The sequence below is a fragment of the Nomascus leucogenys genome, chromosome 2, assembly GCF_006542625.1.
Source record: "Nomascus leucogenys isolate Asia chromosome 2, Asia_NLE_v1, whole genome shotgun sequence".
Lineage (NCBI taxonomy): Eukaryota > Metazoa > Chordata > Mammalia > Primates > Hylobatidae > Nomascus > Nomascus leucogenys.
In genome coordinates, this window is record NC_044382.1 from 150,791,804 (window position 1) to 150,913,699 (window position 121,896).

The window sequence follows — 121,896 nt, forward strand, 5'->3', positions numbered from 1 at the left end:
CTTTGCCCCGTGTTACGATTCCTCATGGGTCCTTGCTAACCGTCCCCCTGAGAGTAGCTGGCACATGGGTTACACACAAATTTCTGTAGTGAAGCTTGGGGCCTCAAAGGGATCTCTTAGGTCACCTAGTCCAAGCCTCCCCAAACCTGGCTGAACTTTTAAGGATACAGATTCCTGAGCCCCGCTCAGAATTATGGAATCCAAAACCACCAGGAACGGGGGTGAGGTGGTGCCCAGAAACTGTATTTTAACTGGTTCTTGGAATTCTGGGTATTAGCCACATCTGGGAATCACTGGCAAGGTCCAGTGTGTTTGTTTTATAAATGAGTGCACAGAGAGCACCCATGAGGGTGAGTGAGTGAGTGACCAGGGGCCACGCAGCTCGCTGGACTGTCAGGTGAGACGTGGTGACTTCCCGCTGAGGAGCTGTTCTCCGTATCAGGTGAACGGTGTTTCTGAATAATTCCATCTTTCCTCATTGGAAACCTTCTTGAATTCTAAAACGTTACAGGTAACCGAAAACGAAAAAAGGTGTGAAGCTCTTTATAAATATTTTTGTGTAATTTGTGCATTTTTTTCCTTTTTTTTCCTGAAGCCACTGTCTTTTATATTACTGATGTACTGAGCTCCCAAATCTGTTTATTTCTCAGGAAAGAAAAAGTGAGCGCTGTGGAATTTGCCATCGTTCTCTATGACTCTATCTTGAGGTGCTGTTGAAAGTTCCCGCACAGAGGAGCACATATGGATCCCTGAGAAGGCAGTGGAGGGCTCCCTAACCGCCCCCCTCCACCCCCCCGCCCTGCCCCGCCAGGTCCTGCCCCAGTTTTCTGCTTCTGAGTAGTTTTGTGCTGCTGGGCAAATTCTCGAACAAGTCCATGTGTTCCCTCCTCCACCCCCCTTAGCCACAGGATTAGATGGAATACCCTCCAGGCTCCTCCCGGGTGATAGGGCCATTCAGCCTCTGAGCTGTTCATACCCGGATGGCTTCCCCTTCAGGATGTGGAGCTGGCCTGCACTGACTCCTGCAAACAGTTCCTAGAGCAGGTATCAGGGTCGCTTGTCCTTTAAGAGGGCTCTTAGCTGCCCAAGTGGATGAGAAACGTGCAGAACTATGGGAGGATAGGAGTGTGATGGGTTTTAAGCATGAGCCAAGGAAGGCATGAATGAGCTGTACCTCACCCAATATCTGATGGCAGAGATCAGTAAACTTCAAGATGTGCTTCATCTTAAATCCTAGTCTAACACCAGTCTTCCTGCAGACAGTTCCGAGAGCAGGTCTCGATGTCGCTTGCCCTTTAAGAGGGTTCTCAGCTGCTCAAGTGGATGGGGATCAATGTGTTAAGATTGATATTAGACTAGGAAAAAAATCTTAGTTAACTTTTATTTCCATTTCTTCTGCTGCTTTGCTGCACCTCCTTTCCCTTCCCTTCAGGGTTTACTGTGGTTCTCAGTGGTCTGTTTATGTAGCCATCCAGAAAAGATGAGAGCATTTTGGGGACTGAAAGCTTCAATAGCCAACTTACTGCCGTCCGTGGTTAGTGAGGAGGGCAGTCTGCATATTCAGCTAGGTAGTTATTTGCATGTGAAATTCCTGGAGGCTTACAGACTGCTGAGAGGTTCTGCAAGGCGTACAAACAGGCCAAAGGGCTGTAAACTCTTCTTGCAGCTCTGCAGCATTCCGGTGTATGAAAGGTTCTGAGAAGTCTCAACCCAGCATTTCCAAACTTCTTTGAGCCTAAAACTCTTTTGTCTCATACCTAGTCCCAGACCCCCACAAAACATATTTTGCAGAACTTCTGCCAACTTTGGGATAGCTTACCCCCTTCCTATTCGGGAAAGGTTTTATTGCTTGTAGACCCCTCAGAAGGCAGGGTATGCTGTACATGGGCTGTTCTCCCCATCTCAGCCTGGGTCATGAACAAACGGGCAGTTGTTTGGCCTGAATCTCGGGGCAAGTTGGGGAGAGCACACAGACTCTGTGAGTGATTTGGGGAGTGGGATAGCTTTGACCTTGGAGAGAGGAGAGCCATTGGTTTTTAGCCTAAGCCAGCTCTTTTATGTTTTGCTTCTGGGACTTGTCCCTGGAAATGTGTGAGCTTCTGGCCTGTATTCTGATTTTCTTGTGCCTCATCAGTTACATACGACGTCCTGCGCCTAATATTTTGTGATGTCTCTCCTGATACTATTAAGGTGGTTTGTAATTTACATGGCTTTGAATCTAGTATTACTAAGGTTGGGAGCACTCCTTTAAAGGGAGGATAAACAAGTTTCATCTTGTGGGCCAACTTCTAATATTTGACGGTGGCTACACTGTGACAAGAAAGGTTTTTGAGCTTGTTGGGGTCAATGGATGGGCACAAGGGCACCCAGTGGTGGTACCTGGGCCAGGTTTTTGTTACTTGTCTTTTTAAGTTGAAAATTCACCCTACTGTGCAGTCTAACTGAAAATGGAAGAGACCACGCCTGGGCAACAAGGCAAAACCCCATCTCTACAAAAAAATTACAAAAGATTAGCCAGGGATGGTGGGGCATGCGGTTGTCCCAGCTACTTGGAAGGCTGAGGTGGGAGAATCACCTGAGCCTGGGAGGTTGAGGCTGCAGTGAGCTATGATCACACCACTGCACTCTAACCTGGATGACAGAGTGAGACCCTGTCTCAAAAGAATAAAATGTTTTTTAACTCAGATGGGCAGAGTTTGGGCTGTACCTATGCAGTGGCCATTTGAACTACACAGTCACGATAGTGGGCTTTTAAAGTAGAGCGATGAAGGCACAGGTGCTTGCAGGCTGCCATTTTGAGATGGAAACAGCCACGCGTGTCATCATGTTAAACTGTCAGTGTGTCAAGCTGTTCTGCTTGAATTTTGAAGACACCTGGATCTTTTTTTTTTTTTTTAATATTTCAAAATAAGCATGGCAGGCTTCTACTGAGGTTTGGACTTTTCTTATTTCTAAAGAATTAGAGTTGTAACTTCATATTAGTTGTAAGTTTGGGGTTTGGTCCTCACCCAAGTTGGAGAGCTGTTTGCTTTAGACATAAATGTATTATAAAAATAGAAGGGAGGGAGTAGAAAGCTGATGAACCCTTGTTACTTATAGCAAACTTCCTGCTGTTTAAAATGCACAGAGATTATTTTATCAACTGTGCTTAGCACGCAATTGGTATTTTTATCGTTCTGCCATTTTATTGAGGCTATCAAGTGGGACTTCAGACCTAGCTCTGAGCAGGACCGCATGTGTGTATTTGTATTGAGTGCCCTCACTCATGATAAGGTGACTTCATGGAGACCCAGAAACTAACCCTAAGGGGTGTTCAACTTTGAGGTGGGCATCCAAATGCTGAGAGGAAGTGGGGTCCATCCTCTGAGGTCTAGGGTCCTACTTTGTGAGCTGAGGTGTGTTCACCTGTGGTGCAATGTACCTCGGCCCCTAAGCCAAGTGATCGTTCAATGACTTGCAGCAATGTGGGAAGTGAAGGGACCCCTGCCACACCCCCCCCCCCCCCCTGTAGAGTCACTGACCTTCATCCTTCACCCTGGTCCTCCATGGTGCAGCAGCATCTCATGGGCCTTGTGGCTCTCGGAGCTCGTGGTTGGAACCCCGTCCACTGGTCCCAAACCTGGAGGGGCAGCTGCAGATGAGGTTGAGACCTCCTGGTGTCTCCGTGGATTCTGAGTGCCTGGGAGGGGAGGGGGTGGCATCCTGGCCTCCAGGATAAATGCCTGGAGTGCAGGGCAGCGCCACAGGTACTTGGAGACCCTGTCCTGCGCATCTGCCAAGCCTGGCAGTTTTTAGAGTTTTTTGAAATGTTTTGATACTTTTTGATACAATTTCCTAATAACTGTTTTGTAGAATGCCTGCCGGGATTTTCCACCTGATCCCTTTCCTCCGGCCACTTGATTTGTGCTGGACAACAAATGGCCAGTGGTCAGCACCAGGACCTCGCCTCGTGTGGCTTTGTCTTGGATCTTGCCCTTCTCCATCGCTGATGCAATACAGCTCTAGAATTTTGTGAAGTTGCTTGCAAAGTTGCATGCAGCCCGTGGGTATGACTGTCTCAAGCCCGCAGCTGATTTGCCAAGAGGAAACCTTAACCCCCTTGAGAGGGTCTGCATTTCTTCTAGAGCTCCTACCTCAGTGGTGTGCACAGAGTTGGAGAGACACCTGAGGGCTGGTCCACGTCTCACCTTTGCCATACAGGTCATTTCTTGATCACATATATGACTGGGTTCCTGGTTTACTCCCGTCCACCCTTTCTTTTAAAGTATTCTTAACATGAAATCCACAAAAGCGGAAACAATGAACCATTCTTGCACTTTGCAGGATCATTGTCCTTAGCTTTAGAGGTTGTTAATTTCTTGTTTTTAACATGAACAGAATGTGTGGTTCTGAAGGTGTGTGGGGATCTCAAGAAATTGTCTTTTGTGGCCAGGCGCGGTGGCTCACACCTGTACTCCCAGCATTTTGGGAGGCCAAGGGGGACGGATCACCTGAGGTCAAGAGTTTGAGACCACCCTGACCAACATGGTGAAACCCCGTCTCTACTAAAATACAAAAATTAGGTAGTCGTGGTCGCCTGTAATCTCAGCTCTTCGGGAGGCTGAGGCAGGAGAATTGCTTGAACCCAGGAGGCAGAGGTTGCAGTGAGCTGAGATTGCGCCACTGCACTCCAGCCTGGGTGACAGAGTAAGACTCTGTCTCAAAAAAAAAAAAAAAAGAAAAGAAATTGTCCTTTGGTTGCCTTAGTTACCAGAGTTGAATGAATGTACACATTTCGGTAGTGGGGGGCAGCGTGGATAACCCCTTCCTTGTCTGTTTCCTTTGAGAAAGGACACTCCACCTTTTCAAAGTTACTTAAAGCCATCTTTCCAGATTGCTTGTAGTGTAAGGAAAGAGTCATGTCTTTTGGATTGATTGAGGTTAAATCATCAACCACTAGCCCCCTTTCAAAATCAGTGAGATATTTGATGATTAAGTGATTCATTGGGTATGTTCTGGCTACTGATTTACTGAAAACTGCAATCGTATATGTTTTTTAATTTGTTGCTTTTGTATTTGTAATTTTATGACATTTCGAAGTTTCTGTCTCTTAACTCTTTAATTAATTTTCTGCACGTTGCTTTTTTTCTCTTTGTTTTTAATTCCATACAGAGTATTCAATTCTTGAAACACATTAAAATAATTTGCTTGCTAGGGTATGGTTTATTTTATAATTACATTCCTAGTCTTGTGTGGTTATTGTAATGATCTCTGGTCCTAATTTCTCTGCCCGTATGAAAAAGAACCCCTTGCATGTTGATCCTAAATATAATTTGGAAATTAACCAGACTTCCTTTTAGTGTTGTGGGGAGGCTGGGACATTTCAATGCTGCTTTCATTGTGTTTCTAATTACTGTATTTTGCCAAGAATTTCATTCAGATCCTTGATTGCAGGGCTGAGTCCCTGTGACCTGAAATGAAACTATTTGCTTAAATGTGTGTCAGTTGGGGTAATTTGATTAGAAAAGAAACACAGAAACGAAGGGAAACAGCTTATGACAAGCGGTGTGCTATCTTTATCAGGAAAAATGCAATCACAATACTCTAAGAACCAGCTCTGTTTTCCTTCGGGTGCTCCCCTGCCTTGCTGGGGTTTTGCAAGGCCACCAGCAGACAAGCCCAGGCACGGTTGTGCACCCTTTCCTTGTCCCTTCCGCAGGTCAGCATCGGGAGGGTGGGGCAGGGGTGCCTGCGCAGCCATCACACCTGGTAAGGTGGTTGGAATTTGCCTCTGAGCCAGTGAGCCCCAAACGGGACCCGCTGCCCGGTGCCGACTACCTCACCTGGGTTCTTTCGCATCCCCTTCAGAAGCATCTCAGCTTAGGTTGATAGTCTCCCGATGTTCCAGGTGAAGAATCCAAAGCCCAGGTTAATTACCTTACCCCAACTGAATTGTCTTCCCCCCCCAGCCAGTCAGTCATTGCCTTGGTTTGGGTTCTCTTCAACGTAGAAGCTTAGACAAGGACTTGGACCCAGGTAGGGCAGAGACGTGGTCCCCAGGAAGCCAGAATGCCACGAGGAAGGAGGGAAGGCCCACAAGAAGGTGCTTTATTGCCGAGTAACCCCAAGCCACGGCTTCCAACAATATCATGGCGGACGACTCTGCAGGTTGACTGGGCATGGCTCAGAGGCTGTCCCTTGAGGCTCCTACATAGTCACAGGGTCATGGACAGGCAGTGGCTCTTGAGGGCATGAGTGAGAACACACAGACAGCTCGTCCAGCATCTCCCTCTCCTTTCTCTCTCCCTCTCTTCCTGCCTTCTCATTTCCCCTTCTCTTCCCCGCCCCCCAATCTGTTTCTCTCTCTTTGTTCACTTTGGTCTTGCTCTGTCTGGTCTCTTCACATGGCCTCACCTAGGTTTCTTATGTGGCAGCAAAAGGCGCCCAGAGCAAACGTCCCAGGTGTAATAAGCAGAGGCCACATGGCTTCTGCCAGCACCTCCTGGGAAGTCAGGGGCTTAGTTTGCTGCATTTCACCCCTTGAGGCCGTCAGAAAACTCCCCCAGGAACAGGTTGCTGGCCCTGCGAGAGGTGTCAGCCATGTCCGCTCCCTGACCCGGGAACCCTGTCTGCAAACCACGGGAGGAGCTGGGTGCAATGGCTCACACCTATAATTCCAGCACTTTTGGAGACCTAGGCAGGAGGATCGCTTGGGCCCAGGAGTTTGAGACCAGCCTGGGCAACATAGGGAGACCTCTGACTCTACCAAAAAAAAAAAATTTTTTTTTTTTTTTTTTTTTTTTTTTTTTTTGAGACAGTCTTGCTCTGTCACCCAGGCTGGAATACAGTGGCAGGATGTCGGCTCACTACAACCTCCACCTCCTGGGTTCAAGCGATTCTCCTGTCTCAGCCTCCTGAGTAGCTGAGATTACAGGCATGTGCCACCATACCCAGCTAATTTTTGTATTTTTTTAGTAGAGATGGCTTTTTGCCATGTTGGCCAGGCTGGTGTTGAACTCCTGACGTCAGGTGATCTGCCCATCTCAGCTCCCCAAAGTGTTGGGATTACAGGCATGAGCCACCACACCTGGCCTTTTTTTTTTTTTTTAAACAGTCTTGCTCTGTCGCCCAGGCTGGCGTGCAGTGGCATGATCTTGGCTCACTGCAGCCTCCTAGGTTCAAGTGATTCTCCTGCCTCAGCCTCCTGAGTAGCTGGGATTACAGGCGTGTGCCACCATGCCTGGCTAATTTTTTTTTCTTTTTAATAGAGATGGGGTTTCACCATGTTGGCCATGCTGGTCTCCAACTCCTGACCTCAGGTCATCTGCCCACGTCGGCCTCCCGAAGTGCTGAGATTACAGGTGTGAGCCACTGTGCCTGGCCAAAATTTTTTTAAAAAAATTATTCAAGCATAGTAGCTGACACCAGTAATCCCAACATTTTGGGAGGCCAAGGCAGGAAGATCACTTGAAGCCAGGATTTCAAGGCCAGCTTGGGTAACACAGTGAGACCTGATTTCTACAAAAAAAATTAAAAATCAGCCAGGCATGGTGGTACATGTTTGTAGCCCTAGCTACTTGGGAGGCTGAGGCAGGAGGATTGCTTGAGCCTCTGAGGTTCAGGCTGCAGTGAGCTATGATCACACCACTGTACTCCAGGCTGGGCTACAGAGCAAGACCCTGTTCTTTAAAAAAAAAAAAAAAAAAAAAAATCACTCAGTGGCAGGAAGGTATGTTCCTAAGGCCATTGCCTCAGACGGCGGGGGTTTGATGTTGCTGGGCCCCCATGCTGTCTGTTGGAGAGCAGAGCATTTATGGGGCCTGCGCTGCTCAGTGAGGGCTGCTCCCAGAGGCCTTAGCGCACTTCAGTTCCTGGCTGCCATGCACACACAGAGCCAGCCAACAGCCGAGCAGGGCCCGAGTGGCCATGGGATGGAAGTGCTGTGTGCAATGGAGTGGACACCGTCAGCGTCAGCATATGACCACCCCGAGCCTCCACTGGGTGCCCACTGCCGCTGTGGCTAGAATCAGCAGAGGGGTAAGGGCCTGCAATGGACACCGGGGCACCTGCTCAGCAGGGGCAGGTGTTAACCCAGGTCTGCCAGCTAAGACCACATTTTTTTTTTTTTTGAGACAGAATCTCACTCTGTAGCCCACGCTGGAGTGCAGTGGCACAATCTCAGCTCACTACAACCTCCGCCTCCTGGGTTCCAGCGATTCTCCTGCCTCAGTCTCCCAAGTAGCTGGAATTATAGGCACGCACCACCACGCCCAGCTAATTTTCGTATTTTTAGTAGAGACAGGGTTTCACCATATTGGCCAGGCTGGTCTTAACTCCTAACCTCAAGTGATCCGCCCGCCTCGGCCTCCCAAAATGCTGGGATTACAGGCGTGAGCCACCGCGCCTGGCCATATTTTTTAACAACTCTAAAACAACCACCATCACAGTCTCTATATAGGGTTCAGAATTGTGTCCCCAGAGGCTCCACTACAGTGCAAAGGTGTGAGTGGAGAGGTTAACCAGGGAAGCCCCGGACTTTCACAAAACCATTGGCAGAGATTTCTGTTACCTGACCCAAAGGGAACAGAGAGGCAGTGGATACGGAACAGGATGTCTTCATAGGGTCAGGGGAGGGCAGAGGGAGGACCCACACAGACCCTGTCTATTACCACCTGTTGGCTGAGGCCTGGGCCACTGCCTCAAGGACCTGCCCACAGCCTTAAATCAAGGCCAATTAGAACTCACTTTCCTGCTGGAGCACAATGGCTCTGAATGAACTCTGAACGCATTCACTCCCATCACACGTACTCATCAAGCCTCCACTCTGTGCCAGACAGGCACTGTACTAGATGGTGGGGATCCGGTGGTGGACAAAGAAGCAGGCTGCCTGCCCCCAGGGCCAGAAACAGACCAACAAGATACATAGGTCAGGTGGGGATAAGTGATACGAATGTACTAAAACCCACTGTGTTGTATACTATTTTTTTTCTTTTTTTGAGACAGAGTCTCCCTCTGTCGCCCAGGCTGGAGTGCAGTGGCACGATCTCTGCTCACTGCAACCTCCACCTCTCAGGTTCAAGTGATTCTCGTGCCTCAGCCTCCCGAGTAGCTGCGATTACAGGCACTGGACACCACACCTGGCTAATTTTTGTATTTTTAGTAGAGATGGGGTTTCACCATGTTGGCCAGGATAGTCTCGAACTCCTGACCTCAAGTGATCCACCCGCTTGGCCTCCGAAAGTGCTGGACAGGCGTGAGCCGCAGTGCCTGGCCTATATTGTATACTTTCAATGTATACAAGTCAGTGGATTTTAGTACATTAGTTTGTGAATCTCAAACTACAATCTTTTTTTAAAAAGCTCTGCAGGGGAAGGATGTGCAGCAAGTTAGAGGAGCAAAGCGCTGAAAATGTGGTGAGTAATGGGAGCTGGCACATCACAGAAGGCTGTGAGCTCAGGAAGGAGGTGATCTGATTCGTTTTCCAAGGAGAGCTTCGGCAGCTGCTGGGTGTGTGTGTATGTGTCCAAGTCTATGAATTTTAACAAATAACCAATTATTCACAAAAATCAAAGCCCATTAGTGGATGCGTGGATAAACACAATGTGTTCTGTCCCTGCAAAGGACTATTATCCAGTCCATAATACGAAATTAAATTCTGATCCACGCTACAACATGGATGAACCTTGGAAACGTGATGCTGAGTGAAAGAAGCCAGACACAAAAGGCCACATGTTGTATGATTCCATTTCTGTGAAATGTCCAGAATTTGTCAGAATAGGCAAATTCATAGAGACAAAGTAGATTCGTGGTTGCTTAGGGCTGGGGTGGGGACGAGGAAAGATGGGGATCAGTATTTATCTTTGTGATGATGAAAATGTTCTAAAACTGGGTGATGGTCGCACGCATCTGTGACTGTACAAAAAATTGGATCGTACACTGTGAATGGGTGAAATGTATGGTATGTGAATGATATTTCAATAAAGTTGTTTAAAATATTAAAGCAATATTTCACTCCCTCCATTCTCGGAGTTCTGTGTATTGGTCTCCTAGATAGCTACAGGTTGAGAGGCAGAATTCAACTTCCCTGCTTAGATTCTAAAACTGGAGTTAAAACGCTGAGATTAGAAGCAACATTCATCTCAGGTCTGCGTGAAAGCAGCGCTCAGGGCATCCTCCAGGGGGCGCGCTAGAGCAACAGTCCTGAAAATGTGGTCCCTAGAGCAGCAGCCGCCATACCAGTGGGAATTTAGCAACGCAAACTGTCAGGACCACCCCAGACCAGCTGAATCAGGCACTCCTGGGGTGGGGGCCTGGCAATGTGTGTGTTTACAAGCCCTCTCGTGATTTTTTTTTTTTTTTTTTGAGACGGAGTCTCGCCCTGTTGCCCGGGCTGAAGTGCGGTGGCGTGATTTCTGCTCCCTGTAATCCCCACCTCCCAGGTTCAAGGAATTCTCCTGCTTCAGCCTTCCAGGTAACTGGGATTACAGGCGTGTGCCACTGCGCCCAGCCAATTTTTGTACTTTTAGTAGAGACGGGGGATTTCACCAAGTTGGCCAGGCCGGTCTTGAACTCCTGACCTCAAGTGATCCACTCACCTTGGCCTCCCAAAGTGCTGGGATTACAGGTGCGAGCCACCGTGCCTGGCCCTCTCCTGGTGATTCTGATGCCTGCTCAAGTCAGAGAACCTCTGTTCTCCAAAGGTATCTGTGTCCATTCTCCACCCACAGACCTTCCTAAGCTGTGAGTCCCTGTCCATAGCCAACAGCTGTGCCTGGCTTGCTGCGGCGGAAACCTGAACCAGGGGGCTGCTTTCAGATTAAGCACAGCCTGGTCTGAATCTTCTGCCTTGGGAAGCCTGGGAAAGGCCTTGGAGTCAGCCTCTGCAGGGGCACGCACCTGTTGCCTCCCTGAGAAAGCCACCTCCTCTGTGCCCTTCCTGTTGATGGCAGCAGGAAGGCTGGGGCATGGCCCAACCCTTTAACTGGTCTCCAGCATCCGCTGGCTGTGTGCTCAGAGCATGCTCTGAGCATGGCTTCATGCTCCGTTCAGATGGGATCCTTTTACCAGGCATGCTGCAATAGTGTGATTCATCCCCCCAGGGGCCCCGGCCTCACTCTTGCAGACATCTAAAGGTGCTAAAAATATGTAACTCCTAAATGAGGTTCTGTATTTCTGACTGTACCAGTGTTGTGCGCCTTTTTATTCTCCAAGCTGAAATTCAAGAGGCCTGGATTCCAATATAAGGCCCATGATAAATGGGCCTCCAGCAAGGCCTCACTCGGCATCTCCTGTATTTAGATGGGTCCTAAATCACGTCTCTGTGATGTGGACCAAGCACGGGGCTGTGAGTCAGAGAGTGTGAGTTGTAGCCTTGGCTCTGTCACATGCACCTGGGCCAGAGCTTCATCTCGTTCAATTTCAGTCCCTCACACTATGGGATAAGATGGTTGCAGATTAGCGCTCCTCTGGGTGTGATCTGCAGAGCCCTGGTCTGCCTAAAGGAGTTTGTGGTCAGGAAACATTTGGGGAGCTCTGGAGATACATTCCCCCTCTGGAAGACTCACATTAGAGAACACATTTGTATTTCTTTTTTTTCTTTTTTTTTTTTTTTTTTTTTTGAGATGGAGTCCTGCTCTGTCACCCAGGTGCACTGCAACCTCCACCTCCTGGGTTCAAGTGATTCTGCTGCCTCAACCTCCCGAGTAGCTGGGACTATAGGCGCCTGCCACCATGCCAGGCTAATTTTTGTGTTTTTAGTAGAGATGAGATTTCACCATGTTGGCCGGGCTGATCTCAAACTCCTGACCTCAAGTGATCAGCCCTCCTTGGCCTCCCAAAGTGCTGGGATTACAGGTGTGAGCCATCGCGCCCGACCAACACATTTGTATTTCACAGCCTCTAAATGTCCCATCAAAGACACCTATTTAACTTTTCTTAAACAAGGATTTCTCAAGCTTGTTTGGCCCTGGCTCCCTGCCCACTTTTTCCTCTGTTAATAAATACAGAGATTGTGTATCTGTGTACATAAAACTCTGGGAAATCAGCCAGGCATGGTGGCTCACGTCTGTAATCCCAACACTTTGGGAGGCCGAGGTGGGCAGATCACCTGAGGTCAGGAGTTTGAGAACAGCCTGGCCAACGTGGCGAAACCCCATCTCTACTAAAAATACAAAAAAAATTAGCCAGGCATGGTGGTGCGCACCTATAGTCCCAGCTACTCGGGAGGCTGGGGTGGGAGAATCACTTGAACCAAGAGGCAGAGGTTGTAGTGAGCCAAGATCGTGCCACTGCACTCCAGCCTGGGCGATAGAGCAAGACTCTTGTCTCAAAAAAAAATACCTCTGGGAAATCAGAAGCTAAAAGGTTTGTGTGTCCCACCAACACTGACCATCAAAGATTCAGTGATTGTCCTGCCACTGAAAGATGCCCTGAATGTGTCACAGAGGATGGCCAGCTGACCTTCCAGTGTCCATTCCCCCTGGAGGACAGTGGCATGGTATGGTTGCTATGTTTCAAGGCCTGCCTTTTTTTTTTTTTTTTCTTTTGAGACTGCCTTGCTTTGCTGCCCAGGCTGGAGTCCAAAGGTGCGATCTCGGCTCACTGCAACCTATGCCTCCTGTGTTCAAGCGATTATCCCGCCTTAGTCTCCCAAGCGGCTGGGATGGCAGGCACGTGCCACCACACACCCAGCTAATTTTTGTATTTTTAGTAGAGACGGGGTTTCACCATGTTGGCCAGGCTGTTCTCGAACTTCTGGCCTCAGGTGATCTGCCCACCTCAGCCTCCCAAAGTGCTGGGATTACAGGCATGAGCCACGGCCCCCAGCCCAAGGCCTGGCTTTTGATTTTGCAGATCTAAAATCTTGATTTGGTTCATGCATCTGTAGTGGTTAGGTTTGCTTGTAATTTGGCTGGGCCATGGCACCCAGCTGTGTGTTTGAACACTATTGTAGATGTTTCTGTGAAAGTGTTTTTGGATGCGATTAACATTTAAATTCATGGATTTTGAGATTGCCCTCCAGTATGTGGGTGGGCCTTTTCTAATCGGTTGCAGGCCGTAGGAGAATAAACTCTGAGCTTCCTGAATAAGAGGGAGCCGCAGACAGCCTTCAGACATCAACTGCAACATCAGCTCTTCCCTGGGTCTCCAGCCTGCCAGCTGACTTGAGGTCAGTCTCTCTATCTCTCCCTCTCACTGTGTGTATGTGTGTGTGGGTGTGTGTGTGTGTGCACGCACATCTGGCCATGGTGGCCTGTGCCTATAGTCCTAGCTACTCAGGAGGCTGAGGTGGAAGGATTGCTTGAGCCCAGGAGTTGAAGGCTATGGTGAGCTATGACTGAGCCACTGCACTCCAGCTTGTACAAAAGAGCAAGGCTCCATCTCTCAACTATCTATCTATCAGTATATAAACACACACACAATTGACCCTTGAATAATATGCGTATGAACTGCGTGGTCCACTTTTCCACGAATTTTCTTTTGTTTCTGTCACCCCTGAGACAGCAGAACCAACCCTTCCTCTTCCTTCTTCTCCTCAGTCTATGCAACATGAAGGCAACCAAGATGAAGACCTTTGTGATGACCCACTTCTACTTAATGAATAATAATTATATTTTCTCTTTCTTTTTTTTAAGAGATAGACTCAGGCTGGAGTGCAGTGGTGTAATCACAGCTCACCGTAGCTGCAAACTCCTAGGCTCAAGTGATCCTCCCACCTCAGCCTCCCAAGTAGCTGGGACTACAGGCACACACCATCACGTCTGGCTAATTTTAAAGCATTCTTGTAGAGATGGGGTCTCACTACGTTGCACAGACTGGTCTCAGACTCCTGGACTCAATCGATCCTCCCACCCTGGCCTTCCAAAGCGTTGGGATTACAGGCATGAGCCACCGTGCCTTATGATTTTCTTAATAATATTTCTTTTCTCTGGGTCACTTTATTGAAAGAATACAGTATATAATACATGTCACATACAAAACTTGTGTTAATCAACTGTTTATGTTATTGGTAAGACTTCCAGTCAACAGTAGGCTATTAGTAGTGAAGATTTGGGGGAGCCAAAAGTTATACTAAAATTTCTGACTGTGCAGGGGGTCAACGCCCCAACACCTGCATCGTTCAAGAGTTGTCCACGTGCACACGCATGCGCGCACACACACAAACACACAGGCATGCACACACGCGCACACACGCAGACACACACGCAGACACACAGGCATGCACACGCACACACACATGCACACACATGCACGCACACGCATGCACACACATGCACACACATTCTATTGGTCTGTTTCTGTGGAGAAATCTGACTAGTACAACTTCCACAGAACAGACTCAGGGAACGCACAACAGGAACTGGACCAAACCCTAGAAGACAGCAGTGAGGGCAGCTCCTCCCAAGAGGCAGGGCTTCGCCTCACGCACCTGCTCATTCACTTTACATGGAGAGAGAAGTGAGTTGAGATTAGAACATACATATATTTGTACATATACACATGCACATGCATATGCATACACACAAAACACGCACATATACATATACACATGCATGCACATACACATGTGAATACGTATATACATACACACGCACATATGCACATACATACACATATGCATGCACATGCACATATATAAATACATGTACACATAAACATATCCATACGCATACACATATGCATGCACATATACATAAATCCATGCACACATACACATATAGATACACATAAATATGTACATAGATCCATGGGCAGGGCCAGTGGCTTTCCTGCTTGGTCAGAAACCTGGGAAAAAAAACAATGTCTAGGACAGGGAGGACTGGAGAAGAGACACGTGGATGGGCTCACTCACATGGGCCCGGAGTGTGAAGATCTTTGAATCCGTGTTAATGTTCACTGGAGAGCATTCACCATGCGAAAAGCACTCAGCGACTAAGTAAGCGGAATGACTTTGCCCATAGATGTCAGCCAGCCTCTGAAATTACCACCTCACTACTGGTACAGTGGGCTCATGAACAGAATAGCCGAGGTGGCAGGGTGGGGGCTGTGCCCGGGCTCAGCAGCACACACAGCACGGCTCACCTAATGCTCCCACCCGCAACACAGAGCAATGCTGAGCTGCCCATATGGCACCATTCCTCGAGACCCACCTACCACTCGGTGGCCAGTTGGTTCCACTGGGCCCCTTCTACCCTGTAAGGCTCAGCAGATCATGTTGCCCCTAATTGACACTGTTCCAGGTATAGGTTTGGCCTTGCCCACAGGGTCTCTGCAGAATCTCTAGCTGATGGCTTTCACAGCGTTTAATTCACTGACATGGGATCCTGCATAACAACACCTTGGGCCAAGAGATCCACTTTATAGAAGAGAAGGTATGGTCGGGTGCTGGCGGCTCACACCTACAATCCCAGCATTTCGGGAGGCTGAGGTGGGAGGATCCCTTGAGCCCAGTCTGGGCTGAGTTCAAGACCAGCCTGGGCTGGGCACGGTGGCTCACGCCTGTAATCCCAGCACTTTGGGAGGCCAAGGTGGGCAGATCTCGAGGTCAGGAGATCGAGACCATCCTGGCTAACACGGTGCAACCCTGCGTCTACTAAAAATACCAAAAATTAGCTGGGCGTGGTGGCAGGCGCCTGTAGTCCCAGCTACTCGGGAGGCTGAGGCAGGAGAATGGCGTGAACCCGGGAGGCAGAGGTTGCAGTGAGCCGAAATCACACCACTGCACTCCAGCCTGGGCGACAGGGCGAGACTCCGTCTCAAAAAAAAAAAAAAAAAAAAAAAAAAAAAAAAAAAAAAAAAAAAAAGACCAGCTGGGCAACATGGTGAAACCCTGTCTATACAGAAAAAAAAAAAAAAAAAAGCAGTAGCAGAAGAGGAGGAGGAGATAAGGAGGTGATTATATAACCTTGGGATTCCCAATCCAATCACCTCTACCGCCTAGAAGCTGCCAGTGTGATAAGGTGACAGAAAGATCTTTTGAAAGCACAGTAAAGGTGGCAGCCTAGAGACATTCCAGCTTGTACAACAGATCAAAGCCCCATCTCTAAACTATCTATCTATATATAAACACACACACAACTGAACCTTAAACAATGTGGGTGTGAACTTCGTGGTCTACTTTTACACGAATTTTCTTTTGTTTGTGAGACTTTGGGGCACCACCTCCTGAAGTGTAACATACCCCCTAAATCAACGACCAACGTAGCATGTGGTGTTCCTAAAATGGAGAACGCATTAGTCCAGGAACAAAGGGATGGTCGGAGGTTACGGCCCTGCTGAGTGAGTTCTCGATGACCATCTAGGGGGTGTGCCTCCCACTCCTGCCACCTTCGCTCTGGAAGTCTAAAGATGCAGTTTCTCTGAAGAGTTCGTGTTTCCGCCAAGGGATGCAGCGAGGTCCCATTCAACTTGAAGCTCTGCCTCCTCCTGGTCACTTCTGGCTCCCCATGGAAGCAGTCTGCAGGCTAGGATGGACCGGTAGGAGGCAGCAGGGCTGCTATTACACACAGACTGGGTGGGGCTGTCTCTGACTTCCTCTGCTTAGCTTCCATAGAGATCGCAACAGCAGCAGCCACAGCCTGCAAAAGGCATGATGGCCAGGGGTTCAGACCCTCCAAGGATGAGGATCTGAGTCACCTCCCAGTTCCAGGTTACCCTGCTGGGACCAACAGAGGGCCTGGGTCAGGGTGAGGGGACCCTAGTAGAGGATGGAGAAGAATATCAGCTGTGGCCCCCAGACAGCTGGGTTGGTTCCATGAACTTTGTTTCCTCTAATAAATTTCCCAGCTAGAATCCTGGAGGGACTGTGTATTTGTTTCCCGGGGCTGCCATAACAAAGAATGACAGACTGGGAGGCTTAAACAACAGAAACCTATTTTCTCACATTTCTGGAGCCTGGATGTGTGAGATCAAGGTCGGTGTGGTTGGTTTCTCTCCTTGGCTTGCAGATGGCCGTCTTCTCCCCATGTCCTCACGTGGTCTTCCCTCTGTGTGTGTCTGTGTCCTAATCGCCTCGTCTTGTAAGGACACCAGTTGTATTGGATTAGGGCTCATGTGACCTCATTCTCATTTAATCACCTCCTTAAAGACCCTATGTTCAAATGCAGGCACATTTCTGAGGTCCTGGGAGTTAGAACTTCATTTGAAATGTGCAGGGAACAAAAGCAAAATTCAGCTCATAACAAGCTGTTTCCATGTAGTTTGAGCTTAGTGCATTAAACAAGTGATTTGCCAGTGCAAGGAGTGGACAGCAGAGAAGCCTGGGGCATCGTCCCCACCCCCACCCTTCAAGACTGCAGTGCATGGCCAGGCACGGTGGCTTATGCCTGTAATCCTGGCACTTTGGGAGGCTGAAATGGGTGGATCATTTGAGGTCAGGAGTTCGAGACCAGCCTGACCAACATGGTGAAACCCCATCTCTACTAAAAATACAAAAATTAGCCAGGCATGGCGGCTCGTGCCTGTAGTCTGAGCAACTCGGGAGGCTGAGGCACAAGAATCGCTTGAACCCAGGAGGCAGAGGTTTCAGTGAACCGAGATTGCACCACTGCACTCCAGCCTAGGCAACAGAGCGAAACTTTCTCACTTTCTCTCTCTCTCTCTCTCTATATATATATACGCCTGAGAGAGACCCCTTAACCTCCCACCATGTGAGGACATAGAAAGAAGGAGCCTTCGATGAACTGGAAAGCCCTCACCTGAATTTCCTGGAGCCTTGATCTTGGACTTCCAGCCTTCAGAGCTGTGAGTAATAAATTTCTGTTGTTTATAAGCTACTCAGCTTACAGCGTTTTGTTGCAGACACCAGTCTAGGGCAAATCCTTGTGCACTGAAGTCAGTAGGGCCAGATTCTCAATATTGGCTATGCACAAAAGCCACCACATACACATAAACCAAGACTCATATGCAGGGCTTTATCCCAACTTTAGCCGTCACCAGGTGGGAAAAGGAAAATCCCTTGGCCGGGCGCGGTGGCTCACACCTGTAATCCCAGCACTTTGGGAGGCCGAGGCGGGTGGATCACGAGGTCAGGAGATCGAGACCATCCTGGCTAACACGGTGAAACTCCATCTCTACTAAAAATACAAAAAATTAGCCGGGTGTGGTGGCGGGCGCCTGTAGTCCCAACTACTCGGGAGGCTGAGGCGGGAGAATGGCGTGAACCCGGGAGGTGGAGCTTGCAGTGAGCCGAGATGGCGCCACTGCACTCCAGCCTGGGTGACAGAGTGAGACCCTGTCTCAAAATAAAAAAACAACACAAAATAAAACAAAAAAAAGAGGAAAATCCCAGGCTGTTAGTAGGGAAAGGCAAATAAAACCACAATAAGAGACCACATCACAGGGAGCAGGAGGGCTAGAACCAAAGATAGGTAACAGCAAGTGTTGGTGAGGACTTGGAGAAATTGGAACCCGTCTGCTCTGTTCATCGGAATGTAACGGGAACAGTGGTGCGGCAGCTGGGGGAGACAGTCTGGCAGCTCCTCAAAAACGCCAACAGTGCATTACCCTACCACTCAGTTATTCCACTCATAGGGATATATATGCTCAAGGGAAATGAAAATGCACATCCACAAAAAAATTGTACACAAATATTCATAACAGCATTATTCATAATAGACAAAAGTGGGAAAAAACAAAATGTCCATCAATCTGATGAATAGACAACAAAAATGTGGTCTCTCCATGCAATAAAATATTATTGCATCGTGAGAAGGAAGGAAGTTCTGATACACGCTACAAACCGGGAATCTTGAAAGTATCATACTAAGCGAAAGAAGCCAGACACAAGAAACACATACTGTGTGATTCCAGTTGTATGAAATGTCCAGAACAGGTAAATCCATACAGACAGAAAGTAGATTTGTGGCTGCCAGGGGCTGGGAGATGGAAGAATGGGGAGTGACTGTTAATGGGTGCAGAGTTTTATGGGGCGGGGATGATGAAAATGTTTTGGAATTAGGTAGCACTGATGGTTGAATAACTCTGTGAATATACTAAAAACTACTGAATATATACTCTAAAAGGCTGAGCATGCAGTCTTTATGGTAGGCGAATTATATCTCAATAAATTTGGAAGCTCAGAGAATGTGCAGGACATTGTTTTGCTGACAGAGCATCCTTTTCTCCGACATCTTGAGGCAGGATTCACAGTTTTACTGGTGGAGTTTCATTTACTCTGTGGACCCAAGCCCAGGCAATCAAAGCATTAAATGCTCCTAGCAGGAAGAATGGTCTAGACCTGGCCATAACTCAGGTCAGTGCAAATGAGCCTTTGTTTTGGGTCATCTGTTTGTATAGTTGGTGAAAGAAATGCTGTTTCCTCTGGGGATGCCACGAAAAGGATGTTGTTAGATTGCTTCTAGCACTATCTAATCACCACGTGAGAAGAGCTGGCCTAAGAACGGAGCTAACCCAAAAGAAGGCAAGGATGTAAGAAGGAGAAAGTAACACGGAGTGCCATTGACATCATTTCAACCCTGGATCCAGCCATGCCTGAAACCCTAGACATTTAGGTCCAACAGATGATAACATTTCTTTTTCCTTACACTAGAGATGCACTTCCGTCATTTGCAACCAAAAGTCCAATCTAGACTATTTCATTTAAATATTTTTGAAGTATATTGTCAGACTCCCAGAACAGTTAAACCAACTCATGCTTCCACCAGAGCATGCGTGTCCCCACAGTTGAAGCAGACATTGAGTCCTGTAGCTCTATTATAGGTTCCAACCAGACTTCCAGAAAGGGTCCTCCATCTCAGAATCCTCAATTTGTTTTGTTTTGTTTTGAGATAGGGTCACCTCTGTCACCCAGGATGGAGTGCAGTGGCATGATCATAGCTCACTACAACCTCAATCTCCTAGGCTCAAGTGATCCCCCTACCTCAGGCTTCTGAGTAGCTGAGACTACAGGCATGAATTGCCACATTTGTACTTTTTGTAGAGATGGCGTCTCACCATGTTGCCCATGGCTGGTCTCAACCCTCAATTGTAGCACTGGACGAGAGTGCAAGGAATCATGTGTATGATGGTTAGTTTCACTTGTCAACTTGACTAAATCAAGGTGCCGAAATGTCTGGACACAGGTTACTCTGGGTGTGTCTGCGAGGGCATTTCTGGACAAGAGGAACACCTGAGTCAGTGGACTCTGGAAAGCAGACTACCCTCCTAATGTGCGTGGGCCTCATCCAATCAGTGGGAGGCCTAAATAGAACAAACGGGAGAATTCTCTCTCCCCAGCTGTTTTTGAGGCGGGACATTGGTCTTCTCTTGCAGTTGGACTGTAACTTACATCATCGGCTTTGCTGGTTTTCAGGCCTTTAGACTGGAACAGGAACTACACCACCTTCCTTCCTAGCTCTCCAGGTTGCAGAGGGCAGATCGTGGAACTTCTCAGCCTCTGTAATCATGTGAGCCAGTTCCTTATAGCCAATCTCTCTCTCTCTTTTTTTTTTTTTTTTGAGACAGTGTCTCGCTCAGTCGCCCAGAGTGGCGTACAGTGGTACCGTCACATCGGCTCACTACAGCCTCATCCTTGTGAGCTCAAGTGATCCTCCCACCTCACCCTTCCGAGTAGCTGGGACTACAGGCATGCACCACCACACTTGCCTAATTTATAAACTTTTTTTTTTTTGTTTTGTAAAGGTGGAGGACTCACTATGTCGCCTAGGCTGGTCTCAAACTCCTGGGCTCAAGCAATCCTCCTTTCCTTGGTCTCCCACAGTGCTGGGATTATAGGCATGAGCCCCCGCCTTTCTATACATTTATCTCCTAATGGTTCTGTTTCTCTGGAGAACCCTGACTAATATAATGTGATAACTTGAACACGGAGAAGACCTTGTGCGTAAAGATGTTCATTAATATTCATAAGAGCAAACAATTTGAAATAATTTATATGCATGAAACTTGTACAGAACAGAATATGGTACAGTTGCTTAAAATAATGTTTATGAGGGCTTTTTCATTTTAACCAAATGGAAAAATTATTGCACTTGTGCCATAGAAAGGCTAGAATACAAAAATTAGATCTCCCGTAATAATAATAACACTTTCATTTCCTGAGCAGGACCTAAGTGCCAGACACTGCCTGGAGTATATTATGTGCATCTTTGAACTAAAGGACATTCTCACCATTACATTCAAAATATCAAGAAAAAAGATTTGGAACTTATATGTTATACCAAAAAGCCAACAGTGTTTATCTTTTAAAATAAATCGTTTTTTTCCCCCTTCTTTCCACCTTGTTTTACCCTCTTTACCACACTGGGTGTGTATTGCTTCTATATTTGGACAGAATGAAAACAAACTGAATTTTTTAAAGTAAGATGGAGCCTCAGTCCCATGCCTCAACCCTTCCTCCAATTTGTGCAAGATCATGGTACTCATGGTGGCAGCCAATGGCAGGCGGTAGGATGCCCCTCCCCTTCTCCCAGGAGGCTGTCATCCCTAGAATCTTCCCATGAAGTTAAATTTAAGATTATTGTATAACTAATGTATCAGTAGTGCTTCCAGCAGCAACATGATCTTATATGCAAATCAGTTTTATTTAATCATAGCACGAGCCCAGCATAGTAATTACCTATCAAGTGGTAATTACGCTTTTATTATTTTTTTAAACTTTCATTAAAAGAAAGCATTTTAAATTGGAAAGAAACAATCCATGTCACAAGCCAGTTAGTCAAAAAATGTTTGCCTGTTTGGAGGTCCCAGAATGAACATCGTAATATCCACCCCTGATTGAACACTTACCATGTAGCAGGCATCTCGAAAAGCACTTCGCATTTGATATCTCAATATGTATTCCTCACCACCGTGCTAGGAGGTGCATCTTGTTATAACAAAATTACTGATAAAGAAACAGAGACTCAGAGAAATTTCAATAGCTTGCCAAGCTTAATAGAATTTAAGGCGAGGAGCGTTTAACACAGAAGCCAGGGGAGATCGGGAGCAGTGACTCATGCCTGCAATCACAGCACCTTGGGAGGCTGAGGTAGGAGGATCGCTTGAGCCCAGGAGTTCAACACCAGCCTGGGCAACATAATGACACCTTATCTCCAATAAATAAATAAATAAATATAAATAAAAAATATTAGCTGGGTGTGGTGGCATATGCCTGTAGTCTCAGCTATGGGGAGGAGGCTGAGGTGGGAGGATTGCTTGAGCCCAGGAGGTCAAGGCTGCAGTGAGCTACGATCACACCACTGCACTCCAGCTGGGGGGAAAGATGAGACCCTGTCTCAAAATTATAGATGATAGATAGATAGATAGATAGATAGATAGATAGATAGATAGATAATAGATAGATAGATAGATGATAGATAGATAGATAGACAGAGAGATAGATAATCGGTCTGACTTTGTGATGCAGTGATGCAATGTAGGATGTATAAAAGAGAAGAATGATCTGATAGTCGTCTGTGGGGTGCCTCAGAGGCTCTTTGACTTGAGTATTTAAAGTTCCTAAAGGAAGCCAGGGGATTCTACCCACTGTGCTGCTTTGCCAGGAGGGGTGTGGACTTCACCTCCCTGCTATGCTTTCCACAAAGGCACGCAGAGGGAAAAGAAGGAGAAGGGAAAGGCATGCCCGTGGTGCCCACAGAAGAGCAGTCCTTCCCCTGGCTGGGGGTCATTTGCTTGTCTCTCTGTCTCCTATCAGGCTGAGAGCAGTGAGAGATGAGGTTCTCCGTGGAGTTAGGCACTCCTCCTAGACTGCCCCTTTCTACCCAATCCAACAAATCAGAAATATACCATTGGGATAACATTTCCTGTCTCTCATCATTCACATCATTTGGCAGATTCCGTGACCTTAATATCTTTCCATGCCTTCCCCTGTTACTGATCTCCACTGCAGCATCCTGTTCTGGATGGCTTCATTGGGAAGTGTATGCATTTACTCTAGCTTCAGGCATAGCTGTATCCAGGAGTTCACAAAGTATCTCCATCCTGGATTCAGGGTTTCAGGTACAGGCTCTTAACTAGCTACAAACTTTCCCATCTTTTTGTGCTCCTCTAACCTCACCATCTTCCCACCCTGAGTTCCGAGTGGTTTACATCCCAACGGATGTAAACAGAGAGGTCTTTCTGAAATGAAAATCTGATCACCATTCCTGTGCCAAAGCCATTAGTGGAAAGATGACAGTTGAACTTCCTGTCTTGGCATGATCTGCCATCAGCCTAGCTCCTCAATCTCACTACCCTCCATTTCCCCCATGTGCCATATAAAGAAAATTTATACCAAACTTGGGATACTGAATGCACTTTGGATGTCATACAAAATTATTGCATTGTCCTCAAGTCAGCCCAGTGGTCATCTGACTCTCAAAGGCAGAGCTTCTCAAACTTGAGTGCACATCAGGACCCCTGGAGGATGTGCTAAACCCGGAGGGCTGGCCTGCTCCTGTTGTATCCGATTCAGTGGGTCTGGAGTCAGCCCCAGTATTTACCTTTCTTGTAGCTCTTAGGAGCTAATGCTGCCCGTCCAGGGACCACACTTCAAGAACCACAGCTCTGAGATCTTCTGGGGCGAGGGTTAGAAAGCTTCCTGAAAAGGGTCAGATGGTCAAGATTTTAGACTTTGTGGGCAAGACGGTTTCTGTTGCAGTGACTCAACTCTGCTATTGTAGTGAAAAAGCAGGTATGGGCAATATATAAACAGATAGATATGCCTGTCTTCTAACCCTACTTATAATAACAGGTAGAGGGCCAGATTTGGCCCACAGGCCATAGTACTTTGCTGCTCTAGAGAAATGTAATTTTTTTTTTTTGAGACAGAGTCTTGCTCTGTTGCCCAGTCTGGAGTGCAGTGGCGTGATCTCGGCTCACTGCAAGCTCCGCCTCCTGGGTTCAAATGACTCTCCTGCCTCAGCCTCCCGAGTAGCTGAGATTACAGGGAACCACCACCACGCCCAGCTAATTTTTGTATTTTTAGTAGAGCTGGGGTTTTGCCATATTGGTCAGGCTGGTATCGAACTCCTAACCTCAGGTGATCCGCCCACCTTGGCCTCCCAAAGTGCTGGGATTACAGGCATGAGGCATCATGCCCCGCCAAGAAATGTAATTTTTTAAACTTACTATTTACTATTAGGGCCTAGACTCTGCAAAGTTAGGTGTTAGCTCACAGAATATTTTTTGGTCCATAGAGATGGAAATTATTTCCATCTGGAAGAAAAGATAATTTCCAATGTTGTCATTTTATTGCCTTGTAGGGCGTTAATCTTCTTGTGTTACACTTCACAATTTTATTCCAGCATTCTTTCTTTCATTCACTGTACAGACCACCTCTGACTTACAACAGTTTCACTTAACAAATTTTGGAATTTACGATAGATTTATTGGGGCATTAAATTCATTTTTGACTGAAGATATTTTCAACTTACCATTGGCTTTTTGGAACGTAACCCTATTGTAAGTCAAGGAGCATCTGTGTATACTTCAGCCTCTTGTATCTTCCTTTGGACCAACTTGACTGCCCTGGTGGGGCTCTCATTAATAAGGTAAGTGAATCTCTGTCATGTGTTCGTGAATGAATTTTTTTTTTTTTTTTGAGTCAGGGTCTCACTCTGTTGCCCAGGCTGGAGTGCGATAGTGTCATCATGGCTCATTGTAGCCTCAACCTTCCAGGCTCAAGGGATCCTCCTACCTCAGCCGCCCCAGTAGCTGGGAGCACAGGTGCATATCACCATACCCAGCTTACTTTTAAATTTTTTGTAGAGACAAGGTTTTGCTATGTTGCTCAGGCTGGTCTCGAACTCCTGGGCTCAAGCAGTTCTCCTACCTCAGCTTCTCAAAATGCTCAGATTACAGGCATGAGCCACAGTGACCTGGCTACAACCACCGTTTATTATCTGTCACAATATTGTGGGTTGGCTAGGCTCAACTGGGCAGTTCTTTTCTCTAGAGACAGCTGGGGTTGCCATCATCTGGCTTATGCCTGTAATCCTGGCACTTTGGGAGGCTGAAGTGGGTGGATCATTTGAGGTCAGGAGTTCGAGACCAGCCTGGCCAACATGGTGAAACCCCGTCTCTACTAAAAATACAAAAATTAGCCGGGCATGGTGGCTCATGCCTGTAGTCCGAGCAACTCAGGAGGCTGAGGCACAAGAATCGCTTGAACCCAGGAAGCGGAGGTTGCAGTGAACTGAGATTGCACCACACTGCACTCCAGCCTAGGCAACAGAGCAAGACATCTGGGGTCATGAGCAGGCTGAGCACCTTGGTTCTCCTCTACATGGCCTCTCCATGCAGCTGAGGGCTAGGTTCCACGAGGGAACATCCTGAGCACACAAGACAAAGGCCCAGCCCTGGAGTTGACACAGCATCACCTCCACTACACGCTATTGGTTAAAGCAAGTCACAGGGCTGGCTCAGCTTCTAGGGGACAGAAAATAGACTACACCTCTCAATGCCAAGAGTGTCAGAGAACAGGCGGCCACTTCTATTCTCTCACAGACAGATCAGGGCTGTTACACTCAGGAAGAAATCTTCAAGGTGACCTTGAGTGGATTGGGATCATAATCCCAAAAGACACAATCCAGAATGCCATAATCCCAAATGTTGAAATCCCAGAAGATCAAAATCTTGAAAATATAATTCTGAAAAAATAATAAAACATTAGGCCAGGCGCGGTGGCTTCTGACTGTAATCCCAGCACTTTGGGAGGCCGAGGCTGGCAGATCACCTGAGGTCAGGAGTTCGAGGCCAGTCTGACCAATATGATGAAACCCAGTCTCTACTAAAAATACGAAAAATTAGGCCGGGCGTGGTGGTGGGTGCCTGTAATTTCAGCTACTGGGGAGGCTGAGGTGGGAGAATCACTTGAACCCGGGAGGCAGAGGTTGCAGTGTGGCAAGATTGCACCACTGCACTTCAGCCTGGGTGACAGAGAGAGACTCTGTCTAAAAAAAAAAAAAAGAAAGTAGGATATCACACTTAGTAGGATGTTGCTAGAATCCAGGAAAGATTCAAGGTGGCTCTCACTAACTGGGTAATCTCTTCTATCTGGAAAACCTAGTTTGTCATGGGGTGGGAAAAGGGAATCTCTACTCAGGAGAAAACATAAAGATGGTTTTTGAGGGCATGAAGCCCATTCGCCTCCTTGTCCAGAGACTTTAGCTACCATTCAAACGCTCTTTGGGGCCTCAGCTCATGATTAATTCATCAAGTATTGGTTGAGCTCTCGTCACATGTTAGGGATCACGCCTTGTGTTGAGGCTTAGAATGGAAAACAAGAACTACAAGAGCAAGATCATGATCGTTAGAGCAGAACCAGGAAACCCTGTGGCTTTAACTCACCAGCATTCAATGGGACCAAAAAAAAAAAAAAATTCATCTCCTGCCCAGTTTCATCAGCATTAAGTGGCCTCCTTTCTGAAGAGTGACAGCTGTTGGGAAACCCTTGCGGGGTAAGAAGTAAAATGCTCACCATCCACCAAGTCATTGCTTATTTACTTACTTAATATAATAAAATCAGGGAAAGATCTGTTAAGAAATAAACACTTCAAGGCAGTGCTGTCAATGATGGTGAGATGCTGGAAACAAACTACCTGTCTAACAGTATGTGCTGAGAGCAAGCATGTATATACGTGCATTGATATGGTTCAGCTGTGTCCCCACCCAAATCTCATCTTGAATTGTAGCTCCCATAATCCGCATGTGTCGTGGGAGGGATGCAGTGGGAGGTAATTGAATCATGGGGGTGGGTTTTTCCTGTGCTGTTCTCATCATAGTGAATAAGTTTCCTAAGATCTGATGGTTTTATAAGGGGCAGTTCCCCTGCACATGCTCTCTTGCCTGCCACCATGTAAGATGTGACTCTGCTTCTCCTTCACCTTCTGCCATGCTTATGAGGCCTCCCCAGCCATATGGAACTGTGAGTCCATTAAACCTGTTTTTTTTCTTCCTTCCTTCCTTCCTTTGTTTTTTTGAGACAGCATCTCACTCTGTTGCCAAGGCTGGAGTGCAGTGGCATAATCTTGGCTCACTGCAACCTCTGCCTCCTGGGTTCAAGCGATTCTCCTGCCTCAGTCTCCCGAGTAGCTGGGATTACAGGTGTGTGCCACCATGCCTGGCTAATTTTTGTGTTTTTAGTAGAGACAGAGTTTTGCCATTTTGGCCAGGCTGGTCTCGAACTCCTGACCTCAGGTGATCCTCCCACCTCAGCCTCCCAAAGTGCTAGGATTAGAGGGGTGCGCCACTACACCAGTCTAAACCACTTTTTCTTAATAAATTACCTAGTCTTAGGTATTTCTTCATAGCAGTATGAAAATGGACCAAAACATGCATACAGAATCTGAAAACATCTACATTTATATACATACCGTGTACATTCTTAGTTAACCAGCGGAGATTCTAGTAACATCCTACTAAGCAAAATATGCTACTGTTTCGCCCTTATCCTTCCCAGGCTACTCTTCACACAGCAGCCAGAGAGATCCTGTTGAAACCTACGTCTGCTCCTGTCCCTCCTCGTTCCTTAGTTTACAGGCAGGGATCTCTGTTCCCTCCATGTGCCCTCCCTCCCTCCTAGGGCAGGTTGCTGAGCTGAGTTTGATGTGGTGTTTAATGATAAACAGGTTTCAGATAACACATCTGCACAGAGTGAGCCATAATTCAGGGCTCAGATGGACCATCCGAAATCTGATTCAGCTCTGGAGGAAAAATTGTGCTGGTTTTATGGCATGACATAGAGACAGAGCCAAACAGGAAAGAAGGCACGTGACAATGGAGACAGATTGAAGCAGTGACTCGACAATACAGGAATTTTGTTCACCTTACCCTCATATCTTTGGCATCTAATATTTCCATACAGTAGGAGCTCACCACACTTTTTAATTTTTATTTATTTATTTTTTTGAGATGGCATCTCGCCCTGTCACCCAGGCTGGAGTGTAGTGGTGCGATCTCAGCTAATGCAACCTCCGTCTCCTAGGTTCAAGTGATTCTCATGCCTCAGCCTCCCGAGTAGGTGGGATTACAGGCATGCACCACCATACCCAGCTAATTTTTTGTATTTTTAGTAGAAACAGGGTTTCACCATGTTGGTCAGGCTGGTCTTGAACTCCTGACCTCAAGTGATCTGCCCACTTCAGCCTCCCAAAGTGCTGGGATTACAGGCATGAGTCCCCACCCCTAGCCCATTCACCACGCTTTTGTCAAATGAATAAATACACATGAAAATGAATGAGTGATGCATCTAAAGCGTTTAATCTGAGTGCTTGACACACGGTGCTCAGTAAACGGTTCACATTATTATATGACTGGACAACTACCCAGTTCTCCTGCACCATCTCTGCCAAGACTCCCTTGCTCTCCCAGGAAACTCAGCTGCCAATCCACCCTGGCACCTTGGAGGTGCTGGGTGAACTACCCCGGTTTTTCCTGGATCGCGCTTCTCTCCATTCCTCCTGGATCGCCCTTCTCTCCATTCCTCCTGGATCGCCCTTCTCTCCATTCCTCCTGGATCGCCCTTCTCTCCATTCCTCTATGTCACACCCTTTGAAGGGTCCCTTGGTATCGGCTTCTTGGGGTAGCTTTGCTGATGCTTCTCCATGTACCTCAGTTTACCCTACTGTAGCTGATGCACACTGTCTCATTTAATCCTGACAATGACCTGTGTGAAAGGCATCATTACCCCATGTTACAAATGAACTGAAAGGTTTCCAGGAGCAGCCTTGCCCACAGCTTCCTGCTGCTAAGCGGGAGACCTGGGAACTGAGCTTGGACCCTCGGACTCCAGAGTTTACTTTGTAGATTCCCACCACATTCATGTTAACAACAAGCTTTAAAAAATCAAACAATAAGTGTTTGTGCTAGAATGCTGGGGTCACAGATTATTTTTTCTTCAGAATTGTATAATTCTGTTAAAATAATCAATCTTGCCTTCAGAGTAGAAAAATATACCTTTTTTGTAGGCTAAAGAAGATTGAAAGAATGCTTTTGTTCTCTTGGTGGTCTGGGAAAGAAGAAAAAAACCACATCACATGAAAATTGATGAAAAATAAGAAATTCTAGGATGAATGGTAAAAGGAAGGGTTTGTAAGGGTGACTGGATCAAGAAAAATGAAGGAGCATTAAATAATAATGTCATCACTTCAACTCATTGATAATATGAACACATTGCAGCTAATGTGTCATTTCACATGAGTGAATTTGACGCCACCTTCATCATTTCCGTTGATCTCAGGGACTACTCAATGAAGCATACAGGACAAACATGGCTTTCTTCCTTATGTAGGAACCAAGTTACAGAAAATTAGTGATTTCTCCAAGGTCTTAGAGTGACTTGGGGGGTGGGCTGAATTAAGAATGGAACCCAGGTCAGGCATAGTGACTCATGTCTGTAATCCCAGCACTTTGGGAGGCCTAGGTAGGTGGATCACTTGAGCTCAGGAGTTCAAGACCAGCTGGGGCAACATAGGGATACCCTGTCTCCACAAAAAGTAAACAAAATTAACTGATATGTGGTTTTGTGTACCTGTAGTCTCAGTTACTCTGGAGGCTGAGGCACGAGAATTGCTTGAGCCCAGGAGGCGGAGATTGCAGTGAGCTGAGATGGCGCCACTGCACTCCAGCCTGGGTGACGGAGTGAGACCGTATCTAAAAAAAAAAAAGGAAGAATGGAATCTAGGTCAATAATGTGTCCTTTGTTTTTTTCTTATTCCCTTTCTTTAGCAGTTTTTTCTCCTAGCCAGAGTCTTTGATGATGGTGGTGCCTAAATTTGGCCCACTGTCTGGGGAGGGGCAGAGAGAAGGGAAATGAGTATAATGTTTAAGTGAGGAACTTATAGATCCTCACTTAAGAAGAGACGTCAGCTATGTGAGTTCTGCCACCAAAAATAAAAGAGTAAAAGAATTAGAAAAAAAAAAGCGGTGTTCTAGTCCATTCAACATGCTATCAACCAGCAAAGAGATCCGAGTGAGGCTCAGATGAGAGGCAGGGCTCTGTGCTCCCTCCACGGGTCCTCCCTCCCTCCTGGGGCAGATTGCTGAGCTGACTCTGATGTTGGTGTTTAACGATAAACAGATTTCAGATAACACGGCCTGCCGAGCAAGCTGTAATTCAGGGCGCCAATAGACCACCTGAAATTTGATCCAGCTTTGGAGGAAAAATTGCCTGTGTTGGTTTTATTACATAATAGAGACAGACCCAAACAGAAAAGAAGGCAGGTGATGACTGAGGCAGAGACTGGAGCCATGACGCTACCAGCTGAGGATCACCAAGGGTGGCCGGCTGCCCCAGAAGCTGGGAGACGGGCCTGCAGCGGCGTCCTCCTCGGAGCCTCCGGAGGGAGCGTGGCCCTGCCAACACCTGGGTTTTGGACTCTGACCTCCAGAGCTGTGAGAATGCATTTATGTTGCTTTAAGCCTTCCAGTTTGTGGTTGTTACAGCAGCCACAGGAAACAGCGACTAGGTTGGTTCTTTTCTGGGATATATGGGACTTCTCTTATGTGCAGTTGTGTCCCAAGGAGTCCTGATGACCTTGCTGAAACTTTTAGAAAACTGCCCTACAGGCCGGGCGTGGTGGCTCACGCCTGTAATCCCAGCACTTTGGGAGGCTGAGGCGGGCGGATCACGAGGTCAGGAGATCAAGACCACCCTGGCTCACACGGTGAAACCCCATCTCTACTAAAGATGTGAAAAATTAGCTGGGCGTGGTGGCGTGCACCTGTAGTCCCAGCTACTCGGGAGGCTGAGGCAGGAGAATGGCGCGAACCTGGGAGGCGGAGCTTGCAGTGAGCCCAGATCGCACCACTGCACTCCAGCCTGGGCGACAGAGAGAGACTCCGTCTCAAAAAAAAAAAAGAAAAGAAAACTGCCCTATAGTGAAAGCCTCTTCCTCCCAGCCCTCTGCCTTCCCGCTCTCCTCTGCAGGGGCCAGCCCCACAGACTGCCAGCCAATCTCCCGTCTCTGCCTACCCCTCCTCTTTCCCTCTTGGGCCTTTTCCTTCTCCACCTCTTGGTCCCTGTTTCTCAGAGGACCAGGACTAACAGAGACATCCATATATCAGGTTGAACAGCTACCAAGATTTTGCAACGTTTGCTTCATCGCTTCCTTTTTCCTTCCTGTTTTGTCCTGAGATATTTTAAAGCAAATCCCATACCTCATGTCATTTCATTCTCTACAAATTTCAGAGTACATCTCTTAAAACCAAGAGTATTTTCTTATATAAACCACAGTTTCATGACCATACCTAACACTTGTATTGATAAATAGTTTCTTGGTATTTTTCAGGCCTCACCTACATTCTCTAAATTGTCTCAAAAATGTCTTTTCATAGTACTTGATTTGACTCAGTTTTGAACTCTGCATTTGGCAGACCTTTTTTATCCCAATCTGCCCCACTTATAAGTGACATGATGTTAGGCAAGTCACTTGACTGTTTTCCATTTCCCCCACCTTAAAATGGGGAAAGCAATAACATCTGCCTTACTGGGTTTTCCAAGAATTAAATGACGTCATTCCTTCATTCATTCATTCAACAAATGTTTTGTAAGCAGCTGCCCAAAATGCGTGGAACTGTTCTAGGTCCTACAAAAATATCAGAACACAAGACCAAGTACCTGGCTTCATGGAGCTTATATTTTTTATTTTATTATTATTATTATTGTTATTTTCAGACAGTTGCTCTCTTACCCATACTGGAGTGGAATGGTATGATCTCGGCTCACTGCAACTTCCACCCCCCAGGTTCAAGCAATCCTCCTGCCTCAGCCTCCTAAGTAGCTGGGATTACAGGCACCTGCCACCATGTCCAGTGGATTTTTTTTTATTTTTTAGTAGAGACAGATGGAGTTTTGCCATGTTAGCCAGGCTAGTCTTGAACTCCTGGGCTTAAGTGATCCACCTGCCTTAGCCTCCCAAAGTACTGGGATTACAGGCATGAGCCACCGTGCCCTGCCTGATTCTAGTGGAAGAAAAAGACAATAAACACAAAAGATAAATATGCCATAGAATGTCAGCTAGTTTCCCCAAATGTCAGCTACAAGTTTCCCCAAATTCTGATTTTTGTTTGAGAGAAAGTTTGTGAGTGCTGTGGGAAAATAACCTGGATAGCAGGAGGGCACATGGTGGGGTGCCCGTTATGGGCAAAGGAGTGAGGAGGGTCCTTTAGGAAGAGATGACCATTAACAGAAACCTGAGTGAATGAAGGGTTGAGCCTCCCTGGGGAAAGAAAGTTCCAGGCAGACAGAGGGCACATTTAAAGTGGGCGCCTGCTGGCACGGGAGAGCTGGGTTTCTCAAACTTCTTGGTAGCTGATCTCTTTACATTCTTAAAAATTATTGTTGGCTGACCTCCTGTTGGCAAAGCTAAAGAATTAAATGAGAGACAAAAAAAAAAAAAAAGAGCCAGTGCGGTGGCTCACACCTGTAATTCCAGCACTTTGGGAGGCCGAGGTGGGAGGATCATGAGGTCAGGAGTTCCAGACCAGCCTGACCAACATGGTGAAACCCCATCTGTACTAAAAATACAAAAATTAGCCGGGCATGGTGGCTCACGCACCTGTAATCTCAGCTACTCAGGAGGCCGAGGCAGGAGAATCGCTTGAACACAGGAGACAGAGGTTGTATCTGTTGTGGTTTACCATATTAGAAGTAAAACTAAAATATTGCCGGGCGCGGTGGCTCACGCTTGTAATCCCAGCACTTTGGGAGGCGGGGGCGGGCGGATCACGAGGTCAGGAGATCGAGACCACGGTGAAACCCCGTCTCTACTAAAAATACAAAAAATTAGCCGGGCGTGGTGGCGGGCGCCTGTAGTCCCAGCTACTCGGAGAGGCTGAGGCAGGAGAATGGTGTGAACCCGGGAGGCGGAGCTTGCAGTGAGCCGAGATCACGCCACTGCACTCCATCCAGCCTGGGTGATAGAGCGAGACTCCGTCTCAAAAAAAAAAAAAAAAAAAAAAAAAAAAAACTAAAATATTACAAAATAAGAACAATTTATTTAAAATATAATACTTTCATTAAATGTTAACATAAATAACATCATTTTAATGAAAAACAACTATACTCTAAAACAAAACATTTTGCTGAGAGGAGTGGCATTATTTTGTATTTTTACAAATTTTTTAAAAGTCTGGCCAGGAGGAGTGGCCCACACCTGTAATCCCAGCACTGTGGGAGACTGAGGAGAAAGGATTGCTTGAGCTCAGGAGTTTGAGACCAGCCTGGGATTACAAGCATTACCCATTGTGCCTGGCCCCACCGTCCTATCTTGTACTTTGAATGGATCTTTTACTCATGTGCAATTTTATAATATCAGTCATTTGGAAAACATTGATTCACTGAGTTATACAGATCTTCCAAATGTTTAAGCATTGTATTCTATTTTTTTTTTTTTTTTTGAGACGGAGTCTCGCTCTGTCGCCCAGGCAGGAGTGCAGTGGCGCAATCTCGGCTCACTGCAAGTCCCGGCCTCCCGGGTTCACGCCATTCTCCTGCCTCAGCCTCTCCGAGTAGCTGGGACTACAGGCGCCCGCCACCACGCCCGGCTAATTTTTTGTATTTTTTAGTAGAGACGGGGTTTCACCGTGGTCTCGATCTCCTGACCTCGTGATCCGCCCGCCTCGGCCTCCCAAAGTGCGGGGATTACAAGCGTGAGCCACCGCGCCCGGCCGTATTCTATTTTTTTTAAAATTACAGACATAAAGATGGCAACAATAGACACTAGGGACTACTAGAGGGGGAAGGGAGGGAGCGGGGCAAGGGTTGAACAACTAACAGTTGGGTACTATGCTCAGTACCTGGGTGGCGAGATCATTCCTACCCCAAATCTCAGCATCATGCAATATACCCAGGTAACAAACCTGCACATGTACTTCCTGAATCTAAGAGTTGAAAAAAAGTTACATTTGTTACTATCACCACCAATCTTACCAGAAAAGTCTTTAAGAATTGGGTAGCTGTCCATCTCACAATGGTGGATACAAGTGTCTCCAAATTCTAATTTTTGTTTGAAAGAAAGCTTGAATTTTATAATTGGCAATAAATGGGAATAATAATGACAATTTTCACCATGTTTTTTTTTGTTGTTTTTGTTTTATTTGTTTTGTTTTGTTTTGAGACGGAGTCTTGCTCTGTCGCCCAGACCGGAGTGCAGTGGCGCGATCTCGGCTCACTGCAAGCTCCGCCTCCCGGGTTCACGCCATTCTCCTGCCTCAGCCTCTCGGAGTAGCTGGGACTACAGGCGCCCGCCACCAGGCACGGCTAATATTTTTTTTTTGTATTTTTAGTAGAGACGGGGTTTCACCGTGGTCTCGATCTCCTGACCTCGTGATCCGCCCGCCCCCGCCTCCCAAAGTGCTGGGATTACAAGCGTGAGCCACCGCGCCCGGCCAATTTTCACCATGTATTAAGCCCTTGCTGTATGCCGGACATTTTGCTAAGCAATTTGCCTCTGTTATCTTATTCTCCTTTTCACCATATCCCTGGGAGGTATTATTTCTCCCATTTTGCAGATGAGGAAACTGAGGTCCAGAGACACTAGTTACTTGCTTCAGGCCACACAGTTAGTGGCACTCCTATATACTTTCAGAGTTCCAGAAAAGAACTCTTGGGAAACACTTACTCATCAAGACCTAGCTCAAATGTTACCTCCTTGGAGAAGACTGATGCCCAACCTGGACAATGAGAAAAACTCCCTTACCATTTGTTGAATGGTAGTTTAAAAGCACCAGGCACCAGGCATGCTGGCCCATGCCTGTAATCTCAGCATTTTGGGAGGCCGAGGCGGCTGGATCACCTGAGGTCAGGAGTTCGAGACCAGCCTGGCCAACAGAGTGAAACTCTGTCTCTACTAAAAATACCAAAATTAGCTGGGCATGGTAGTGCATGCCTGTAATCCCAGTTACTTGGGAGGCTGAGGCAGGAGAATCATTTGAACCCTGGAGGCGGAGGTTGCAGCGAGCTGAGATCTCGCCACTGTACTCCCGCCTGGGCGACAGCGTGAAATTCCGTCTCAAAAAAATAAAAAAATAAAAAAATAAAATAAATAAATAAAAATAAATAAATAAAAGCACCAGGCAGCAAACTCCATGTGCTAGCTCCATCACTTCATCTCCTCCTAGCAACAGGCTTATAGAACAGGTGGTGTTGCTTCCCCTGTCATAGTTTCCTATTGTTGCCGGAACAAATCACAAAATTTACCGGCTAAAATCAACACAAGTTTTTTGTTTTAAAGTTCTGTAGCTCAGAAGATTCACGGGGCTAAATCAAGGTGTAAGCAAGGCTATGTTCCCTCTGGCAGCACTAGGAGAAAATGTTTGCCCTTTTCCAGCTCCTAGAGGTCACCCACATTCCTCGGCTCTTGGCACCAGCAGGGCAGCATCTTCAAATCTGCCCCTCTCTCTTTCTGCTTCTATTTTCACATCTCCTTGTGACCTGACTCTCTTGCCCCTCCTTCTTTCCCTCATAAGGACCCTTGTGATTACATGGGACCCACCAGTCATGTCATAATTAGGTTATTTCCCAGGATAATCCATCTCAAAGCCCTTAACATTATCACATCTGCAATGTTCCTTTTGCCATGTAAAGTAATATATTCACAGGTTCTGAGGTTGGGGCATGGACATCTTTGAGGGGAGGGGCATTATTCTGCCCATCACACCACCTTCTACAAAAGATTCACAGAAAATGTAGGTAACTTGCCCAGGTTCACACAGCCATTGAGTGGGGGATTCCAGATTTGAACTTGGGCCTGTCTTGACTCCAGGCCTAGGCCACTGTCCCTAGACTCATGGGAGATACCAGGTGTATTAGTCTGTTGTCACGCTGCTAATAAAAACATACCCAAGCTAGGTAATTTATAAGGCAAAGAGGTTTAATTGACTCACAGTTCCACATGGCAAGGGAGGCCTCACAATCATGGCAGAAGGCAAATGAGGAGCAAAGTCACGTCTAACATGGTGGCAGGCAAGAGAGCTTGTGCAGGGGAACTCTCATTTGTAAAACCATTAGAGACTGGGCGTAGTGGCTCACGCCTGTATTCCCAGCACTTTGGGAGGCTGACGTGGGCAGATCACTTGAGGTCAGGAGTTCAAGACCAGCCTGGCCATCATGATGAAACCCCATCTCTACTAAAAATATAAAAATTAGCCGGGTGTGGTGTCACATGCCTGGAGTCCCAGCTACTCCAGAGGCTGAGGCAGGAGAATCACTTGAACCCAGGAGGCGGAAGTTACGGTGAGCTGAGATCCCACCACTGCACTCCCGCCTGGGTGACAGAGCAAGACTGTCTCAAAAACAAAAATAGAAAAACAACCAAACCCAAAAAACCACACACACACACACACACACACACATACACATTAGATCTTGTGAGACTTATTCACTACCGTGAGAATAGTATGGGGAAAACCATGCCAGTGATTCAATTATCACCACCTGGCCCCATTCTTGACACTTGGGGATTATTACAATTCAAGATGAGATTTGGGTGGGGACACAGCCAAAGTATATCACCAGGGTCTGCTAAGCACTGCAGGCCATAGTGCTTGTTCATATCTTCTTTTTAACATCTATTTCCTTGTACTGAAGATATGTGTTAATATCTATGTGAATTATTTGAAAATGAAGACTGGGATCTTTTTTATTTATTTATTTATTTTTGAGACAAAGTCCCACTTTTGTCCCCCAGGCTGGAGTGCGATGGTGTGATCCCAGCTCACTGCAACCTCTGCCTCCCGAGTTCAACCAATTCTCCTACCTGGGCCCCCTGAGTACCTGGGATTACTGTCGCCTGCCACCATGCCCAGCTAATTTTGTGTTTTTAGTAGAGACAGGGTTTCACCATGTTGGCCAGGCTAGTCTCGAATTCTTGACCTCAGGTGATCCACCCGCCTCAGCCTCCCAAAGTGCTGAGATTACAGGTGTGAGTCACTGCACCGAGCCAGAGAGACAACCATAAATCACTAGTGAGTTTTCACGTCCCCCAGTTTCTATCCAGGTGCAGATACCGCTTTTCCATGGTTAACATCATAGCACAGACACTATATTGTATCGTTTTCCCCAATTTTTTGTTATAAAAATTTTCAAACATAGAGAAAAGCTGAAATATATAGCACTACTTAGAGCCAACAATAGTAAACATTTTGCCATATTTGCGTCTGTCCCTGAATGTTTATGTGTGTACATGATTTTATCTTTTGCTGAACCATTAAACAATAGTTTACAGGCATTATGGCCTTCACTCCTAAACTCTTCAGAATGCATCTCCTCACAATAAGGACATTCTCTCAATGAGTACAGTATAATTATTACACTATAAAATTACCAATAATTCACGAAGATCACCTATATCCAATCCATATTCAGATGTCTCCAATTGTCAACAAATAAAGAGTAAAACCAGCTTAAAAGACATATCAGGATCCAAGCAAGATTGACACATTGTATTTGATTATGTGTTTCTAGCTCTTCTATTTTGGAACAACCCCTCCCTACCACTTATGTTTTTCTTTTCTTTCTTTCTTTTTTTTTTTTTTTTTTTGAGACAGAGACTCACTATGTCCCCCAGGCTGGAGTGCAGCGGCGCGATCTCGGCTCACTGCAGCCTCCGTGTCCGGGGTGCAAGTAATCCTCCCACCTCAGCCTCCTGAGTAGCTGGGACGCCTGGCGTGCCACACTACATCCCACCAATTTTTGTATTTTTGTTAGAAACGGGGTTTCATCATATTGGCCAGGCTGGTCTCCAACTCCTGACTTCAAGTGATCCGCCCGCCTCGGCCTCCCAATGTGTGGGATTCCAGGCGTGAGCCGCCGCGCCTGGCCCACTTATACTTTTCATGGCATCCCATTTATGGAGACCAGGCTCCCTATTTTATGTAACGTGGGAATGAATCTTCCTGTTAATCTCCTCTGCTCAGCGTAGGGTCTAGCAAGAGCAGACTCTCTGTGTTTGTTGAACAAATGAAACCAATAATAATGGTTATTAATAACAATCCCAGTAGCCAATTTTTATGGACTATTCTCTTGGCCAGTGTGCTCACATTAGTCTAATTTGAACCTCACAGAAATCTTACGCGTTATGACATATTTGTCTTATTCACAGGTGGGGAGACCAAGGTTTAGGTAAGGAAAAAGTCGCTTGTCTGAAATCACAGCTAGAAAAGGAGCCAAAACCGAAGGGTGGACCCACTGGCTGGAAAACAGTGCAGTCAGGCAGGGGCCCCTGTTTCTTAATAATGAATGAACCAACGACCCCCAAGGTTGGTTTGCCCGTGCACACGCACGCACTTGCTGAGTGCTTGCTACTTGCCAGGCCTCATGTCAAGCACTTTACGCCTGGTTTTATGCCCTACGTTTTGTTTTTGTCTGTTGTGCTTTTTTCCCCTAATGCCTAGCCAAAGGCGTGGCCCAGGCAGGACTTGGTGAGTGAATGAAGAGTGAACAAATGAATGAATGGGCGGCAACGGGATGTTCATAAACCAGACCCTCCTCGGGCATCTAATGCGAACACTCCCAAGGCCCGGGCCCAGGAAAGCTGAGGGCGGCTCGTGGGCCCCAGGCCGACCTCAGCCCGCGGCTCCCGGGCGCCGGGGACCCAAGTGGCCCCCAGTAGGTGAGGAGCCGGGGCCCGCCGGCGCCTCGGCGTTGCCACCTCCACCTGCCTGCCCTCTCCCCTTCCGGATCCGCAGCCAGGCCTCGGCGGGCTCCTAGTGTGCAGCCGCCCGGCCGCTTCCGCCCGAGGGTCGCGGGGCTCAGAGTCCGACAGGCTCCAGGCGGGGCAGGGGAGGTCCGCGGCCGGGCAGGCGCACGCCCACCTGTCGGCCGCGCAGGCGCAGCAGCGCGCCGGCCTCCCCGCGCCCCGCGGCGCGCGGCCAGTGCGCAGGCGCGGCGGCCGATGCGAGTGTGTATGTGCGGGCGAGAAGATGGCGGCGGCGGGGGAAGCAGCGTGAGCAGCCGGAGGAGCGCCGAGTCCCATTGAAACGGGCAGCCATGGCTCTCCACAGCCCGCAGGTAGCCGCCGGTCCGCGCCTTCGGCCGGAAGGGGCCCGAGCCCGGGGCGGGCGGACGCCGCGGCGGGCGGGCGTCCGCGCCCTGCCCGGAGCGCGCGTGTGGGAGTGGGGGAGGGCGCCGGGACATGTTGCCCGGGCCTAGGCCGGAGCCACCCGCCGCCTCCGCGCCCGCCGCGCCTTCGTCCCCCTGAGCCACCCGGACCCCTAGTCCCGGGGAGGTCGAGGGGCGGGGGCTCCGGGCCCCGGCTGGGGAGGGCGTGAGGGGCGCCGAAAGGGTTAATCTCCCTGGGGCTGGACCGCGGGGCGAGCCCGGGGTGTGGAGTGGGGCCCTCCCCGTCGCGCCGGCCGGGGGAGGCGGCCCGGGGGCTCCGGGAGTCCCCTGGAGCGGCAGGGGCCCCAGAGCAGCTCAGGTTGCTGCCTCTGCCTGGAGCGAGCCTCAGATTTGGGGGTGCCCTGTTGCCCCTTTGCCCCAAAAGCTTCGTTTCTCAGCTTGATTGATGACGCGGGGGTTGCCGATTTTCTGGTTTTTAGATAGAAGTCGCTGAGTAGCGGCCTTAGGCTACTGTTGCAAAGAAAACTCGAAATAAGTCGCAAGGACCGTACTTTCACTTGCATTTGAGTGACATCCCTTGCACGAATCCATCCCAGCCAGGCTGACACTAACGCACCCTGCCTGAACAGTATCTAAAGCTTAGGGGCCCTTTACAATAATCCCGTAGTGGAAAGAAAGAGCTCTTTTTGGGAGATAGGCGTGTAGAGTTAAGCTCTTATTCACCTCTCCCACCCCTTCTCTCACACCTTCTCCCCCCTCCGCCATTATAATTATTCTGGACAAAAATCGGCCTGATGTATTATTTGTCACCCTTGCTTTAGACTGCTAGTTTGTTGACATCTGGTCTCTATACATTGTTGCACACTTTTAAACCATCTCATTGTGTATTTCTATTAAATACGGGGAAATGAAACAAAGTAGCCATTCGGGAAACTGGTTGCGAGTAAAGTCATAACCCTTCATAAGCAACTGGGTTTTGTTGCCCTTCTGCAGATGAAGTCAATGTGACTAGAACTCTTTTGAAACATGATTTTCTTAACTATTGTAATGAATGCGTGTTGTGGAATCTAAAATGCGAAAACTTTTTAAAAAATTAGATCTTACGACAAGCTTCAATTTTGTTAAATTAGCTGTAGTTTAGTTTGCATCAGAATTTCCCCCTTTAACGTTTTGTTCCCTTATACATTTACTTTTGTAAGTAGTGTAGGTCTTTGCACCAAAAAAGGGATCAGTAATTGAATAATTTTTACAAATGTTTAACACAAGGATTTTAAGAGATTTGCTGTATTTAGCTTCGTTTAGACTTTTCTATTAAAAAAAAGATTTGATATTTGCTTTTTTCTCAACTTAAATACTAATTAACTAGCCTATTGTTAGAATTCGTATGAACAAGTATAAGGGTCATTATGAATTAATCTACAGTATTCCTTGTGATTTTGACGTGAAGAAAGCATCTTTAGGCATAGCTCACTTCCTTTATTTAATAAGCATCAATCACAATTCAGGGTTGATTGAAATGTTAATTAATGGAGACGGATAATATGTAAACCTAATTGTAATTTTGTTTGCATTCGTTGTCCCAGTATTTACCTTTTATACAACAGTCTGAGGCGTTAGACACATCTTTAGAAAATTGGAGTAGCAAAAGTTGGTGGGACGTAAATGTTAGCAACAGTTTGGGTTTATTCTTTTAAAGTATGATTTAAATGCTTTTAAGTTTTAGCATGGACAAAGTAGCAAAGGAAATAGTTTGATTTCTCACTATTTTCTTGTTTTTTTTTTTTTGAGTTGGAATTTGGCTCTTGTTGCCCAGGCTGGAGTGCACTGACGCTATCTTGGCCCACTGCAACCTCTGCCTCCCAGGTTCAAGCGAGTCTCCTGCCTCAGCCTCCCAAGTAGCTAGGATTACAGGCGCCCACCACCACGCCTGGCTAATTTTTTGTATTTTTATTAGAAACTGTTTTTGCCATGTTGATCAGGCTGGTCTCAAACTCCTGACCTCAAGTTATTCACCCGCCTCGGACTCTCAAAAGTGTTGGGATTATAGGCGTGAGCCACTGCGCCTGGGCGATTTCTCTTAATTTTCATTTTAAAAGAATAGTAATGGAAACAAGTAATGGAATCATGTATGACAGGATTTACTTACTGGTTCCTGCTCGAGTCATTCTGAGCGTTTTAATAAATTTGTTTTATTTGGTTGCCTACTGTCCTAAGAGTCTTGCAGCCTTAATGGCCATTCATTCATTCAGCAAATACTGATTGTTTATCAGATGTTAAGCGCCATGATGTGCATATTACTTGTTTATGTTGGGAATAACAACTGCAAATTGAAGGTCTTATTTTAAAATTGTCTTGTTAAAGTTAAATTTGTCACTGAGAATAATGGGACGTGGAAAAAGTTACAATTTAAAAATGTTTACAGGCCAGCGCGGTGGCTCCTGCCTGTAATCCCAGCACTTTGGGAGGCGCAGGTGGGTGGATCACTTGAGGTCAGGAGTTCGATATCAGGCTGACCAATATGGTGAAACCCCGTCTCTACTAAAAATACAAAAATTAGCCGAGTGTGGTGAAGCTCGCCTGTAGTCCCAGCTACTTGGGAGGCTGAGGCAGGAGAATCGCTTGAACCTGGGAGGCGGAGGTTGCAGTGTGCTGAGATCATGCCACTGCACTCCAACCTGGGCAACAGAGCAAGACTCGCGTCTTAAAAAAAAAAAAAAAGAGTGAAACTCCATTTCGAAATAAAGAAAAAAGTTTATAGGTTAATAACCCTATTTCCAAATATTAGGCAGTGTTGGTTGATCCCTGTTACCTGTATTGAAGTGTAATAGTGAAGAATTTGGAAACATTTTGAGACCAGTAAATGTCAACATTTTAGCAAAGACAAATAAATGAACTTTAACAGTTGAAGTGTTAAGTCCGAGTGAATATCCTTGTCACTGAGAGGACCGATTAAATTATTTGGGGTAATGAATTTGAAGCTATTAGTTTTGCCTTACAGCGAAAAAATATTTGTGATTATTGATGTCATTTATAGTGAAATCTCCACAATAATGCTTCCTACACCCAATTTGAATGTCATGCAGTTGGCTTCTGTCCTTGTCTCTGCATAGACTCACCCCAGTCTCTTTTTTACCTTGTGATAGCAGGACCCCCACATTTTACATGGTGGAAGTTTTGGGTTCCACCTCTAGCTTATGGCTGAATGTTACTGTATTGCTGAATATCTGTTTCTAGCCAACAGCTGGATTAGTGTTAGTTCTTGAAAGAGATACATTTTTATTAGAGTCTCAAGTAATGAGCTGCTGAAGCAAATACAATTATTTGAAATGTTGACAGGGCATTTGGAGATAACAGTTTTCGTTTGCATAGTGACAGCAAGCTATTTAAACATGTCCTAAGAGTAGATGTTTTAAGTTTGTGAGCCAGTGGTCACCTTAGTGGTTTGTACAGATGGCCTGAGAAGTTTGTGAGCCAGTGGTCACCTTAGTGGTTTGTACAGATGGCCTGAGAAGTTTGTGAGCCAGTGGTCGCCTTGGTGGTTTGTACAGATGGTCTGAGCAGCCGCCCTGTACCAGGACCTCACCTTCATGCTCCTGAGCCCATCTCATTGAGAGTGCAGCGCACTGAAATTCCAGTGAATACTAAGCGGGCCTACCACATTCTAAATTCCTCACTAAAGCAAACGTTAGGACATGTATTTCAGTGTTCTGTTATGTGGAACTGATAGGATTTAAGCAGTGATTCACATAGGAAAACTTAAAGGAGGAAAGGATTACAAAGCTTAATGGTTGCTGTTTAATGCCAAGCCTAAGCGGCACGTTGCGTTGTGCTGTGCTCAGAATATAACATTCAAGTAATTGAGAAAGGTGGTATCATCTCCAGTTGAATTAGTTACATTAGGGTTTTTGTTTTGTTTTTTTGTTTGTTTGTTTTTAAAGATATAATTTCAGACATGTAGGTACTTCCTGTTAATGGTTCCCGGTATTCAAGTGGCACATTAAATGTGGTTGCTGAGGACATTTCTTACTTATACTATACCAAAATACGAAACGTAGTGGGAAGAGGTTGCTTTTGAATTTGTAGTTAGGCTGTTACTTTTCTATTTACTGCCACACATGCAAGAATCACCATCACACAAAACAGATAAATCTGTTTGCAATGGAATTTGCTGGCCTTGGGCCATTGGATTACTGTCATTTGTCACTTTAGTGCCACTTCAGCAGTGTAGATGTTCGTTTCCAAAGACTTAAATGTGCTTGGACTGCAGTTTTCTTGTTTATTGAAGTGTCCTCCCAAAAGGTCTTTCTGTGACCATTTCTGTCAATACAGGCTGGATGAAGAATTAGTGTAGGAAAATAAAGGTAGCCCGTGTGGTATGTGTATAGTATTTGTTTCAAGGATCAGAAAATGTAGAATTTATCATAAACCTCGATGTAGAATCTTCAGATCCTAGATTTTTTCTGAAGTGGCTATTTTTTGGCTGTTTGAAAGCTCCTGGGTCATGATCCCATTTTCATCAGATGACTTGAGAACCCAGAAGCTCTACCAGCACTGCCATTCTGCCCTGTCTTGAAACATCGTGCGCTGGTTGCCCTCTCCTGGAATAGGGCAGGTAAGGTGTTGAGATAGAAATGTGGTTTGGGGTTGTGAAAGCCTGAATTCCTCGACTTTCCCTTTGGGCTCACATGAGAATTGTTAGGAGAGTGTGCATGTGGAGTGCGGGCCCAGCACCTGCCACCGTCTGTGCTGTAATGGTGGCTGCTCCTAAGAGTCCTCAGTCTCCACCCCGTTGGGCTTGTGTCTACAGCCTTATCGGTTGTCATTCTTCAGATCCATTCTCAGTTTATTTTTCTGGTATTAGCTGGAGGGACATCTCCTTAAGCCTGTATTGTATGGCTCAGGGGTCTCAAAACCAGTCCATTTTGAAGTGAGAGTATCCCTAATAAAACGGTGAGCGTCCCCACTCCTGTGCTTTTTTTTTTTTTTTTTTTTTTCTTTCAGATGGTCTCTGTCGCCCAGGCTGGAGTGCATTGGTGCTATCTTGTCTCACTGCAACGTCTGCCTCCCGGGTTCAAGCGATTCTCCTGTCTCAGCCTCCTGAGTAGCTAGGACTACAGGCGCCCGCCACCATGCCTGGCTAATTTTTTGTATTTTTACTAGAGACTGGGTTTCACCGTGTTAGCCAGGATGGTCTTGATCTCCTGACCTCATGATCCGCCCGCCTCGGCCTCCCAAAGTGCTGGGATTATAGGCGTGAGCCACCACACCCAGCCACTTCTGTGCCTTTTGAACCTGATTTTTACATCTGACTCCTCCCTCTGTCCCTTTGTCTCTCTCTTTCTTCCTGATCTGATGGTGCTAGATTTTTGTTTTCCCATTTGTCTTTGTTTTATGAAGATGTGCTCCTTTCCATTTGTGTATATTGAGTACAGACATATCATGCCCTTGCTTGGTTTTTTTTTTTTTTTTTTTTTTTTTTTTTTTTTGAGACAGTCTTGCTCTGTTGCCCAGGCTGGAGTGCAATGGTGCGATCTCAGTTGACTGCAGCCTCTACCTCCCAGATTCAGGCGATTCTCCTGCCTCAGCCTCTCGAGTAGCTGGGATTACAGGTGTCTGCCACCACACCCAGCTAATTTTTTTGTATTTTTAGTGGAAACGGGGTTTTACCATATTAGGCTGGTCTGTAACTCCTGACCTCAGGTGATCCAGCTGCCTCAGCCTCCGAAAGTGCTGGGATTACAGGCATGAGCCACCGCAACTGGCCCAGTTTTTGTATTTTTAGTAGACATGGGGTTCACCATGTTAGTCAGGCTGGTCTTGATCTCCTAACCTCAGGTGATCTGCCCGCCTTGGCCCCTCAAAAGTGCTGGGATTACAGGTGTGAGCCACCGCGCCTGGCTCATTTTTTTGTATTTTTAGTAGAGATAGGGTTTCACCATGGTGGTCAGGCTGGTGTCAAACTCCTGACCTTAGGTGATCCACCTACCTTGGCCTCCCAGAGTGCTGAGATTACAGGCGTGAGCCGCTGCCCCCAGCCTCCCAACTCATTCTTTGAAAAAAACAATTTGTTGTTGTTTTGTAGAGACAGGGATTTGCTGGGTTTTCCAGGCTGGTCTCGAACTCCTGGCCTCAAGGGATCCCTCCTGCCTCAGCTTCCTAAAGTACTGGGATTACAGGTGTGAGCCACCACGCCTAGCCTCCCTATTCATTCTGCAAATATCAGTCTTTTTACTTTTGACAGGACATGTTGAAGTTTTGGTTAAAAATAGAAGAGAATTTGAAAATGAAGTTCAATTCTAGAGGTTTTTGAGATTCCTGCCCAATGTAAAAAACTTCTGATACATTAAAACAAATTTTTTTATATTTCGTTTTTTAGAGCAGTTTTAGGTTCACAGCAAAATTGAGAGGAAAGTACAGAGTTCCTGTATACCCCTTCTCTTGATATTTTAAGTAATAATTTCCCTTACATGGCTACAAAGACTGTATATATATTTATATATATATTTATATATATTTATATATATATTTATATATATTTATATATATATTTATATATATTTATATATATATTTATATATATTTATATATATATTTATATATATTTATATATATATTTATATATATTTATATATATATTTATATATATTTATATATATATATATATTTATATATATATTTATATATATTTATATATATATTTATATATATTTATATATTTATATATATTTATATATTTATATATATTTATATATATATTTATATATATATTTATATATATATTTATATATATATTTATATATATTTATATATATATTTATATATATATATTTATATATATTTGTGTATATATTTGTATATAAGTATATGTATTTATAAATACATATTTATATATGTATATATTTATAAATACGTATTTATATATGTATATATTTATAAATACGTATTTATATATACATATATATACGTATTTTTATATATGTATATATTTATAAATACATATTTATGTATATATTTTTGAGACGGAGTCTTGCTCTGTCGCCCAGGCTGGAGTGCAGTGGCGCGATCTCGGCTCACTGCAAGCTCCACCTCCCGGGTTCACGCCATTCTCCTGCCTCAGCCTCCCGAGTAGCTGGGACTACAGGCGCCCGCCACCACTCCCGGCTAATTTTTTGTATTTTTAGTGGAGACAGGGTTTCACCGTGTTAGCCAGGATGGTCTTGATCTCCTGACCTCGTGATCCGCCCACCTCGGCCTCCCAAAGTGCTGGGATTACTGGCATGAGCCGCTGCGCCGGGCCAAGACTATATATGTAGTTTTTCAAGACCTGAAGTAGGCTTTCTGAGTAGATCTGATCATTGGGCAAGGAGGGACATATTTATTACGAGATACCAAGCATTGTAGTAGTCATCATTTGAAGCCTATAAACTCTATAAACTGCATAGTTTAGAAAGTGCCTTAGCTTGTTTGCGCCTTACAGCCACTCTGTCCTGTATTATTATAACCATTTTACTGATGAGTAAGACAAGACCCAGAGAGGTTGTGACTTGAGGTCAAATGGCTGCTGGCCATCAGGACCTTTTAAAAGCAGGTGTTTTGACTTCTAAATCCTTTGCTTTTTCTACTTTGCCAAACTGGTTTTCTAGAAGAGACTGATGAAGGCATAATCTTTCACACTGTGACTTCCCCTTAGTAGTTCCTCCAGAAACATTTACAGAATGAATGAATGAAATGCGCGTTTAAAAACTTTAATGTTACTAATAACAAAATCTGTTACTATAATATGTTACTATTCACTAAAGTTTGTGTGGTGGACATTTTAATAAAGTCGTTTATTTTATTTTCTAGTATAAAGACATGCTATTTTTAAGACACAAAAACAGCACAGACGTATTTAAAGTGAAAAGTAGAAGTCATTCCCTTCCTCTCTGATCCTTAATCGTCAGTTTGTTGTGTATCTTCTATGCTTTTTTCCTTTGGAGTATTTTGTTGTTGTTGTTCCGTTGTTTCATAATATGATCTGTTCTATCTAGTCACTGAACTGAACTTTGTTGAGCAAACCGTGTTTTCAAAATTATTGAAAACACCTACTGAAGTCAGTTTTCTTATGTTTACCTAATTTTGCCAGGGAATGAAGCAGATATTCTGGAGATTAAAGTGGCTTATCAGGATCCAGTGTGCGGGGGATTGTGGAAGTACTGTCACAACTTATAACATGTTGTCCAAACAATTTTTTTTTTTTTTCTTAAGAAATATTTTGGGCCAGGTGCAGTGACTAACTCCTGTAATCGCAGCACTTTGGGAGGCTGAGACAGGCGAATCACTCAAGCTCAGGAGTTTGGGACCAGCCGGGGCAACATAGCAAAAGTCTTTCCTCTACAAAAAATACAAAAATGAGCTGGACATGGTGGTGCTTTCCTGTAGTCCCAGCTACTTGGGAGGTTGAGGTGGGGGATCGCTTGAACCTGGGAGGTGGAGATTGTACTGAGTCGAGATTGTGCCACGGCACTTCAGCTTGGGTGACAGAGCAAGACTCTTACGTCAAAAAAGAAAAGATAAGAAATATTTTGAAGACTTCCACCCCCTTAATAGCAGTCATGCTGTCCAGTGTTTATATTGTAAAAAGAGGTTTGGGCTGGGTGTGGTGGCTCACACCTGTAATCCCAGCACTTTGGGAGGCCGAGGTGGGTGGATCACCTGAGGTCAGGAGTTTGAGACCATCCTGGCCAACATGGTAAAACCCCATCTCTGCTAAAAATACAAAAATTAGGCGGGTGTGGTGGTGGGCACCTTTAATCCCAGCTGCTCCGAAGGCTGAGGCAGAAGAATAGCTTGAGCCCGTGGGGGCAGAGGTTGCTGTGAGCCGAGATCACGCCACTTCACTCCAGCCTTGACGAAAGAGTGAAACTCCATTGCAAAAAACAAAAAAGGAGGTCTGATTCACATTCAGATTCTTGTCCATCCATTCCCTTTGCACTAGATTTATGAGAGGACAAACTTTATTAGTTGGAGATTGGTAAGTGACCTGCCCTAGGGAATAATGAGAAACTGGGTAATTAACGTGAATTTTTTTCCATCTTCTTGAAAATCATGTTTTTGTCTTCTGTCACTTTGTTTCGTCAGCGTACTGCAATGGCAAAAAACAAAACACTCCCCAACTCAGGTCCCACTCCTGAGAGGTAACTACATTTAACTACTTCTGGCTTGTAATAAAATGCAAAATCAGGGCTTCCAAGTGTGGTTTACTATTTTGTTTAGAATTAATTTGCAGAATACTAGACACTTTTTTCAGAACCACATATGAAGGACTTTATATCTTTTGTGATTGTTCAGAGATTTTGGTGGCCGGACGTTAGGAGTATAGAGCTGAAGAGAGAATTCCTGTGCTTTAGAAGTTGGCTGAGTAGCGAGGGAGAGAAGTGGGCTAATGGCTGGGTGCATCCAGTTTCAGGGTGGTAATTCCTGTAACACAAGTATGAACAACATAGCCAAGAACTTTCATTCATTCGTTTGTTCATTCATTCAGCAAGTAGTACTGAGTGGCTGCTGTGTACCAGGCACTGAGGAGGGAGTGATGAGCGAAAACAGGCATTGTTTCTCTCCCTGAAGAGTTTATGGGTCCAGTGAGGAAGACAGCTTGCTAATCAGATAATCACAGTTATGTACATGTCACTCCAAACTGAGAGATGTTTCGCAAAGGAAGGGAACACGATCTGAAGTCAGAGAACGGTTCCCATGGAAGTGACGCGTTTACAGCATGAGACAGTGGGGACAGCATGTGCGGTGGACCTTTGGCTGGAGGGAATTTGGAGCATTTCGGAGAACTCAGCAAGGACCTGTGTGTTTTGGGCACAGAGCTGGAGGGGAGGGACAGACGCACCATCCAACCTTGCAGCCTTTGTTAGATGTTACTGTCTTTATTCTGAGAAAAGTGTGGAAGAGGGGATGGTACAACACTCGACCATGGAACCTCATAATCACATTGCCATTTGGGATCATACTCTGCCCAGTGAAGAACAGACTCACAGGGTCGCAGTGGCAGTAAGGAGATCATCTAGGGCAGGGCCTTGGACTTTTGACTCAGAGGGTGCAGTGGAGCTGGAGGGAAGTTGCATGACTCAGGTGTTAGGTATAAGGTGTTTCAAAAAAGGAGGAGAGTGGGACTGAATGTTAGGCAAAGCTGAGAAGACATGTTTTCTAGAATGGTGACATTCGAGCTGGAGTTTTCCAGGCAGAGAAGCACACGGACAAGGGCGTGTGGAGGAGAATGTGCAGAGGAACCGTCTCAAAGCCTGCAGCCTGTTTGGGAAACAGATAAATCTGTGGCTGAAATGGTGTGTAGGGTGAAGTGGTTAGCTGGGAGTCTGGAGAGGAGAGGTAAAGAACTTGATAATCCAAGCTCAGGACTGAGTTAAGTTGGTAGCAAAACTCAGTGTTAAGATTGCTGATTGAGGCCGGGTGCGAGGCTCACGCCTGTAATCCCAGCACTTTGGGAGTCCGAAGTAGGCGGATCACTTGGGGTAAGGAGTTTGAGACCAGTCTGGCCAACATGCTGAAACCTCATGTCTACTAAAAATACAAAAATTAGCCGGGGGTGGTCGCGCATGTCTGTAATCCCAGCTACTTGAGAGGCTTAGGCAGGAGAATCGCTTGAACCCGGGAGGCAAAGGTTGCAGTGAGCCAGACTGTGCCACTGCACTCTAGCCTGGGCAACAGAGCAAGACTCCATCCGAAAAAAAAAAAAAAAAAAGATTGCTGGGTTGAGATGATTGTGCAGGGGTCTGTCTGAGATGCTTTGAGAGTTGTCAGGGATTTGATTCTTTAGGCTCTACTCCATAGTTGGGACTTTACTCTCTGCTCACTTTGGCATCTTAAGCCTCATAACTTTGAGGGGAAAGAAGTAGGGCATTTCTTTTGGGGACTTCTGAGACAGATTAGTGTGAGGCAAGTAGCCCTTCAGTGTCCTCAGTGATAATTGGATAGAGTAGTTAGGGAAGGTCATTTAGGGACATACTCCCTTTATTTTGAGGGGGAGGCACCTTTAAAAACAAGCATCTGTCCCTTGATTATATTCATAGAAAATAAAGAAAATATTAAGAAAAACTTAGGTGACTTCTGTTACCTTATTTTAAATGTTTCCTATAGTACTTTTGGTAGTAAAGTTTAGAAATTTGGAATCATTGGATTTCACAGCGTTTTTAGGTTTGTGATGTTTGAGTGCCCTCTTCTAATACCAGAATCACCTGGCACCCTGGGTGCCACCCAGAGACACTGAGTAAGGATCCCTGTGAGCAGGTCCCCAGGCCGTCTCAGCCAGGCTCAGGTTGCAGATCCTCTGCATGGGTTTGTGTACAGCTTTTTTCGTTTTAACTTGTTGAGCACTTTCCCGTGAATAGCAATAACGAAATCATATTTTGGACAAAGTGTTACATCTCCAGTCTAGGTTAGGTGTGAACAACAACAAAAATATGGATTGTGCCCCTCACTCTGAGTGTGATACTTACTTTAGCACTGAGTGGAATTGTGGAACAATTTTGAGCAGATGAGAAGCCTGACATTTTGGCACTTTGAAGAGCTGTCATGTTGTGTCTTCAGAACGAGATTTCAGTTTGGTTTGGCATTCTTTAAGTACATGATTATGCCTTTTAAACAAGCATTTACCCAGCACTTGCTCTGTGCCAGAGCCCGTGTTGGGATTTATAAGTTGCAAAAAACATGTTTTTAAAAATGTAGGTACACATGTGTTCCCCAAAGCCTTAAGAGCTGCTCTGGCTGTTGCTCTGCACCCAACATCTTGAAATAGGACCCTTGTGGACAGCATGGGATCAGCACACTCCCCCACAGCTCAGTGTAACTGTGAGCGTCTGATGTCCCAGAGAACTGGAACTTTCTAATTCATCCTGAAGCCTGGTTGTCAACGTCTCTGAGGATGTGTGCATAGCATTAAGGCAATTTACCATCAGGAATTCCTGCTCCCTTTTGCTGTTGTTGCTCATGGATTCGTCAGGTGAGGAAATTCTAGTCTCTAGTTTTTCCCAAACTGGTGCTGAAATAATTACGCTTGGTTCACTCTTGCATCTTACCTCTTTGCTCTTCTGTGCCACAACGATGTATTCTAAGTTAGATGCCAGCAGCAGAAACTTTTCTTCCACGTGTAACTAGAGTTTTAGGCTTGAGAAAGGGCTAGCTGTTTTGTTTTTTTTTTTTTTTTTTTTTTGTCTGAGATGGAGTCTTGTTCTGTCACCCAGGCAGTGGCAAGATCTCAGCGCACTGCAACCTCTGCCTCCTGGGCTCAAGCGATTCTGTGGCCTCAGCCTCCCGAGTAGCTGGGATTACAGGTGCATGCTACCATGCCTGGCTAATTTTTGTATTTTTAGCAGAGATGGGGTTTCACCATGTTGGCTAGGCTGGTCTTGAACTCTTGACCTCAAGTGATCTCCCTGCCTCAGCCTCCCAGTGTGCTGGGATTACAGATGTGAGCCACTGCGCCTGGTGGCTTTTGCTTTTTAAGGTGGACAGGAACACCTTGCAGCTGTGCTTCTTTGCCCTTGCTGCTTTTGGGTGGAAACATAGACTTAAGTTAGCATATTCATCAGTTGATCTCTTTTCTGTGAGAAGGGAAAGAAATCGCAGTATTTTGTGTGCACGGCAGGCTTTGAGGACCCTTATACTTTGATTCTGTAGATGCCCTGTCCTTCCTCGGGAGGCAGTCAGCTGTGTACAGAGGCCTGTGTGGCCCTGTCGTGAGAGTAGTGGAAGGAGGACATGGCTCTGCCTGGGGAGATTGTGCCTTGTGCAGAGGTGAACACCATATGGATGAGCCGGAGCAGCAGCCGGCCTGGCTTCTCTGTCGGGTCAGGAAGGCTTTCTTGAGTCTAGTGTGGTCTGGCTCCCCCAGTGTCCCGACTGCGTAGCACAGTGGGCACTCAGGTGTTTGTCTGTTGGATCGGTTAATTGACAGGGAGCAGTTGAAGCAAACAGAGAACAGCTGGTTGTCATTCATTGTTTTCAGGACTGCCTATGGTTGTTTTTGGTGTTTCTGTGATAGTTTTAGGCATGAAGTTCAGGACCACAGCATGAAAGACCATGAGGGACAGATTTGCCTTCTATAGAAATAGTAATGAGAGCTGATGAAGAAGAGGTGGCTGCTTCCCAAAGTATCAGATTGATTGTCATTTCTGCATTTGGAATGCATGAGTGATCCCTAAGCTGCTCTTCAGGTTCTTCAGTGCTCTCTTTTTTTTTTTTTGAGACGGAGTCTCGCTTTGTCGCCCAGGCTGGAGTGCAGTGGCGCAATCTGGGCTCACTGCAAGCTCCGCCTCCCGGATTCACGGAATTCTCCTGCCTCAGCCTCTCTGAGTAGCTGAGACTACAGGCGTCCGCCACCACGCCCGGCTAATTTTTTTTGTATTTTTAGTAGAGACAGGGTTTCACCGTGGTCTCGATCTCCTGACCTCGTGATCCGCCTGCCTCGGCCTCCCAAAGTGCTGGGATTACCAGCGTGAGCCACCGCACCCAGCCCTTCAGTGCTCTGTTTACCTCTGTTGTGTAGTTTCTTGAATCCAGGTGACTGACCCGCACGTCACATGTAAGTTATTTTGTTTTATTCCTTGGTTTGTTTCTCAGCGAGTGTAGTCTGGAGATCATAGGACACTTAGCAATGCAGAGAGAATGCCTTCACCAGAGTTACCAGCAAGTGCTTGGCTGTGGGGGCTCCGTATACTAAAGCTCTTCCAGGACTGTTAGTGGGCATGCCAGTGATCTTCGCAGGCCTGCTTAGAGCAAAATGCAGCTGTCTCCCAAATCCAAGAACCACGGAGCAGCCGACCTTTCCAGTACAGGGCCCAATTATGTGTCACCGGTGAACATGGAAAGAGCTTTTCGGTTGGTGTGCCGCAGTGAGTTTATCTTTCCCCACCTTTGTGACCTTAGGTATCTCAGCCGAAGCCGTCATTCACCCACTAGTTATTCACTGAGCTCAGCTGTGTGCCAGGCACTGTTGGTACAGAAATGGAGGGGAACGCATTGTCTCTCTCTGAGACCGTCTGTCTGTAGACAGGCTCGCCCCCTCTGTCCCTGTGGCTTGCTCCCCCACTTTCAGTGAGTCTCTGTGCCTGGGCCATCTTCTTAGACATGCCCACTTTACCCAGCTTTAAAATCGTGCCGTCGTTCACAGTTGTCACCCTGTCTCCTTGCTCCCTCTCCAGAGCACTTCACACCTAATACCTTACATACCTGGTATCCTGACATACGTGTCTGGTTCACTCTCTTGTCCTCCCCCAATATAAGCTCCGTGAGGGCAGGGGTTTTTGTTTGCTTTGTTCACTGGTAGGGCCCCTAGTCCTAGAATGTGGTCAGTGCTCAGTAAATATTTATTAACAAACACATTCATGAAAGACATACCACAGTGGACATATTCAGAAGCCCACAGTCTAGCGTGGGAAAGAAGCTAGAGAATCAACTGTTAGGATCCGGAATTAGAGAGACCGTCACAGGAGAGTCCCCAGGGACACCTTGGCTCATGTTTGTGAACAAAATAGTTCACAAATATGAGCCTTTGGAACTGAGTTCTATAGTGTGCAGAGTGAGCCAGGCCAGCAGGGACCCAAGAGAAGGGCACCCAAAGCAGAAAGACCTGGCGTGTGCCGTATCGCCGAAGTGCATTTGGGACGTGGAGAGTTGTCAGGGCTGCAGCGCTGGAGGTGGGCTGGGAAGGTGGATGGGTGCGTCTTGTAGGCTCTGCTAGGGTCTTTTAACCTGAAAAGTTCTGGGAGACTTGAAAGACTTTTCCTGGGCACCAGAATAGTAAGGTTCAGTTGAGAGACAGCTCTGTTGTGGCCACATGCAGTTTGGAGGCTGAGGGGTGAGCACAGAGGTGGAGGTAGATTGTTGCACAGACCCGGTTGAGAAACGTGGAGGGCCTGAACAGTGCCTAGAAGAGGGGCAGGCCTTAGGGTGGCGGGAGGTGGGTGGCTGGCGGGAGCCAGCTTGTCGTCGTGTGTTCATGGTATAGTATTTTCTTTCTTAAAATGTGGAATGATACTTGTTTAGTAAAATGTTTTTCCCACTTCTTCCTCTTTTTTAGAGATGGGGTCTGGCTCTGTCATCCAGGCTGGAGTGAGTGGCACAATTGTAGCTCACTCACTGCAGCATCCAACTCTTAGGCTCAGGGCATTCTCCCTTCTTAGCCTCCCAAAATGCTGGGACTACAGACGTGCGCCACCATGAGTGGCTTTCCATTTCTTATATTGTGAATGTTTTTCCATTAAATATTTTTCTTTGCGATTGTTGTTTGTTTTTAGATCTCAAGAGCCTTAACTTAATCTTCAGCTTTGTTTTTTAAGGACTGCAGCGTATTCTGAAGTTATAGTTTATGCATACTAAAAATGGTAATGTTTGGCAGGTTTTTTTTGTCCCATTTTTAGTTGTGAATTTACCTTATTTCCTAGAGGAAATTAAACACATTATTGTAAACTGGAAGATGAACGTCCTTAATTCATTGAGTATTTTTGGGGCGAAGGGAGAGATATATTTTGCTATGGGGTATTAAGAAGATACTTAGTGGATATTTAAAACATGAATTTTTTAAAATTTTAAAAGTAATATAAAAAACAAGTTCTACATATGAAATGTTTGAAAAATATTTAAAAAGGTCTATTATTATTATTATTAATTTTATTTTTTTTTGGAGACGGAGTCTCGCTCTGTCACCCAGGCTGGAGTGCAGTGTCGCAGTCTTGGCTCACTGCAAGCTCCGCCTCCCTGGTTCACGCCATTCTCCTGCCTCAGCCTCTCCGAGTAGCTGGGACTACAGGCGGCCGCCACCAAGCCCGGCTAATTTTTTGTATTTTTAGTGGAGACGGAGTTTCACCGTGGTCTCGATCTCCTGACCTCGTGATCCCCCCGCCTCGGCCTCCCAAAGTGCTGGGATTACAAGCGTGAGCCACCGCGCCCAGCCTATTACTATTATTTTTTGAGATAGAGTCTTGCTCTGTCACCCAGGCTGGAGTGCAGTTCGCAATCTCGGCTGACTGCAACCTCTGCCTCTCGTGCTCAAGCGATTCTCCTTCCTCAACCTCCTGAGTAGCTGGGACTACAGGCATGCACCACCACGCCTAGCTACTTTTTATATTTTTTTAGTAGAGATGGGGTTTCACCATACTGGCCAGTCTGGTCTCGACCTCCTGACCTCAAGTCATCTGCCCGCCTAGGCCTCCCAAAGTGCTTGGGATTACAGGCGTGAGCCACCACTCCCGGCCCATTTATAAAGTATTTATCAATAAGCTGGCTTATGTTTGGTAAAGTCCAACTATTTCAGCTACTGCTGTAGATATCCAGGAAGATAACCAAAGCATCCTTACCTTTGTGTATAATGGATAGCTAAGGCATAAGAAACAACTGGGCACATTACAAGATGTGTAATTAAGTGCTGAATTATGTGGTGCGTGTGGCAGGTTCTTTTGTAGTAATTCAGAGAATGAAGATGGGTAATGAGCTAGTCTTGAGAAGGAGAGGGTCTCTGCCTCCCAAAGCGCTGGGATTATAGGCATGAGCCAGTGAGTCCAGCTGGGTGACCTTACTACTTTACATGAATTCTCTGGTCCCTGCTGCCCAACTATCCTTTTATCTCCTTTTTTGCTCACCCCATTTATGTGTTAGGGTGCCCTCCCTTTTTTAAAAAAAACAAATCAGTAGAGCTCAGCTTTCTTTTTTTTTTGTTTTTGTTTTTTTTTTTGGAGACGGAGTCTGGCTCTGTCACCCAGGCTGGAGTGCAGTGGCCCGATCTCGGCTCACTGCAAGCACCGCCTCCCGGGTTCATGCCATTCTCCTGCCTCAGCCTCTCCGAGTAGCTGGGACTACAGGCGCCCGCCACCACGCCCGGCTAATATTTTGTATTTTTAGTAGAGACGGGGTTTCACCGTGGTCTCGATCTCCTGACCTCGTGATCCGCCCGCCTCGGCCTCCCAAAGTGCTGGGATTACAAGCATGAGCCACCGCGCCCAGCCTTAGAGCTCAGCTTTCTAACTGGCTTACACCATAAACTGGAGGTTTAGTGCTTCATGTAACTAGAAATTCCAGAGGCAGATCAGGCTTCAGAGTTGGTTTAGTTCAGCCATTCAGTTACAGTTTTGAGGACCTGGCTTCTTTTCATTTTTTCACTTTTCATTTCTTCGTCTTTTCATTCTGCATGTCAGTATTATCACAGAGCTAGTTTCCCCCACGATGGCGGAATGGCCACAGCAGTTGCAGGCTTCACATTTGAGCACAGCCTCTGTCACACCAACCTGACCAAGAGAGTGAGTTTGCATCCCAGAATTCTAGGCAGTGTCCTGAGCTTCTTGCCCTTTGGGTCGTCCCTGATCCAGAGCACTGGTGAGGAAAGTGGTATGCCAGGCGGGGCTCCCATCTGGCCTGGGGATGGGGATGTGTTGACATGTGAACTGGGTGACCACTATCACACAGGGAAGAAAGGGGAGCTGGCCAGTTCGCTGCTGTCCCACATGAGCATAATGTCTCTCCCCCCTCTCCTTTTCCAGATATGCCACTTCCTCCTGGACTCCTCAGCCTGGAAGATTGTCCATTCTCCCTGGCAAATCATCTGTACTATCTGATTGCATCTTACAGTCTTCTTTAAATATTATTCTTCCTTAATTGTTAATGTGTCTGTACCTTGAGGTCAGCCTCAGGTTCCAATCCTGTTCCATTTTCTGTTTGTGGAATCTCAGGCAAGGTTGGTTTCTCTGAACTTTTAAAGTTTTTTCATCTTCATCATTCAGCAAATCTTTATTAGATTCTCAGTATTGTGCTTCAGGGGACGAAATACAGACTGACACAAGGAGATAACAGTTCATTCACAGAGACATAGGTAAATGAGAATTTCTATGAAATATCAACAGTGCTTTGGCAGAAATAGGGTTTAGAAACACTTCCTGAGGAGGTGATGCCTGCTTTGAGCCTTGAAGGACAAGTAGGACTTCTTCAGAGCATGAGGGAAGAGGGAGCTGCCTGCATGAAGGCTGATCAGCAGAATAATGAATAAATGCAGAGTTACTGGGATCTTAGGTGCACAACCTTCGGCAAGGTTGGTAGGCAGAGACGCCCATTACACCGAGTTGAAGAGTGAAGTTTCTACCTTTATATACACCTTACAATTAGAGGTGTGACCGCATGTCCTGGTCTAAACTTATCCCAGCATAATTCATCATAATGATCCTTTCACTCTGAAATATGCCTCTAATTTGGATGATAAATGGTTACCCAACTTAAAATAGAAGTCTGGAGCCATAGGGACAGTCACTGTGATAGCAGTGTGCTTGCTTCATAGTAGAGCCTTGGGATTACATGAGATAGAGCATAGCAGTGCTTCTCAAACTTAAAAGTCCGTTGAGAATCAGCTGCGGGTCTTGTGCATGTGCACATTTAGATTCAGTACACCTGGGGTGGGCCCTGAGCGCTGTCTGAGCTCCTAGGTAATTCCCAGGCTGCTGGCCTGGTGGCCTCACTTTGAGTAGCAGGTAGTATGGGGCTTCGGCAGCTTCAGAGGGTCTGTGAAGTTCTGAAATCATAGGCAGAAATGTGTGTACATGCGTTCTTTAGGGGATGGGCCTAATTCCCTTACATCAGTTTCTCAGGAGGTCTGCTGCCACCCAAAAAAGATTAGGAATCTCCCTTTTAGAAATTTCGTTCAGGTTAAATGAAATCACGTTGATTAAATGCCTTTAACATCGTCTAGAGCATAATGGACATTCAGTACACACTAGCTGTATGTCCTCCTTCCCTGACCCCAGTTCTTTGAAGGCAGAACACATTGCTTAAACATTTTAAACTGCTTTTTAATGTCCTTTCTATGCCGTTGGTTCTCAATAAGTGTCGATTTAGCTTGGTGACAAGCTGTTTGATGACTGTGAGCCATTCTGTCAGCATTTGCAAGTCTCTTAGGTGCCAAGCGTTTTACTAGGTAGATAGGAGGAGGCCACTGCCTAGGTTATTGCAGATACCCCGGCATAGGTGGAGTCATCAGGGCCCGTGCTGGATAGTAACTGTAGAATTGAAGAGGAGATGCATCACTCCTTAGTAATCTTCCTGAGTTGTGTGTGTTCAGGAAGGTGCTTCTACTGCCTTTGATTCGTTGAGGGCGTATTCTTTGGTTCTCAGGTGTATGTGATTTCAGTATGGATTAATTTACTGTAATGCTTAATTTAATTCAGTTGCTATTCCTTCCAAACGCAGTTTTTCTGAATATTTTGATATTTTGTTGAGATGGTCCCAGAAATTTGGGATTCGTGATCACCTTCGGGTATTTGTGATGGAAAGGGTATATAATTTATGGGGTGTTTTCAGAGTTTCTTACCTAAGAGATTGGAAGAACAATGATGAGAGAGAGATTGGAAGATTAGTTGTCTTATAGAGTTGTGGATGCTTCAGAGAACTTGACTACATTGCGAAGGGAAAATCTTGGATTGGAAGGTTATTTTTGAGAAAGTGGAGTGTTGGTAGTGAAAGTTAGATTTCAGTGAATTAAAAGCAAATGAGAGATGAGTTTAATTACAAAAGAAACGTCTTTTGTTCAAAAGACATTTCTGAAGAGTTGTTTCTGAGTTTATTTATTTTATTGAGACAGGATTATACTCTGTGACCCAAGATAGAGTGCAGTGGTGCAGTCATGGCTCACTGCAGCCTCAAAGTTATTGTCTCAAGGGATCCTCCCACCTCAGCCTCCTGAGGAGCTGGGGCTGCAAGTGTGGGCCACTGTGTTTGGCAGGAGTTTAATTTTTCTGTCATATTACTTCTAATTTAGTTGCATTATAGTTTTTTTTCTGGCCAGGTGCGGTGGCTCACGCTTGTATTCCCAGCACTTTGGGAGGCCAAGGCGGGTGGATCAGCTGTCAGGAGTTCAAGACCAGCCTGGCCAACATGGTGAAACCCTGTCTGTACTGAAAATACAAAAATTAGCCCAGGCATCGTGGCACACGCTTGTAATACCAGCTACTCAGAGGCTGAGGCAGGAGAATTGCTTGAACCCAGGAGTGGAAGGTTACACTGAACTGAGATTGCACCACTGCACTCCAGCTTGGGCAACAGAGGGAGACTGTCTCACAAAAACAAAACAAAACAAAAAAAAAGTTTTTCTTCTTTTAGTTTTTTTGTTGTTTTGTTTTTGAGAAGGAGTCTTTCTCTGTCACCCAGGCTGGAGTGCAGTGGCGCAATTTCAGCTCACTGCACCCTCCACCTCCTGGGTTCAAGCGATTCTCCTGCCTCAGCCTCCTGAGTAGCTGAAATTACAGGCGCTTGCCACCGCACCCAGCTAATTTTTGTCTTTTAGTAGAGACAGGGTTTCACTATGTAGGTCAAGCTGGTCTCGAAGTCCTGACCTCAAATGATCCACCTGCCTCGGCGTCCAAAGTGCTGGGATTACAGGCATGAGCCACCGTGCCTGGCCAGTTTTGTTGTTGTTGTTGTTTTTGCCTTTATTAAGTTGTTAATAATCAGTAAACCCTTAAAAGCACTAAAAGAGTTCCCATTTTAAAGACATCTGTTCTGGATGTTGTTCATCAACTTTATATAGTGAATAATTATCTTAAATTATTTTATAATTTCTTTTTTAATTGGGAGGCATAACTGAATGGAGAAGTAGCTCCGCTCATCCTCCTGTTTTCTGCTTAGTTTCTCCCACCTCCTCAGTTGCCTGTAGTGATGGAGCTTTTTCTTGGATCACGGGAATGCCCCTACACAGTGATTCTGAACTCCAACTGTAAGTCAGAATCACACAGAAATGTTTAAAATGCTGAATGACGCCTGTACGCCACCCTAGACCACTGAAGCCAGAATTGTTGCAGGTATGGCCTGAGGATGCTCTGATTCTAAGGTGTGGCCAGGTTCGAGGACTGTTGTCTTAGGCCTTTATCCAATATGGTTTATGCTGCTCCACTGCTAGGTGAGTACTACCGCAGATTGGTGACCTGCTTTTATGTGGAAAATAGAATATAGGAAGCTGATTGGGTGGAAAACATCTCTTCCAGTGTATGTAGATCCCATAAGGGGGACTTTGAAGTCTGGAGTTAACAGTTTTCTAATAAAAGATTTCAGACCATATCCACGAACTTAAATACATAATTAAAGAGTGGAATGCAAATTATTAGGATTTTTGCTGGTAAAGCAAGCTATACTTGCATAATTTAAATCTTTGGAGGGCGTATTTCGACAGATCATTAGGTGAAGGTTAAACTGAGACAATAGTGGACTCCTTCCTTAGCTAGCATACCTCTTTTTGCATTCTTTTATTTTCAACAGATAGTAATTTTGCAGCTTTTTATTTCTTCAACCAGACCTTCTAAGTAACTTTGCTTTCCATTAACAACAAAGCAGCTCATTAACGGGGAAGTTCTGTACTTAATCTTAGCACTGGAAGGAGAGGAGTCTATTTACCAGCTAATGTAAGTACTTCTCATTAGGCAGTCCTAGATTTTCTAGGATATTTGAAGAGTCTGCTGACAGTGGCCAGCAAATCAGAGGAAAATCATTTCTGTAGTTAGGTTCTTTTTTCATGGATGTCCTTTAAAAGGAAGCTCTGCTGTAGCTATGTGCTTTCCTTCCTGGCAGGTGGCCTTCAGTAGCTGGCCTTTTGTTGGTCCGGTTCCATCATATTTTATTAAGTGAGAAATCCTGTAGAACAGATGGCACTTACAAGTTTCTGCCCATGTAGCACTCTGTTTAGTGAAACACTATAGTTTTGCTTCATTGTTTTTGCAGTAATTGTTTTTGTGTGGAGTTTGAATACATGGTACGAGAAGCTCGGCAGTAATAAAGGTTGAGCCAGACAAGAATAATCTGAAGTGATTGAGTAATGATGGGACAGAGGCTTCAGAGTAGAGCACAGTTACATTGAAAACAGATTCAGAATAAAAAGATGATGCACAATTTTTTTTTTTTTTTTTTTTTTTTGAGACGGAGCCTCACTGTGTTGCCCAGGCTGGAGTGCAGTGGTGCGATCTCGGCTCACTGCAAGCTCTGCCTCCCGGGTTCACGCTATTCTCCTGCCTCAGCCTCCCAAGTAGTTAGGACTGCAGGTGCCCGCCAGCACACCCAGGTAATTTTTTGTATTTTTTAATAGAGACGGGGTTTCACCGTATTAGCCAGGATGGTCTTGATCTCCTGACCTTGTGATCCGCCCACCTCGGCCTCCCAAAGTGCTGGGATTACAGGCCTGAGCCACCGCGCCCGGCCGATGATGCACAATTTTTAAGATGATGTTGTGTAGCACTGGGAGGTCTTTGGACCAAGGAATGTGAAACTAAAAATCCCAGAGTGTGGATGCCTACAAACAGAGTGTACTGAAGAATTCTTCTTCCTTAGATGAGAGGTTAACAAATAGAGTGTACTAAGGAATTCTTCTTCTGTAAATGAAAGATTACAGCTGTGGCCATTGGTCTTCGAGAGTTTTGATTATGGTACTGCTTCATCTGCTTTACATAGATTGTGAGCGACAATTTTTAAAAAGTCAACCTTATTGAAGTATAATTTAATACAATAAATGTGCCCATTTTAAGTTTGCGGTTTGAGGTTTTTTGTCTTTGTTTTTCAGATAAGGTCTTGCTCTGTCTCCCAGGCTGGAGTGCAGTGGTGTGATCATAGCTCACTGCAGCCTTGACCTCCCGGGTTCAAGCCATCCTCCTGCCTCAGCCCTCCCAAGTAACTAGGACTACAGGCATGTGCCACCAAGTCTGGCTTTGTTTTATTTTCTTTTGTTTTGTTTTGTTTTGTTTTAGAGATTGAGTCTTGCTCTGTTGACAGGCTGGAGTGCAATGGCGCGATCACGGCTCACTGCGACCTCCGCCTCCTGGGTTCAAGCAGTTCTCCTGCCTCAGCCTCTCGAGTAGCTGGGACTACAGGCACACACCACCACGCCTGGCTAATTTTTTGTGTTTTAGTAGAGACAGCGTTTCACCATGTTGCCCAGGCTGGTCTCGAACTCCTGAGTTCAGGCAGTCCACCCACCTCGGCCTCCCAAAGTGCTACAAACTCAGCTATTTTTAAAAACGTTTTTGTAAAGATGAGGTTTCACTGTGTTGCCCAGGCTGGTCTCGAACTCCTCTCTAGTGATCCTCTCACCTTGGCCTCCCAAAGTGCTGGAATTACAGGCCGGGAGCCATCACGCCCAGCCCAGTTTGAGTTTTGACAGATGTATACACCAAAGTAGTAACTACTACCACACTCAAGATATAGAACATTTCTATTGCTCAGAGTTTCTTCATGCCCGTTTGCCATGAATCCCCACCTTGTCCAGGCAACTAGTGGTCTGCTTCTGTCACTATAGGCTAAGCAAGTTTGACTTTTCTAGAATTACGTTGGTGCAGAATTACACAAACTGTGCTCTTTTGTTTGGTTACCTTCACCTGACCCCACTATTTAGATTTAGCCATGTTGAGTGTTGAGTTCCAGCCTTTTCAGTACTGGGTAGTATTCCTTTGTGGATGTCCCACAGTTTGCTTGTCTCTTCATCTCTTGATAGACATTTTTGTCATTCCCACTCTTTGAATCTGCTGTTCAGATTCATGTACAAGTGTCTGTGTGGACATAGGTTTTCATTTCTTGTGGGTAAAATGTGGTAAGCATATATTCTCTTCTGTAAGAAACTGCAAGGCTTTTTCAAAGCGGCCATGCCGTTTTCTATCTGCACCAGCAGTGTATGAGAATGCTGCTTCTCTGTCCTCATCAACATTTGATATTGTCAGTCTTCTTTTTTTGAGACAGGGTCTCACTCTGTCGCCCAGGCTGGAGTGCGGTGGTGTGATCTTGGCTCACTGAAACCTTCACCTCCCAGGTTTAAGCAGTTCTCCTGCCTTAGCCTCCCGAGTAGCTGGGATTACAGGCAGACCCAGCTAATTTTTGTATTTTTAGTAGAGATGGCGTTTCACCATGTTGGCCAGTCTCGAACTCCCTACCTCAAGTGATTCGTGGGCCTCGGCCTCCCAAAGTGCTGGGATTACAGGTGTGAGCCACTGCGCCCGGCTCAGTCGTCTTAATTTTATAGTGCATCAATTTAAAAGGTAATTTTTTGTCCCTAGGAACATGAGTTCCTGTCATTGACAGCAAAGTGAAACTGAGTACAAATAGGTGGTTCTTCGTGAAATGTGACCAGAAAGACAGTTTGAGCAGAAAGGTGGGACCAAGAAATACAGGATGCATGCCCGCCTCACACTGGAAACCGGTGGTCTTATTTGAGGGTCAGAGATGGGGGCTGGGGAATAAAGTCGATTTTAAAAGGATTGACCTGCCCCAATACCTCTGATCCCATCCAAGGGTTTTTTTTGGCCTTTTTTCGCCCTTATACACTTAAGATTTTGAAAAGTGGTTTCTCTTTAGCTTGGGAAATGGATCACATGGTAATTGTTAATGATTTTTCTCTAGGTCAAAATAGGTGTTCATTTAAAGTGTTCTGTGAAGCTTAATTCACTTATGCTGAATAAGTCTTATATTTTAAAATATAAGTTTAAGTGTTATACTTTAAAAATAAGTGTTATTTCTTGGTTATTCTTGATTATATTTATTTGAAGATTATATTTGAGACTGAAAGATGTACTTCTAGCTGGTACATGTCTGGTGATAATAAAAACATGAGAATACAAACCATTCAGAGTGATCAAGTTAAGACTGTCAGCCCACTGACACCTGGGAAGTCGCAATGATTGCTATGTAGTATGGAGAAGTTATTCCATATCCTTAGAGGTTTTTATTTGTGTGGGTTTTTTCATCTTCTTCTTCCTGAATTCATTTGTTCAACAAAGCTATTTTGAGCACCTACTCTATGCCAAGTGTACTGCATTAACTTCTGGCTAGACAAAGATGGATCTAACTCGATTCTTGTACTTTAAAGAAATCAGCTTTATGGAGGTATAATGTATGTGCAGTGAATTTCACCCATTTAAAGTGTATATTTCCATGAATTTTAACAGATGCATACATTTGTGTAATCACCTCCACAATCAAGACACCAGTTCTGTCATTCCCCAGAATGACGTTGAGCCCCCTTGCAGCCTCTTCTTTTGTTCATCCTTGGTCCCAGAAAAGATAGAACTGCTTCTGTTAGTTTCTTTTTTATTAGTTTCGTCTTCCATTTCTTTTATTCTTAAGGTCAGCACCAAGGTGATTGTAATGAATATGAAAGTAGGTGGAATCTTGAACTTCTACTAGGGCTATCCCAGATAAAGTTGACTGAATTTACTCCCTAATTTATCTGCTCTGTTTCATACAATAGCAATTTTACACACCAAGTTATTCAATAATGAGGGCTATCTATATTACGTTGCTATTTAGTACTAGTTAAGAGCAAAGCGAGTTAAAATTTAACAGCCATTTTGTAACACAGTTCTAATGTAGACACAGGACTGGAAAGTTGGTAAAAGTGGGTTTCTGTTAAGTGAATCATGTTTTCTAATTTGGAGATTCAATCTGAATTCAATCTAAAATTTCTGAAGGAAATTTTAGCTCGGAATCTCCATGAAAGCACTTAAAATACAGCCAACCTGTTAAAAACCATACTTTGAAAGGTAAAATGATTACTTTTTGATAGCACTTTTTTTTTTTTTTTTTTTTTTTTTGAGACGGAGTCTCACTGTGTCGCTCAGGCTGGAGTGCAGTGGCGTAGTCTCGGCTCACTGCAAGCTCTGCCTCCCAGGTTCACGCCATTCTCCTGCCTCAGCCTCTCCGAGTAGCTGGGACTACAGGCGCCCGCCACCACGCCCGGCTAATTTTTTGTATTTTTAGCAGAGACGGGGTTTCACCGTGGTCTCTTTAATAGTAGAAATAGAATATAGAAACAGGGAAGTAGACACTCAATTGCAGTACTTTGACATTTGAATTTCAAGGAGAGAGGCTGCCTGTGAGAGTGACTTTGTGATAGTTTGTCTACTTTGTTCCCTTCTCAGGACCTCTCTGCCCCAAGAAAGTAAAGCAAAATTTTGCTATAGCCCTATTAGTGAGGGAAGAAAACTACTCTTCCTCCCTCTTCCTTTGTCTGCTTCTGCCATTTGTAACAGTGCAGCTTGCAGTTGGCTTGCACTGTAATAAAACTGTAAATGTCACCATGCCCTGACTCTTGTGTGTGTTGTATTCAAAGTTTTACTCTCATAGTCTCACATAGTTGAGTGTGGATAGTTGATGCTCAGTGCATATTGTTAAATTGGTGAACTTCCTGCTGTGCATTCACTATTTGATGACATTGTCATCTCCAGATGTCGTCAGAACCACCCACACCACCTTCTGAAGTTGAAAGCACACAGTGATTGTTCAGTAGATACCAGCTAGCACCCATGACTTCCTGGGCTTACCATGACTTACTGGACTTTGATTCATAAAGCCTAGTAAAGAAATTAAAATTTTTATTTTGATACCGAATTTTATTTTGACCTTTTTTTAAAGCTTGATTGAGATATAATTAATATGCTGTGGAATTTGTGTATTTAAATAAGTATGCATTTCAGTGGTTTTTAGTATATTCACAGAATTTTGTAGCTAACAGCGTAGTCAATTGTAGAGCATTTCATCATCCCCGAAAGAAAGCTCATGTTCATTAGCAGTCCCCGCCTCCCGCTCCCCATTCTCCTCTCCTCCCAGCCCTTGGCAACCATGGTCTTTCTGTGTCTGGTAATTTGCCTATTCTTGGCATTTCATATGAATGGAAGAAACAATTTATGGCTCTTTGTGTCTGGCCTTAACTTAGTATACTGTTTTCAGAGTCATCCTGTTGTAGCATGCATTAGTCTGATGACATTTTCTTTTTCTCTTTCTCTCTCTTTTCTTTTTTCTTTTTTGAGACGGAGTTTTGCTCTTGTTGCGCAGGCTGGAGTGCAAATGGCACGATTTCCACTCACTGCAACCTCTGCCTCCTGGGTTCAAGCAATTCTCCTGCCTCAGCGTCCTGAGTAGCTGGGATTACAGGCGCCTGCCACCATGCCCGGCTAATTTTTTTTGTATTTTTGGTAGAGACAGGGTTTCACCACGTTGGCAGTCTGTTCTCTGACTCCTGACCTCAGGTGATCTACCCACCTCGGCCCCCCAAAGTGCTGGGATTACAGGTGTGAGCCACCGTGCCCGGCCTGTCTCATGACATTTTCAAACCCGTGTTTCTTAATCCTTTTTAGATCCAAGAGATCCTTTTGGAGATGGGAAGAATTTTAGAGGTTGTCTGGTCCAACATACATTAATTTTGTAGATGAGATTAAGGCTTTAATCACTCAGAACAGTCTATTGCTTTTTTCATGTTTCCCCAAATTCAGTTTATTTGGATCAGGAGAAGAGGGAGAAGACTTTATACTTCTCAGCTTCTTGTATATTTGACTATGACCTGGTTATACCATTTGCCTCTGTGAGGCTTAGCTGTGCATCTGTGAATGGGAGATTGTTCTTAGAGATTGGTCATAGTTGTCCACCTGCCTCGGAAACTGCAGGGTACAAATGCAGCAGCAAAGTATTTACGTTCTTACTTCAGGGCTGATCTCCTATTTCTGTTAGTCCTTTTGAAGGCAGAGAATGTTAATTTGGAACAACCTACATATTTATTCAAATTTCCAGAGATGAAACTTTCAGAATGCTGTGCTGCAGCGCCCCCTAGTGCTGTGCTGTACTGCTAGTCCCCAGTGTCTCCTGAAGCCGAAAGTGATGTTTCCCGCAGTTCCCGCCGGAGAGCTGTAGCCTGCAGGTCGTGCAAGTGAATATTAGACATCTTTCCTCCTTCTCACCTTCCTTGGGCTGAGATGGAGGAATGTATCTTTATTTCTGATGGCAAGGTCTTTGTTTTTCCTTTAGCAGGAACGCTGGTTTTCCCAGTTCGTCTAAACCTTTGCCCAGGGTTTCTAAACTCAGGCCCTCTGAGGGCCGTAGTGGCCTCCACACACCTCCAGAAGGTAAACTGAGCCAGGTCAGCCAAGAGGCTGTGCTTCAGGAAGGAAGGTGTCTTTTGTTCCCATCCCTGCTGTGGTGTGGGCTTGCCCCCTTTTTCTTGAAGTGTTTCTTGTGTATTTTTTTCCACATCCTCTTGAGAAAGGATCAGAAAGTAAAGATGTGAACAGTGAGAGTTTTGAAATCCTGGGATGGAGGCCGGATGGGATATGAGGGGAAGTGGTGGAGGGGAATAAATAGCTGCTCTAGTTCACAGTCTTACTTCCCCTAAAAAGGGGAAGAAATGTCTAAAGCCCTTGTAGTTTGCTCCCCCAAATTGCAGGCATTTCTGTACCGTCCCGCCCCTGGGCATTTCCTATGCAACCAGAGGAAGCGGGAAAGGAGCATTTGTTACTGCTTTCTGATACCTCCTTTTAACCCCAGTGTTCTGACTCTGGCGGGGTTGCTGAAACCTTAGGGGGCTTCCCAGTCTTTCCTGATAGTTTTTGGTGTAGCTATGGGAAGGGCAGAGTTAGCCGCAGCAGTGTCACAGTTTCTGTAGTGTGGCATGGCTGACAGGGCCTCCAGGTACCTGCTTTTATTTTAGTTTTATGACAGCCACCAATATGTCCTAGGCTCTGCACTTTCTTTGAAATTACAAGAAACAGTGAACTTACTCCTGCTTTTTAGTCTCCCGTGTGAACTGTTCTGTATTTTATCTTGCTCTGTTATGGGCAAAACTAATTCATGTCATCAGTGGCATTTCCTTCTCCACTGGTTGTAAATCCTGTGAAGTCAGACACAGTTATTTTCATCTTAATTTTACCCAAACACCTACAGTTTTGCCCCCTCATGTAACAGCCTTTGAAATAAGTTAATCTTTCAGAGGAGAGAAAACACTAAGCAGTCAAACATAAGGAGAGGGTAAAGGTTTTCCTCATAACCTCACAATTTTCAATTAACACTTGAAAAAAAAAAAAAAAGAAACAACTCTTTATTTGGAAATAGTTTCAAACTTGAAAAGTTGCGGAAAGAAAAGTAGTACAAAGAACCCCCAGATAGTCCTTTACCAGATCCACCTGTTGTTAAGATTAAACCCATTTGCTTAATCATTTGTGTGTGCACAAGTTCTCTGTCTCTGCAAATACACACTCATACCGACACACAAACTCACGGACACAGAGACATGGGCTAACAAATGCAAATATACAGACATACAATCTTTTTCTGAACCCTTCGAGATTTCAGGGAAGATTACATACACTCTAGCCCCTTACTCCTAAATTCTTGAATGTGTATTTCCTAAGAATAGGCATATTCTCTTAAATAACCACAGTAAAACGTTACCACTTTCACAAATTTACATTGATGCAGTACTTTTTTCTAACCTGTCCATATTCTAATTTTGGGAGTTGACCATATAATGTCCTTTCTAGAATTTTCCCTTCTAGCACAGGATCCAGTCTAGGGTCAGGAAATGCATTTAGTTGTCCTGTCTCTAGCTTTTTGTAGTCTGAAAGTTTCCCACAGCCTTTCAGGATATTGACTTCTCTGAACAGCAGTTTTTCCTGCCCTCTTTGATAACATTCCTCTTTTTACCAAACACCTAAAATAACTTTTGATTGGAAATTAGGAAGGCTTTTGGAGAAGGAGATGGTGAAACCAGAACATTTTAATAGCCGTTGGCTGTCCTGAATTTCTGTGATAAACTTTTTGGTGTCACAAACATGCCTTGCTTCAACATTTAGTCAGATATCATTTTAGTTAAATAATTGTCACTCACTGGTATTTGCTATAAATATATTGAATAAATTGAATAAATAGTTGAAATATATTGAATAAATATTCGGCCTTTTTTCCTTTTTTTTTCTCGCTGTTGCCCAGGCTGGAGTGCAGTGGCGCGATCTCGGCTCACTGCAACCTCTGCCTCCCAGGTTGAAGCGATTCCCCTGCCTCAGCCTCCCAAGTAGTTGGGACTACAAGCATGTGCCACCACGCCCGGCTAATTTTTGTATTTTTAATAGAGACGGGGTTTCACCGTGTTAGCCAGGATGGTCTCAATCTCCTGACCTCTTGATCCACCCGCCTCGGCCTCCCAAAGTGCTGGGATTACAGGCGTGAGCCACCACTCCTGGCCTCCTTTTGTAGTTTTATCAAAATTATAATTTATGTCCACTCACTGGTATGTGCTGTTGAATAAATATTTGGCCATTTTCCCTTTTGTAGTTTTATCAGCATATCAAAAAAACTTTTTTTCCTCCCAATAAAGTTGTCATATTGTGTTTTATAAGCACCACCTCTTCTTTTTTCTTTTTTTTGGGACGGAGTCTTCCTCTGTCATTCCGGCTGGAGTGTAGTGGCACGATCTTGGCTCACTGCAGCCTCTGCCTTCCAGGTTCACGTAATTCTTCTGCATCAGCCTCCCAAGTAGCTGGGATTACAAGCACCCACCACCATGCCCGGCTAATTTTTGTATTTTTAGTAGAGGTGGGTTTCACCATTTTGGCTAGGCTGGTCGTGAACTCCTGAAGTCAAGTGATCTGCTCGCCTCGGTTTCCGGAAGTGACGAGATTACAAGCGTGAGCCACCGTGTCTTTTGGAATAGTGTTGATAATAAGTGCTTCTTCATTGTACTGCTTTGTATGATGCATATGATTTTGTTAAATACAAAAATGATGTCTTAACCTTCACATTTATATGGGTTATTTTGTTATATCATTCATAATCCATGTTCGAATGGTTACCATGCCAGCTTACTTTGCCAAGAAAGAAATATTTATCGTTTTTCAAAATGTGCATTGCAATTCTAAGAAATTCCATTTTATTCTTAGGATTCCCCTAGCTTGTGATATCAATGACTTGTCTTTTACTGACATTTGATAGTTAACTCCCCAAATAGGGGACTCCTTTATATGTGGTTATTGGGTTGTATCAGAATTCCTGTTTGAGTATGAGTTATATATGTATTGACACATAGGAAGAAGATACATGTAGTTTATCTGCCATGAGCATATGGGGAATACTCATTGTACAGGAGATGGAAATTCTAATCAAGGTTCCCTGGGAGGCTGAACGCCTTGCAGAGATGCTCTTAAACCCTTGGCACTGACTTCTTAGCCGGTTCCTTTGTTATTTCAGTTACAAAATCGAAAGGACCGGTTTTAAATATTGGTGAAGTGTAACCGCTCACTTTTAAAAGCTCATGCATTTAAGGATTAAAATATGATTCACGTGTATTTTGATGGAGTTGTTTATTGAGCTATGTGAGCTAGTGTTAAGGAAATTAAGCTGGAGTTCAAAACAGCCGTGGCTAGCCATTTGTCAAGTGTTAAATGATAGTTCAGTGTTGCATAGTTGGTAATCAGCAGTTACTTATGGTGTATTTTTTGCGTGACATGTTTTCATCAAGTCCTAAGCTGTTGTCAATGAGATCTTGAAACTAACATGCTTATGAAATTACGTCTGTGCAAAATGGGTGTATTTGAAGAGTTGTAAGGTGATTTCTTTTGTGTTTACTTTTTATGATTAATGTTTTGAATAAAGTATGTAGTTCCCCCCCAAAAAAAAAAAAGACTCCAAAAGACGTGCTAGGAAATCCCCTCCACTCCTGTCTGCGTCCTGTCTGCATCCACTCAGCGTCCACTCAGTGCTACTGCCCCGAAGGTGAAGGGCCACATTTTTTCTTGTTGATCTTTCCAGTGTCTCTTTATGCAGACACAAATATCTATATTATTAACAAACACAAATATGTTATTATATAGCAACACAGAAAAATGCTCTGTTTTCCTACCTTTTTTACACTGAGAGTGCTTTCTTCTTTTAATAGTATTTTTAAGGTCTCTCGCTGTCTGTACCTAAAGTTCTTCCTCATTTTCTCCCAGTTAATTTTGTAATTTGATTGAAGGTACATATCTGGAGAAATTATTGACATGAAGTTATAATAAAACACACTTAAAATCTATAACAAATTTTCTCAGATACTTTAAAAATAATTAAGTAAAACTAATAAATTTGAAAATAATAGGAGAAAAAAAATTCACGGAACCGTTTCTGAGCATTCCAGCTCATGACTTGAGGGCGTTTGCCGCTGACTCATGCTGAAGCCGCTTGGTGTCTGCGTTTGCAACAGGAAGTGTGTGTTAGTGGCTTGGAATCTTGTTTTCTCCTCCCCTTCTCCTTTGCTGCCAAGATTTTTATCAAATCATTTGGATTTGTAGTTTTCTTACTGGATTGACCAGCTCTAAAAACTTTAGGCTGTATATGAACTCAAATAAGAAAGTGTGCTTTGAAGTATGATTTAAATAAACATAAAATGTTTATTTTCCATTGTCTAGGGAGAAAACCTTCCTAAAGAAAATACCTGATAATCCTACAGAACATTCTGATTTCTTATCCTTAGGTATCTTCCCCACATTCTGAAGTGAAAGGCCTTTCTTGTTAGTCATAAGATAAAATGGATAACTTTTAATATATAGCATTTCTAGCTTCTTTTTTTTTTTTTTTTTTTTTTTTTTGAGACGGAGGCTCTCTCTGTCACCAGGCTGGAGTGCAGTGGCTCAGTCTCAGCCTGCTGCAACCTCCACCTCCCGGGTTCAAGCGATTCTCCTGCATCATCCTCCTGAGTAGCTGGGACTATAGGTGCATGCCACCACACCCGGCTAATTTTTTGTGTTTTTAGTAGAGACGGGGTTTCACCGTGTTAGCCAGAATGGTCTCCATCTCCTGACCTCGTGATCCGCCTGCCTCGGCCTCTCAAAGTGCTGGGATTATAGGTGTGAGCCACCGCGCCCGGCCTCTCTTTTTTTTTAAACTGCTCCTTACAGAGCAGGGCTACTCCATAGGCAATGTGCACAGAGTTTCTGCTACTGATATTAAACAAAACAGCATGATTTTAGTTTATTCTTAATATTTGCATTAAACTCCATAGCTGCTGTATGTTTCTTGTGTTTTACTTCTTTATCATTCTTGTATTTCTCAAATTCATTTTCTGGAATTCTTAAGCAGTTTCCTTCCCTCCCCCCAAGAAAAAGGTGTATGTGAGAGAAAGTGTTCTTTCTCTTTTGCAGTTGAAAAGTAATTTGTAGAATTCTATGAAAAAATGCTCGAGCATTCTAGGAACAAAATCCTTTTTTCTCGGAACTTTCAAAATGTTGCCCCATTGCCTTCCATAGCCTTGTTGATTTTGCTATTAAGACATTCTGTCGAGTTTTTTAATTTAGTGATTTAAAATTAGTAATTAATTTCCGCAAACACTTTCATGATCTCTGATAGCTCTTTTTTTGTGTGATAGTCTGTGCTAATTTTTTCTGCTTCCTTTTTGCCTGTAGAATTTTCCCTTCCATTGCTTTGAGGGTTTCTTAGTGAAATTCGTGTCGTCTTTTCCCAGTGTTGGAGATGAGAAGAAGTTGTAACCTTTCAGTGACCGTATATCAGAAGATCATTTCTGAACCATTTTGAGGCTCTGTTTATTTTCACTGTTACCGTCAATACATAATTTCTTTGTTGACTTTTGCAAGTATGTGTAAATATTATATGAAAACTTTTTTGTTCTTAATGTATATTTATAGTTTTGGTAGATGTTGTCAAAGAGCTCTCTAGAAATGTTTTCCCTGTGCATTCTTACCAGTAGGGTATTACATTTAGTGGCCATTTATTCACATTTACAGTAATAATGAGTATTATTCATTTGTGTAATATTTAGTTACTGGTTATTTTTGAATCACTTGGCTTGTAAATTTCCCCGCAAGCTACTAGACTGTTTAGTTCCATTAGAACAGAGGAACCACCCTCTGCTTACCATTTTGATACCCAGTACTGATCATACGTGGGCATTTAGTAGGCTCTAAATTATTATTGATTAAATGAATGAATCATTGCTTCTCTAATGTGGAAATCTAGTCATGCTAATTCTTCTCAATGACTTTTTTTTTTTTTTGAAATGGAGTCTGGCTCTGTCGCCCAGGCTGGGGTGCGGTGGTGCAATCTCAGCTCACTGCAACCTCCGCCTCCTGGGTTCAAGCGATTCTCCTGGCTCAGCCTCCGGAGCAGCTGGGACTACAGGTGCACGCCACCACGCCTGGCTAATTTTTGTATTTTTAGTAAAGATGGGGATTTCACCATGCTGGTCAGGCTGGTCTCGAATTCCTGACCTTAAGTGATTCGTCCATGTCAGCCTCCCATAGTTCTGGGATTGTAGGCGTGAGCTACTGCACCAGGCCTCAGTGACTTGTTTCTTGAAGCAAGAACGGGTAGGCACTTGTTCTTGGAGAATGTGAACTGATAGGCACTTGCCAGACTCACATCCATGCAGTTTAACCACTTCGTTTTCCAGAAAGTCACATTCTGAATTCCGTGAAATCAGGCCCTGCTACAAGGGCTGTGTCTGTCTGACAATATGTGTATCTGTGTATCCTGTGGAAATGTGTTTTTAAACTAAAAAGTTATATAGATATTTTTAGAGATCATTAATCAGGATCATTAACGTTTTCCTTTTTTGGATTTCCTTGTCTTCCCATTTGAACCACGTTTTCTGCTTTTCTTTAGTATGTTTGGCAGAGAAAACGGAAATGGAGGTAGTGGCATGAGTCAGCAGAAAGGTAAATGGAACAACTGGCAGTATTTGTGAACCAATAAAACTGTCCTGCAAGCAGGACTCGACAAGTTTGGCATACAAAATTGACTTGTTTCAAAATAAGCTTTATCAGTTTCATAGTGTTTTTTGACAATTTGTAGGAAAGGTTCAGTAGTATTTCTTTTATGTAAACAACCTAGAATTCTGAGTTGCAGATCCTCTGTTTAATTGAGAAAGGATCTTGGGGGTTATGGCCCAAATGTTGCATAGGATTGTTAAAATATGTAGCATTTTTTCTCAAAGTGTATAATTTGTATATTTTATGTGATCAGTGACTCTCTTTTTTTTTTTTTTTTTTTTTCAGTATATTTTTGGAGATTTTAGCCCTGATGAATTCAATCAATTTTTTGTGACTCCTCGATCTTCAGTTGAGGTAAGACAAAACTGTGTTTTAGTGAGTACGTGAGTAGATACAATTAATAGTTACGTTTCTATTTTAATTTGTTTTTTTTAAATAAAGAATTCCAATGTAGAGAAAAGTATGGAGACTAATATGAGAAATGCCTCAACCCACCAGCTAGATTTGACTGACATTTGATTTGACATTTTGCTTTATTTACTTTATTAAGCTTTGAAAAGCAAATAAAGCATTACAGAGGCAATCGAAGCCTTCTTTGGACCTCTCTCCCGTCTCTCCCCAGAAGTAACTACTCTGCTGAAATTTGGAAATATTGGTCCTGACTGGTTTTCACCTTTTATCATATACGTGTATATCACCATAGTCAATTGTAGTGTTTTATGTGCTTTAAAGTGTCACGTAAATGATATACTATATTCATTTTGTCGTTTATGTTAAGCTAACGTTGTATTCTTTATGCTGAGAAATTTGTCCTTGTTCTTTGATTTCCAGTGCTCAGTACCACTGATTGAACACAGTGCAATTTACTTACGTAGTTTCCTGTCAAGGGCCATTTAGGTCTCTAGTTCAGCCGTTAAAAATATTGCACTCAATGTATTTTATCATGTCTCCTTGTGCCCCTCTGTGGGCTCCTCTGGGACACAGACCTGGGAATGGAATTACTGGGTTCTGTGGACTGAGCCTCTTTAGTTTCACTAGAGACTGCTCGTTTGCTATCTAGCGTTTTAACAGTCTGCATTCCCATCAGCAGTGCATGGGAGTTTTCTTGCTCGTATTAAAAAAAAAAAAAAAAATTCTTGCTAACTCTTGATGTTGGCATATTTAAAATTTTTGTGAATGTGATGTGTGGTAAATGGACTCTCATTGTTTTAATTTACATCTCCCAGATTACAAACAGCTGGATACTATTTCATTATCTTCCCGTGTCTACTGGCAAAACGGATGTCCTCTGCTGTGAATTACTTGATTTCTATCCCTTGTCCGTATTTTTAAATCAAGTAGCTTATCTTTTTCTTACTGATTTTAGGATTAGTGTTTGGTTTTACAGGCGTCTGTTCCTAGAATGAGGGCTTTAAGCTTCACGTTAGGCATCTTTTTGGGGTTCGGTTTTTTTTGTTGTTGTTGTTGGATAAGAGGAGTACACTTTTAACTTTAATGTCAACTGAATTGATTTTTTTTTTCCTTATAGTTTGTGGATTTTTAGTTTTAAAAATATCTTTAGGAAATTCTTCCCATCCTTGAGATAACCAAGACATTTGTCTGTTTTCTTCTAAAAGTTTTCAGATTTTGTTTTCATGATTCAGGTGTAATAAGCTGAAATTGAGGCGCTGAATTTTGTGTATGTGTGAGGTGGCATCGAACTCCCTGTCCCTGTGGCCCTGGCAGGTGCCTCCTCACCATTCATGGGGAACTCAGCCCTTAGCTGTCCAGTCAGCCCTGTTGGTCAGCGCATTCCCCCTGGTTCCGAGTGTGCTATTCTGTGGGCCTATTGCTTATCTCTATAGAAACACCACACGTTTTATTTTATTTTTTTATTTCTATGTTTTTTTTTTTTTTTTTTTTTTTTTTTTTTTTTTTTTTTTTTTTTTTTTTGAGACAGAGTCTCGCTCTGTCGCCCAGGCTGGAGTGCAGTGGCGCGATCTCGGCTCACTGCAAGCTCCGCCTCCCGGGTTCACGCCATTCTCCTGCCTCAGCCTCTCCGAGTAGCTGGGACTACAGGCGCCCGCCACCACGCCCGGCTAATTTTTTTGTATTTTTTTAGTAGAGACGGGGTTTCACCGTGGTCTCGATCTCCTGACCTCGTGATCCGCCCGCCTCGGCCTCCCAAAGTGCTGGGATTACAGGCGTAAGCCACCGCGCCCGGCTATTTCTATTTTTTCTTTTCTTTTTTTCGAGACAGGGTCTCACTGTGCCCAGGCTGGAGTGCAGAGTGCAATCACAGTTCACTGCAACTTTGACCCCCCACCCTGCCTCAGGGGGGTTCTCACGCTTCAGCCCCTGAATAGCTGGGATTACAGGTGTGTGCCGCCAGGCCCGGGTAATCTGTGTGTGTGTGTGTGTGTTTTAAAGTAAGGGGATTTTGCATTTTTTCCCACGTAACACCGATGTTACCATACGTTTAGTTGCTACAGGTTTTCTCAAGTGTGTACACATGTGGATGGGTGTGTGCCTGTTTGCAAGTGAGTAGACAGCTTGAGTTTTCATGTGATAGGAAAGTGAAAAGTGCACCGTATTTCCAGTCTGAAGGCCTGGGGTCGCTTCAGTTCTGCCACTTCCACAGGCTCGGAGGGCTTGGGCACGTTCTTTCCTTTTAGGCCTCCCATTTCTTTTCTCTCTCTTTTGTCTTTTAAATTGAAAAAAAATGCAGAATGCTTATTCACGTCACGGAAATGTTGGGAAATCAGCTAATGTATGGTCCCATAACTAGTGAGTAACAGATGTTAGTAGAAATGGATGACAAGGGTACAGATGGTAAGTTATGCCAAACCTTTTATTCACAGAAGATGTGACTGTCTCATGAAAATGAGCTCGAGCTTCAGAACTCATAGTGTGTCTGGGCTTATTTGGGCTTTTCTGTTTTTCTTATTTTTGAGCATACGGTGAAGTTTGGAGGGATATAAAAAGAGTTTATCAAAATCACAGTAACCTGCAAAAGGGAGATGCAGGCTAATTAACATAATCGGATGGAGCTGTTTTCCCCAGTCTTCAGGAGTCTGAATTATAATAGCACATCATTACACAGGAACTCACTTTCATGGGCAGCATGTGGTTGGGTCTGTGGGTGTGTGAATGGCGAGGGCGTGTCACTTGGACCTGTGGGTGTGTGAGTGTTGAGAGTGTGTCACTTTGATTTGTGTGTGCGTGAATGGGGAGGGCATGTCACTTGGACCTGTAGGTGTGAGTGGCGAGGGCGTGTCGCTTGGACCTGTGAGTGTGTGAGTGGCGAGAATGTGTCACTTTGACTTGTGTGTGAGTGGCGAGGGCGTGTCACTTGGATTTGTGGGTGTGTGAATGGTGGGGGCGTGTCACTTGGACCTGTGGTGGGTGTGTGAGTGGTGAGAGTGTGTCACTTTGACTTTGTGTGTGAGTGGCGAGGGCGTGTCACTTGGACCTGTGGGTGTGTGAATGGCGAGGGCGTGTCGCTTGGACCCGTGGTGGGTGTGTGAGTGGTGAGAGTGTGTCAGTTTGACTTGTGTGTGTGTGAGTGGTGAGGGCATGTCACTTGGACCTGTGGGTGTGTGAGTGGCGAGGGGAGGGCGTGTCACTTCCACAGCACAGTTTGGCCTTTTATCTCTCAGGTAACATAATTGCCGCTGAAACATGCTGTGTTACTACCATGTGGCCGTGGCATAAGTTACAGTCTAGCCGAATTTTTCATATGCTTTTTCTCGGCTATTAGGAGCTTGATAAAACATTGTTTTCTCTACTTGGGGCCATGAATTGAAAAACCAAAATTAAGAAGTGTGGGATGTTAAGATGAAAGCGCGTTCTACCTTCCTGCAGAAGCGCCTCCTGCCAGCGGAGGGCTGCTTTGTCTTTCAGTTTGCTTGCTTGGCAGCTTGCCACTGGCAAGATAAGGTGGCTAGTAATTCAGTGGAATCAGGAGTAACGAATTGAGATGAAAGGTAGCTGGCATCTTTTCTAGAGTTGTGCTCCAGTGATTTAAAAATGATTTTCTCCAGTGGAAAAAATGCAGTCAGCTTATTTAATAAGCATGTTTAAACCTCAGTCGTAATCCTGTTATTTATGTTCAGAAAGAAAGAGGAAATGCTCACCATTCTTTCAAGTTTCCAGAATCTCAGCTTTGGAAGTAGCACACGTCCCAACCATGACCGAGTAAATAAGCCCCCGATGACGTAGTGTTGGCAGTGGGCAGTTTGTGTGGCGTGGGTGTGTGTGGGTACTCATGGAGAGTGGAGAGTAGAGACAGTTCTTAATTTGATGTGGTTTTTTTTTTTTTTTTCTTTTTTTTTGAGACGGAGCCTCGCTCTCTCACCCAGCCTGGAGTGCAGTGGTGCGATCTGGGCTCACTGCAAGCTCCGCCTCCCGGGTTCATGCCGTTCTCCTGCCTCAGCCTCCTGAGTAGCTGGGACTACAAGCGTCCGCCACCTCGCCCGGCTAATTTTTTGTATTAGTAGAGACGGGGTTTCAACGTGTTAGCCAGGATGGTCTCGATCTCCCGACCTTGTGATCCACCCGCCTCGGCCTCCCAAAGTGCTGGGATTGCAGGCGTGAGCCATCGCGCCTGGCCTAATTTGGCGTCTTAATGGGATTTTAAAGGAGGGCTTTTGTGGTTTAGTAGAGTCTTTGAGACGGAAAGCAGAACACACAGGTAACTCCAGAGGGAGACTTCAGAACATGACCTTCCTAGCCACGGGCCCAAGTATCCTTTTCTTTTTCACAAGGTTGCAGCACTGTTTTCAGACTGTGTGTTTAGCATAGCTATTAATAGATAACAGTTTTTTCCATTGCTCACTTTGCATTTGTGTAGGGAATTTTATGTCCTTGCTTTGATTTTTGAACTTTGTATTCTTACAAATAATTACATAGTTCATGAGTGAACTTCGAACCATCCTTGCATTTTTATTCTGTTGTGTATTTGGATATCCAGTTCCCACAGATTAAGGGCATCTGATGTATGAGGTAGGTTTGTTGAATGAAAGGTGCTGTGTGCCTGTGGAGTAAAACACACACATTTCCACAGTGCCACAACCCATCTGGCATTCCTGCAGGTGCACTCTTTTATCAGCTTAGCAAATCAGAGTAAGTGTGTTGAGCATGCTTACGGAAGGTGGCAGTGTCATCTGGGAGTTTGAAGGTGGTCATCTCACCGGATCCCTGCTGTGCCTCATACTAGCAGTGTTGCCTGGCTTCCTCATCTGTCAGAGGGCCACAATAACAGGACCTCCTCCCCAGAGTTGTTGAGGAGCAGGATGTTCGCCTGGAACACCCTGAGTGCCCAGTCAGTGCCACCTGGTGTCACTGGGCCAGCCTCTCCACCCTCAGTCAGCGCCACCTGGCATTACTGGCCCCACCTCTCCAGTTGGCTTGTCCTCAGCGTTATCTGTGTATTTTTCCCGATTGCTGGGGTTTTCTTCTGCGTGTTGTGGGAGTGGCTGGAAGGTAAGTGAGTGTTCACACCCCGTGGTTGAATGTTGAGGAGGGGGGCAGCCGGAAGATGGTGAGCAGGGTTCTAACAGCTCTCTTCCTTGCACTGGCTTTTGAAGTGGATGGGTGGGTGAAGAGGTCCCTTCTCCGAGTTGTGCGTCTTCCTGGCCTGCTGCACTCTCTCGGGTCTGGAGGTTTTCTTCAGCATTCTCTCTTCCCCAAGCAGAACAGAATACCAGAAGTGTGAAGAGAACATTGATACAATAGTGATGAAACTGTTTTGACTCAGAAAAAGATGATTTCTTGATGTTACAATGATTTTGTGTAAAAATAGTGATTCAAAACACTTTTCATGCCTTAAAATAATACAGCTTTCTGTCACCAGGGGGCATCCTAGTGTCATTAACAGAAAAAGAGAGGGCATTCTATGTATCAGTTTCTAAACTGTCTTTTGTGACCACAGAGGGTTTTGAACGAGATTGGAGGCTTCCTGAGAGACACGTGGCCGCTGTGTCCACTGCCCTTATAGACCCACCTCTCTGCTCCAGGTGCCTGCCAGCGTCAATGCTGGTGTGTGGAATGGTCTTTGCATTGCGGGTGCCAAGGCTAGTGTAGCCCATCTCGGCATACAGAATGCTTTCTCCTGGGTGTCAACGTGATGAGTACTAGGTTGCCCCCTGGTGGTGGAGATAAGTGCAACTGTCATCTCCTGAAGGTGTTGGCTTCTTTGAATTGCCGTGTGTTTTCCTGTTTGTCATAATTCTCTGGGAAGAGAACTTACTGGGTTACTTGCAGAGAGAAGCTTTTATTGCTGTGATTATTGAATTGGTGTGCTGAGATCTCGTTAGAGAAATCAGCTGAGGAAGCCAATCAAGCAGCAGCTCTCATACAGTATTGGGCATGAGACTCATCCTGGAGCCTCTGAACTTTGCGGCCCTAGGGCCATTTCTGCACTGGCCATTGTATTGCAGTGAACAGACTTGGGAAGTGCTGCACCAGAATGTCTTTTTGTTCTTTTGTTCTGCCCTCAGGTAGCGGTTTGTCTCTCTGCTTACTTTACCCGTTTTCTTCCTAAACTTTTTTTTTTTTTTTTTTTGAGATGGAGTCTCGCGCTGTTTCCCAGGCTGGAGTGCAGTGGCACTATCTCAGCTCACTGCAAGCTCCGCCTCCCGGGTTCACGCCATTCTCCTGCCTCAGCCTCCTGAGTAGCTGGGACTACAGGCGCCTACCACCATGCCCAGCTAATTTTTTGTATTTTTTAGTAGAGACGGGTCTGTTTTTTTGTTTGTTTTGTTGAGACAAAGTCTTGCTCTATTGCCCAGGCTGGAGTGCTGTGGCGCGATCTCTGCTCACTGCAACCTCCACCCCTCAGGTTCAAACGATTCTCCTGCATTAGCCTCCCAAGTAGCTGGGATTACAGGTGCGTGCCACCATGCCCGGCTGATTTTTTGTATTTTTTGTAGAGGTAGGGTTTCACCATATTGGCCAGACTGGTCTAGAACTCCTGACCACAAGTGATTCACCCACCTCAGCCTCCTTAAGTGCTGGGATTACAGGCATGAGCCACCATGCCCGGCCCCTTCCTAAACTTTCTTACACCCAATGTGTCCATTGGAAGCATTTCCAACTCTTAAATAAATGTTATGGAATAGCTAGGAAGAAGAAAATTTTAAGTTATTTTTGAGATAACCTTTCAGCTTTTTACAAACAGGTCAGACAGTTCCCATTCTGCTTTCTGTCTACCAAACAAGGAATGTGACTTTTAGCTGTTAATTTAGTTAGTTAAGGCACTGTGATAAAAAGGGAGCTGCAGTCACCAGGCTTTTTGTTTATAGTGCGCTTTCATCTGTTCTCCGACCACGGACTTGGTCCCAGCGTCTACTGGCTGTGTTGCAATGTAGTGATCGTGAATAAGAGGTGCAGTCAGGAAGAGCCATCTTCGCTAGTGCGCAAACAAAAGTGTCTGTGGTCTGGATGGTCAGTCACTGACATCCTGTGGAAAGAAGGATGTATCATAAGCATTTTATTGTAGCTGATTTACATGTCCATTGGAGTTCATTTTTATTCCTTTTGGCTTCATTTTTGGATCTGTTTAATAGTGATAAATATTTGAAAGCATTTCTATTGTGTTTTTTTCCTTAAATGAAGATGATTTAGATTGCACTGACTCTTCATGTATGTTATTCTGCTAAAAGTAATGGCATGCAAAGTTGTATGGATTAAGAGTTTTAATGAATTGTTGCCTTAATTAAATGGTAAGTGTTGGTTTTAACGTTTTGTTGAATTAAAATTTGTTTTCTGATTCCTTGTGCAGCTTCCTCCATACAGTGGAACAGTTCTGTGTGGCACACAGGCTGTGGATAAACTACCTGATGGTAAGCTAGTTCTCTCCTTATTTCCCTGAAGGGAATTTGGCCATACGTGCTGGGTGGGCAGGCTACCTGTAAACATTGTTTCCCATTTGAATAAACATTTCTTTGCAGCTTGAAGTTTTTGCTGTAAACTGTAATGTATTCAATCGCTGAATCACTTTGACTAGTGAGTTGGTTTTAAAGTGTATCCTGTGCTTTGCAGTGCCAGCCATTTAAGATTTAGTTTAGGAAATGGTTGAGTTCTTTTTTGCCTAACAGTTCTGAGTGCAACAGGTATGTTACTCATCATCAGCACATGCTGGAGTTGAAGTGAACTTTGGGTCTTGTTGCTAAGCAGCCTGCTGCCTCCAGCTCCAGCTAGCTTCTGAGCCTGTATTCTTTGTAAACTAAGGGGCAGCTGCCATCTGTTGTTCTTGCGGTTCACATTCATGTCCTGGTCTGTCGCTGACTCTTGGGAACTCAGGTCACCTCTTCACCTCCTAGTCTGTTACTTTTTTGGGTCTCCATCACAGGCACTAAGCTGATTGCCAAAGATGGTGCTTATGGACATGCGATGATTTTGTATTGCTTAAGCACCCGGTGTTGGAATACCAACAAGGTCGTTTAATTATTGATTGCAGGCTGCCCTTGCACAGTTCAAACCTGTCTAGATCATTTTTCAATCTGAATCACTTTAAAGGCCCTTACTGGCCTCCAGGAAACTGATGCCAAACTTTTTCTTTGAGAGTTAGGGGTTTGGATTCCCTGTTCAGTTAGCATGGTCAGACTTATGAAAGGGGTTTTAATTAGAGTTTAGGCTTCAATAGAAACCTTGAAAAGACTAACCAAAGGTTTTATCTCCGGTAACATCAGGGAGTGATTATATCTAACATTTTAGATTTATAAGAAATGTGGGAGACCATAAGGGAAAGAGCTGAAGCTTGAGGGACCCGAAAGCCGGGCTGCTCAGCCTCCTGAGCCACCTTTTAATCGGCTGATGTCAGCCTCTCAGGACTTCCTCTGTCACTGTGTGCTTTGCACGTAGTGAGCATGCTGCTTATGTTGAACCAGTGCTTACAAATGCGCCATGATTTTCCCATGCACATCACTTCTTTGAGTTCATCCTCCTCCCTGTGCAGTGGGCACCACCAGCTCCCCCATCCTCTGGAGTTCTGCTTCCCCCTCCCTCCTTCCAACCCGCCTGCCTTTTTCAGTGACTGCTTCTTGGCCCTTTTTCTCCATTCTTTACTCTCTTCCCTCTAAGTCCTGCCTTTTTTCTGCCAAAAACGTGACTGGAATCTTGCCACCAGTTTGCACAGTTAGTGACAGGCCTGCTTTTCTCTGCAGCCTTTCTGGGTATCTTGTGTTTCCATGACATTAGTTTCTCTTCCCCTGCCTGTTCGACTGTACAGAGCCTGTGGGCACTGTCATGGACCTGCCTCCCTTTCCAGCCTGCTCAGCTGCTGATGGCAGGGTCCATTTCTGTCTGTCTGTCGCTGTGCCTGTAGTATCTGGAATGTTGTAAGCCATCAGTACATTTGCTGGATGAATGGTTTAGGATGCTTTATTCTGCTCCCTACCACCACCTCCAGCTGCAGCAAGCCCTTTGCAGAGGCACCTCATCGTGGCTTCCGTTTTACATCTCCGCCTTTTCTATTTTTGTGTTTTTAAATTTTTTTTATTTTAATTTTTGTAGGTACATAGTAGGTGTACATATGTATGGGGCACATGAGATATTTTCATACAGGCATACAACAAGTAATAATCACATCAAGGTGAATGGTTGTCCTTCACCTCAAGCACTGCCTGTTTTAGATATTCCTAAAGGTTGAGATACCACTCTTTCACCCCGCCCTTAGCAATTCAGTGATCCATCAAGTTCCACTGACCTCTCTAGTTTCTGATAGAAGTTGATCACTGTTTCCTGCTTCCAGAAGAATCTTTTTCTAAAGCTATTCACAGCCTTCTCTCTCCTCCCTCCATGTTTTCATTCTCACTTGTTTGTATCTGTCTCCCTAATAAATGTGAACTCTGAACAGGGCCCTTGTGTTACTAATCTCTGTATATTTCCCTCCCTCGCCCCCTGCCTTGTAGTCCAGGCCACTCTACTGCATGTACTGCAGTGAGCAACCTTGGAGAAATGCTGTGTTAGGATTCATGGTTTTATGAGCCTCTGCCTGCATTACCTGAGTGTTGAGTTTCCGTCTTCCTAATGTATTGATTGGGTTGTTGAAGCCAAGCGTGCAGGCCTTCCTGCACTTCGTCTGCCTGGCAGATGGGGCTCTGAGCTCTGCCATGCCGTGCAAGGCACGTGTGTCCATTGTGAATGTTCCTCAATAAGAAGAGGAACTGTACTGGCTGGGAATCTGCCTTCTAGTGAGATGATCAAACATGGCATTGAGTAAATGTTTGACACTAACTATAACATACTGAAATGGTTCTGTTCACGTTACATCACATTCTAGAATGTTTTATGTTCTGATAAGGTTGAAAATTGAGATGTGGACAGCACATCTGTGTCTTAGAAATAATCAGTCTTGCATAAGCAGAATGGCACAACACGTTCTAGTTTCGAATGTGATTTCACAGCCTTCAAAGGGCAGGCTCCACGTGGAGCGTTCTTCCCCAGGCACACCCGTTTCAATCCGGGGAGCCTTGACAGCCCCAGAACATCAGGGAACAGGGGATGCCTGGAAGGAAAATGAACAGTCAGCCCCTACATATGATAATAAATTCATTTCCCCTTGATAATTCTTTTCAAAGTAAGGAAACAAAAAATAAATCGTAGCCAAAGGAATTAGATGGTCGTGACTTTATACATAAACTTGCTGTTAGGTGTAATCGTCATCGGTGTTCTTTCCAGGAACTTTCTGTTGTTGGGGCAGGATTGTGCTGCCACCACCCCTCACCCCTCACAGTGGGGGACTGTGATTCCAAAGCATATGAAGATTCAGGAGGCCTCAGGAGGCTGTGTAGCTCCAGCCTCCTGGCCACTCGCTTGCACGTAACTGGCCCCTGTCAGGGTCTGTATTTTTTCTTCTACAAAAAGACTTCTAGGGGTCCTTCCAAGGTAAAATATATTCAGTTCTCTGCAGTAGAACACCGTTCTTTGGATATTAGTTTCTTTTCTTGAGATAGATGCCTTGAAAAAAAGTTTGCCCCTTAATGCTAGCCTGGAAGAAATCTTTATGCATTAAAGATGAAATATAAGGCGTGTGTCCTTCCCTTAGCTTCAAAATGTGTAACTTTTTTTATCAAATATAAGGTGACATTGATGCTTCATGTCTGTTAAAAGACACAATTGATTCTAAAACTTAACCTGATTTCAGAGATGTAAAGTATAAAAATACGTCTGTGTTAGCATGAATGAAATATGTGGATTGCGGTTAACTGGGAAGGAAGTATTGAAGGCTTCCCAAGAGATATTTAAAGGTTCACAATTCTAACTTTTTCTTTTGGTATTTTTGGAAGGCTTTACCACCGATGGAGTTAATCCAGTGTGAATTTATTTAGAGGACATTTGCATGTGTTCATGTCAGGGCCATTTTTCAGACATAATTGAAGGTTACCAGTAGAGGTCTAGAGAGAAAGAATTCAGAAGAGTGCTCTGAAGTGTGCTTTTATATATAGGGTTCTTTGTTGTTGTTGTTGTTGTTGTTGAATCTTTTTTTGGCATCTTTTTTTGTTTTTAAATTTATGCTTTCTAATTTCTCCTATCCAGTATGTACAGGATTCTTTGCGTAGTTCATGTTTTTGGAATTAATCAAATCACGTTAACTAGAGAAGCTGATTTAACCATGTTTTAAGTCCCTAAGTTAGTTGTCATGATCTTTTAAAATTTAAGTTGTCCAAAATACATATTCCTTTATCTCAGGCATAAGGCAACTATAAGAAAGTCAGATTCCTTTGAGGGGTATTTTTAAACTGGCAAAATATTTGCTTTTTATTACAAATTTATTTTAATTTCTACCTTCTGAAAGCCTTCCTTAGCTAGAAAGATAAGTACAGGCTTCTGCTTTTCATATCCCCAAATTAAATAATAATTTTATAGTTGTTTCATTTTCAGCAAATTGTTCATCGTAAGTAAAGGACGTAATAGATTTGTTGATTAGGAAGAGAATTTAAGGTTTTCATTTTCAAAGAGAAAGTGCGTAATTACTGGTACTTAGAGTTTGTAGAACTGTGTTCTTAACTAATAGTTTTCTTTCTAAACAGGACAAGAATATCAGAGAATTGAGTTTGGTGTCGATGAAGTCATTGAACCCAGTGACACTTTGCCGAGAACCCCCAGCTACAGTATTTCAAGCACACTGAACCCTCAGGCCCCTGAATTTATTCTCGGTTGTACAACTTCCAAAACAACCCCTGATGGTATCACTAAAGAAGCAAGCTATGGCTCCATCGACTGCCAGTACCCAGGCTCTGCCCTCGCTTTGGATGGAAGTTCTAATGTGGAGGCGGAAGTTCTGGAAAATGATGGTGTCTCAGGTGGTCTTGGACAAAGGGAGCGTAAAAAGAAGAAAAAGCGGCCACCTGGATATTACAGCTATTTGAAAGATGGTGGCGATGATAGTATTTCCACAGAAGCCCTGGTCAATGGCCATGCCAATTCAGCAGTCCCGAACAGTGTCAGTGCAGAGGATGCAGAATTTATGGGCGACATGCCCCCGTCAGTTACGCCCAGGACTTGTAACAGCCCCCAGAACTCCACGGACTCTGTCAGTGACACTGTGCCTGACAGTCCTTTCCCCGGAGCACTCGGCAGTGACACCAGGACTGCAGGGCAGCCGGAGGGGGGCCCCGGGCCTGATTTTGGTCAGTCCTGCTTCCCAGCAGAGGCTGGCAGAGACACCCTGTCAAGGACAGCTGGGGCTCAGCCCTGCGTTGGTACCGATACTACTGAAAACCTTGGAGTTGCTAATGGACAAATACTTGAATCCTCGGGTGAGGGCACAGCTACCAACGGGGTGGAGTTGCACACCACGGAAAGCATAGACTTGGACCCGACCAAACCCGAGAGTGCATCACCTCCTGCTGACAGCACGGGCTCTGCATCAGGCACCCTTCCTGTCAGCCAGCCCAAGTCCTGGGCCAGTCTCTTTCACGATTCTAAGCCCTCTTCCTCCTCGCCGGTGGCCTATGTGGAAACTAAGTATTCCCCTCCCGCCATATCTCCCCTGGTTTCTGAAAAGCAGGTTGAAGTCAAAGAAGGGCTTGTTCCAGTTTCAGAGGATCCTGTAGCCATAAAGATTGCAGGTATAGTTGAAAAGATACAAATCTAGAGTGAAGATAGGAGCAGACCTCCTCAACTGGGCTTATAGACTGTGGTGATAGAGTGTTACCCATAACAGTGGCAGATTACCTGTGTGTGAATAGCACTGTCTGAAGAATGCCTATGTCTTAAATGTTCTCTAAAAGTAAGACAATATAGAAACAAATGGGAGGAGAGGGTTGTTATAACTTTATGTTAAGTGCAAGATCCATGTCTGTTAGCAGTTCTTTTCCGTTGACAAGTTACATTTCCATTTCTTGCCTTTTGTTCAAGTAATTCTGCTCCGTGGTGTGAATGTATAATGGACTTTTTATGTGATATACCTTTGGTATGATAATCCTGATTTGTAGTCACTGTGTGCTCCTTTTTTATATTTCCTAAGATATAAGAAAGCATTTTGTGAAATAACATGTTTTTTTTTAAATGCCTGTTTTGCATTGAGTAAATAGATTTTATTCAGAATTTTGATACACCAAGGTCAGCTCTTGAAAGGAAGAGAAAAATGTTGAGTTCAGCCCAAAGTTAATATTTTATTTTAGAGTGCTAAGGCTCCAAAGTAGAAACAATTCACAGTAAAAATAGAAAGCTGCATAATTCACAGATTGTTTTTAAAAAGTTACAGTAGAATGTCAGAAATACAGCAGGGTATGAACGAGGTATGTGTGCTCACATAACCGCATGTTGCTTAACGATGGATATGTGTTCTCAGATGTGCATGTTAACATCAGTGAGTACTACCCAACACAGATGGGAGAGCCTTAGGCTAGTGGTGCAGCCGATTGCTCCCGGGCTGCAAACCTGTCCAGCGTGTTACTAGTGAATACTGTAGGCAGTTGTAACACAGTGCTAAGTATTTGGGTGCCTGAACACGTTTAGACATAGAAAAAATATAGCACAGATATGGTATAAAACATGAAAAGTGCTTCACCTGTATAGAGCACTCACCATGAATGGAGCTTGCAAGACTGGAGTGGCTCTGGATGAGTCAGTGCTGAGTGAATGTGAAGGCCGAGGACAGTACTGAGCAAAGCCGAATTTTATAAACACTCAACACTTATGCTATACTACGTTGATTTACAAATTTTTCCTCAATAAGAAATTAACCTTAACTTACTGTAACTTTTTTACTTTTTATTTTACTTTTAAATTAAAAATTCTAAACTTTTTGACTCTTTCATAAGAACACTTAGCTTAAAACACACTACAGCTATACAAAAATATTTTCTTCCCTTTTATTCTTATTTTGCTATAAGCTTTTTTATATTAAAAATTGTTTTTAACTTTTTAAACTTAAAAACTAAGACACAAACATTCGCCTGGGCCTGCACAGGGTCAGGAGCATCAAGACGTCACTAGGCAGCAGGACGTTTCAGCTCCATTAGAATCTTGTGGGACCATCATACGTGCGGTTCATTGTTGACCGAAATGTTGTTACACCGCTTGTGACTGTACATACCTAAGAAGCAGAAGCTGTGTCGTCAGGTTGGATTCTACCAAGCCTGGTAGCCAGATCTTCAGATTCTCACCCTAGTAGCCAGGTTAAAATAAGCTATTTCGTTTAGGCTTTTTTTTTTTTTTTTTTTTTTTTTTTTTTTTTTTTTGAGACGGAGTCTCGCTGTGTCGCCCAGGCTGGAGTGCAGTGGCGCGATCTCGGGTCACTGCAAGCTCCGCCTCCCGGGTTCACGCCATTCTCGTGCCTCAGCCTCTCCGAGTACCTGGGACTACAGGCACCCGCCACCATGCCCGGCTAATTTTTTGTATTTTTAGTAGAGACGGGGTTTCACCGTGGTCTCGATCTCCTGACCTCGTGATCCGCCCGCCTCGGCCTCCCAAAGTGCTGGGATTACAAGCGTGAGCCACCACGCCTGGCTCGTTTAGGCTTTCTGTAATACTTTCTGATGTGACCTTTTGGAACACCTGGCAACCTTCATTACCAGGATGTAGCAGCAAGCTGCCGAATGCACACCCTTCTATGGATGGTCAGAATTGTGTAAAAAATAAAACACGTTCTTTGGGTGGCAGTAGGATGATAGCAAGCAATGTATATGTATATTTTTAAGAGTATTTTATTCCTTATACAAAATACATTATTTCAGGTACTCTTGTTGTTCTGAAGTTTTCTTAAATGAGGAAATGATAGGCCAGACATCGTTATTTTGGGCTTCATATATATTTTTTAAAGCCAGGTGTTTTTTTTTGGTTTTTGTTTTTTGAGATGCGGTCTCACTCTGTTGCTCAGGCTGTAGTGCAAGAGGCACGATCTTGGCTCACTGCAGCCTCTGCCTCCTGGGTTCAAGTGATTCTCCTGCCGCGGCCTCCCAAGTAGCTGGGATTACAGGCACATGCCACAACGTCCGGCTATCTTTTTTTGTATTTTTAGTAGAAATGGGGTTTCAACGTGCTGGCCAGGCTGGCCTCAAAGTCCTGACCTCAAGTGATCTGCTCGCTTCAGCCTCCCAAAGTGTTGGGATTCCAGGCGTGGGCCACCGCACTCAGGCCAGGTGATTACTTGAACACAGCTTTCAGAATGTATTTATTGCAAGGACTGGTACTGTAGGCGGATCACAAGGTGAGGAGATCGAGACCATCCTGGCTAACACGTTGAAACCCCGTCTCTACTAAAAAAAATACAAAAAATTAGCTGGCCCTGGTGGCGGGCACCTGTAGTCCTAGCTACTCGGGAGGATGAGGCAGGAGAATGGTGTGAACCTGGGAGGCGGAGCTTGCAGTGAGCCGAAATGGCGCCAGTGCACTTCAGCCTGGGCGACAGAGCGAGACTCCATCTCAAAACAAAACAAAACTAAAAGATTCTGTAAGCCTTTGTATAGATTACTAAGTTAAAAGTTTTTTTTTTAACCTATAATGAGAAATGCATGGTGTGGTGCTCTTAAAAATGTGCATTCCAAGTTTGAAGTCATGAGTTTTTTTTTTTTTTTTTTTTTTTTTTTTTTTTTTTTTTTTTGAGAGGGGGTCTCACTCTGTCACCCAGGCTGGAGTGCAGTGGCGCAATATCGGCTCACTGCAACCTTCTCCTCCTGGGTTCAGGCAATTCTCCTGCCTCAGCCTCCCGAGTAGCTGGGACTACAGGTGCCTACCACCATGCCCAGCTAATTTTTATATTTTTAGTAGAGACGGGGTTTCACCATGTTGGCCAGGCTGGTCTCGAACTCCTGACCTCTAGTGATCCTCCCGCCTCAGCCTCTCAAAGTGGTGAGATTACAGGCATGAGCCACCACGCCGAGCTGAAAATATTATAGTTTTGTTTCTAAAATTGCTCCACAAAGGAAAACCTCCCATCCTAGGGAGATTTTCTCAATCTTTATTTAAAGTAAGAAAGAAAAGCTTCATTTAAAATGTTTTAAAACATTCTACTTAGTCATATGACTTTAAATTTAGTTTGATAAATAGTTTGTTATGTTCTGTATATGGTAAAGTCTACTTGAAGTAGCTTTGTCAAACACTGAAAGTAAGGGTCTCTTAATGACTTGTCGTAGAGGAAAAAAGCCTTGCTACACACAGTCCTCGTAATTATTTTTGTATGAACGTAGTGTAAACCCCTCCCCAACAGATTATTTTTTTAATCCTATTTTGGTTAGGTTAGTTATGAAGATGTTTTAATTTTCTAAGCAAAAGTGTAGTTTCTTTAAAAATATGTAATTATTTTTAGCCTGTTGAGCCTTCGATAAACAGAACGCAGTTGCTGACAGTTTCAGGAGTCTTGTGAGATAGTAGAGCAATAGCGTCACATTAAATAATCCTTGGGATCATATAGGGGTTAGGGAGAATGGCATTGTTTGAAATTTTTTTTTGTTGTTTTATTCTCCTACTTAGGGATTTACTTTATAAAAGTGGTAAAATATACCGAATTTGTTACAAGTCAGATCCACTACCGCAAATTCCTTTTAGTGGGCACACCTTTAAGTGTAGGCCCACTTATTTTAAGCAGCATTTAACTGAAAGTCTCGTTTCATTAAAAGATCTCTTGATGTGGGTTATAATAGAGTTTGACTTGCATTAGTATCTAACTGTTTCTGCTTAGACAGTGGTATTTGTGTTACAAACTTTTGGGAAAGAGGGAGTAGGGAATGATTTAGACATTAAATGTATTCCTTTCTGCCAGGCATGATAGTGTGGAGATTGAGGCTTGAGGATCGATCGCTTCAGCCCGGGAGTTCGAGGCCAGTCTGGGCAACATACCGAGACCTCATCTTTTTAGAAAAAAAAAAAAAAAAAGTTATACACACACAAAATGCTTAGAATAATTTGTGTATTTTTGGTCTCAAGTTTATTTGTTTCAAATACCCACATTTCTGGACTATTTCCCCTATTGTTAAGTCTGCTTCATAAATGCCAACTAGTTTTTATGCCCTCAGAAGTGAAATTAAGAAGGCAGATTGACTAAAAGAAAAAGAATCACGTATAAGGGATTTTGAAGTGAAATACATTAAACTCTTGATTACTCTTAAACTATCCACTTTAACGGGTTCTACTTGGACCTTCTTGGTGGCAAGGCCATCTGCTTGGTGTAGGTTGTGTGTCAACATTTTGTTCCATTGGCTGTTTTTCAAGTGTAAACTGTTATTTGAGAGGAGAAGAACACGGCAGGGGAGAGGCAGGGGAGAGCGTGTGAACTGAACGCTCAGTGACTTCCTTTGGCCCCAAGGGAAGGATGAATCTAAACACAAAAGGCCTGTGCTGCCGAGGGTTGGAGAGGGATCTGTGTTTCAGTGACTGGTCTGAGAGGAGATGGTTGCCATTGTTCAGTAGGAGTCAACAAAAGGAAACTTTAAAGTCTTAATACAGCCCGGCACAGTGGCTCACGCCTGTAATCCCAGCACTTTGGGAGGCTGAAGTGGGCGGATCACTCGAGGCCAGGAGTTCAAGACCAGCCTGGCCAACATAGCGAAATTCCATCTTTACTAAAAATAAAAAAAATAGATGGGCGTGGTAGCTTATGGCTGTAATCCTAGCTACTGAGGAGGCTGAGTCAGGAGAATAGCTTAAACCCGGGAGGTGGAGTTTGCAGTGAGCCGAGATCATGCCACTGCACTCCAGCCTGGGCAACAGAGTGAGACTGTCTCAAAAAAAAAAAAAACAAAAACAAAAACCCAAAACTTAATAGCTTGTGTTTGAAAGTAGTTGCAAAACATGACACCCTTGTTAAGAGTGAATATGGCAGACACATGGGGAGTGCCTTTGCTGCTGCTTCCCTCGTTAGTACAGATAGTTTGGAGTTGACAAACATGTGATGTTTGAAATTGAACATATGCTTTTAGTGAACCTTGTACTTTTCCTGGGTCTTTACTAAAGAACATTTCTCATATACTAGACGAAATTGTATCAGATGCTTTCGCATCAGCAATAGAGCCATTTTGTATTTGATGTTTTGCTTTCAAAATTATACAACAGTATATTTTGTTTTAACAGAATATAAATAATGCTGGGTAAGGAGAGCGGCCAACTGCCCGATAAAATAAGTTAAAATTCCAGTGAGAGAGAACTAGGAAAACTGAGCTCTTGAACAGCTCTGAAAACACTGTTGAAATACCTAGCAATGTCATTTATTATGAATTGTTAGTCAAAACCTGTTTATATGATTTTGCACAGTGGTTTTATACCTAAAAGGCATTGGATCAAGAAACAAAGTTATTACAGTTTGGGTCTTCTCTAATGAATTACCCTGTCCGTGTTTAAGTGTAAATGAAAATACAGTTATCTGCTGCTTTAATGATGTTTCAGTCAATAACAGACCGCATGTATGACGGTGGTCCCATAAGATTTTAATGGAACTAAACAATTTCTAGTGACCAGTGAGCTGTGTTACAGTTGCCTACGGTATTCAGTATACAACATGCTGTACGGGTTTGTAGCTTAGGAGCAGTAGGCTCTAGCATATGGCCTAGGTGTGTAGTTGGCTATACCATCTAGGCATGTGATCCCACAATGACAAAATTGCCTAATGCCACATTTCTCAGAACATACCCCATCATTAAGCATGGCTGTGTATCCTAAAACTGATCGTTATTTTGGCAGTTTATAAATCTTGCATATATTTTCCCCCCCTCCTTGGGGGAAGTGGTTTCTCAGATATTTTGCACTTCGTCTTCAAACTGAGGTACACAGGCAGTGGTCATGCGGCGTGATCTAAGTTAAAAAGGCATGGCACCTGTTTACAGGGATCCACCCTTGTGGATTGAGAGTTTAGTCCACATCTGACTCGATGTTTCCTCACATTTATTATACATCTTTCCACTTCAGATACATAAGTTGATCTATAGTCAATGGGTAGCGGTACATTTTGGTCACTTTGCTGTCCTCCACCTGGTTAGATAACCAAGATAGTGTGTGTTCTTCCAAATTGATGGTAATGAGGAAAAGAAAAGCACTTGGAGAATGTTCTGGACAGCTAGAAAGATGACAGAAAAGCAGGTCAACACCACCAGAGTGTCGATTATAGGCCAGTTATTTAGCCCTAAGAATCAGAGTTCTGACCTTGCATTTTCAGGGATTTTCAATGGTAATATGACCCTTCAGTCCTAATTTTAGGAAAATAGAATTTGATTTATAAAATATGTGTAAGAATAATCATAGCTTATAATGACATAAAAGTTTACGATGCTGGTATTGCCTTTGAGTTGTTAAACAATTTCAGTGGGCTGATTTGTGGCAGCCCTTGTGAGCTACCATCTACCATGTATGTCTTAAAATTTAAAAAAAGGCTATTAAGCAACTCCATTTTTCTATATGTCAGCAGGTTTCGTAAGAGTGAAATTTCAGTTCAGCCTTTTAACGTGAGTTATTACAAAAGTGAACTACGGGTTTCAATTTTGTGTCTTTTATGAGTCATTCTGGCATTTTGTGCCTTTTCACACACATTGTTCTAGGCAGCCCCACCAACTCCAGTGACAAAGATGGACTGGGGGAGGCCATCTTCCTGAAGTTACTGTCTGAACAGTTTAGTAAATTATACCAACCATGATGAATTGAAAATAAGGCTTCTGGGGAAAGTTTGTTATTACAGCCAACTTCTATTATATGCCCTAAAAGAAGATAAAATAGATACACCAATGGCAATGACTTTGGAATGCAGGTCAGACTTTAAGTTTCAACCTAGAAATTCCCTGCCCTCTGTCCTTGGTGGCCCGCCTTCCTCATTTTGATTCTTTTAGCCTCTATAATTAGAGTGCGTATTGGACTTTAGGCTAGGAATAAAATCGTAAATGAAAATGTTGATGTTGAAAGAGGAATTAAGTAGAGCGAAGAGTGATATTAGAAATTTGGCAGTGGTATTAGTTCTGGTTTGTCCATAAGACCTGACTTTTGAATGATAATAGGATTCATTCACTTGAACATAATTCGGTCTGGTCTTAGGAGGAATTAGAACTGCTTTTGCACCCCTCTTTTTTCACTGCGAGGGAGAAGAGGAGCTCACGAACTTCATAAAGCGTTAGTGTCTCCTCCAGTTGATGGTTATCGAAATGAGTCAAGATGGAAGGCTTAATGTACATGTGATATGTTACAAGACTGGACCTTAACTGTTTCTTGAGTGTTTGGATCTTATGAGAAAATCTTTGACAATAAGTAGTCTTAAAATCATTCCTCTTAAAATGGAGGTTTATTTTTTAAAAATACATATTTTTTTTTCTTAAGAGACAGGGTCTTGCTCTTTCACTCTGGCTGGAGTGCTGTGGCATGATCATAGCTCACTGCAGCCTTGATCTCTTGGGCGCAGGCGGTCTTCCTGCCCCAGCTTCCTGAGTAGGTGGGACTACAGGCAGGCCACCATGTACAGCTAATTTTTTTATTTTTTATTTTTACAGCAACAGAGTCTCACTGTGTTGCCCAGGCTGGTCTTGGAACTGCTGGACTCAAGTGATCTTCCTGCCACAGCCTCCCAAAGTGTTGCCTGAAATAGAACTTTATTAATACATCTTTAATATGTCAAGATGTTCAAAACTTGTCAAGATTTTAAGGAAGTTGGGCTAACATTTCCTCTTGGGATGCTGAAAGTTGTTGGTTTTCTCAAACTCACATAAATTCATTTGCTTTCCCTTCTCCTTCCACCTGTATTAAGTCTTTATTTTCTAGGGGGGATTCTGATGTCTGTGTTGAGCTGGCCATCATAGCGGGAGTGGTCTGCTTATGTATTTACATGCGTGCTCATCTTTGCTATAGCTGAGTGTGGTGCAGCTCCTTATCTGTTCCAGGTGAGGAGTGATCTGCCGCAAAATGAATGAAGTGGCAGAGCCACAGTGCGAACCCCCGTCTTCCTGGTTTGTGTGCCTGGGCCCTTACCTTTTACTGTGCGTCTTCTCAGGAGCTGTCATTTAGACTTTCTGGACCAGGAGCTAAATGACCTTTAAAGTCTGTTGAGTAATTTCTAACAAATATGAATGGAGTCATTTGCTGTAAATAACAACTTTAATCTCCAGATGTTTAATTCATCCTGTATTACTGTCTAATGAGAACTTACTGTATGCCATGCATTGTCTAGTTGGAGTAATGATTGGCCTTGTCTTCAGGGTAGTCTAAGGCATAAGATCAGAAAGGAACAGATGGCAGCTGTTTGTAGAGAGAAGTGATCATTGGCAGAGGGGTGTTGAGGGGAGAAAGCAAGGAGGGGAGGCCTCATGCAGCTAGTAGGGATGGCAGTAACAGGCTGAGGACACAGAAGGCCACCAAGTCCTGTTACCTTAGATGGGGTGGACTTTGTTGAGCAGTTGGAAGTGTGAGAGTCTTGTCTTTAAGGAGCCTCCTCTCCAGAGAAAGAGGCACCCACCACTAATATCAGGTAGGCAGTGATGAGGTCGGCTACCGTGGAGACAGTGTGGAGAATCTTGAGTGCCTTCTGTCGGTCTTACTCTGAGATTAGGATTTAGGATCATTATAAGAGACTAATAAGAGAATGATATGGTATTTTAGTTTATGAAAGACTTGCCACTAGATAACATTTTTCTAGAGTAACAGAATAATCATTAAGAAGAGTCTAGGTTGTTCAGTGTCTCTTCTGTATTTTCCAAGTCTGTAAAGGTTCATTCTGCGTTTAACAGCGTCGTACCAGAATGGCCTTTCAAAGACTGTCAAAGGCTTGAAGGAAAGCTGGTGGAGTACATTCCCTAGTGCATGTCCCAAGGGCCCATTTGTTCTGCTGTTTCAGAGGTTGTGCTCATTTGCTTTTGTAGGTGTGTGTCTGTGAAATGTTCCTTGCAGTTACTGAACAAACCACTGGGTGATGCTAAAAGACTTGATTTTAATGCTGTGGAAGAAAAACAGTGAAACTGCTTTTTAACTTGCCTGCGCCTCAAAATAAGCAAGCTGGAAGCTGGTATCGATTTAAGGGAATGGCTGATGTAGAAACTAAAGGTTTCTGTCTGACCAGTTCATGCTGTTTCACAGATAAATGCTGGGGAAAGAGTCAGTTTATAGTTGATTTATGTATCCTCTGATTGCATAGAGATTGAATGGTCAAGCCTCCAGGCCGTGCAGATTATTCTGGGCGTGTAACTCAGTTAAGTACATGAAAGGAGGCCAGGCACAGTGGCTCACACCTGTAATCCTAGCACTTTGGGAGTCCAAGGCGGGGGGATTGCTTGAGGCCAGGAGTTCGAGACCAGCCTGGCCAATGTGGCAAAACCCTGTCTCTAGACTTTGTCTCAAAAAAAAAAAAAAAAAAAAAAGGGAGCTGTGTTTTCAGACAGAGCTTAGTGCAGCCAGTTGTTGATTGCTGTGCACCTGCTTTCCTTTTAAGAGTGGAGTTAGCGTCATCATAAAGCATGTTTTTCAGTCTGTTCGAACGAGTCAGCAAGGAAGGGAAGTTTCAGGCACATCGTGTATGCCTGGCCCTGGTGGCTTCTTTCATTTCCTTCCAGTATCAGTGCTAAACAGGAATGAACTTCTTCAAGCCCTGCCTCACCCACCTCTGGCATCTTCACCCTAACTCTGCCCTAGAAGACCTTTCCTTCCATATCGTCAAGAAAACTGAAGTTGCTGTTTCACTCCTTCTCCCACCTAGAAACTTTGCTGCATCTTCCTGGATCCCTAGCTCCTTGCACCCCATGATCCTGTCTCTTTCCTCAGCCCGGCTTCTGGCTGAGCAGCCTGCACTTGCTGTCTTCACTCCTACATGCTGCCCCTGCACGCTTCTCACTTCTCTACCCTTGCAGCCCTGCAGTCTGGATACCTGTGCATATGTTTGTGTGATTATCAATGTGTTGAATCCGGGAGGTCGAGGCTGCAGTGAGCCATGATCGCGCCACTGCACTCCAACCTGGGTAACAGAGCAAGATCCTGTCTCTAAAATAATAATTATGGTTGAGTGTGGTGGCGCACATCTGTAGTCCCAGACACTTGGGAGGCTGAGGCACAAGAATTGCTTGAGACCCAGAGGTGGAGGTTGGAGTGAGCTAGAATGGTGCCCCTGCACTCCAGCCTGGGCGACAGAGTGAGACTGTCTCAAAAAAAAAAAAAAAAAAAAAAAAAAAAAAAAAAAATTAGCCACTTGCTGGTCTTTTAATATAAATATAATATTTACTGGTGTCATCTGGGTATCTTTTACTAACATCTCTAAAACTGAGCTTATCACCACACGAAACAAAAAATAACCTGCTCATCCTGTTGTATTCCTCCTCTAGCTGGATAGCACCGCTGCCCCAGTCAGTGAGAACCTTCTAGTATCTCTGTTGTTCCTCAGCTTGCATTTGGTGTCTTCAGCCCCTGACCTTCCCATAGTTTGTGCAGCCCTTGGATTGGGCTTCCCCTAATCCTTCCTCCACCCCCTATCCCCCATCCACCAACACCGCTTCAGCTTAGCCTGTACAGTGTGTGTTTGGAGCCAGGGACATCACAGTTCGTCCCTTCACTGGTCTGCGAGCTTGCCTAGGGCAGGACCACCTCGCATTCATCTCTGTGCCTGCCTTACCCAGTGCCCAGGCAGGGCTCAGCAGGGGTTAACTTGCCTTCAACGAAAGGCAGTATGTCATTTAACAAAGGTTTCAGCCACACGCCATGGCTCACGCCTGTAATCCAAGCACTTTCGGAGGCCAAGGCAGGTGGATCGCTTGAGCTCAGGAGTTCAAGACCAGCCTGGCCAACATGGTGAAATCCTGTCTGTCCTAAAAATACAAAAATTAGCCGGGCATGGTGGTGCATGTCTGTAATCCCAGCTACATGGGACGCTGAGGCAGGAGAATCACTTGAACCCACGGCACAGAGGTTGCAGTGAGCCGAGATCGCACCACTGCACTCCAGCCCAGGTGACAGAGCAAGACTTGTCTCAAAAAAAACAAAGGTTTCTATGTTAGAAAGATAGCGGGTTTTGAGTCTTAAGGTGAGGTTAAAAAAAAAACACAAAACGTCATTTGGTATAAAAATACTATGGCAAAGACTTGTTGGAACCATGCTGGAGTTTTTATTTGAGACTGCGCCTTTACGTCATTGATGGTTATTTGAAAATGCACATTTTTAACACTGCAATTATATTAGTTGCTCTTCTGTGGCACACACTACAAATGATAGACTGTTGTGATGATATGGTTTAAAGACAAATGTAAAAATCCACTGTAAATAGACTTTAAGCCTGTGGGGAAAAGTAAGTATCTGAAGCCTTGGAATAAAAGGAATTTTTAAGGGAAGCCCCTTATATATTGAGGAAAGGGCTCAACCGCTTGAGTCAGGTAGACCCAGGTTCGTAGGTCATTTCAGCTGTTACGTGACCTCACTTTTCTCATCTGTAAAATGGGGTTGGTAACATCTCTGACAGTAGGGTTATGATAATTATGAATAATATACACAAAGCTTCTAGCACAGTGTCCCCTACATGACAGGCACTGTCTGCTGGGTGTCATGACATGCAGGCTTGGGGTTCAGTTTGTAATTGGTCCATTATTTATTTCAAGGCCCAGTTCTGTATTCCATATTAAGAGAGAGAGGAGCTTTGCAAACTTTGTCTAATTGAACAGATTCGACAGAATCTGTAATGTTTTACTTTCTACGGAAGAAGAGCTGTGCGGAAATTATTCCCTACACTTCTTCAGTTAGAAGGAAGAGGACATTTACTCTCATAGGAAGGAGGGAATGAGAGGGTGTATGTGTTTTGAATTTTGTAAATTAATTTCTTCATTTGATTAGTGCCTAAGTCTGGGATCTGCCCGTTCATAGTTTAGAAAAGAAAATCTTATTTTTGGGCCATGCGTTAGATGGATGCTAGTATCAGATTGATGCCGTTTTGGTTTTTCTTTCCTGTATACGATTTGTTTATTTATTATACTTTATTTTTAAATGAATTTTTGATTTTTTGTTGGTACATAGTAGGCGTATCTATTTGTGGGTTATATGATTAGTATTCAATTTAAAAGTAAAAGAGACGGTGTGGATTGGCTACAGATTATGGAGTCGAGGCCCTGGCTCTGGTACCTGGCTCCTCTGTGATCACAGGCAAGTTAGTTAGTCTCTGGGAGCCTCAGTTTCCTTATTGGTGAAAGGGTCAAAGTGGTGGTACTCCTAGATTACTCAGGATTAAGTCCAGCCAATTAACATTTGTAAATTGTAAAGGATGTGCTAAGTGTAGAAGGGTTTATAAATTGTAGCCATCGCCATTAGAAGATTCATAGTGGTACAGGGAGAGACCTTGTCTTGTTTTAAGCATTTCTGATAGGTTAATTCTATAAAGATGCCATTCACAGCTGTTTTAATACAGAAAAAGAGTGATGTCCACTCAGGGCGAACCTGAGGCTAAGCAGCGTGTTTGTAAATGGAATAGGGAATTACAGTGTATAAAACAGTTGCCAAATTGGATTTCTAGTGGACAGTTTAATTCGTAGGAGACCACTGTCTCTGAAAGGAGTATCTTTACTCACTGAACAGCTATTGAACACACACAGTGATGAGTAGGGTCAGCATTAGATGCTGGGGATGCAGAGAGGAATGAGACGCGGGTTCTGCACAGATATCTTTTGATCTAGTGTCTGAGACACCTTGTTGCTAATGAGACACACCTGGCTAACGCTGTTTAAGGAATAAAGGCTGTATCTCTCAAATCTGTTCTCTAATAATGATACTGTGTTAACATTTTTTTGTTTCTCATTAAAATAGGTAGTTCTCGTGTTCCCTAATTCTATGCCCCCCAGGAAGATTAAATGTTGTTATTTGAGGGAAAAGATTAATTTCAAAAAAGTTCTAATTAAATAATGTACTTGATGTTGAACTGAATGAAGCCTTAACAGTATGCATTTTCTTTGGCTATGTGTTTTACTGAAGGGATTTTAAATGCTGTCCTAGAGTAGAGCATATGAAATGATTTGAATGTTCTTCACTACATGTCATTAATTTCTGAAATATGCTTCTTCACTCTTTCAGAATTACTGGAGAATGTAACCCTAATCCATAAACCAGTGTCGTTGCAACCCCGTGGGCTGATCAATAAAGGGAACTGGTGCTACATTAATGCTGTATCCTTCCTGGACACCGTCCGCAAGGCCAACGTGTTGCAGCTCTCCCTCCTTTGGGTGCATGTGACAGCTTCCGTGGGCCATCTAGCCCTCCATTTGAATCCGCAAGCCTGGTTTATTACTTAGTCCGCCGACCTTGCTTATAAACAGGGTTATTCCTGACCCCAGTCCATCTCCCTCTAAAAGAGAGGATATGTTGGCATGTGAATGAGGGCTGCAGACAAGCTGACTCTCATTAGACTGGTCACAAATAATAGGGCAGAGCAACCACTTACTACTGGAAATTTGGTTTTAACTGATTGAACTGTCTTGGTTAGGTGAAGTTCTTGAATCCAAACGACTGACTGCTTCGTAGATCCTTATATGGACATCACAGGACACTTACCCTAGTAATTATTTGGTTTATTCCTTTTTGTGGTGACATATCTAAGTACTTCAATGTCCTTAGCTTACTTGGGTTTTTACAAATGTTCTTGTGCTTCCTGTGCCTTTAGGAAATGTGGTGTGTCTGTTTCATTTCCTTTACGCTTCCTTACTGCCACTGTTTAGACACTGCAGGCATTGGTTGCTTGCCCGCCGATGTACCACCTGATGAAGTTCATTCCTCTGTATTCCAAAGTGCAAAGGCCTTGTACGTCAACACCCATGATAGACAGCTTGTAAGTAAGGTGGTGAAAGATGTGTTAAGTGGTGGGGGTTTTTTCCCCTCTGATAATTAGAATTGAAATAGTTTAGTAAAGCTCTTAATTTCCTGCAAATGAGTCCTATAATTCTGTCTTTTTAAAAAAAATAGACTGTTCGTGATTTTATGTGGAAGTTAACCAGAAATGGAATTGGAGCATTGTTTATCTGTGTTTTTTAGATTCAGTAGAAAATATTTTAGCATTTACCAGCATATATCACTTAAAATAGACCAAAAATGCATATAGAAAAGACGAGTTCACTAGCTATTACAGCATTGGTTACCTAAAATCTACTATACTCGTATAGCTGATATTCTCCTTAGCCATCAAAGCTCTTTAGTAAAAGTATATATTGTTTAAAACTGCACTATCTAACATTTTTTTCCCATGTTTAGTGTTCGGCTAATGAATGAGTTTACTAATATGCCAGTACCTCCAAAACCCCGACAAGGTTAGTAAAAATGAGTTTTGTTGTTGCTATTACATATTGGGAGTTATGGAGACAGATGACTTAAATTTGGCAAATTCATTCTTTTTGGGAAGAAAATGTCTTTACACTTATGCCATTCTCAACATTCAGCCAGGTGGGAGGTGGGGGAGTTTTGATGATGTTGCTTTTTTCATCATTTATGACTTCATTGTAGTTAGGAAAGTCTGTGTCCTGTTTCCATTGCAGCTCTTGGAGATAAAATCGTGAGGGATATTCGCCCTGGAGCTGCCTTTGAGCCCACGTATATTTACAGACTCCTGACAGTTAACAAGTCAAGCCTGTCTGAAAAGGTTTGAGACTTCTCTGTTGTCGCTAGTACGCTAGTATCAAGTGTTGCCTTTTGTTCCAGTGTTTGTGTGGTAACTGTTGCTTATTTGGTATTTGCCCTCTGTCTCCAGCGCTATAAGAAGATGTAGGTTTATAATAGAGTCCATTGCTTGGATGAATTGAAGAGTGTGTGGCAGCCCTCATCATCTGACCTTGCTCAGATAACTTTTATGGCGCACCAAGCACTGCTCTCAGTACTTTACATATATTAACTTAGTTGACTCTGAATAAAGTATGATTATGGTCTCCTTGTTACGGTTAAGAGAAGTGAAGCCACGGTCTGAGGTCATATAGCTAATGTACATGGCAGAACCCAGCTTTCAAGACAGCTCTCTTAACCAGGGCACTATATGCCACTGGGGTAGAATGGCGTGCATTGGGCCTGGACAGATGGCAGTATTCAGAAGAGCTTATGTCTTCATCATACTTACAGGCTTTAGTAGCTATTTGATGTACTTGATTCCTTTACCTAAATTTTTTTTTAATCACATATTTTGTTTCTAAAGGCATGAGGCTAAGGGGCCAGGGAGCCCTTATAAAAGGCCCTGGAGCCGTTGAGAGTGAATTGGGCTGCCCTTAGCACAGTTAACTGGAGCATTTCTTTCCTCCCAGATTGAGTTTGTGATGAATCAGTACAAGCAGTTGAAATGATGCTTAGGGAAATGTATTCAGAGAGAAAAATAGTTGAGAAAATGCCATTTAAGTCAAGTTTACTTGAAGCTTCATTGCTTTGAAGAAGAGTGAATGTCGAGGGTGTCATAGCAGGATAACATCAGGGGTTGCATAGAGTCTTAAGCTTTTTAAATGCTTATAATGCAGCTTTTGGTATTGGCTTGAAATTTGCATTTCCCAAGTAATGGGAACATGGTGTTAGGGATGCAGAAATGGAATGAAGTGCGCACTCTGCCCTCAGTGAGGGAATGAGATAGATGAATAGTCAACAAGAGAAGTACAAAGATACAGAGATGCCTTAGAATCCAGAGGGGGCCACCTAGCTTAGGTGGAGGCAAAATAAAGTGGGTGCTCAGGAACCCCTTTAGGATCGTGCACAGAGATAATGCCACGAACAAAAGCATCTTTTAAAGGTTACATTCACAGAGGATGTGTTGGGCTCCCCAAGACCACTCTGAGGTTGGGTGATTCACTGGTAGAACTCAGCAAATGCAGAAGCTGGTATACCCGTGGCTATGGGTTGATGACAGCAAAAGCATGCAAAGCAGAGTCAGGAAGGAAAAGGACACATGAGGCAGGGCCTAAAGGAAACCTCCAGACTCCTCTCCCAGTGGGGCCACAAGGCTGCGCCTAACTACTCCAGCACCAGACTGTGACCATACATGTGAAATGCCGCCAACCAGGGAAGCTCATTACAGACTCCGTGTCCAGAGTTTTTACTGAGGGCTGGTCCCATAGGTACCATCTGCCTGGCTTGAACCAAAAGTCCAAACTCCCAAAATGAAAGCAAAGTGTTCAGCAGAAAGCACATTGCTTTCACAAACAGTTTAGGCAGAATACCGTATCAGTTAATGGACTGATGGGAACCTTTCTGAAGTCCAAGTTCCCAGACACCAGCCAAGGGGCAACCTTGCAAGCAGGCCTTTCCAAGGAGAGCCACCCAGGCCTGCTGTGAAAAGTCTTCAGCACACTTTGGTTGTGCCAGTTTTTGCGCTTTCCTGCACACCTGCAGAGCATGCACTCACGTGAACAGCTCCTGTCCACATCTACTGTTTGGAGAGGGCAAGTAAACTTGAATGCAGTTTACCTAGATACTTGAAACAGAACAATTTGCAGGGCCTTGGAATAGGCAGTTGTGCTGTGAAGAATGAAATATGAACTGATGGTAAGTAACAGAATCAAACCCTCCTGATGTGGGATTATTAAACTCTTGGGTGACTCGTCTGTGAATGATTTTGCTGATCTATATGTAAAACAGCTAACGCTTTAAATCACTGGAGTTTTTCCACATGTAGTTTTGAGTTCTTTCCCATGTAGTTGTCCATCATCAAAGACAGACAGAATCAGATATAGGGCTGCTTAGCTCACTACTCGAGTGGTAACCCTTGCAGTTGAACAGTGAACTGGCCCTAGACATCTAGTTCTTCGTCTTCTATTGGAAATACTTTACATCTTCCATTTCAGAGGAGCCATGGTTGGACTTTGCAAGTATTGTATGTCCTGCAGGCCTTTGATGGTCATCAGTTCACATTAAAATGATTATATTTGACCTTTTCAGGGTCGACAAGAAGATGCTGAGGAATACTTAGGCTTCATTCTAAATGGACTTCATGAGGAAATGTTGAACCTAAAGAAGCTTCTCTCACCAAATAATGAAAGTAAGTTATGGTCCACTTGCCGCAGAGTTGTGCAAGAGTTCGCTGTAAACAGGTGTTGCGTACTCATATGTTACGTTGCTTCCCTGCCCCTCAGGCGTTTTCCCTTCAAATAGCGTTTATTCCTTATGATAACTTACATCATGGAGAAGGTTATATTTAGGTAAATTACAGTTTATCCCTAACCTCTGCCATTTTCCTTCAACTTTTAATTAAGAAAATGATCAAGCATATAAAAAAGCTGAAAGAATCGTTTGATGAATACCTTTATAATTGCTGAGTGTACAGTTTTAAACATATTTTCTGATGCCGTACACATACTGTGTGTGTGTGTGTGTGTGTGTGTATATATATATATATATATATATATATATATCTGTCCTGTCTGTCCGTCCATATATACATATGTATGCATACATTTTCCCTGAATGATTCAAAGTTAAGTTGCTGCTAACAGTTTAGTTCATCCCAGGTGCTAAAGCATCCCCTGAGGATCTGCTCCTGCGTAACCACAGTCCCTTATCTAACTGAGAAAACCAACTGTAATGACATGGTAATATCAACTTTACAGAGCATCTTCAAATTTCGCCAGTTGTCCCAGGGATGTCTTTTCTAGGAGTTTATGTAAACAAGGATCCAGTGCTGTTGCACCTGTTGCGATTGGTTGCCGTGGATCCAGTGGTGGTGTGCCTGTTGCTATTGGTTGTCGTGGATCCGGTGGCGTTGCGATTGGTTGCAGTGGATCCAGTGGCATTGCACCTGTGGCGATTGGTTGCCATGGATCCAGTGACGTTGCGCCTGTTGCGATTGGTTGCCGTGGATCGAGTGACGTTGCGCCTGTTGCGATTGATTGCTGTGGATCCAGTGACGTTGTACCTGTTGCGATTGGTTGCCGTGGCTCTTAATGTAGAACACACCCTGATTTCATTTTTAAAACCACAGTCGACAGATCTGTGCCTTTTTATTTTTTGCTCTTCTTGTTGTAAATAGTAGTCTAAGCAGATGCTCTCCTTTTCAGAACTTACGATTTCCAATGGCCCCAAAAACCACTCGGTCAATGAAGAAGAGCAGGAAGAACAAGGTGAAGGAAGCGAGGATGAATGGGAACAAGTGGGCCCCCGGAACAAGACTTCCGTCACCCGCCAGGCGGACTTTGTTCAGACTCCAATCACCGGCATTTTTGGTGGACACATCAGGTTTGTGCTTTTCTAGAATAACTTAATATTTGCCTTTTCCAGGGTTTTGCCATGTTGGTGAAGGGGAAAGGTGTGAGGCTTGTTTTGAGACTTCTTGGACATAATGGTTTGCATCTTGCTCCCCAGCCTGCTCTTCTCTTGCACTTCCTGATGCCTCCCTTGTCAGCCCCCATGGCCTGTTCTCTCCCTGCTGGCGCATGTCTGCAGGGGACAGGGAGCTCCTCACTTCTACTCTGTCAAGTTCAGCTGCTCACTGCTAGGGAGTAAGAGAAAAGCCAGCTAATTGGCCGTACGCAGTGGCTCATGCCTATAATGCCAGCACTTTGGGAGGCCAAGGCGGGTGGATCTCTGAGGTCAGAAGTTCGAGACCAGCTTGACCAACATGGTGAAACCCTGTCTCTACTAAAAATACACAAATCAACCAGATGTGGTGATGGGCACCTGTAATCTCAGCCATTTGGGAGGCTGAGGCAGGAGAATCGCTTGAACCCAGGAGGCAGAGGTTGCCCTGAGCCCAGATCGCACCATTGCACTCCAGCATGGGTGACAGAGTGAGACTCCGTCTCAAGAAAAAAAAAAAAAGATACAGGAGAATATCATCATGGCTTAGGGGTAGGCAAAGGTTTCATAAGATAGGCCATAAAAAAGCAATAACCATAAGAGAAAAAATTTATACATATATATATATATATATATATATATATATATTAGACTTCATCAGCATTTAAAACTTGCAACATAAAACCGCCTCTGGGAGGCAGAGGTTGCAGTTAGCCAAGATTACACCACTGCACTCCAGCCTGGATGACAGAGCGAGACTGTCTTCAAAAAAAACCAACTAATCAAACCATGTGTTTTTGGTAAGAGAAGAAATTAATGTATCTGGAGGAATTTTTTTTATTTATGTTAATAAATTGTGTATATTTAAAGTATACACAAGATATTATGAAATAGAGATAGTAAAATAGTTGCTAGGGTGAAGCAGATAAACATATTCCCCATCACAGTTACCCTTGTGTGTGTGCACACATGGCAAGAGCAGCTGCAGTTTTACTCATTTGCAAGAGTCCCGAATACAGTGCACTATGAGTAGCTCTTGTCCTATGTTCCACATCAGATCTCTAGACCTGTTCACCTGTGTGGCTGCCCTTGGTGTCTTTCGACTAACATCTCCCATTCCCACTCCCCACCCCTAGGAACCACTCTTTTCCCTCTCTCTGTAGTTTCGTCTTTTTTTTTTTTTTTTTTTTGTAAATAAAGATTCCATGTGTAAGTGAGACCATGCAGTATTTTTCTTTCTGTGTCTGGCTTATTTAACTTAGTATAATGTTCCCCAGGTTCATTCGTGTTGTGGCAAATGGCAGAGTCTTTTTTACAGCTGAATAGTGTTCCCTTGTGTATATATACACACCACAGTTCCTTTATCCGTTGGCCCATCCACAGACAGCTGTTTCCCTGTCTTGGCTGTTGTGAACTGATTGGAACCAGGTGAGCTAGAAAGTGAAGGGAGTCTGAAGGGAGGTCTTTTTTACACAGACGGACACATGACTGGGCTGGAGTCCCTGGGCAGCTGGCTGCGTGCCAGTTCCCTTAACCAGCTTTTCGCTCATTCACAAAGTCATTCGGAAATGTTTTTCTTTATTTACCTGAGAGCTTTTCAGTACCACTGTGATGTGGAATTCAGCAAAACTTGTACCATCTCCAAGAAGGTTTACCCATCGAAAGTACTGAAGGGGCCTCATTGGAGCCTAATTTCCTTTCTGAGGCCTTGCAGCATAACCCCCAGGCTGGTATTTCAGTGACACTCTTAGTCTGTTGTTGTCCCAAATGCTGTGTACCTGAAAGAATTAGCACTCCTTGTGAGGCACCAAGACTTGATTCAGTCTCTCAGTTTTGAGATTGAATCAACAAACTTTCAACAGGTGAATAATAAGAACTTTAGAAACCTGTGCTGACTCCCTTAGAAGCTGGTTTCTGGTCCTCTGTGGAAGTGGATTTAGAAGCTAGTTGAGCAGCTATGTGACCTTGAACAAGTCACTTCTGTGTTGTGCACTGTGAGCTCTATTCCACTGGCCCCTTTCTATTCTGGTTCTCTGTGGAGTGTCCACGGCAGCTGTGTGGTCAGTCGTCGCCTGGGAAATAACCAGCCCTGACTACTGCCTATGGTTCCTTGGGACGTGTCGTGTTGGGAGGGAGATGCTGAGGTCCAGGTTGGCCCGCAGCAGTGAGGGAAGGCTGTGCCCTTTGCTCTTTCAGCCCAGCAGCCTGGTTTAGGATTGTGAGAACACTCCCTCAGGATGGGAGAGAAAGATGAAGGGACAGCTCAGATGGAGGCATCAGGAACATGGTTTTTGTGCAGAGGTCGGGTGTCAGAATTTCAAGGCCACAGAGGGTCAGCATACTCAAAGATCCCGAATTTGTCTAATAGTAACCAGTGGAAAATACCAGCGTCCATTTGGAGGACTTGCCGACTCAGATTGAATGGCTCTATCACGACTGCTAGCCACATCCTCTGAGGGGTCTCTGTGTTGAAATTGGTTGTTGGTGTTTCTTTTTGAAAAACGGTAAAGCAAAGATAAGGAATTCTTATAACGTAGGAATTTCTTTTCAGCCATTGTTAAGCATGATTCTTTATTCACACCGATAGAAAGATTTACTTCTAAAACAGCCTCTTCAGATGTTTTTCAGTTTCCCCAGGAAGACTTTTCCCCGCCTTTCTTCCCCGGTGCCACCTTTGCTAAAACACAGGACCACTTAGTCAAGAGGGCTTCTTGATTTCTCCACCAGCTCTCATGAGCGGTTTCCCCACTACTGTATCCCTCTCTGGAACCAGAGGAACTGTTGTCACCGAAGTCTTCAAACTGTAAAGGAGCATGGAGATGCGTAATTAAACCCTGGACAGAAAAGCTTTTAGCGAGCTCTTCACCGCATCTGTTCTGGAAAGCCTGAGTACCTGTCCACACCCATTTTATTCCGTTTAGAAACTAGGTCACTGAGACTGCAGAAATAGAAGCCCTTGTTGAACCCCTGGAACGTTCCCTTGCTGAGGCTAAATGAGATGGGCTGAACACACAATTTTTACTCAGAAAAACTTAGAAAAAGAAAAAAAATGAAATGAAAAACCAGCTAAGAAAACAAGGTCAAATTGGCGCCCTTCTTGGAAGGGTGGCAGCCTTTTTTCCTGGAATGTTAACTTGTTTTTTATTCTACACACCCTACTCCCCTTCTTCTTTTTGTAAGACATTTTTATAGGAGGAAAATGCCGTTAAAAATCTTCTATTTACGTTGGGATTTCCTCTATTTTATTAGAACAGGCCATGATACTTGGAGACAATGGAAAGCATCAGCATTTTGAGGCCATGGCAGGGTAGCTGCCTTTATGAACTGGTGCAGTAAATAACAGTGTGGAGAGGAGGTGAAAGAATTTGGAAAATGAAATATGTTTTCTTCCAGAGCACTGGCGCTGGGAACATTTATCAACTGGTAGATTTAGTTGTTAGAAATACTAAGGAGGTGGTATTCAGCAGAATTATTTTTAAATTCAGTGTATTTTTGGCTTTTCTATGAGGTCTTTTGAAAGTGATATTGAATAATCTTATTTTCAGTGTTTATTCCTCTTGGTTAATCTTAAGGGAAAGTGGCAAGGAGTGGTCTCTTAATTTTTTTGTTTTTGCTTTCAATTCTTAGGTCTGTGGTTTACCAGCAGAGTTCAAAAGAATCTGCCACTTTGCAGCCATTTTTCACGTTGCAGTTGGATATCCAGTCTGACAAGATACGCACAGTCCAGGATGCACTGGAGAGCTTGGTGGCAAGAGAATCTGTCCAAGGTTATACCACAAAAACTAAACAAGAGGTATGTTCACACTTGATTTTGAACGTTTCTACTGAGGTGCTCTGGTTTGGTGGAAAGAACATGGAATTAGGAATGAGGGGAAGTGGATTTGAGTTATGCCTCTTAAATCAGTTGCTTAACCATTCTGTACTGAAAGTTTTTATGCTTTTACAATGAAATGGTTGAAACGTGATCCCAAGGGCCTCTTTTAGCTCTAAATCATATTACACAAGGTAATAATCTCCTTTTGGATTGTTTATCTTGAGCTACATTTAATTTTCTGGCAATCTAATGATGATATCACAACATCAATACTACCTCTGACAGAGGCCAAATGGCTTATTTATGTTCATGATACCGTAGGGTACAACTTCCATTAGATTAGTTAGAATGTCAGAGATATTGTAGACAGATCTATTTTGCATTGGATTGTAGATCTTCCAGGTCATTGTAAATGTAATATAGTCGTTGTTCTGATGCTTGTTACTCTTTGATTTGATCTGGAAAAGATAAGATCCTTGAGTCTTTCAGTCTCCATGAATTTAAGAGTATCAGATTTATAGCTTGGTGGAGTCCTTGTCAACTCAGTCGGGTGAGACCGATAGCATTCTGCCCTGTGAGAGCTGATTAGTTCCTGGCTGTCCAGATGTGCCAGCTTATGGCTCTTTTCTACTCTGCAGCAGACAGTGTCTTCTCTTATATATCTTAGGTTGTGGCAGTGAATTCATAAAAATGCACTGGGGAGATGAATGCAGGCTGGTAATTATGGACAGTCCATAGCATTCCTGTAAAGCGATATTTGAATAATGGGCAGTGGATGGCAGCTACATGGTAAAATAAGGGCCCCAACGTAGAAGACCTGTCATCACATTGCATGACTGGGATGGATCTGTCCTTGGCTTATCTCGTGTGCTCTGAGTCAAAAAGAGCAAAGTAGGACATAGGGACCCTTAGCACCTTGGGGGTGTCCTGCTGTGGACTGGTCCACCCAGGCTCTGGAGGGATCTGTAGAAGTTATGCCTAATCTTCTACCGTATTTGCAGACTTGCATCTCATGGGTGATTTTGTTTAAAAAATAGAAGCAGTAGGAGTCAGAGGCAGAAACTTGGTAGTTGACTTCAGTGAATGAGCTAAGAAGAGTCTGGCGGTGGACCTCGTGGAAGACAGAGAGGGAAAAAGTGATATTTGTGTTGGGGAGGTTGGTTGGGTGGTTCAGTTGTGCGTTGGCTGTGGGTGACTGTCAGCTTGGCTCACTTCTGTGGCAGCCGCAACTCCAGAGATGGCTCCCTGGCCCTGGCTGCCGTTCCGCTCTGCTTATGCTGTTTCTTGAGCCAGCTATGGGAGTCTTTGGCCACCCATGCTGTTGGGGTGGTGGTCAGCCTTTCCATGGGCTGCCTAGGGAAGACCCTTTTGTGTTGTGTCTGTTTTTCTCTTTTGCTTCTGCCGCAATTACAGTTTGACTTTGCTGGGGTGGGCTGGTAGGGGTGGTGGTGTGGGGGCAGGGATTGAGGCACAGGTAGTTGTCAGCCTGTTGTTAGACACTAGTGAAGAAAGAATGGTTTATCCTAAATAGCAGGTTTGGATGAAGGCTTCCAGAAAGAAGGTGGGTCAGGTGTGGTGGGTCAGGTGTGGTGGCTCACGCCCATAGTCCCAGCATTTTGGGAGGCTGAGGCAGGAGGATTGCCCGAGCCCAACAGTTGGAGGCTGCAGTGAGCTATGATCACGCCACTGCACTGCAGCCTGTGCAATAGTGAAATCCTGTCTCTAAAACATAAAAAGAAATAAAAATAAAGGAAAGCTGGCATTTTGGTGGACTCCTGAAGATAAAAAAGAATGCTGCTAGCTATTCTGGCTGCACGGTTGTTGTAGTATGTTATCAGATGAGATCAGGACCACTTTGAACAGCAGATGTTTGAGGAAGGTTTTGGACAACCTGTATGGAAGTATCTATAAGGAGCAGATTACATATTTTCTTGAATGTGATTTTTTTTTTAAGTTTTTAAAATGCCACCTTTAACTTTATTATGTTTTAGATGAGAAGTGTTTTTCTGTGGGAACATGTGAAGGTTTTGGGGAAAACAGGATTATATGAAATATTTGCTATATAGAAAATGTCTGCCTTTTTTGAGTGATTAGAAATTAAGCCTGAGATGGCTGGGCGCAGTGGCTCACACCTGTAATCTCAGCATTTTGGGAGGCTGAGGCGGGTGGATCACGAGGTCAGGAGATCGAGACCATCCTGGCTAACAAGGTGAAATGCCGTCTCTACTAAAAATACAAGAAGTTAGCCGGGCATGGTGGCAGGCGCCTGTAATCCCAGCTACTCAGGAGGCTGAGGCAGGAGAATGGCATGAACCCGGGAGGCGGAGCTTGCAGTGAGCCGAGATAGCGCCACTGCAGTCCGGCCTGGGCAACAGAGCGAGACTCCATCTCAAAAAAAAAAAAAAAAAAAAAAAAAAAATTCTCCAGTGGCTCATTCCCGTAATTCCAGCATTTTGGGAGGCTGAGGCAGGCAGATCACGAAGTCAAGAGATTGAGACCATCCTGGCCAACATGTTGAAACCCCATCTCTACTAAAAATACAAAAATTAACTGGGCATGGTGGTGTGCACGTGTAGTCCCAGCCTCTCAGGAGGGTGAATCACTTGAACCTGGGAGGTGGAGGTTGCAGTGTGCTGAGATAGCACCACTGCCCTCCAGCCGGGGTGACAGAGCGAGACTGTCTCAAAAAAAAAAAAAGTATTATCCAAATGAATATGGGAAGCATCAAAGAGTTTATAAGTATAGAGAATGATAAAGGGATTAACTATTATTTGTAAAGATGCGTCTTAGTAACAAAAAACCTGGCTTTATTTAAAAGCAGCATTCATTAGACCTGTGAAAGTACTTCAGGAACAGATTAAATTGATAAAACTCATGATTAGAATAAATAGCTTTAAAGGTTATTTAAAACATCTAATTGGCCTGGAATCCCAGCAGTTTGGGAGACTGAGGTGAGCAGGTTGCTTAAGTGTAGGAGTTCAAGACCAGCTGGGCTCATGGCTGTAGTCCCAGCTACTTGGGAATCTGAGGTGGGAAAATCACCTGACCCCGGGAAGTCAAGGCTGCAGTGAGTTGTCATCATGCCACTGCACTCCAGCATGGGCAACCAGAGTGAGATCCTGTCTTAAAAACAAACAAGCAAACAAACAAAAGACCATCTAATCATACTGGTATCGGTTTTATCAATACTATCAGAGTTATTTTAAAATGGGTCAATACTAGGCCTAGCGTGGTGGCTCACGCCTGTAATCTCAGCCCTTTGGGAGGCAGAGGCAGGTGGATCACCTGAGGTCAGGAGTTCAAGACCAGCCTGGCCAACATGGTGAAACCCCTTCTTCACTAAAAATACAAAATTAGCCAGATGTGGTGGTGGGAGCCCATAATCCCAGCTACTCAGGAGGCTGAGGCAAGAGAATTGCTTGAACCCCGGAGATGGATGTTGCAGTGAGCCGAGATCGTACCACTGTACTCCAGCCTGGGCAACAGAGAACTCCCTCCCCCCAAAAAAGGCCGGGGAGTCAGTACATAAATAAGGTGGTACTAAGTTAGCTTTTTAATTTTTATGCTAATTCGTCAGTAATGCCACAGAGTAAAGTTCTTAACTTCAAGTTTACAACTGGACTTCAGGGACCCAGGAGACTCTGTGCAGTTGTGCTTATAGGAATGTATGCATTTTTCTTCTTCTTTTTTCTTTTTGTCTGAGACAAGGTCTCGCCGTGTTGCCCAAGCTGGAGTACAGTGGCGCGAACTCAGCTCACTGCAACCTCCACCTCCTGGGTTCAGGCGATTCTCTTGCCTCTGCCACCCAAGTAGCTGGGGTTACAGGTGCCCACCATCACGCCTGGCTAATTTTGTATTTTTAGTAGAGACGGGGTTTCACCGTGTTGGCCAGGCTGGTCTCGAACTCCTGACCTCAGGTGATCCACCTGTCTCAGCCCCGCAAAGTGCTGGGATTAATAGGCGTGAGCCAATGCACCTGGCCATGTGCATTTTCTTAAGAGGAGCATTGGTCGAATCTCATGAGCTTCTGTGGGGCAGGAAAAGCCATGAAGCCCTGCCACAAGACTCTCGGGCCTCAGCTCTCAGAGGACGTCTTTGAGCAGAAGGTGGATGTGGTGTCAGCTCTTGCAAGTAAGACAGGGACGGTGTGTCCTGGTGTGCTTTGTGTCTTAGGTTGAGATAAGTCGAAGAGTGACTCTGGAAAAACTCCCTCCTGTCCTCGTGCTGCACCTGAAACGATTCGTTTATGAGAAGACTGGTGGGTGCCAGAAGCTGATCAAAAATATTGAATATCCTGTGGACTTGGAAATTAGTAAAGGTAATGCATACATGAGGTCGGGCGTGTTTGTGATGATGCTCAGAAGCTCACCCCTGTAGCGTTTCTTTATGATGTCAAGAGTGAGGACATTCTGTTGCTGGACTTGGACTTGTTTTAAGTTTCTTGACTTGTAATAGACCTTAATACTAAAATTCTCATGAAAATGGCCTGTTGAAAATAGAGGCAAAAATAACTAAACTCTGTAATCTTACTAGATTAGAAAAATAGGAGCTTTTGTATATCAAAAAGAACATCACTTTTCTGTGAATATTTCAGGGATGAATGGTGCACAGTTTGCCTTCCACCGAGTATTAACAGCTGTCTTGACTAGCCCAGTTAAGTGGTTTTTAGTGAAGAAAGAATGATTTCTCATAGGCAGTGAGAGTCCCTTCTAACGTCTGGTTGTGATGGTGCACAAGTAAGACGCGTGGCACTTACCAGCCTCAAGTCTCTGTGAGGTCATGGGCTCAGCACTTTTTGGAAGCAATTTTAAAGAGCCCCAGGTTAAAGGCATCTTGCTAAAAGCACAACTTCAAGAAGACTTCTCGAAAGCTTTAGAATTTGTGAAAACGTATAGTACAACACTGAGGCTTGATTGGGACTGTGATTAGCTAGAGAGGATTCTCAGAATATCGAGGTGTCTGGAAGCAGAAAAGAGGACACTGGACCTCACTCCTGGGTCTTGTGGAGGAACAAACCTGAACCGAGAGTCCTCTTCCCCTCCGTCCCCCGGCACAGCAACCCCACCTCACACCTCTTTCTGTATAGATGACCCAGGAACTGTGGGCATGGCTGGCTTCTAGCCGGCTCCCTGTCTACCCTAGGGGTGCCCTATACCTTCCCTTGAAGACTCAAGACACTCTCTCCCAGACTTGCACGCAAGAGCTGTGCTTTCTGCTGACGGGCTTGGCTGCTGTGCCAGTTTAGTGTCCGTCGCTCCTCTCACATGTCCAGCTGCTTTATCACTCATCAGCAGATTGCTTTTTAATCCCATTTGAGGACCAGCAAGAGGAAGAAAGATGCCAGTGAGAATCATGTAACAGATCCTCCTCCCCATTTTATTCTGTCCATCGGGAAACCTAGAATGCCGGCTAAGTCAAAGAAGGCATCCTCGGCCCCTGCTCCTGTATCTTCACTCGCCTCCAGATCAGCTGTCTGAGCTGACTTGGATATTTTTCTACAGTGATTTTATTTTTATATCTTTTCTTGCTTGCTGTATTTTTATATCAGCTGACACCTCCAATATGTTATCAGAATATGACATAATTGGGGGCTGGGCGCAGTGGCTCACGCCTGTGATCCCAGCACTTTGGGAGGCCAAGGCAGGCACATCACCTGAGGTCAGGAGTTCAAGACCAGCCTGACCAACGTGGTGAAACCCCAACTCTTCTAAAAACACAAAAATTAGCCTAGCACAGTGGCGGATGCCTGTAATCCCAGCTACGTGGGAGGCTGAGACAGGAGAATCACTTGAACTCAGGAAGCAGAGGTTGCTGAGATCATGCCACTGCACTCCAGCCTGGGCAGCAGAGCAAGACTCCATCTCAAAGAAAAAAAAAATGACATAAATGGGGACAAGAGGACCTCACTTAGGTCAATGGATAGGAAGGAATCGCTGATGGCTGCCTCGAACAGCACACCATTGATGGACTCTTGTGTCCGTGTAAGTGGTACTTCTGCACACAATAAGAGCGGGGAGTTCCTGCCTTGTAGCAGTTGGTAGACCTGTTCCTGTTTGAAGAAATGTTACTGTTCTGTAACTGAAGTTTTTTTTTTGTTTTTTTTTCCCGAGACGGAGTCTTGCTCTGTCACCCAGGCTGGAGTGCAGTGGCGCGATCTTGGCTCACTGTACCCTCCGCCTCTCAGGTTCAAGTGATTCTCCTGTCTCAGCCTCCTGAGTAGCTGAGACTACAGCCACGTGCCACCACACCCGGGTAATCTTTTGTATTTTTAGTAGAGACGGGGTTTCACCATGTTAGCCAGGATGGTCTCCAACTCCTGACCTCAGGTGATCCACCTGTCTCGGCCTCCCAAAGTGCTGGGATTACAGGCGTGAGCCACTGTGCCTGGCCTGTAATTGAAGTTTTATGATCTGACGCATATGTAAAATATTTTAATTCTTGGGTTTTTCACAACTGTTTTGTTTTTGTTTTTAAGTCAGCAGCTTTTTTCTTTTCCATTTTGTAGAGCACTTGTTTTTAAGGGGCCTCCCACAGGAGCATCACAGCCTCGGCCGTTGGTCCTGTTTCTTTAGCGAGCTGGCTGTGCATTTTGTGTCCTATTATGTCACATGGCTCATTTTCCTCATGAGTCAATTTTTATGCAACTAAAGGGATAGAGTGTTGTTTTGTTCCTGGTCTGACAAGCGGTTTACTTGCTGGGGAGAATGCTGTTAGCCATTTTTTTTGCTGCTGTTACTCTGACCCTTTGTAAAAGTGCTTGAAGCCATTGATATTTTGTTTTCCAGAACTGCTTTCTCCAGGGGTTAAAAATAAGAATTTTAAATGCCACAGAACCTATCGGCTCTTTGCAGGTGAGTAAATTTGTACGACATTACTTCTTCATTAAAACACTGATGAAAGGGATTACAGCTGGGCACAATTTTGCCGAAACACAACTTAGCATAGTGGCCAGCTGCTCTTAGGTATCCTTGTGGCCTTGTGAGTCAGGGAGTCATGTGAGAGTTTTACCTGAAACTCTGCGTAGATGACAGATTATCATCTTGGCCCTGAGGAGAGATAACAAAAGACCTTCCTCAAAGTGACCATTTCTGTCTCTGAGTCAGAGGAGGGAGTTTCAAGCTCCCAGGGTGGCTGTTGGAGAATGTGACCTCTCCCGGCTGTGCTTGTGGCACCTGTGGGTGACAGTGCTGTGGAGTTTCCACGACACCTGGTCACCCAGCCAGGTTGGGTGAGCGCGCCCCCAGCCGGTGATCCTGTGTTGTCCTGCATAGGTATTGTTAGGGCTGCTTGAGAGGGTGGGCCCGATTACACAAGCTCCTCGGCTGCCAGGCCCCGGGTCAGTCATGAGAAATCTCCCAAGAGGGCGAATGGCACCCCCTCTTCCCTCATGGGTGGGCCTTGAGACCTCTTCTGTCTCCTGGCTTAGGCTCCCTGCAGTATCAGTTTTTCTTCCACACCATCTTCCCTTTCCATTCTGCCTTCCCTTTTATCCTCCTCTCTCTTTTATAGCCTCATCTTTTATGCCTCTGAGTCTTTTCTTCTTTGGATTGTTGCTGTTTGCAGCACTTTGTTTGCTTCCCAGGCTGTTTTTATTACATGTTTCTAGCTTCTTGTGTCTTCCCTCCTCTGGTGTGGCCTTTGGTGAGCCTGTTTGTATCGTAACATAACACTGCCATTTATTGACCTTCACGCATGTATTGAACCTCTTCCCAAGATATCCTTTCATTTCCTTACATGTGTCCCAGGAGATGGGAGATGGGATCCCCATTTTATAAAAGAATAAAGCAGAACTCAAGGAATAAAACTCACCACTCTGGCCTGCAGTGGCAGAGCAGGGCTTCAAGCTCCTGTCCACCTCAGCTCACACCCAATGTTTTAGGAAGTTTGGCCAGTGGGTGAGGGCCCAGGGATGGGGGCCCAGGGGTGAGGGCCCAGGGATGGGGGCCCAGGGGTGAGGGCCTAGGGGTGGGGGCCCAGGGGTGGGGGCCCAGGGGTGGTAGTCCAGGGGTGAGGGCCCAGTGGGTGAGGCCCAGGGCCACACTGCGAGGTGCCAGGCTTCCCTGTCTTCCTCTCACTATTCATTGTTCCTTTTGACTGTCTTTTCTTTTCTCCCCTGATCACAATTCCTCCTCAACTTGCTGGGCCTCAGATGGGATGGCCATGGGCACCACGCGCTTGTGGGTATCTCCAGCCCTATCCGTCCCCTGCCTGGAATGGAAGGTCTGAGTCATCAGACTCCCCAGCCAGCCAGTATCCTGCCTGGCTCCTTGGAGTGTGGCACCCAGGTCCCAGTGGGTGGCCAGCAGTTTCTCTGCCTTCTCCCTGCACCTCTTCCCCTGGGGGCTCTTGCGGGGGACATCACTGGGCAGGGGCAGGGGCTAGGGATTGCTTGTCTCCTGGTCAGGGCCCCAATGTGAGCACACACACCCCTCCCTCACTCTGTAACTTGCCGTGCCCCAGGACCTGGGCCTGGGTTGCTCTCCCATGCCCTCCTGAATCCTAACCCATTCTTTTTTGAAATAGAGTTTCGCTCTTTTGCCCAGGCTGGAGTGCAGTGGCACAGTCTCCATTCACTGCAACCTCCACCTCCCAGGTTCAAGTGATTCTTGTGTCTCAGCCTCCCGAGTAGCTGGGATTATAGGTGTGCACCACCACATCCGGCTGATTTTTGTATTTTGAATAGAGACGAGGTTTCGCCCTTTTGGCCAGGCTGGAAGCCTATTCTGATCTTGGAAATGAGGTCACTGGACTGGTTAGAATTACCTGTAGAATGAGCAAAGGAAGACTTTTTAAGAACTGCTGTGATTGTGGAGCCTGGGAGAAGCAATCTCGCGCACGAGCTTTTCAGCCGGTTCTCAGAGCTCCTGTCAGGCAGGCTTGCAGGTGTGAGTGACACACCGCTCAGCCCGGGGTAGTTAACTGAGCTGCTGCTTATGAAACTAGAATGGTGACTGCAGTCCACCTTGAAATTTTAGAATGGAGATGTCTTGTGGGAAAGACAAATTAGTAAAACCCCCAGGTCCTGCAGATTCTACTGATGGTCGCTTTGAAGCAAAACTCAGCCCAGTCAGTTAGGTCTGTGAGGTGAAGATCTAGGTCAGAAGTCTCAAAGTGAACTTGGGATCCAGGGGACATGCTGCTGTCATGGGTGCTTCCTGCCCTTTCACAGGATGGCTGTGACTTGTGCAGTACGGGATGAAGCTGTGCCCTTGGATTGGCTGTGTCCCTGGCTTCTGACATACGGGCCCCACAGTCTTGCTGTCCCTATGCTGTTCAGTCTCCTCCGGGGTCCGTGCACAGAGGATTTCTTTGTGCAGAGCCCAGGAGTCTGACTGGTGGCCTCAGTCATAAGCACTGTCCTCTAGCCAGCCAAGGTCCCTGGCCCAGAGAGGACTGAGGCCTCCTGCTGTCATTTAGCCCCCACCACGTGACAACTGCGACTAGAACCTGGTGGTGTTTGGTCTTGTTTTAGTGCTGAAATTTCCTACCAGCCAAGTCTTGCATCTCTCCTGGTTCCTGTTCTGTTGTGCCACTGATGGTGGACACAGCTTAGCAGGCTGCCCTATCATTCCTCCTGGAATGCTGCCAGACTGCCGCCTTCCCGAGGCTGGTGTCTGCTGCTGGCCAGGCAGACCTCTGCCCCTCTGCTCCATAGAAGTGGAGGATGTGTTCTGTGGCTGTGTTAATGTTTTCATGACATCTTCTAACAGATTTTTTTTTTAGGCCTTTGTGACTAAGGCTTCTTGGTAATAGGATTTTTTTTTAAGTAAATAACGTGTGTGTGTGTGTGTTTTGTTCTGTTAAAACATTATTATAGAAGAATGGGTAATTTTTTTAAAAGGCAAATGCGTAACTACCAGCACCATTTCCACAGCGCCCCACCACAGCTCCATGCACAAGCGACCGTGATGAGCAGTCCCAGTGTTCCTCCTGCCCTGTGGGCCCGCACCAGGAGATTGTGTCCCTTGTCGTTAGGATAGATGGGCCACAGAAGGCCTAAGGACCTTGTTTTCTCATTTAATATACCATAAGCATATTCCCGCATCACCATTCTTAATCTGTTCCATGAAAAAATCGTGTTATTTTAATATAATTTACTCATCAGTCATTTCTTCTAGTGGCCATTAAGGTTTTCCATTTTTTTCACTGTTACAAATGACATCATAATCTCTGTCCAAGATTCAGATAATCTCTTCAGGACAGTCTAGAAGTAGAGCCAGCCACATCCAAGGGCATGAGCCAGGTCTCTAGGTTTCTACAGCTGATGGCTGTGTAGGAGTGTCTTTGTGAGGTGTGGGACGTTTTAAATATGTCTTTAATACACGTACATGCACACGTGTATCTATCTGACTTACCCTTACCTTGCAGTTATATAAAAGTTTTTATTATGGATCGCTTGCATGTTTGAGTTGAAATAGCACTGGTTTGTGTAATGACATCTCTCTGTCCCACCTACTTTGGAGAGGGGTTTTACACATAAGTTGCATCCCTGGAGGGAAGTCGGCGGAGACCTGTAATGACTCGTGTGCAGTGCTGTTCTCACTCTGCCGCCTGCTGGACTCTCTTCCAGTGGTCTACCATCATGGCAACAGTGCGACGGGCGGCCATTACACTACAGACGTCTTCCAGATCGGTCTGAATGGCTGGCTGCGCATCGATGACCAGACCGTCAAGGTGATCAGCCAGTACCAGGTGGTGAAACCAACTGCTGAACGCACAGCCTACCTCCTGTATTACCGCCGAGTGGACCTGCTGTAAACCCTGTGTGCGCTGTGTGTGCACCCAGTGCCCGCTTCGTAGGACACCACCTCACACTCACTTCCCGCCTCTCTTTAGTGGCTCTTTAGAGAGAAACTCTCCCTTTGCAAAAATGGGCAAGAATGAAAAGGAGATGCCTTGGGGTTCGTGCACAACATAGCTTCTGTTGACTCTAACTTCCAAATCAAAATCATTTGGTTGAAACAGACTGTCGCTTGATTTTAGAAAACACACAAAAACCCATATTTCTGAAATAATGTTGATTCCTGAGATAAGAAAGTGGATTTGATCCCCATTCTCACTGCTTAGTAGAATAAATCCTGCACCAGCAACAACACTTGTAAATTTGTGAAAATGAATTTTATCTTTCCTTAAAAAAGAAATTTTTTAATCCATCACACTTTTCTTCCCTACCCTTTAGTTTTTGATAAATGATAAAAATGAGCCAGTTATCAAAGAAGAACTAGTTCTTACTTCAAAAGAAAAATAAACATAAAAAATAAGTTGCTGGTTCCTAACAGGAAAAATTTTAATAATTGTGCTGAGAGAAACTGCTGACATACACATTGCAGATCAAACATTTGGAGTAAAATGTTAGTCTACGTAGATGGGTGATTGTAACTTTATTGCCATTAAAAGATTTCAAATTGCATTCATGCTTCTGTGTACACATAATGAAAAATGGGCAAATAATGAAGATCTCTCCCTCAGTCTGCTCTGTTTAATTCTGCTGTCTGCTCTTCTCTAATGCTGCGTCCCTAATTGTACACAGTTTAGTGAGATCTAGGAGTATAAAGTTGTCGCCCATCAATAAAAATCACAAAGTTGGTTTAAAGGTGTGCGTGTTTCTTTGAATGCGAATGCCTTTTCGGGTAACTGAAATTCATGGGGGCATGAGTTTGCCTCCAGAATTAAAATCCGCCCTTCCATCAGCTCGACATGTTTGTGGAAGCTGAACCACCACTCAGGTTATGCTTGTTTAGTATTTTCAAATGGATTAACTAGTGATTTGGGTAAATGAAATTTTTGACTCTTTGATTGGCAGAAAGGAGGAGGTTTTCTCCCCTTCCCTTCCTCATCCCTTGTTTCTATAGCCCAGTATTTTCAATATCACCAAAATAGTTGCTGTAGATCAAGGCTAAACACTCTTCAATTGAGTGCCACTGGGGCGCCTTAGCAGTGCCTCTAGACGCCACCCTCAGTAGTGGGAAGGAAGCCTTCTGAGATGGAAGACATGGAGAGAGGGATGTCATGTGCAAGGGTGCCTGTGCCCCGGCTTCTGGCCCTGTGTGGGTGATTGATTGTGGTGTCCTGAGATCTGCAGAGAAGGGGTTTTAATGTGGTCTGAGCCTTTCTCTCAAGTTCTTCCTCTTACTGTCTGGTATTTCTGATTGTAGCCTGGTGCCATCTGGGGTTCAGAGCTTCCTAAACTTACTGTACAAGTGTCCGTCTAACCTACTTGCCCTTTGTAATTCTGTTCTGATTTGCTCGGCTGAATTATAAGTCATATTGAGAGGTGAAGCCAGCTGGACTTCCTGGGTCGAGTGGGGACTTGGAGAACTTTTCTGTCTTCCAAGAGGATTGTAAAACGCACCAATCAGCACTCTATAGCTAGGATTGTAAAACGCACCAATCAGCGCTCTGTAGCTAGCAAGAAGTTTGTAAAATGCACCAGTCAGCACTCTGTAAAAACGTACCAATCAGTGCTCTGGCTAGCAAGAGGTTTGTAAAATGCACCAATCGGTGCCCTGTAAAACGCATCAATCAGCAGGAGTCTAAAAGTAGCCCATCGCAGGGAGGACTGAAAAAAGAGCACTCTGATAGGACAGAAACAGAACATGGGAGGGGACAAATAGGGGAATAAAAGCTGGCCACCCCAGCCAGCAGTGGCAACCTGCTGGGGTCCTCTTCCACAGAAGCTTTGTTCTTTTGCTCTTCACGATAAATCTTGCTGCTGCTCACTCTTTGGGTCCTTGCCTTCTTTAAGAGCTGTAACACTCACCGTGAAGGTCCACGGCTCCGTTCTTGAAGTCAGTGAGACCGTGAACCCACCGGAAGGAACGAACTCTGGACACAATATTATAATTAGCTTCTCATTAAAATAATATACAGTTCCTATGGAAGCCAGATTAACTTTGGGGCAACCACTCACACCAGCAGCAATAAGCCAGCGAAAAGATAAAATCCCATCCTGAAGTGCTTGGTTGAATGTGTATGTTGTGATG

The 121,896-nt window shown here is 44.6% G+C and overlaps 2 protein-coding genes across 3 annotated transcripts in view; both read left to right on the top strand.

Annotated features, from left to right (window-relative positions):
• The window catches only part of KLHL36 (kelch like family member 36), a 19,500-nt gene extending 14,177 nt beyond the window's left edge, over positions 1-5,323 (top strand). For both annotated transcript variants that reach the window (XM_030819469.1, XM_030819475.1), the window contains exon 5: positions 1-5,323. This exon is cut by the window's left edge and continues 798 nt beyond it. The gene's annotated coding sequence lies outside the window, so the exon portion shown is untranslated.
• A 33,446-nt stretch (positions 5,324-38,769) lies between these two features.
• On the top strand, positions 38,770-120,506 carry USP10 (ubiquitin specific peptidase 10). The gene is made up of 14 exons (XM_003272496.3): positions 38,770-38,926; positions 73,786-73,854; positions 81,263-81,323; positions 85,515-86,555; positions 99,925-100,016; positions 100,566-100,675; positions 101,095-101,150; positions 101,376-101,479; positions 103,747-103,846; positions 104,862-105,039; positions 108,727-108,892; positions 113,087-113,231; positions 115,699-115,764; positions 119,484-120,506. Exons 1-14 carry the CDS (start codon positions 38,906-38,908, stop codon positions 119,669-119,671), a joined length of 2,397 nt encoding a protein of 798 aa, XP_003272544.2. The 5' UTR covers positions 38,770-38,905; the 3' UTR covers positions 119,672-120,506.
• The last annotated feature ends 1,390 nt before the right edge of the window (positions 120,507-121,896 follow it).

Coding starts and splice junctions, on each gene's coding strand:
- USP10 (XM_003272496.3), top strand. CDS start 38,906: ATGGCTCTCCACAGCCCGCAG. Junction 86,556..99,924: donor TGTAGCCATAAAGATTGCAG/GTATAGTTGAAA, acceptor TCACTCTTTCAG/AATTACTGGAGAATGTAACC. Junction 101,151..101,375: donor ACCTCCAAAACCCCGACAAG/GTTAGTAAAAAT, acceptor TTTCCATTGCAG/CTCTTGGAGATAAAATCGTG.